At 37.7% G+C, this 122,620-nt stretch overlaps 7 protein-coding genes, 1 long non-coding RNA gene and 1 other non-coding gene across 15 annotated transcripts in view; 4 read left to right on the top strand and 5 right to left on the bottom strand.

Moving 5' to 3' along the window:
- Positions 1–16,437, bottom strand: part of LOC129727939 (uncharacterized) — a 37,550-nt gene extending 21,113 nt beyond the window's left edge. The window contains exon 1 of one of the 3 annotated variants that reach the window (XM_055686232.1): positions 16,143–16,437. In XM_055686232.1, coding sequence (XP_055542207.1) covers positions 16,143–16,325 — 183 coding nt within the window. In that variant the 5' untranslated portion in view covers positions 16,326–16,437. Of the gene's footprint in view, positions 1–2,512; positions 2,633–2,678; positions 3,048–16,142 lie in introns of those variants that run through there. The other 2 variants (XM_055686233.1, XM_055686234.1) reach the window with 2 other exon arrangements.
- A 15,633-nt stretch (positions 16,438–32,070) lies between these two features.
- Positions 32,071–34,098, bottom strand: LOC129727826 (zinc finger protein 664-like). Its single transcript, XM_055686037.1, has 3 exons — positions 33,901–34,098; positions 33,516–33,697; positions 32,071–33,465 (listed from the first exon to the last, which is right to left on the bottom strand). Exons 2-3 carry the CDS (start codon positions 33,645–33,647, stop codon positions 32,251–32,253), a joined length of 1,347 nt encoding a protein of 448 aa, XP_055542012.1. The 5' UTR covers positions 33,648–33,697; positions 33,901–34,098; the 3' UTR covers positions 32,071–32,250.
- A 6,175-nt stretch (positions 34,099–40,273) lies between these two features.
- Positions 40,274–42,800, top strand: LOC129727247 (uncharacterized). The gene is made up of 7 exons (XM_055684856.1): positions 40,274–40,649; positions 40,715–40,856; positions 40,931–41,378; positions 41,447–41,598; positions 41,664–41,829; positions 41,951–42,051; positions 42,125–42,800. The coding sequence occupies exons 1-7, from the start codon at positions 40,624–40,626 to the stop codon at positions 42,146–42,148; spliced, it is 1,059 nt and encodes a 352-aa protein (XP_055540831.1). The 5' UTR covers positions 40,274–40,623; the 3' UTR covers positions 42,149–42,800.
- Positions 42,801–43,198: 398 nt separating this feature from the next.
- Positions 43,199–53,883, bottom strand: LOC129727246 (dnaJ homolog subfamily C member 7). 2 transcript variants are annotated; one of them, XM_055684854.1, is made up of 4 exons: positions 53,484–53,883; positions 45,298–45,548; positions 43,724–44,773; positions 43,199–43,663 (listed from the first exon to the last, which is right to left on the bottom strand). In XM_055684854.1, exons 1-4 carry the CDS (start codon positions 53,684–53,686, stop codon positions 43,551–43,553), a joined length of 1,617 nt encoding a protein of 538 aa, XP_055540829.1. In that variant the 5' UTR covers positions 53,687–53,883; the 3' UTR covers positions 43,199–43,550. The 2 variants fall into 2 exon arrangements, with proteins under 2 accessions (XP_055540829.1, XP_055540830.1); XM_055684855.1 differs by lacking the exon at positions 53,484–53,883 and adding an exon at positions 45,782–46,002.
- Positions 48,367–53,194, top strand: LOC129727245 (zinc finger protein 521-like). The gene is made up of 4 exons (XM_055684853.1): positions 48,367–48,730; positions 49,173–49,917; positions 49,982–51,293; positions 51,370–53,194. The coding sequence occupies exons 2-4, from the start codon at positions 49,182–49,184 to the stop codon at positions 53,027–53,029; spliced, it is 3,708 nt and encodes a 1,235-aa protein (XP_055540828.1). The 5' UTR covers positions 48,367–48,730; positions 49,173–49,181; the 3' UTR covers positions 53,030–53,194.
- An 8,722-nt stretch (positions 53,884–62,605) lies between the features above and the next one.
- LOC129727248 (serine-rich adhesin for platelets) lies at positions 62,606–89,507 on the top strand. Its single transcript, XM_055684857.1, has 6 exons — positions 62,606–63,077; positions 64,346–64,514; positions 64,577–64,674; positions 64,924–65,198; positions 74,138–75,688; positions 87,295–89,507. Exons 2-6 carry the CDS (start codon positions 64,512–64,514, stop codon positions 89,097–89,099), a joined length of 3,732 nt encoding a protein of 1,243 aa, XP_055540832.1. The 5' UTR covers positions 62,606–63,077; positions 64,346–64,511; the 3' UTR covers positions 89,100–89,507.
- Positions 77,097–78,116, bottom strand: LOC129727249 (uncharacterized). The gene is made up of 3 exons (XR_008728512.1): positions 77,663–78,116; positions 77,442–77,601; positions 77,097–77,390 (listed from the first exon to the last, which is right to left on the bottom strand). It is a non-coding gene; the product is annotated as an uncharacterized LOC129727249 (long non-coding RNA).
- Positions 89,508–105,246: 15,739 nt separating the features above from the next.
- LOC129733477 (small nucleolar RNA U3) lies at positions 105,247–105,453 on the bottom strand. The gene has a single exon (XR_008729562.1). It is a non-coding gene; the product is annotated as a small nucleolar RNA U3 (small nucleolar RNA).
- A 691-nt stretch (positions 105,454–106,144) lies between these two features.
- LOC129732458 (acidic amino acid decarboxylase GADL1-like) lies at positions 106,145–120,289 on the top strand. 4 transcript variants are annotated; one of them, XM_055693355.1, is made up of 9 exons: positions 106,145–106,295; positions 106,368–106,681; positions 106,747–106,934; positions 106,996–107,121; positions 107,205–107,301; positions 118,554–118,805; positions 118,898–119,152; positions 119,651–119,896; positions 119,968–120,289. In XM_055693355.1, exons 2-9 carry the CDS (start codon positions 106,568–106,570, stop codon positions 120,148–120,150), a joined length of 1,461 nt encoding a protein of 486 aa, XP_055549330.1. In that variant the 5' UTR covers positions 106,145–106,295; positions 106,368–106,567; the 3' UTR covers positions 120,151–120,289. The 4 variants fall into 4 exon arrangements, 3 of the variants coding, with proteins under 3 accessions (XP_055549330.1, XP_055549332.1, XP_055549331.1); XM_055693357.1 differs by lacking the exon at positions 119,968–120,289 and adding an exon at positions 119,445–119,569 and having other exon boundaries at positions 119,651–119,815; XR_008729260.1 differs by lacking the exon at positions 119,968–120,289 and having other exon boundaries at positions 118,898–119,569; positions 119,651–119,771.
- Positions 120,290–122,620: the final 2,331 nt, after the last annotated feature.

Below are 122,620 nucleotides of genomic sequence, written 5' to 3'. Positions count from 1 at the left end.
AGAATTTGTACACTTTCCAAAACATGTTTTCAAAAAAAAAAACACTTTAAATCATATGTATGCACAAAACAATTGTTCGTACTTTTTTTTCTACAATAACGTTTCGCCATCACCACACACGTTTCTCGATCACGACGATAAACGGTGGCAGTGACCGCCAACCCGCAATGAGGTATGATTCGTATTTATCGTCGAACGGATGTTTGTAGTTTAGAAGAAATAACCATAAAAACAGATGTTCGTCTCGTAAACAGATATCTACTAACAGGTACAGAGCGGTTAGCTAGCGGCAATAGCCACGCGCTCGCCAAAAATAATTGTAAGGGGACAGTATGCAAACGTTCATAGCAACACTATAAAAAATCGACAGGTTTCTATTATGAGGAAAATACTAAGCTATGTTAGTACAACTGACATTGTTGATGTCTTATCAGTATTGTTCACTACATTTGTGCCTAAATTGTTTTGGTATTATTTTGTTAGTGTACAATTATCCAATGTATTGGTTTACTGAACCATATCTAATGGTGTAGAGATGCTAGAGTTTTTAAATATATCGTATAGGTGGCCTACAAGAGAATCGAATATCAAAATCACTGAAGGTTCCACATAAAAAATATGTTTATTAGATAACAGAAATGAAGATACAATTGCACCGCAAATGATGAAAAAAAACTGTTGTCAATTAGTGCCAGTCTCTTAAACTTCTTCGTAAGACAAACAGTTACCCTCTTCAATTGTGAATGTTTCGTAACTATTCTAACCTCTAAAAAAAACCACCAATGAGGAAAACCCGAAGTGGTTATGTTTGAAACTAACTGACTAAATCGTTTGGTTTATACAAAACATCCTCATGCAGTGTTCTGTGTGTTTTCGTGATTGAAAAGCTGGATTAGAAGATGAAAATTTATTATAAAACCTCTGAGCTGTTATGGGATTTGCAACTGCGAAACCAGAACTAGGTGCTAATGGGAATATGCAATCAAATCTTTTAGCAGAGTAAGAAAGAGTACTATTTATGATTCTAGCACGAACAGTTGGTCGACTACCTTCAAGCTTTTATTCCTTTGCTTGTAAGTACCCTTTGCTTTTCAGTCTAATAATTTCTACGATTTTCTCAAATTCGGATAGCTTCTAACACTTTTTCAACCGCCTTAAGAAGATTCCTTACCACCACTAGTGGCACATCTGGTTATTCAAAATCGCAATAAATCTTTATATGATTTTCATATTTTTTTAATCAAGTTCGTTTTCTGCTTCTATCAAATCCTGGCCTTTGCCTGTGGCAAGTGATTATGAAAAAAGTCTTAAAATTAATAAATTATGCCATTAAATAGACTAAAGATGTTTTTTTTGAAACAGAAATGCTTTCAAGCTAATACACATTCATGAAGTATCAGCTTCTTTCAAGATCACATCAGTTACGATGAGAGCGAAATCTAGGAGCATTTGCCTTGCAACTGTGGAGCGCGAATCAAACGCAGACTTTTGTATGTTTAATAGAAATTTATTGAGCAACCAGCTGATCACTTCGTTAACTAGCGAGACCTAGGATGTCAGCGCAATTAGTCAAAACACTTCCAGAATTGGTCAGCTTATTTTATGTGGAACATTACTAGCACCTTGGGATACTCGTTAGAAAACTTTCTCAATGTAAAATCGATACTTTGGATATTACAACATAGCTCAAGTATAGGCTCATTGAAGGTACGTGACACAACCAAATATCACGTATGAAGGACGTGAGCGCCTGGCTAGTATCAACTAACCTCAATTCAGGGATACAATGTACGACTGTGCCTGTTGATTCTGTTAGAGTTTATTTTGCTTCAAAAGAAAAATGAAGTTAGAACAGATTGAAAGTGTCTGTCAGATAATTTTGATTATCATACCTATTTATATCTATATTATATCTACCGACAGATAATTTTGGTTATTATGTGAATCAAACATCATAAGATTCATTTTCTAATACTGAAAATTTTTGTTTGTTTCAAATAAAGAACATCAGAGATTTCCACGAAAACTGAATTTCGTTTTTGAATGGTTGTGAACAGGACACTTTATCAAGGATAAAGCTAAGGGCTGAGATATACTCATTCACGGCTATACAACCAGTTATGGAAAATAATTATCGTTCCGTAAATTCCGAGTAAACGTGCTTGTTCGCAAGTTAACCCACTTATGGTTTTTGAAATGTGCATGGCTGCATGCGACATATCATACTAACGGCCCTGACACTGAACGCCTACCGAGCTAATAAGTGCATAAATATAAACGTACACTTCATCCCTTATAGTATCTCGTCGAACACTCAATACAAAACTGTGCTAGATTGATAAAAGTCTCACTAGAAAAAAAAATATTTCCACGAATAAACCACGCATGTAATCGGAAGCGAATGCAGCATTTTCTAAATCCAAGATCACCCCGAATAGAACGAATTGCTAAAATCAATCACTCATGGTCGACTTAACAAACAATGTGACACCATCTCAGAAAACAAACTCACTGCAGCTCATGCCTCATTTGATGGAGACGCACGATCTTCTGTGTTGTGTTTGAACAGACACCGGCCAGAGAGGGCTATCGTCAATATGGCACAATAAATTGTTTTCTTAATATTTCATCATATTCCATCAGCTGCACCACACACCGTAAGCCGTAACTCGGTTTACCTCGTTGTCCGCCCCCGTTACGTCCACTTCCAGAGCCAGCATAGTACTTCCGTAGTTATCACCTGGAGCCGTCAAAAAGGACGCCCTGTATCCCAGCACTTTCGTTCCCGCTTCCAGCACCGGCTCTAGAAATCCAGGCAAATCTCTAATAACAGGTGGTCGTGACATTCCGCCCACAAGTTTAATCGACTTGTTGAGTAAACGCTTCCGGCGATTTCCTTCTTCCAGCAACTCCAATCGAATCACACTCGCGCGCGTATTCTACAACCGTGTACTTTCTCCCGAGAAATGCATCCGAACCGATGGAGAGGAAAACGCTGACTGACACCAAAGTCATGCCGCAGCTTCTGCCGTTTGACGATGACGTCCGCCAAGCAATGGTTTATGTGCTTTCACCATTACCCCGTCGCACCGGCTGGGGGTGTGTTATTGACAAGGAATGACACATTACGAACAGGATTGGCCATTATATTATAGGGCCAATAGGGCCCGAGAGACTTTTGCGCAACTTGTTGATATTTGGTATACGGATAAAAATGTTTGCAACCACTCCAGCGAAAACGAAATCTTCTATTTTCGGCATACATCCGCTATGTGAGAGGGATGATATTGAAATATTTCGGCTGAAGCTGAAATGCAAAACGCAGATACACACTGTAATGGTTTCTTCTGCGATTAAGAACACACCGGTTATAATTATAATGCGTTCTCTTAGTTCAACATTTCGAAAAATGTTAGTTTTGACATGAAAACCATATAAAGTATATTTCGCTTTTACAAATCCTGGAAAACCAAAACAACTAGACAAAATTTGAAAAAAACATGGAACTATCCAACAATTGTAAAATCTCTAGGAATGTTGACCACTAAAGATGGAACCCGACCAGTACCCATAGGGTCGTGTTCAGGTTTGGTGGAAAAAAACGGGTTTGGGATCAAAAACGTCGGGTTCATGTCGGGTTTGGGTTTGAAAACCTGAAGCCCGACTCTAAAATCAATAAAATCTCAGGTTCGGGTTTAACAATTCCGGGTTCGGATTTCGTAGAAATAAGATTTTCGGGTTCGGGTCGGGTTCGGGTTTGATAAAAAAAAATCGGGTTCGAGCTTCAACCGAAAAAAAGCGAGTTTGCGTCGGGTACTGGTTTGAAAAACATCAAACCCGACCATCTCTATTTTACAACAATTGTGATTTTTTTCCTTTCAATAATTTAAATAGTTTAGGAAAAAATTTTAGAGTTGCTGAATTTAAAAAAAATCAATTCATGGCTGCTCATCTACGTCAACCAATCAACGATTTTCTATAACGAAATCTTTCACACATTTATCTCTTTTTGGAGAACTATTATGGATGTGCAAGTCATTTATTAAAATCTAACTAAAAATTGAATATAATAATATTTCCCAATGTTTCCAACATGCGCGAATCAAAAATTTCAACATTGTTTTCGTATGTCTACTACCTATGTTATTTTATTTATATCTTTTTTTACAATACTGATCCCTGTAAAATCTAGATTAGAAAATTTGATCTACCATTAAAAGGTTAGAAGCAACTGTTTTTAATGCTTAGCTTAGCTTGACTGACTGCACTCCGTGATTGATCCGAATCAGTCAAATTGCACAGTGAATCAACTGAAAGGGGTTGGGAGCCTCTCATTGTACAAGTTTTAGTGACTCAACACTTTGAAGGGTCAATAACGACGCCGCCCACGTCCTTGCAATCAGGTGGGAAGAGGGCAGGGATGTTAGTGTAACTCTTGCTATTTGGAGACCGTGTTAACCTCTGCATCTCTACAAAGGTCACAGGAATGAGGTTTTTGTTAGTAAGAAGAGGTAAGCTGCATCAATATTCAGCTTGATAAGTGATGCGATCATACCTATAATTCGTACTCGTCTTTATTTAGCTATTGCAAATGTGGAATGCTCCACGATTTTGCGTGTCATCCTTGCACGGTGTCTCTGGTAGAAGAAACTTATCCGAAAAAAATTAGTATCGCTCTTATACTCATCATTCGAAAGCTCAAGGTGTCCCCTTTAATATGCTACAAAAATTGAAATGTTCTATCGGCGGGTCCAGAACAATTTTTTTCTTCAGACATTTTTTTTTGTAATTGAAAAGCTGGTGGAATGGGAACTATGTATACTTATCAAGAGATTTAGGTGCTGGGGGGCCCGATCAGATAGTGTTGAAACCTTCAAGTTTTGTTTTTTTATATAGTGAAACAATATTTGGCATAATCTTAGATTTTTTGAAAAGGGTAAAGTGGGGTAAAAAAGTCTCCAAAATTTTGAGTCCAAAATTGCTGAAAAGACAAAAAAACCTATAACTTTTTGTACGCTAAATCGATTTCTCTGAAAATTGATATGGTAATTCTATCCTATAAAAATATACAATGTCGGTTATTAAAAGTTGCTGTCGAAGTTACATAATTAGATATTTACATTTTTTTTCAAAAAAATGGTGATTTTTGAAGTTTTTTTTGTCATCAGAACTAGGTCTTACAATTAAACAATATGTTTTATAAATCAACTCAAGAGCTTTAATTGGATGTATTCAAAAAGTGCATCGTTCAAAAAAATCGATTTTCTTCATATCGAGCTTTAGACCATCAGTTGAACCTGTTACGCAAGGAGCGCAACTCCATTTTGTACCTACATTTAATTTACTGGCAGGCTATAGCTCTATAACATCCCAGTCTTAAAATGGTTAAAAAAATTTACCTCCAAAAAATGAATCTCGGGTTAGGGTTGGGCTCGGGTTTCACAGCTTCCGGTTCGAGCCGAGTTCGGGTTTCCCGAAAATAAAATTTTCGGGTTCGGGTTTAATCGGAAAAAAAAGTTTCGGGTTCAGGTCTGGTTCGGGTTTCAACCGAAAAACAAAATTCGGGTACGGGTTTAAAAAAGGCCAAACCCGACCATCTCTAGTAGCCAGTACTTCAAACATTCTTAATGGTACAATAAGCATACCAAATTGCAGAAAAATTGATGCATTTTACTCAAAGTTACAGTAACATTATGATTTTAGCAGCACCTGGACATTAAAATTTAAGATGCCATTTCATTAGGCCCGGATTTAAGTGGGGGGGGGGCGCAAATCCCTGGGTCTTTCGACACGAGGGGCCCCCCTGGTTCTAGACCAGACGTGAATACAGGCTGGAGACCTTTTATTTGTTTTGCTCGTCACCTTCTAGCGTTAAATCATTTTAACTAACTTTTTGAGAAAAGAGGCCCCACGAAAATTTCTGTCCCGGGCCCCCAACACCTGAATCCCACTCTGCATTTCACCCCACTAACTCATTTCCCAAAAAAAACTTATGTGTGTTATTGACAAGGAATGACACATTACGAACAGGATTGGCCATTATATTATAGGGCCAATAGGGCCCGAGAGACTTTTGCGCAACTTGTTGATATTTGGTATACGGATAAAAATGTTTGCAACCGCTCCAGCGAGTGAGATCTTCTATTTTCGGCATACATCCGCTATGTGAGAGGGATGATATTGAAATATTTCGGCTGAAGCTGAAATGCAAAACGCAGATACACACTGTAATGGTTTCTTCTGCGATTAAGAACACACCGGTTATAATTATAATGCGTTCTCTTAGTTCAACATTTCGAAAAATGTTAGTTTTGACATGAAAACCATATAAAGTATATTTAGCTTTTACAAATCCTGGAAAACCAAAACAACTAGACAAAATTTGAAAAAAAAAAACATGAAACTATTCAACAATTGTAAAATCTCTAGGAATGTTGACCACTAAAGATGGAACCCGACCAGTACCCATAGGGTCGTGTTCAGGTTTGGTGGAAAAAAAACGGGTTTGGGATCAAAAACGTCGGGTTCATGTCGGGTTTGGGTTTGAAAACCTGAAGCCCGACTCTAAAATCAATAAAATCTCAGGTTCGGGTTTAACAATTCCGGGTTCGGATTTCGTAGAAATAAGACATTCGGGTTCGGGTCGGGTTCGGGTTTGATAAAAATAAATCGGGTTCGAGCTTCAACCGAAAAAAAGCGAGTTTGCGTCGGGTACTGGTTTGAAAAACATCAAACCCGACCATCTCTATTTTACAACAATTGTGATTTTTTTCCTTCCAATAATTTAAATAGTTTAGGAAAAAATTTTAGAGTTGCTGAATTTTAAAAAAATCAATTCATGGCTGCTCATCTACGTCAACCAATCAACGATTTTCTATAACGAAATCTCTCACACATTTATCTCTTTTTGGAGAACTATTATGGATGTGCAAGGCATTTATTAAAATCTAACTAAAAATTGAATATAATAATATTTCCCAATGTTTCCAACGTGCGCGAACCAAAAATTTCAACATTGTTATCGTATGTCTACTACCTATGTTATTTTATTTATATCTTTTTTTACAATACTGATCCCTGTAAAATCTAGATTTGAAAATTTGATCTACCATTAAAAGGTTAGAAGCAACTGTTTTTAATGCTTAGCTTAGCTTGACTGACTGCACTCCGTGATTGATCCGAATCAGTCAAATTGCACAGTGAATCAACTGAAAGGGGTTGGGAGCCTCTCATTGTACAAGTTTTAGTGACTCAACACTTTGAAGGGTCAATAACGACGCCGCCCACGTCCTTGCAATCAGGTGGGAAGAGGGAAGGGATGTTAGTGTAACTCTTGCTATTTGGAGACCGTGTTAACCTCTGCATCTCCACAAAGGTCACAGGAATGAGGTTTTTGTTAGTAAGGAAAGGTAAGCTGCATCAATATTCAGCTTGATAAGTGATGCGATCATACCTATAATTCGTACTCGTCTTTATTTAGCTATTGCAAATGTGGAATGCTCCACGATTTTGCGTGTCATCCTTGCACGGTGTCTCTGGTAGAAGAAACTTATCCGAAAAAAATTAGTATCGCTCTTATACTCATCATTCGAAAGCTCAAGGTGTCCCCTTTAATATGCTACAAAAATTGAAATGTTCTATCGGCGGGTCCAGAACAATTTTTTTCTTCAGACATTTTTTTTTGTAATTGAAAAGCTGGTGGAATGGGAACTATGTATACTTATCAAGAGATTTAGGTGCTGGGGGGCCCGATCAGATAGTGTTGAAACCTTCAAGTTTTGTTTTTTCATATAGTGAAACAATATTTGGCATAATCTTAGATTTTTTGAAAAGGGTGAAGTGGGGTAAAAAAGACTCCAAAATTTTGAGTCCAAAATTGCTGAAAAGACAAAAAAACCTATAACTTTTTGTACGCTGAATCGATTTCTCTGAAAATTGATATGGTAATTCTATCCTATAAAAATATACAATGTCGGTTATTAAAAGTTGCTGTCGAGGTTACATAATTAGATATTTACATTTTTTTTCAAAAAAATTGTGATTTTTGGAGTTTTTTTTTTGTCATCAGAACTAGGTCTTACAATTAAACAATATGTTTTATAAATCAACTCAAGAGCTTTTATTGGACGTATTCAAAAAGTGCATCGTTTAAAAAAATCGATTTTCTTCATATCGAGCTTTAGACCATCAGTTGAACCTGTTACGCAAGGAGCGCAACTCCATTTTGTACCTACATTTAATTTACTGGCAGGCTATAGCTCTATAACATCCCAGTCTCAAAATGGTTAAAAAAATTTACCTCCAAAAAATCAATCTCGGGTTCGGATTGGGCTCGGGTTTCACAGCTTCCGGTTCGAGCCGAGTTCGGGTTTCCCGAAAATAAAATTTTCGGGTTCGGGTTAAATCGGAAAAAAAAGTTTCGGGTTCAGGTCTGGTTCGGGTTTCAACCGAAAAACAAAATTCGGGTACGGGTTTGAAAAAAGCCAAACCCGACCATCTCTAGTAGCCAGTACTTCAAACATTCTTAATGGTACAATAAGCATACCAAGTTGCAGAAAAATTGATGCATTTTACTCAAAGTTACAGTAACATTATGATTTTAGCAGCACCTGGACATTAAAATTTAAGATGCCATTTCATTAGGCCCGGATTTAAGTGGGGGGGGCGCAGATCCCTGGGTCTTTCGACACGAGGGGCCCCCCTGGTTCTAGACCAGACGTGAATACAGGTTGGAGACCTTTTATTTGTTTTGCTCGTCACCTTCTAGCGTTAAATCATTTCAACTAATTTTTTGAGAAAAGAGGCCCCACGAAAATTTCTGTCCCGGGCCCCCAACACCTGAATCCCACTCTGGATTTCACCCCACTAACTCATTTCCCAAAAAAAACTTATATGTACAAATTATTTAATGGATGAGCAAACCCTGGAAATTTAAACTCGATTGGGGGACATCGATGCAAAACGGAGTTGCGCTCCTGACACAATGGGTTTAAATAATGATTTAAAACATGTATGAATAATGAAATTTTCTCGGTCGTTACTAAAACGGCGCATTTTTTAATAACATCAAATGAAAGCTCTTGAGTTGCTGTAAAAAACGTATAGCTTTGATGCAGGGTCCAGTTTTGTTGCAAAAAAGAGCTGCAATAATCACCATTTTTTGAAGAAAATTGCAAAAATCCTATAATAAAACCACGACAGCAACTCTTAACAACCGGCATTTTATTTTTTTTTATATGATAGAATGTCGATTTTTTAAGAAATCAATCATCAATTAAAATCATCAATCTAAATCTATGTAATCAAAGTCACAACATTTTATTTGTTTTCAGCTGATTTTCGACTCCAAATTTTCAAGGGTTTTTTGACCCCACTTAACACTTTTCAAAAAATCTGATATTATGTAAAGCTTTGTTTTGTTATATAAAAAAACAACCCTGAATATTTAAGTACGATCAGACAGCCCTGATAACTTTTAGTATTTCTGAAACATATTATTTATTTCCATTTCACTAGTTTTTCAATTACAAATAAATGTTCGAAAACAAAATGTTCTAGACCCCCCGATAGAACATTTCAATTTTGGTAGGATATTAAAGGGGCAGCTCAAGCTTTCGAATGATGAGTATTAGAGCGATACAAATTTTTTTTTTGATAAGTTCTCCAACCAGAGACACCGTGCCTTGCGCAGGGTCATGCTAACCTTCTCTGTGCCGTTCCAATTTTAGTATTCCAGTTGAAACTAGGACGGTTAGAAGCGACTATTTTCAATGGCGTAGAAACTCCTTCCTCTATTTTGTGATGTAGTTTACCTTTTATTCTTTTTTTTTTGTTTTTGGTTTTTTGTAACATTCGACTAAACGTTAGTATACACATGATGAGTAGAACATGGTGTAACGGTTTCATCGAAAAGTAAGCGCAGGGTGAGATAGCGTTTTTGCTTCGGAGGGTTGGAGATATAGTACCACTACGCAACAGGAAGAAATTTGTCCTTGTTTATTTATGTTTTCTTAGTCACTGGAAGAAAATGTCTCAGTTTACAGTCTTTTAAGTTGTAAGGTACTTCTGGGAAGCACAAATATTGATAGCAAGGTATGTAGCACTATCATATTTACAAATAAAATGCATCTAAATGATATATTTAACGTTGCGAAAATTCGTTTTCAATGGCTGTTTATAAACAAACTTTTTCGCAATTAAATTTGTTCCCAATATGGCCGGTTCTGCTTTTGACATACCGTTACACCATTTTTCTATGCATCCTGAGTATACATAGATGTTTTTAAATTATTATGTTGAAATTTCGTAGCTCAGTGTGGCATTATTCAACAAAGATTAATTATAATTAATAATAAATAATTATAATTATTTACACACAAAAAAAAAACTCAAATTCATGTTGATTTTTTGGTTTTGCGATGAAATATAGATTGCTAAGTAAATGGTTTATTTTCACAATATTCTGCACTAGCATCTATATCATAGTATTTTTTTTAGTATCATCTCTGAAATTTGTTGTACTTTTTACCGCTGAACTTCTATTTGCATCTACAGTCAGGTTTTTCTTTTACTCGGGGGTTTCACGCGGATTTTCGAATAAACGCGCTTTTTTATGCGGATTCTCGAATAAACACGGTTTTTCGAAGGCAAAGAAACCCTCCGCCCTCCGAAAGATCTGGAATGGCCACTGAAGAGGACAATTTTAAATACTGGTCGCAGAGCGTCTCAGGTTTTTTTAAGCCTTTATCAGTGTACTTTAAGCGGATTTTTTTAGTTAGAGTGTTTTTTTACGTGAATTTTTGAATTACGCGTTTTTTTCAACGGATTTTTTATTAACGCGGTTTTTTACACGGATTTTAGAATTAACGCAGTTTTTACGAGATATGTATCCCCAGAGAAAAAATACCTGACTGTATGTAATTATTCATAATCCTAACGCTCTAAACTCTATCTCAGCTCTTTTTTCTTTCGTATTTTGCTCAATCCGTTTCCTTCAATCGTAGGCTAGGGTATCGAACGTCTTCGGTAGTGGTTTTCTTCGGCCGGTCTCTGCATAAGAATGCAGCAGTAAACCCGCTGAAGAAAACCACTGCCGAAGACGTTCAATACGCTAGAACAGTTCTACAAAAAATGTCCCAGTTTTAATATTTTTTTTAAATTGTTACATTTGATTTGGCTGAAATTTTGCATAGACGTTTCTATGGGCAAAAGATGCCATTTTGTGTTGGTGCTATTGGTTTAATTTTTTTGAATACGACCCATTTTTGAGAAGCTATTGAAAAACAACATTTTGGGAAGGTATTGATGATTACAAATATTTTTAGAGTTGAAACGGTTTGTGTGATCGGTGTGACGTCTTCGGCAAAGTTGTAGATGATAATTTTGTCTTTCTAGAAAAAAATATACATTCTATAAAATATTCATCTTTTGAAAAAAAAATTAAGAGAAAAATAAAAATTAGGCGGCTGCTTCTGCTTGGCAATCGGAGTACTACCATCGGTGGTCGGTTGGAGCAGGATAAAGGTGCCTATCGAGAAACGCCTTGAAAATACTTTAGAAAACACGCTTTGATTTGAGTCGCCAGTATTGAGAGCAGATTCAATTGAGTCCGCTTTGTGATTAGGAACTGCTCCTTCTCCAGTCAGTACTTCCACCCAGGCCAACGGGTTGAGCAGTCGTTGCAGCATCTTATTTTTCTTTGTCTTTCGGCACTTATCCAACAGGGAACCGCTCTGGGGATCAACAATGTGACGCTTCCAAACAATGTGACGGAGCAATGGTCAGCGGGGAAACCCAGTCAGCACTGAGCACAATATCGGCATCACTGTAAACTTTTTCCGTTGCTATCGGGGTCACTATGGGGACGTCCACAACGGCAGCTGGAACCGAAGCACCGAATACTTCAGTTGGCAGTGAAATGGGATCTCGAATCGTGATAGGACTGTTTCACCAGCTGTCCGGCATCATCTTCCCCAATGCCGGCAGCAGCAATCTGACCACTAGCGGTTCTACCGAAAGCTTCTGTTGTTTCGCTATCAGTGCCTGTGGCTTCTTCATCGTCGCGATCCGTCCCTGTTGTGAATTGCCCAGTGTTGATCGAGTAGAATACGTCTTCGCTCTTCCAAGGCACGCAGTGTGGAATCCTCCAGCACATTGCGACTGGACTTCGTGTTGTCAGTCTCATCATCGGCGGCTATAGCTCGTTCTTTGCTGCCTACTGACTCCTGGCCGCTGTGACTGTTATCCAGTGAGTTTGGCGTTACGATTGGGAATTATGACCGTATCACAAAAAGAGTGGCTCAGCCGACGGTGACTTCTCTGAGCTGCCGCCAGTCTTGGTCGAGCCACCGTGCAAGCGTTGCAAATAGTTCGGCGTGACTAGATCCCGCTCGAAAGCCTTCGAGGTGGCATCGCCACCGCGTTCGTTGCTAGAACAGATGCTTTCCTGATCGTCACAACCTTCTACAGACCCGACAACAAGCTCCGGGTATGTTTCGTCCTTTACCAACAATAAACTCTTACCTGGGTATCGCAGCGAGACTAAGTAAATTTCTGCTTTTTCAGCTGTTTCGTTACGAACGGAAGCGTCCTGCACGCACATATGGGCAATATCGTTAAAAATGGCGGTAAAAACAATAAACTCCATTGGAGCAATCACTCCGTAGCTTTCCGGGCCAGTGGAGGTCTACGGTTTGCATGTACCTTAAACGTGATCAAATAAGTCGGCACAAAGAATGAAACACCGCTTCATCACGGAGCGGGTAAAGGAGCTACGAATGACTCTTTTGAAGAGATTGCTTTTTTTGTTGAAGAAGGAAAAAATAATGATCCTGTTCTCCGACGAAAAGTTGTTCAGCATCGATGCTGCATCCTACGGTCGCACAGATCAGTACATTTCACTGAAGAAATTTTCGGATATTCTGAGGAAACTGATATTTAAGTTCCAGATCATACATCCAGCAGGTTACATGATGTTTAGCTTCATTTTTATTGATACTGGTTTTAAAATCAATACCGTAGTGTATATCGTTATTTTAAAAAACCAAGTGCTTCTCTTAGTACCAACAAGTTGTTCTATAACAAAATGGAATGCCATATCACGGGTCAACTCAGACCCAACGATGGATGATGGAAAATATAAAGTTTTGGTCCGAAGATTTGTGGGTCCCTAGAAGTCCGATACGTATCTGTTGGGTTATTTAGTTTTGGCGTACGTTGTAGCACAAACTTGCAAAACATTTCATTATGCACAATAAATCGATTTTGTTAAAAACCAATAATTTATGCGCATTTAAGTTATCAGATGGCAGCACTAACCGTTGTAAAAGTGTCGTGGGTAAAATGTATGAGAAAAATGGAAGTCAGGTATCTTGTTCTAGTCATCTTTGATGTTTCCTTATACAATTTGATAACGCGCCATATGGCATTTCTGGGCAATTTCGGTTGTTTATGTAGCCTAGATACATATTTAATGGATTCTCCGAATAACTGTGCACAATTTTCCCTTCTTTCGGCTTCCTTGTTGATAGTTTACAAAATACAGTCATTTTGCGAAACCCCAAAAATACATAGGTGAAGCTAACAAAACTCCCGACACGTACACGTCCACCAGGAGCGCCACAATATAAGCAAAAATTTGTTCTAATTCTTACTGAAGCAAGCTTTAACGCGCACTTGGTTGTCGATATTGGAGGACATTGTCATTGATAAAAATTGAGGATACATCGAGTACATTTATTAGAAAAAAACCACTACACATCGGACTTCAATCAGCAGTCGGCAAAGAGGCTTTTGTTCGGTGGAAGTCTTGACGCTCCCAAAATCGTAACAATCAGCCTGTGCTGGTCACTATTCGACTATTCTGAACATGCAGAAATAAGTGACTTAGGGTCGCATAGGATGAAGAAATATTGCTCTTTTACAACATTCTCGCTCCTTCAACTCTCGAGACAACTGATAAATTGAAGGAATTGCACTCCACACACGCCGTATTCGCCAGATACAGGTCCGAGCAACTATTTCTTGTTTCTCCGATTGGAAATACAGTAAGGTTTTTTACGTGAGGGTACATACCTCGTATAAAAAACCGCGGTAACTAAAAAATCTGCGTAAGGTGAATCACCAAAAAAAGCTTTAAAAACCGAGACTGTTTTTTCGGGGACGGGACACGAGGCATATGGACGCTAGGCATATGGATGTTAGGCATAGTATGCTAGGCATACAGACGCGAGGCATAATGGATGTGAGGCATAATGGATACGAGGCATACTGCCAAAAGGCATAACGGACGCGAGGCCGAATGGACGCGAGGCCGAATGGACGCGAGGCCGAACGGACGCAAGGCCGAATGGACGCGAGGCCGAATGGACGCGAGGCCGAATGGACGCTAGGCCGAATGGACGCAAGGCCGAATGGACGCGAGGCCGAATGCGGTTTTGTACGATCGCATGAAATCCAATTATGTAGTTCAGGTGTTAATATATTCCTAAAGAGTTTAAGTTGGGTATAATACTTTTCTTGAAATCATGCGGCGAAGACGCAAAATCGAGAGCAAGGAAACGAGGCGGCACTAAGCCGCCGTGGTTCCCGCAGTCCGAGCCGGCCGCCGACCCGCCGTCAGAAGCGGCGGCCTCTCGCACTCAAACGACTGATCTACTGGTTTGCTAGGTCTACTCAAACAGAGTTTTCTTCCCTTAGTTAAGTCCGAACGAGCGGTAGCGAGTAAGGACAGCATTCGCTCGAACAGCGAGTCGGCCGAAGGCCGCGAGTGTATTGCTTTTCAAATGACACTTTGAAGCGAAATACATGTTATTGGAAGAGGGCTGTGATGATGATGACGATAATAACATATTCCGCATCACTTCCCCTTGGCCTCGTGTCCATTCGGCCTCGCGTCCATTCGGCCTCGCGTCCATTCGGCCTCGCGTCCATTCGGCCTCGCGTCTATTCGGCCTCGCGTCCATTCGGCCTCGCGTTCATTCGGCCTCGCGTCCATTCGACCCTGCGTCCATTCGGCCTTGCGTCCATTCGGCCTCGCGTCCATTCGGCCTCGCGTCCATTCGGCCTCGCGTCCATTCGGCCTCGCGTCCATTCGGCCTCGCGTCCATTCGGCCTCGCGTCCATTCGGCCTCGCGTCCATTCGGCCTCGCGTCCTTTCAGCCTCGCGTCCATATGCCTCGTGTCCGTATGCCTGCCGTCCATTATGCCTAGCGTACTATGCCTCGCGTCCGTATGCCTCGCGTCTGTATGCTTAACAGGGTGTCATCTGTTTTTTCCACTAAGTCTTTCGCTAAATATAATATTTGAATTAACGTTAATTCGTGAATTCGCATAAAAATCCTCGTAAAAAATTCCGCGTAAAAAACCTGACTGTATGGCTCTCTGGCAAGCGATTCCACTCGATGAAGAGATAGAGTCGTAAACAAACGACTATTTTGAAGAACTTAAAGTGCTACACTGCAACGCTTCCATATAAGTGTAGGCTATGTCGAAGAATAAAACAGTTTCTATCATTTTTTCATTCAAGTCATCGAGCAAAATAAAATCACCCACAAGGGAAATATATTTTTCGATGCTATTCTGTATCCTAAAACCGCCATATTGCTATTGGCATTCATACATTATTTTTCCATTGTATTCTACATATAAATATATATTTAATATCTTAGGCTCCATATCAAAATATACAGTGCTAACTTTAAAGACTACATTAGAGCAATGTTGAAACGTTTGACATTTAGTGTTTCAAACACACTAACATAGATTTTCTTATAAAAAAATGAGTAGAAAAAATGTTCTTATGAATGAAACTTTTCTTAAGATTGCAAATCGAGTGCACTGCTATGGTTTAGCGTTGAAACAACCAAGCGAAATTGATTGATTATCGTTAGTCAGCGGCAGTTTAAATACGTGCATAAGCTTTACTGTAGAAACCACACTTTGTAATTATCTCATAAAACAATAATTCGAAAATGTTGATATGTACAACATACCTTTCATTACTGTTCAAAACCTAATCTTGTTGTTTTCGCTCCAAATTACTAAGCAGTTCATACAGCTCATTTTGGGAAAATGAATTCCAGACCCATTATCTGACTAATTGCGAAGTTATATGACTATAAAATAAGAATCACGAACCTTACCTCATTTTCCGCATTTAAAGTATCAACCAGAACTGAGAGCATCGTACTTCCATAGTTATCTCCAGGAGCAGTAAAATAGGTCCATTTATAATCCAACACTTTTGTTCCAGCTGATAGCGCCGGTTCCAGCATCTCCTTCAAATTTCTAATCCCGTTTTGTTCCAATGTTTTCCTAAAATCCATAGCTGATCTGTATTCGGTCTTCGAACTATCGTCTATAATCTAGCAAAACTGTTTTTAAAACTCGACTATTCCTTCCGCAGCTAACAAAAATGCATACGAGCGCGTAGAAAGCATCACCTAGACTAACGGTAATTTATATCAGAATCTGTTAGGTAATTGCACGAGCTTTTTGATAACAAAACAAGTAAATACGGTAGATAACCGAAACACATTTGTGCCGAATCATCAAGCGCTTGGGTAAATAATATCCTATGGACGCAGACCACATTAGAAAACAATGAAAGCGGTAATGAGATTAGTCTAATGGTGCTTAGATTGTTTGTGTGACTTTTATATCTGAGTTTTGATTGGTATTCATTGACTCACTGTGATTCGTACTCGGGTTCCATGAAGCAACGCGGAGAATTTTTCTACGTTACTTCCATTTCTTGTTATAATTATCGAAAAAATCATTGTATATATTGGGTGGTTTAATATAGAGTGCTATGGGGCAAAAGCTTAACAATCAAATTTTGACACTTGTCGTTTCTATTGCATTTGACACAAACCAGTACTAAGCTCGAGTTTAAATATCATTTCAACCAGTCCAGGCTTCTCTTTAATAGGTACGTGTATATAAATGATATTATAAATAACATGATATATAGATTTGTTGGCATGAAGGTTTCAGCTTTTTCGATTGGTTCATTCCACGATTAGCTCATAAGTTGATTTTGTGTGCTTCTAGAGGATGCTGAAAAATTTAAACCTGTTTGTGAGTTGTTCAAACTAACGTCCAAGTTGAGATATCTTATTCCAGGAAGGTGCCTTGTAAAATTATTAGTTTGAAACAAACAAACATCAATGCAATACTAGAGAGCATTAATGATTCGTGTCTTTCTTGCAACTCGCAACAAAAGTTGCACTGAAAAGTAAACTATTTACTTTTTCTTTCGAAGTGTTGTTGAAACAAAAAAATATACTCAAACTGCGAATCCGACTTTTTCATATCAGCTTCGTCTTTTCATCACTTTTTCTTATAAATTCTATGCATTATTCTATCAAATTCTATCAATTTTACAAATAGCAAATGTATATTAAAAAATAATGTGGAATTGAAATTTCTTTGCCATCACTATTTAAAGTTATTATTTATTTATTTCTTGTATACGCCTTTTCAAGTGATATTCTCAAAAAAAAACATGATGATTTGAAATGATGTGTAGCAACCAACCATTCAGTAAATTTTTTTTCAATTCTGAAGAAATAGAATTAAAAATGACAATTTTTCCGCTTTCATAAACCTGTACCCTATGTCTTCGAGTTTCTTTAGTTGTCCGAACGCAACAAAGGTTTTTCTAGAAGCTCAACTTTTTTCGAAAATTTTTGAATAATAGATTTTGCAACCTAATAAAATTTCAGATCCACTTCTATGAATCACAAAACGAAAGTGAACAAAATTATTCGAAAAATTATATTGCACGTTTTACATCTTTTGCCAGCGTTTTGTGACCATTTCAATACTTGGACGCTTCTCGTTTTAAACGGATTGAATCACGAGTATTATGGCGCATCCACAAAATGTGTGATATCACGGCTGCTCATCCCTTTTTACAAAGTAATAAATTTCAAAGCTCAAGGCTGTGTATGTTTTCATGTCGCCCGGCCGTCTTCGGAAAGCTATAATCCGCAGTAGGGTGGACACCGTCAATGTGATACTTGATTCCTATTTCTATGTAGGTCAAGACTATTGGTTACGAGTCGCGCCTCTGAACCGACCAAGCTGGATCTGACTGCACCGAGATATTCACACATTCAATTGAAGCTCACTTCATAAATTTCAAATGTAAATCTACAATTGTATCCGCGTTGGTCATCCCAAGGGCGAAAAATCCCAGCTTCATCGCGAGGGTTACACGTATGGGCAACGTAAGCTTCTTCAAATGAAATAAAATTCACCCTCGCATCGCCCACAGAGTCTAGGCATTCATTTTATGCATTTATGGGTTGGGTACCCGCAATCAATTGCATGAGGCTGCGAAGCAATTTACAGATAATGATTTCGTTGTCATGCTCTTCAATTTATTTTATAAAATTCATGAGTCTCCATTTATTCTAATTCATTCAAACCGTGCGAGTAGGCATATGCCCGAGTGTAACGATGCGGTTTAAACTGTCACGGTAATTGATCAATGTGTTTCATACGAAAAATGAGCAATCGTTCAAACTGCGTTTACGGTGGAGAGAATCTGGCACACTTTTTTCGAAATGGTAAGTAGCTACAGACAGTCTTCTCACACGAAAAAAAGATAAAAAGTATTTTACAATTCATGATTTTTTTGGTTCGATTTCGCACTTCTTCGGCAGACGTGCTCCGGATATGTCCACATTGTTGATTTCCGGTTACAAGTCAGGTAATCCTTCTTTCGTGTATCCTTCATTCCAGCCATCTCCGTTTTGAACTGCTTTCAATGTACTCCGAGCGCAACACACTACCGAAGAACTCGTTTCTAAACCATAAGGGCATTGAGACGTAACGGAGGCGGAGTCGGTCCAGGTGGGGGGTTGAAAACGAACCACGTGTTCTTCTTTTTCTTTTACATCTTCTATATGTTCTTTTTGGTGAAAAACAATGCTATGTGAATTTATCAGATTTTTTTAGTATTATCACCACCTCTAGAGTAGCGAGGGGCAGAAGTACGCACCTAATTGTTTTCGCAACAGTACTATTGCAAACAATTATCATAAAATTCGGCTATGTTTCCAAGCGGTACATAAACCTGTTGTCTTCAGAATGTATTACCAGAGTTCTTAGAATTTTGTTTGTAGCAAGAAATTTCACTACTTAGAACAAATACTGAAATGCGAACAGCATGCGGGGCAAAAGTTCGCGCTGTATAAACAGCGTATTTATTACAGTATTCTTAATAAAGTTAATTGTTTTTTGCTAGTTTTGCACTGATTCTTTTTAGCTGTGTTAGAGCGGTGCCCCGAAACAATTTTCTTATTTCCGGAAATCTGATTTTCTGGGGATATGTTCCGAATCTTAGAAACTATATGAATATATTAACAGAACCTTACAATTATTGGTTTAAAGGTCATAAAATTACCTCTACAGGCCGGGATTTGGGTGTTTTGATGATATGTGATAGATACCACCAGTGATACCAGTGATAGATTCCACTGGGGCTTCTAGAGGCCATAGAAACAAATTAATAAAATTGATTTTTGGAACCCGGACAACGACTCCAGATTAGGAGTTAAAATAACGCCCTGAGATCAAAAATCAACTTTAGACGCTGTTTATGAATTGAGGATGGTGACTTCCGGTTTGCGGTAAACAGTTCAAATTGACCAAATACCAGTCCATATGAGCAGGGCCGGACGAAGACTGATTTGAGCTGCAGGCGAAAACCTATTTGAGTTTCATTTACAGTCAGTTTTTTTACGCGGGGGATACGTACATCATAAAAAACCGTGTAAAAACCGCGTTTATTCAAAAATCCACGTAAAAAACGCATTAATTAAAAATCCGCGTAAAATAGACCACCAAGAAAGGATTTAGAAAAAAAACCCCGAGTCGATCTACGTCCAGAAATAAAAATTGTCCTTTTTGACGGTTATTTCGGATTTTTCGGAGGGCGGAGTTTTTATTGAGTTTTTTTTTTTGACTAAGTCTTTTACTCAATAAATACTCAGAAGCAGTGCTGATAAAAGTCATTTTCCCCAGCAAAATTCTTCGAAAATTACAGCCAATCATTTTCAATTTTCACTTCCAATGATCGCAGCACTCTTTCAGATACACTAGATTTTCGTCCTAGTAACGTGCTGTTATACTCAGATGAAATAGGTCGCGCGCATCGTTCATGGTTACGGAATAAAATTTGACGACAAATCCAACCAAATGATCTTCACTTCAAAGCGAAAAAGAAAAACAAACAGTCTACTCAACCAAAATAAACCTCACCGAAACACTCTTTCATTGACACTGACCGATGCCTTGACAATCTTCGTTACCTGATAAACTGATTTTGTTGTCTTGCTTTCATCGCATGAAATATAATGAGGTGTTTTGACAGTTCACTTCCATGCAAAAAGGAGGAAGGGAGAACTCTGAAAAGATTGTAAAAAAATAACGTTTCTGGATGCTTTTTTCACTTTCACTCAAGACTGTCAACAAATATCAACCCTGCTCAGAAGTTTTTAATTCACAATCTGCGTTAACTCGAAAACCCGTGATTTTTTTTTTATTGAATAAGCGCGATATCGCGTAAAAAACCGCGGTAATTCGGAAATCCGCGTAAAACGAGTTAATTAAAAAATCGGTGTGAAAAACCGCATGGAATAAAAAAACCGTGTCCCGAGAGTTCGGTCCGAAGTTTTTCCGCCTTAAATGTCCGATTTAGTTCCGGACCGGACCAGAATGGAACTATCTGGACCGAGTAATGTTTCTGGAATCCGGAAAAGTCCGGTTAAAAATCAAACTCAACGTTATTTAAATCACAAGCAGCAGACTTACAGGTTACTTTATTTGCATTTCTATGGATGTGCGTAATTTCAATCCAAGTAACATTTTTCAAAGCAAATAGGTATATGTAAGGGTGGCAATGATTGTATGAAAAATCACAAGAAGGTTGTATGCAAAGCCACGACCGCAAGGTTGAAGTAGAATACTTTTACAAGAAAGATAACCAGGCTGTTTGCGTGTCAGTCATTTTTTCTAGTAAATAAACGTTGACCGTTCATTGGCAGTATTGTAATTTCTTTTTGTCTGATATTTTGAATGAAGTTCATTGGATATTTTTAAATTTTGTGCAAATGAGAAGTTGAAGTGCTGCCGAATTGTAATATGCACATTTATTACGACATCATTAAACGGGAACGGAACAAAGGCTACGGTTATGCAGAACGCGAATGCCGGCGCGATGCGATTCGCCTTACCGTGGTGAAATGTACAGCTTTTTTGAAGGCGAAGTAGAGTTATACATTTCAACAGATTTCGTCTTGCCGAATCGCATCGCGCCGTTATTTGCGTTCTGCATGACCGTAGCCAAACACTAAGCGACGCAAACACGTAATAATAGTCAGAGTATGCATGTAGATGAAGATAATTAACTTTGGATTATAGCGCAAAACGAGAAATTATTAACTCTTCAAATAATCATTTGTGTTCTTCAAATTTCAGTTGTTCAATTTAATATCCGATGAAATGTTTGTTTATTATCTGATGAAGCTCTTATATAGGCCAAATGATGCATTCCCAATTTACTAGGTCCATAACTCTGCCGGCCGTGCTTGGGAAAGCGCGGTATAACGACCAATCAGAGGTCGAGTTTTGTGTTTTGACAAGGCTTAAGAGTTTTCAATAGTACAATAGTTCGAATGATAAAATTGCAATTTCATGCATTTGGTAGAAATCTTTGAAGATTTTCTAATCGATTGCTGCAAAAACGAAGGAAATCCATCGAAAACTAACCGATTTATTAGCATTTGAAATTTTTCTCACTTTTTTCAGTGTTAGATTTACATTTTACATCCCTATGTAGCCGAACTTCCTGAGAGAAGTATTCCAATTCAAAATTAAATCTTCATTAATTCATTTGCTGTCCTTATAAGGACAATTGTTCAATTTATCATAGGATGTAGTGTTTATCTTACATCTCTGTGTTACCTTGATAGTGAGGACTAAGGCGCACAGTCAACACAATGAGAAAGGTGTTTTCACATTGAAAACTAGACACGGCTTTACTGGAGGAAGTGTTGGCAAATGCAAAGGCAAAATCTACCGCTAATACCACCGCTATTATACGAAAGCGCGTCGTTTCATGTGGGGAATATCAACAAGAAAAATGACGCGCGTCTAAGCATAACCTGAACTGTTTCGCCGTGCTGCTCCCATTTACCTTTACATCGGCCTCAGGGAAGTACCGGCTGCATCTGCATCTACCGCTGAGGCTGTCACTATACTGCTATTGATACCAAAAGCTATTAACTCTTCAAATAAGTGTGTTATTTGTTCTCAAAAGAACAATTGTTCAATTCAAAATCGGATTTACGCAATCGCATCTCTGTAATATTACCGACAATAATATTCTTCTGAACAAACTGATACAACTTTCCCAATAGGCCTCTGCCATAATAGACGCGAAAAGCGACGCGAACCGATTCGCTCAGCTGTAGGTTAATGTACAGCCATCAGTAGAGCTGTACATCAACCTACGGCCGAGCGAATCGGTTCGCGCCGCTTTTCGCGTCTACTATGGCAGAGGCCTTAGAGAAAGTTGCTGGCTGATGTATTCACTTCATGCAAGCCTGCTGCTGATGCTTCCCGCTACCACACTGAAACAGCATTTTAGTGGAGAGAGTGTCGTTGCATCAGCTGACCCTGCTACTATCGATGCTGATATACCCGCTGCAACAGCTACGCTATGCATAGCCATGCCACAGTTGTGGCCGCTATACGCTGGCCCAACTGCTGAGCACCTGCAACGCTATCCGTAGCCATGCCACAGTTGTGGACGCCATTGGTATCCGCTGTACCTGCATCTGCTGGCCCTGCTGCTATCGATGGTGAGATCCGCTGAAACTGCTACGCTTATTCGCAGCCATGCCACAGTTGTGGCCGCTATCCGCTATCGATGGTACCCACTGCTCGCTCCCGCTGCTGCTAAGGGAGGACTGCTGTCGTCGCTGTTCAGAACTACAATGAGCGGCTTCGACTAAAACAGGCTCTTATATAGGGATGAAAATAGGAATGAATTATTTTACGTACGTGGTGGAATGATATAACTTGAAAAATATGTGTGACTTCATTCTGGTTCAGAGCGATCATTTGATAAGCTCCACCTCTTTTTTCAGTTTCTAAAGTTTTTCCTCAGAGCCGGACCGATAGCACTCTCATTGAAGCAACAAAATAACATGTTTTGTGTCGTGTTGTGCAGCTTGGTTGAAGAAAATGTTCCCGTCCCCATGTCGCATGTAAGCAGATTATTGCGTTCAGTAGACAGTAGATAGTGTATCCAGCGAATAAACACCGATGGTGCTCTCACACACGCAACGGTTTTAACCCGTATCTTATTGCGGTTTGTAACATCAAGCGATTTCGTTTGCTCGCTGTTGCGTGTTGCATCATGTGACAACTTGGCAGCTGGGAGACGACGAAATTCTGTTTACGCTGATTGATTGAATCGTCTTCATATAAGCTCTGCATAGTCGAACTAACTGCTTTTGTGAATGCGTTCTAACAGGGCAGTTTATTATTCAATGTCGGTTATGCTGATCGCAGCATTTGCGCTGCCCCTACAGTGGGGAGTTTACTAAATAAAGTAAAAATTAGACAACTACAACAGAATTTGATTGCATCCCGCACAGAATGTCTGCTTGTGTTGATGCCAGAAAATTATTAACCTTCAATTATTTTTTTATTTGCCTTCAAAAAAGCATTTTGCTGTTCAAAATCGGTTGCTAATTACAACCTTTGAGCTGCCCTAACATTGGGGGAATTAAGATACACGGACAACATGCACTGTGGAAGCTATTTCACATTCAGTAAATTAGACGGGTGCGACAAATTTAAATTGCTAGGATGCAACACAGAATACTTGCTTGCGTTGACATAAATTACTAACTTTCAATGACTTGTTTATTTGCCTTCAAAAAGGCATTTTGATTTCCAAAATTGGATTTCCTGATGGCAATCTTCATGCTGCCCCAACACGGGGGGAATAATGGCTGTCTGGCGACACACGCTGAGAAAAACCGCGCTGCTCCTGAGACGTGGTGACCAACCACAGGGCTAGTGCTGCTGCTAAGGAAGGACGACTGCTGTTGTCGCTGTCTAGAACTATTATGAGCGGCTCCGGCTGAAACAGGCTCTAATATAGGCCAAATAGCATGTTTTCAATTGCAAAGTATATGATCCTGTCGACCGTGCTTGGGAAGAAAGCATAAAACGACCAATCAGAGGTCGAATTTTTCGTTTTGACAAGGCTTGACTATTTTCAATAGTACAATAGTGTGAATAATAAAATTACAATTATCTTATTTTGGGAAGAATCTTAGAAGGTTTCCAATCTATTGCTGCAAGAACGAAGGAAATCCATCGAACACTAACCGATTTATTAGCATGTGAAATTGGACATATTTTTCTCTTTTTTCGGTTTTAGATTTTCATTTCACATCCCTATGTAGCCGAACTTCCTGAGAGAAGTATTCTACTTCAAAAAAATCCATCATCGGATTTCAAAAATCGTATGCATATTTTGTTTATTGGTCCAAAAAACCATCTATTCAAAATTTTAAAATGAAAGATCTAGTTGCCCCATAGGACCTTATTAAATTTTATTGTAATGGGATTTTTAGTTTGAAGGTTATGTATCAAAACGTAAAAATCACGAAACATCATTATCTCAGAAAATACTTATGGTTACAGCGTCATTACTCGCTCTTTAAAAGGAATATGAATTAGGAAATAAACTTGAGTTCAATATAACTAATAGTTGGTCTATATCCCCTGTTTCTTAAACAAAATGTATGGCTCCCTTCGCTAGTGAATGATCACATAGAATGAACTCACCATCCAGGATCCCGTGCTTGTCGACGTTCGCCTTTGGCGAACCCAAACTGCCACTGAAATCGAAACCAATAATACTTTGACCTTGAACGCCCGCATCGATTGCGACGAAATGATGGTGGTCATCCTTTACTTTTTTTCACTGTTGTCACTGTCACTTGCTTTGGGGCGACTTTTGTTCCAAAACAACTCGACTCTGATCTAGAAATATTGCCAAACGTAGGGCTCTGATTCTACCACGATGGCCTGTTTCTACTATTTCGCTGAAGGTTTGAAGGTCATTAGGCCGGATCGATCTGCGATGGCGTTTTTTTTATTCCTGAATCACTTTAATGACAACACCTGCCATCACTTATCTTAGGAAACTTATTTATTAATTTCTATCCAACATTCAACGTTTTACAAATCAACTCATCTAATTTAACGCAGCCGAAGATCCAATTATTATTTGTAAACAAACTGATGCCATGTCAACAGGTTTTTCAACATGGCTATTTATGCGTTTTGGCATACCATGTATCTATTCATCATCATGAGTAAGCCAAAGTTCATTCGTGCTAAACTAGCGAGGACGCATCAATATCATTTCCAAAAGTTTATTCAGAATTATTTCAAGCATCTTCTTCCTGGTTGTGCAATAACTTGTCCAGATGGGACTGCATATAACATTGCAGGTCTAATTATTTGTTTGTAAATTAACAGTTTCTTTTTGAGAGAAAATCTAGAATTTCTGTTGATAAGAAGATATAAACATTTTATATATTTATTGCACTTTGTTTGGATATTCTCAATTTATGCTTCTTGAAAGTAACATTGTTTACCATAAATTAGCCCTAAGTAAGTATAGTAACTTGATCAGACCAATTTAAGATTGCACCATTCATCTTAACAACGTAATCATTGGTGGGTTGTGATCTTCCAGTTCTGCAAGTATTATAAAAATATATCTAAACATTTTTGCAGCCTACTGCATATGATACAAAGGTTTTTTCCTTTTACGGAAAGGCTTGTATCGTCACAAAACAGAGAGTTCTCACATCCTGTTGGTAAATCAGGAAGATCAGAAGTAAAAATTCTATATAAGATTGGGCCCAAGATACTTCCTTGAGGTACATCATCTCTAACAGACAATCTATTTGATTTACCATTTAAATAGTTACCCTGAAGAGTGCGGTCAGTCAAGTTACTTTGTATCATTTTTGTGATGTAAAGAGGAAAACGGAAATTGGACATTTGACTATTAAACCTTCATGCCAAACACTGTCGCTAAAACCAAACTGCTCATTTGCAAAAATTGAATTCTCATTAATATGTGTCATCTTTCTATTAAGAACTATTCTTTCAAAACAGATTGCTTATAGGAGTAGTGATGGGAAATATCGCCCAAAACGGACATCGATAACAATCGATAATTTCGGGGCTTTTATCGATATTATCGATAAGTATCGATAATTTGACAGCTTACGTTTGCGGTAAAAAAATTTTTTCAGATGATGATGAAAACAACTATTTAAGATGGTGACGAAAAAACTATTTCAGATGGTGATGAAAAAAAAACTAGGACAGATAATTGAGTTGGATAAATTTCCCATGGAAGGTTATCATGTTAGCTTCCTCGCAAAAAAAAATATTACGTCCTTGCGTGCGGCCTTCCGGCAGTTAACCGGAACATTCGCCATGGCGGACGAAAACATGCGTGTAGCCATGTTTTTAAACTCTTTATTAATTCCTCCTCCGTTTTCGCGACAAAATTGTTGGAATAGATCTTGCGCTTCAAGTTTGCCCAGAAATTCTCGATGGGAAGCAGGTGGGGGACATTGGGCGGATTCGCCGACTTCGGTACCACATCGATATTCAGCCGCTTCATTTCCTCCAACGATCGCTTCGAGTAGTTGGCCGACGTCAAATCTGGCCAGAACACCGTGTCTTTGCGCTTATGGTATTTCTTGATGAACGACGCAACTTCTGTCTGGCACTTCGTACTATAAATTTCACAGCCAGCTCGGAGCGAAAGAAGAGCAACTTTGACATCCCTTTCTCGCTGATTGTCAACCACAGCCGCACCTTCTTGGGGAACTTGGTCTGTGAAATAAACTTTACTTCCCTGCCCTGCTAGTCGTTGCCATCCAGGGTGAGATTGGTCTAGTCGTCCATCACCACTGCCACGTCGCGATTCGCCGGGAAAATCGACTTGACCATCTTATTCAACCGCTGTCGCTACGTCATTGCCTGCAGCTCCGAGACCAGTGGATGGGACTGCCGCTTCCTGCATGTATGTCCATGTTCTCCAGATACTTTTTCACTGTTTTAGAGCATGCACCAATCTCTCGGCACGCAGCGATTTAGCCACTTTTCCCTCGGTATTCCTCTTCAGCATCCTTTGAAGCTTCTTGTCACTCAGGGTCGTTGGCCGTCCGAAACCGGGCTTTCTTTCGATGCTCTGATCGTTGTCCAATAGTGTCAAAATGTTGTAGATGCCATAACCGGCATACCCGGCGTCCACAAAGTGCCGCACGATGTTCGTTTTTGACGCGGCGGGGTACCGTTCTTTGAACGCGCACACTTCTGAACGGAGTAGCTTCACTTTTTTCGCCATCACAGCTAGAGTTTGACTGATAAGGCTGTCAATTTTTTTTAGGCTAACTCATGGGTAACTATGATTGATGATGCATGAGTAATTTCGTCAGTACGATTAAAGGTAAACCCATGAAAAATCGGCAATTTTTGTCCATTGTTTTTACCACAAACGTTATTCGACAAATGCAATTTTGCTATATAAATTTGTTAAAAACAGAGACAGTGATGGCCCAAACAGAATGGATATGTTTGCGTTGCGTTGACGTCAATTTGACAGTATATGTATGGGCTAACTGTCAAATTGCCGCAAACGCAACCGCAACGTATCCATTGTGTTAAGGCCTTGAATGACAAATCTTACGATACTGCGAATAAAAATTCAAATAGTCGGACGAGTTAAACAGCTTGTTTTGGAAAGTCTTCGGGTTTTACGCCGGGAGTGCTTTCTACGGAGTAGTTTCAAGCCGAAGTTCATTTTGAAGGTTGTATAATAAGGAAAATAATTGAAGCAGGCAAAATTCTGTCAATTTTTAAATGGCCAATACTTCACGAAAAATGAATCAATTCTGACAAAACAGGTTTCATTTTACTGGAAAACTGTCCTAGTTTCCTAGTATTACTTGAGAACTGGACGTGACCAAGGGTCACTGGAAATGTTTCGGATTTCCGGAGTGTGTGTCAAAGTGTACATTTTTGCAACGCGTAGAACTTTTTCTGACATTCTGTTTCACTTAGGTTTATATGTTGTCCATAAATCAGAATTTATTTCGGGTTTATTGGTAGCCAAAGATTGAAAATTCGCCAAGGAATCATCGAGGTATGAATTTATTAAGTAAGGGTTTGGCGGTTTTTCCATGTTGGGTACTATATTTCTTTGAGCTTGCAGTACTCTAGCAGAATTCAATCGAACATTGTGGATGTGTAGGTCTTATTAAACCAAGCAACTTTGCAAACTTGCGTTTGAAAATTTATCTGGATTAACATTTAAAAAGGTCAGATTGAAAGTTGAGACCATGATAATTGTTAGTCAAAATTTCGATCATCATGTGACAAATTTCAGGAACTCATTGCTGAAAATTGCACTCTTCAGGATGGGGTAAGTTCATCGAAGCAGTCCCAATTGTTTGCATGCTTTGGTTGGAAAAAAATTTCAAAAATAAATGTTAACATGTGTTTTGTTTTTTGAACCCGTTTGTCCCGTTTTTATCCCGAGAAAATCTGGTCAGCCTACTTCAAAAATATAAAAAAATGAGTTTAAGATCCTACTCAGAAAAAAAAATAATTTTAAAAACAAAAAATGTTTTTAGAAAATATCGGTGATCTCAGATTTTTTTGAATGAAGCATTTTAGATAGACAATTTAGTTGCCTAAAACGTTCCATGCGTTGCAAAAATGTACACTTAGACACACATTCTTGAAATCCGAAACATTTTCGGTGTAGGTTGGTCACACCAAGTTCCCAAGTCATACTAGTATAATACTGTTCTCCAGTAAAATGAAACCGGTTATCAAAATTGATTCATTTTACGTAAAGTTCTGGCCATTAAAAATTCGAGAGAATTTTTTTATCTCAATTATTTTGTCTACCCCCTGTATAAATCAAGATATTTTTTTTGGCGCAACAATTTCGTTGATTTGGATTTTTAGTGGAACTAAAAATTGTTTGTTGGGTAACAGATACTTTAAACTGAAACAGTTCCAAGTTAAACTAAACAATTACCAGAGAAATACCAATAGACTGCCACTATGCATGTCCATCATATTATAAGAGTTAGCAAGCCAAAGAAAATGAATTTTATTACAATTTCGTATCATTGCTTTTTATGAGATGGTGCAAAAAGTTTGGATATTTTTTTTAAACCTCTCCAGTACTAAGTTGTCGAGTTCATCTGTTCTCAGGAAGCTAAAAACTATAAGTACCTTTTTAGTTACCATTATTTTTCAGAAAGTCAGTGACACCTGGGGCGAACCTTCACACCACCCCCAACAATGCTAAATCTTGTCGAATAGCAGCACCCAACAAATACCTAGCGACAAAAGCAACTCCTGGGGAAGGGTAGGTGAGGTCTCATTCTTTTGGGTCTCCTCCAGTAACCAGCCGCACTGACTTGTGCTCACCCTGCTCACCCTTAAAATATCGATAATTATCGTTAACGTCGAGAAATTAACGATAATATCGATGTCCTGCATCTATCGATATTATCGATAAGTATCGATAAGTTTCCCATCACTATATAGGAGAGAGTTAACTAATTGGACGATAACATGATGCTTCAGCTGTATTTTTTCCAAGTTTTGAAATTGGAGTGACTTTGCCATTTTGCCTTTTCATTTCGAGGAAAAATATGCTAACTCAAAGCATCTGTTGAAAATTCTCACCAAAAACTTCAAAGAGCTTTCGGGAAGTCTTTTGGTGATTCCAAGTTTTTGAAGTTCTTGATAAAAGTTCATATTTCATTCAAGTTTGTTTCCAGTTACTCTTCAGAAAGAAATTCCTGATCATACTTTTGTGATACTTCATTTTCAATAGGACTCATTACGTTCAAATCGAAATTATGAACACTCTCGAACTGCTGAGCAAGGTTTTGAGCTTTTTGTTCATTCGTGAGAAAAATGCGGTTACCATTTTTACGAACTGGAATGGGCTTTGAAGGTTTCTTAAAAATCTTCCAAAGCTTCCAGAAAGGTTTGGAATATTAGTTTTAGTTGTTCAACTTCTCTCATGAAATTTGCATTTCACATAAGAGTGAATCTATGTTTGATTTTTGTTTGTAAATCTTGAAAAAAAAACTTTCAAAGCAGGATCACGAGATATTTGATATTGACATCTCCTTATGTTCTTCCAACAGTATAAGAAGTTGAAGCTCGTTGTCAATAATTGGTATATTAAATTTCACTCTAGCCTTAGCAACTGATAAGTTCCGGGCATTAATAATTAAACTGCACTAATCATCTAATGCTCTGTCAATGTCAACACTTTTCCCCCCATACATCTTAACTTAACAAAAAGAAACGTGCAATGAACTTGTTGAGGACGTGTTTGCAATCAATAATTGCTCTAATTGTTTGTTGCTGACTATTTTCATCAAGTTTCAACACTGAAAAATTTGCCAATGTAGGAGATTTTTCAAGCGTTCGTAATAATCGTCAGCTAATTCAGATGAGCATTAAAATTTATCAAAAGCAAACGATTTGTTTGTAAATAAATAAATCAGTATTTCGGGTTAACCCAAATATAATTTAACAAATCAGCAAAGTTATTTTGCAATCATCTTCATCGTACAGTTGGCACGTCCAGCTTTAGTACGAGTCACGTAATGAAGAACAAGCCAGAGAAGATTGAGATTATGACCCACGATAGTATACTGCCCTTTAGCAGTACAGGCCACCCAACGAAAGCGGTCCGGTAGAAAGAAGCTTTCGCGACATCCCATTTATCATTGCCCGCAGATGGAAGCAGGACAACAAAAACAAACGTCTCAATACGGTAGGAAACGAACAGGGCAAACCACCAAACCGCCGCAGCAGGTTTCACCAATCTACTTCAAATGTGGCTGTTACTGTGACGTGGAGGGTGCCGCTAGTGGAACGGCAGCTGATAATACCGTGACATCAAATAACGCAAGCGGGACGAGAGTTCCTCCAACCACTGGGAAGAAAATTTTAATTAATGCGAAGAGATCCTTCGTTGATGGAGCGGAGAAATGTGCTCTATCTATCGTGGCGCTACTGGAACAGTGCCAGCGAAAAAGGTGACGGTGTAAGCACTGGCATTGTGAGTCTTCTGGGCAAAAGGCTTTCAAAAATAAATGGTTAATTTGAAATTATTTAAAAGTTCCTGATCACATCTGTTCTAATTTTTAAATTGCGAGGTTTATTATTCACAATACCATAACGAACCTGGAACCAATATAAGCCAACTATTGGACCAATTACCCTCTTGTGGTTAGTTGAAAATGGCTTTCAGTTAAGTATATTAAAAAAGCAGCATTGGTTTTTCACCGCAAAAGGAAAATTAATTTAAACTAACTTCAATTGGTTACACTAATTGCCAACTAGATCAACATACCTGTATTAATAACCAGTTATATTTTTTTAATAAGTATAAGTTTGAAGAAAATGAACTCAAGTGTTGTTGTATTATCTCAAACCAGAATTGAATGTGAACTCTTCAAACACTTCAACACACACTTTTTATTTTTGAGAAGATCAGTTGCAGATTTTCACGAAAAGCGGAAATTGCTGAATTTAGTATATACAACTTGAAAAAATGCTCAAAGATTTTTACATTATTATGATTGAATGTATTCCAATGAAAATATCAACTTTAAAAATGATGTCGCATGATCAGTCACGAAAACTTCGAATTCATAACGGAAAAAATTTTGCTGCTGAGCTGAATTTAAGGTTTCTAGCCTCCCTAAATTTTGTCTACGAAGACTTGTACACATTGAAAAAGTTTACTGCTTTTCAAAAGCGTAGTATTTTTGTCTAGAACTGCATATTTCAACGAAAACGAGTTTGTCTGCATTCTGACTAGATGGGGCAGAATTTAAGCATTTCTTTCACTGAATGGAGCATTATGATTGGTTTCACCTTCAAAGATTGAAAATCAAATTATAGTATCATATATATGTTGCATTTATTAATGTCAATAATGAAACAAACTTTAGAGAACATAATTTTACTCTAGCAAAAAGCCGTAACAGTAGTTAAGTGTAGCAACAAAAATAAATAAAAAAATAAATAGTCTAAGTTCGCTGTATCTCATCTGATGACCTGCATGTTAGATTACCCTTAGTAGTGTTGAGTTTTCTTATGTACCGATAGATTGCTAGCGTGAAGGAAGGATTTAGTGCACATGTTGCACTTGTAAGGCCGCACCTTTTGGGACGCATGAACCCGCATGTGAACCTTTAAATTGCCACTAGTTGCGAAGGCGCTGGCACAGTAACAGCACTGGTACGGACGTTCTCCGGTGTGAACCCGATAGTGTATGGTGAGGTAAGACGGATGGCTAAAACTTTTATTGCAAACTTTGCACGTGCTGGACAGTTCCCCGTTGCCTGCCTCGTTGTGCGCAATACCCATCGGATAAGAATGAGTTTCCATATGGGAGCGCATGCGAGTTTCGGAGTTGAAGCTTTTGTGACAATGTTGACATTTGAATGGACGATTCTGTGAGTGCACCACGTTCATGTGCGTTTTCATATTACTGGAAGTAGAGAACGCCCTGCCGCATATGTTGCATGGATAAGGACGTTCTCCAGTATGGCTGCGCCTATGAATTATCAAATTGCCGTACAGTTTAAATGTAGCTTCGCACAAGTCGCATTTGAAACGACCATCCGGTAACGTATTTTTCATCTTATGCTGATCCATGTGGAATTTAAAGGTGCGCGAACAGTTGAAAGTTTGAAGACAAAAGTTGCACTTCATCAAATGATTAGAGTGCTGTGATTCATGATACTTTAGTTCCTGTTGATTCGTAAAACTTTTCTGGCATATGTAACAGTTCATTTCCGTCGCACTAATACTCGCATACTGCAAATCGAATGCTTCACTTTTCAAACGAGACGGACAGTACTCCAGATGCTGAGTTAATTCAATCGAAGTAAAAAAATCTTCACCACATCCACTGCATCGTGCAGAGCTTGAACTAACCGGTTCGTCGGGGGTCAAAGTTGTTTCACTTTCTTGACCAAGACTAATCTTCAACAAATCCTCCGGATTTACCTCACTGCCAAAAGCGTGCTCAAAACTAGACGGGTCAACATCTCTACCTTCCAGTGCTCTAAGCAATGTTTCGTCGAGTTTTTCTAGTATGGTGTCATCACCCTCCAGCTCAGATTTATTATTCTCCAATGTATTATTTTGTGTTACCGGAAGTTTTCCTTTAACATAGAGTAAATTATTGTTTCGGCAATTTACTCGAAACTGGAAGAACTCATCTAATTTTGCATTACATTCTCTGCAAATTTGCGAAGTTAAATCCTTCTCATCGACTGGTAACTAAAAAAGAATAAGAAGTGAATATAGAATACTACATGTAGTTGTATTACCTGGAGCGAGGTACATTTGTAAATCTTTATTGCCATCGGAGACTCGCAATCGATATCGTCCTCAATTTCATCCGGAAATATTCGTTCCATCTCCGCACGCTCCTCAAAACATAATCTGCAGTGCGCCTCCATTTTGTGCCCGCAACTTAATTATAATTTATTATTATTGCACTCGACGCCAACTAAAAAAACGGCAGACACAGAAGAAAGAATAAGCAAACGGCAAAAAAGCAAAGTCATTATTTGGTGGAAGTTTCTCTCCAGCAGCACACGATACAACATAAAAAAGTAATTAATTATCCAACGATTATAATTACAATGATGATGGAATAACACAAACCAATGCCCGCTCTATCAATGGTAAAAAAACGTGTTAGTAACTCACCTCGGCGTGGATATAAAATTGCTTGCAGGAAAATTCCTCTCATTTACATCGAGGTCCTATTGATTTCCATTATCAGTATGACAATCAAATTAATTAAATTGTAAATTATTCGACCCATAAGGGTGTACCGTAGAAACACACGCAGTGCTACGAGTTACAATATGAACACACAACAGAATCCGTAGCCGTCCCGTCAGTGATTGATTGATGACAGAATGAACTTCAAAGACCTCAAGGCGAAAAACCTTTTGGTGATGTTGTCTTGGCTGATTCAGCCTTTTGCTTACATTCAGCCGTGGTTACAATACGAAACGCTGCGCTGTCATGAAATGAAGGTGCTTCGCAAAATAACACTTTTGGCAGAGTGAATAGATCAGCTAGCTGGCATCTCTATCTTATTTGCTTTGCTCCGTTAGGAGCTAACATCACTGCGGATCCGCAATTCGCGGGCCCCATTGACAGATGCTATGTTATGCGTATGAAAAGTGGCGGTGATATGCTATCTCGTTTACACACACGCTGAGATGTTAGTCCTCGAAACATGGCGGGATGCCAGCTAGCTGGAATAGATAGAGTGGCGCAGAGAGAAATTCAGTCAAAACATGTATCCACCAGAGTCTATGTTTAAGAGTCCCGCAATGATGAACCAAAGGAACCAAATCAGTGTCAAACGAGGGTACCAATCGAGCAATGTAAATAAACAAGGTGATAATGTTAGGAGTGGATGAAAAGTGTTGTAATTGAGCGTAATAAAGAATATGTGTTTTTCCGAAGTTTTACTTACACATTTTAATCCAACATTAAACCTGTACACTGGTTCACTTAAATTTAACAAAACATCACCGGTGTAATCTTTCAAAACTGTGTACCTTGTGAAGAATTTCAAAAAATGATATTCGCTTATGCATGGTGAAAAACAGAACCGTATAGTTCTTGGCAACAAACGGCACAGAAACTGTGTTGCCGAAAAGATAGATTTTCTTTTCGCGCGACTCTCTATACCATAGACTCTGGTATCCACCAAAATATTTTTCTGGCAGCCCCTTTTTGCGCAAGTTTCAGTTGACTTCAACGGTGTGTTGTTATTGTCAGAGTGAATAGAGTTATTGTATCTAAATTTAAAGCAAGTTCGTTTGATAAAGTTTGATAGAGATAGATAAAATGAAGTGCGTTTTGTGTAATAAAAAAAACAGTAAGGAATGTGAGTTTTTTTCGGTTCCCGAAGAATCCGATTGTGAGAAAACAGTGGATAGATTTTTGTTGTCTCCCAGCAGACTATTTCATTGACGAAAACACCCTACTTTGCAGTGTAAGTAAATTAGAAAATAATTACAAGTGATGAATAAATAGTTTTTTTTGTCATTCTGAACAGCTTCACTTCAATTACGAGCAAGACCTGTACGTGGCCACAGCCGGCGGGAGGCTAAGAGCTATGCCGGGTGTGCTCCCGGTTTTCCAAAGATTGAGAATCAGTGTTGCCACATTTCCATCTGTACTGGAAGCTGAAAAATCTTTTTCATCTGTACTTTTTTCGGAAAAAATCTGTACCAAAATCTGTACCACTGGTCCATAAGTTATATGTTGTAAATTTAAAACAAAACTTCAACGATGATTGTTCATTATTTTAAGAAAACTATGACTACATTAATTCTCTTAATATTAATTCTGATCAACTAGCTCGATTGTCAATAAAAGTTTTGCACACTTAAGAATGGCTCTCGAGCTCGGTAATTTTGTGCCAAAATTTCAGTAAGGTTGAACCAAGATTTACGAAATCATGTAATAGCTGCCATTTTTTTTATCCGAGTAGTATCATTCTCGGCAGCAAATTACCGAGGTTTGACAGTAAATTCTAAGTGTGTGGATTGCAAGATCGCATTCATTGTATCGTTGCAGAGTCTGTTAAAAAGTATTGTTTAATCTATTCAACCATTTAAAAAATCTGTACTTATCTGTACTTTTTCTCGAAAATCTGTAATTTGTACGGTACAGATTCTGTACTGAAAAACCCGAGAAAATCTGTACATTTCCAGATAAATCTGTACAGTTGGCAACAGTGCTGAGAATTCACGAGCCGCGCAAAACCCGAGCTAATAAGTTTGACAGCCGTTCCATGGCAGTATAGCTTATGTCGTAGTTTCTTGCGTATAAAACATAGAAAATTTAAATTGAGGCAAATAAACTGTTATTTTGTACTTTTATCTAATTGTTGGAAACTTTTGTCTAATTGTTGGAAACGATTCAATCAAATAAACAAAATGAAAAAAAAATCAATTTCTGAAAAACTTTTTTTCTAATGATTACAATACTTTTTCCAACAAATCAAGCGAACAGCAATGTTTGTTTACTTTGCTCGTTAGGTACAGCGTTTGACGGTTCGCTTAGTTTTTCTCTGCGTCACTCTATCTATTCACTCTGACTTTTGGGTGATGCGAACCTGGGAGAGAATATTTCGTTTAGGGGTCATTCACAAATTACGTAATTTAGGGGGAGAGGGGGGGTATCCAAATTTCTTACGAATGCTTACGAAGGGGGAGAGGGGGGGTATCCAAATTTCTTACGAATGCTTACGAAGGGGGAGAGGGGGATTCAAGAGAATCTTACGTAAGATTGAAAAATTTTGAAAAATTCAAAAAAATGTTTACAAAACTAAAAAAATACAATTAGTTGAATTATTTATCGCTGCAATCTTAACAGTTGAACCTTGGGAAAGCAGTGAATACACCGTCGCTGGGTGATTGCGTGCTTTACTTCATTCATGCTTAATTTTGAATTTTGTTTATTGTTTTACCTTCGAGAATATTTTTTTCCCTAAAAAGACAATCTTACGTAAGGTTCGTAGGGGGGAGTGGGGTAATGCAAAATCTTACTAAGCCTTATTATGGGGGGAGGGGGGGTCAAAAATGTCGAAAAAAGTCCTTACATAATTAATGGATGACGCCTTACACAAAACTTTTACAATTACCTCAGAAGTATATTTTACTATTTTATCACTTTGTACGTTTCCACGGCTATACTTTCCATAATCAAATGATTGCTATAAGCGGCTAGTGCATGTGCAATACTTTGCTCATCTTTTGCTCATCCAACATACTTCTATTTTTGCTCATGGCAAGTGCTTCTAAAAATCTGGTAAACTTGAAATTTGGTTGCTTAGCTTTTCACGGATTTCCGATTTTTATATATCATCTGAAAGAGTGTAATTTTCTCACTATCCTTCGATTTTTAAATTAATAAAAATTCGCTCTAAATCGCTACAATGACACTTGACAGTTGGTATATGGGCGAACTGTCATTGTAGCGATTTCGAGCAGTTTTAAATCGTGATTTAAAATGCGAAGGACAACGATAGATTTTTTTTTAAATCACGTTTTACTTAGAAAATGCAGATCTTTCAGATGATATAAAAAACTGATATAGCTAAACAACCCAATTATCATGGAGTTGTATGTAATCTGCAAAAGTTCAGCAAAATTTTAGAAAGTTAGTTCTTAGAAAAGTTTTTGGCTATGGAATTAAATGTTGCATTTCCTAAGTCCAAATATTAAGCAAGTCTAGTGGCGTAGGTGACACGCATGAAATTTTTCCTCATGGATGAACTGCATCCCTTCTACGTTTGCTTAAGGGAAAACTTATTCAAGTCTCTAAAAAAGTTATCTTCGCTAAGAATACAAAAATTCAAACGAATGATTCAAAAGCTATGATCTTTACTTGTAAACCTGTGTTTACCAGTGTTACTCAAGCGTTGATATTCAAAATAAAATAGGTTTACACTAACATAATAGATTTTGATTCCGCATTAATTTTTTTGCTTCCGTCGGTCTAGTTCTGCCACTGTTGTTGTGCCAATCTCCGACTCCTCCGAGGCGACCTCACTCGGGATCCTAACTTACGACCCGTTGATGAGTGACGATCCATTAATGGTGTCACGCAAAATTTGGAAAAAAATAACTACCCCCCTCCCCCTTGTCACAAGCTGTCACAACTTACTTGACCCCCCCCCTTAATTACGTCACGTTTTTAAAACCCCCCCACCCCCTGGAAATAATTGATGGAAAATCGAGAGATTTGTTAGGAATGCATTTTTTCTTAATGAGAACGATTTTACTGAAAGAAAAACTGAAACTAAAAGGAAAAGAAGATTATAGAAGATAACTAGAAAAGGATGCTGTTGATGGAGACGCATATCGACGACATAGAAAGCCGAGACAGTAACTGCAGCTTCATTGCTGATTTTTGAAAGACCATCAATATTTAGTTCCTCTTCTTCAATCAATTCGCAATCCAAATCTTCTGCACATGTTACAAAAGCCAAGCATTTTCATTTACGTTTTGTCACAATTTTTGTATTGATTTGATTGAGAGACACTAAAAATTATGAAATTGCGCTGTCATTCATAAACGAACATGCACGGTAAAACAGAATTAACGAACATTATGCTTTTTAACGTGAAAAAAAAGTCATTTATTTTATCTAAAGCAAATCCTAAAGCCTGTGTTACACTCTTTGACCAAGCGTCGAATATTTGGCACTTTTTGATAGATAAAAATTTGGTCAAAGATAATTGTTTGTCACTCTCCAATTTTAACATGGGGCAAACACGGGCAAACAACAACCTTGATGTCAAATAAATTTGACCATTATGTCAGAAGGTCAAATATATGACCATTAGACAAATAGTGTACTACAGGCTTAAGCAGAAAAGGGATCGTAGAACTATAAAAGAATCGGCGAGGGCCTAGCGTGGTTGGTAACGTCTCCGCCAACCACGCTCGACGCCTGGGTTAGAATCCCAACGCCGACATAGGTGTCGATGGTTGTGGGATGGCTTGATCCACTCACAACCAACCCAACTAGTCTAGATTCAATTCTAGCCGACACTGGGAGATTTTTGAGGCGAAAAATCTCTGGGATCACGCCTTCCATCGCATGAGAAAGTAAAGCCGTTGGCGCCGGTCCGTTAATCAACGGGTCGTAAGTTAGGGTCCTGAGTGGAGCCGCCGCGTCGGTGATTGGCACAACAAAAGTGGCGGAACTAGACCGACGGAAAATAAGCGAGAATAAAAAAACTATGAATGAATGATGCAAATAACATAAATAGTTCTGAGTTGAACTCTGTGGTTAGGCATGTGACTTTTTTATTATTTTTTTTTTGAGTTTAAAAGTGATATCACACTCAAGATAACCCCCCCTCCCCCATATGTCACAAAATGTCACAATAATTGAAACCCTCTTCCCCCCCCCCCCCTAAACGCGTGACATCATTAATGGATGGTCCCTTATGGGCCTGTGCCAACGGCTTTGCTTCCTCATGCGATGAAAGGCGTGATCCTAGAGATTTTTCGCCTCAAATCTAGACCAGCTAGGTTGGTTGTGAGTGGATCACACCCCCCACAACCATCGGCACCTATGTCGGCGTGGTTGGCGAAGATGTTACCAACTACGTTAGAACCCCCGCCTACCCATTAATTTGACTCTAAAATTAAGCAAACCATGAGCACAAAACTCGAGATTCGGTTTATTCGCGTTGAAAGAGATTTCGAAGGCTGTTCGCACCTACGTGAACTCTCGTATGTAACTGTCAAAATGTGCGTGAAGACAAAAGCAAAAATATTTCCTTCTTTCTTTTTCGCACGCAGAAACCAAACAAATATCAGCAACACCGTCAACGCGAATTCGACTTTACATCGCCATCTAATAAATCTAAGTAATCGCTCATTTTATTGAAACTTTTTGACATTTTGTGGAAGCCATAGAATATTTTGAAACACTTTACTTAAAACTAAAAAAACATAACGCTGAAAGTATGGCGTTCCTAGCCGTTTATCCTCTTAAATATAAGTGGACCAAAGCATACCTGCTCCGACCAGTAGACAACATTATTTCTCACCCAGATGCTTTGAGGAAAAAACCTTTTCGGCCATCGTTTGAATTGGTAATTTTACAGAAATAGAACCAAGATTATACCAAAACGACATTTCACGTATATCTTCGTTGAAGCATGGTACACCGCACATTGTCAACTTATTGCAATACGACTACTTTCGCGTTTGGCAGAAGGAGCATTCAAGCTTTCAAACATGTAAGAGAGCGTTGCAAGGGAAAACTTCGGTAAAGAAATTTTCCCCGTATCGCAAGCGACCCATAAAAGGGACTTACTGTGGCTCCAAATGCGCACAACGAGATCAGCAATCAGCAATAGGTCAGTGTCGCTTCATTATGAGAAAGTTTCGTAATGTTCCAGCCAAAGTGGACCATCGAGGAATTGATGTCAAAAAGAAACGTCAACAGGAACTACTTTGTGCGGCCCCACAACCAGAGCCATGTGTTGTATAGAGCCGGCTCCCACATGAAGAAATTTGTGCAAAGCGAGAATTTTTAGAAATTTTGTAATATTTCAAATTAACTCTTTCTTTTGAATTAAATGACTATATCTAATCACCAAGCGTTAGTAACTTAAATAAGACTGAAATGATTGGTAGTCCTTCGAACGGACATGCGCCGTCGACACGAAACAACTGCCACAAGTTTACGAGACAGTGACACTTTGCTGACGAACTGTCAGCACAGTTCAGGAACAGTAAATATCTAAAATACGTTCCCAATCGGATCTTAGAAAAATAGAAACTAGACAAACAGGCTGACCATCCTTCGTTTGCTTTTACTTTTTGTTCAACTGTCTGACGAGTGCCGAATAGCTCAAATAACCCAACCAATGACCAATGGCCAAGATACGAAATGTGTTCAAGTAATGGCTTTTGTAGCATTTTAAATCCACAATAATCTAAACATTTACCGTGATCGATGTTACAGAAAGCACCTTATCCCGAACCTGGAGAGTAAGTGCCGGCTGTGTCTCTCGGACAAGACGAGTGTTCAATCTATCTTCCAAGGCAATAGTAAAGAAACGACCGATACGCTTGTGGATAAAATCTTCGAGTGCACCGCAATCATGGTACTTTCTTTTTACTGCTCATATTTAATGCTAATGTGTCTCTTTCGAAAATGAGGACGTATGCATTTTTGTAGCTTTCCAAGGAATTCGACTTCCCTTCGCCGATCTGTGAGGACTGTGCGCTAAAGTTGGATGAATTTTTGTTGTTTAGAGCTAAATGCCTGAGAAGCAACGAAATTTATCGCTTCAATAGGTTACATAAATCTAGGCTCGTAAGTGGAGGAGGCACACGATTACAGACGAACGGCCAGAGCGCGGACGATACCAAGGAACTGGGGCCGACGGAATGCATAGACAGCAGCCGTAAGGAAGAGCCAGCGGAAAGAGATGCATTTGTAACGAGTAGCAGTAGCGAAGGTGCCTGTGTTACCGTAATCAACTATGAACTGCCAGCCGAAAGTTGTGTTCCTGACGACACCGTCGATATCCACCAAGCGACAATTTGTAATGGAAAATCGCATGAAACAAATGAAAACGTTGAAAGTAAATCTACGGATCTTTCAATGTTGGATGAAACAGAAGGTATGGCACCCGTTGTGTTGAGAGTGGTTATTTGCTTGAGAAGAGAAAAAAACGAAACTTCATTTCAGTTACGGCGATTAGTGAACCACTGTTGACTAAGGAATCTAGCAAAATCGAAGAAATAACTATTGACGGGATTTCTTTCCCTTTGGGATCCGTCAAGGAACTGGAACGCTTGGAACGCCGCATTCAATCACATCCGGAAACTAGAGAAAAATTTGTATCCGTATTCTATTTTATGTGTTGTATTCATACGTTAAACCAATATCTAATTCACTTTTCCAGATAACATTCCTACGAACGCTGAAAACGCATGATACCTCATTGAGCGATACATATCAGCGTCTGTTCACGGATGCGCTCATGATACATTATAATTACGATGGCATTTCACCTAAATATAATAAACGACCGCTCAAGAATCTTTCCATCTTCACTGAATGCATGCCAGGTGAGTAAAATACGCTTAAGTCGCTTTTCCAAATCGTTTATACATCTTGAATTACAAAGGGAAATATTAATTTTATACATTACATTTAAAAATAACAATCAATAATCAATGTTCATTCTAGCGGCATGGAATGACCATATGGATGCAAATATGGTACGCGAAGCAATTATTGAGGCTGTGAAAAAATCTCATAATCGATACAATCAATGTAGTCATCGTAAGGTAAGCGTTGATACTATTTGTGACAAATTAACACAGCAGTTATCCTTTTTTTTTTTTTTTTCATTCATATCAGCGCGCCAGGCAAGTATATCTTTGAAGGCTTCCATGTCGAATCCACTAACCATACCGACGCTTTCAGTTACGAGTGGTTATAGCTGATTATTCCGCATTGAATCATCAGCAAAATAGTACACGAATTGCTAGAAGCAATCAATAGCAATATTCTAATTTATAGTTTTACCCGCGATAGTAATACGTCACATCACATTCCACCAGAAACTGATGGTACTTTTAAAAAAATCTCGCTTCGAAACAACTAAGATAATATAACAATGTGAAAGGACAAATTGTAATTGAAATGATAGCAAACCTACTTTAATGAACACGCGAGGAACCAACTACAGTTACACACATTCCAACGATAAAACAACGTAACACGTTTTAGAGAAAATTAACGCGAAGTCTATGGAGAAGTTTTAGAAACAAAAATAGTAACACGTTAAAACACACTTTGTTGACAAATTTTAAGATGTTATGAATGATTTATTTCATAAACTTGGCGTATAAGCAACAGATAGTATCTATCAAATTCGACTATTTCAACTCGAATATTTTTTCTTAGAATAGCAATTAGACGCTTCAATCGAAGGCAAGTGGTAGAAATGGAATGGTAGTTGAGCTGTTGCACAGTATTAGGAATTGTGAAGCTTGTTCAACGAGACATTGCAATAAAGTGAAGTTTCTGAAAAGTTGACAAAGTCATGAATGAAATTCGAATTTCCGTTTAACTAATTTGAAATGTACCTACTGTATCAATAAGAGAAGACAGTTTCAGCGCGTCCATTGTATAAAAAACTGCTTTTGGAACGCCCCCGCATCATAACACGACAATCAAAACTGGAATGCTGGAAACAATCGCAAATCAAACTTATTTCTTACAACGCACTTCAATTAATTCATTTAAAAATATAAAAACGAATATACCTACCTAAAAAAATAGAAAACAATATTGCTCCACTCATTAGCCAGCAAAAATTAGGATTGTTTCAGATGCAGATGAACTGTAATTTTTTTACGGGTTTAGATCCATTTTTGTATGGGACAGGCTTAGGTTATCTGGTACATGCGAACCATATTCAAATTACTATTTGATTGCAAAGTGTTTTATTTAAACTGCTTCATGGGTAAAACCAGTTCTATTATAATTTTCCAAATTGTTTAATCCCATATCACACTTGGGGCGTAAAATACGGATTATTCTTTCACTAAAATCCAGTTTTAATCTTCGAAAACATCAAACTAAACATGATCAACGTGCAGCGGAAGGATTTGTAACCAATTGCGCTGTTTACAGCAGACATGCATAATTTTGCTTGTTCAGTGACTGTAACTTAAAACTGAGAATTGATTTTTCAACGGCTATTGTATTTTCTTTGCTTTGCTTAAGTATTACTATTTTAGATCAACTTTTCCGTTTTATCTCAGTGAATATCGGCCGTTTAGCCAAAACGGAACGTAAAATTACTACCACCACCGCCACCGAAGCCTCCGAAGCCGGCATCGCCTCCTTGGAACTGGAAGAACTGTCGGAACATTTGCTGGGGATCAACTTCTGGAATAGTTAAAGGGCAGTTAGAAGCAATAGTGGCTTTTTTCCCAACTTCTCATTTACCTGATTGGTCTAAATCTTCTATATCATAACCATTGTCGTAGCGAGATTTTTTCACAGGATCAGACAAAACGGTGTACGCTTCCCCGACTTCTTTGAACTTACGTTCCTGTTCCTTTTTCTCTTCCTCGGAAGAATTAGCGTGGCGATCTGGGTGATGCACGAGAGCTCGTTTACGATACGCCTTTTTGATCTCATCCTCCGATGCTTGCTTAGAAACGCCCAAGATTTTATAATAATCCTTCCTCTTCGACTTTTTCAATTGCAGTTTGGCATCCTTAAGCAAATTCTTAATTTCAATAGTTTTTTCAAATTTAAGAGCTTTCTCGTAATCTTTAACGCATTCATCAAAATTTTCCAAACTGTAGTGAAGTTTTGCTCTTTGTAATAGTGCTTTCATATATTTTTCATTTATAACCAGAGCAGAGCTGCAATCGGCTATAGCGTCCTTAATATTACCAAGTTTTGAGTGAACTAATGCTCGATTATAATAGAGTTTACTATTGATGTCCTTGTTCATGGGGTCCAACGAGAGCGCTTTGGTGTAGACAGCAAGTGCATCTTTAAATTTACCACCCTTGAACATCTCGTTACCCTTTTCTTTGCGTTCCTTCAACTGTTTTGCTTTGATTCTCATTATTTTTGCTTTCTTGTGATCCGGATCCAACTGAAGCGCCCGCTCGAAGTGCAACAAACCCTTCTCCAAATTGTCACTGTAGTAAAGTGTGAGCCCGCGAACATAAATGGCATCAGCATTAGTCGAATTCGAATGCATTATACTGATCGCGATATCTCCTGCTTCATCAAATCGCTCTAACATAGCCAGACATTCCGCCTTTAACAGTTTATAGTGTATGCTGGCCGGTGCAATTTTGATAGCGTTATCACAGTGATACAAACATGTCCGATAATCTTGCTTATCATAGCAGCTGGCAGCTTTTTCATTGATGTCACGCAACTGTTTTAGACCTAGCAGCTCATGTTTCAGACTTTGGCTAACCGGATCGATCTCCAGGAATTTCTTGATAGCTTGTTCAGTGCCAACCAAATCACCTTAAAAGTAGAAAATTTTAAATAAGAAATAAAAAATGAATCTGATTTTGAATTATCTCAATTGAAAAGAGAATATAAGTCCCTATAAACACTAAACTATCTTGTGAATATTTAATTTACTCTACATCTAATTGTTTGCTGATAAAAATAAAATTGAATTTTTCTGCATACGATAACCACACCGCAACATAAGTTCAACATTATTCCTTATATGCGATTCAAGAGCTGAACAAAAATAAAACGTGCAGTTTGTTTACTAGTGCCATATCGTTATGCACCTCACAAGACAATATGATTATAGTAGTATTGGTGAATATATTTAGACTTAAATCATGTGCCTATAGCTTATAAATATTTTGCAACTTATAAAGCACCTTATGCATGTGGATGCATACATGTAGCAAGGCTCTTCTTCCACCAAAAAAAAAATATTCAGAATCTGCAGCTTTGTCGTACAACCGTGACAATTCCAATCGATTGTATAGGCTGAGCATTATATGATTAAGTAAATGAAATTCACATACCCATCAACAGACAGCATTTGGCAATCCGCATGTAACCTTTTTCGAATTTATCATCCAGAGTGACTGCCATTTTAGCATCTCTCAAGGCTGACTTGTATTCTCCAAGCATAATGTATGTGGCCGCTCGATTTCCGTAGTACGCCGGAGTATCCGGACAAAGGTTGATGGCTTCCGTGTAGAGGCTGAGTGCTGCCTCGTACCGTTTAATCTTGTACTGTTCATTACCAGCATTCTTCTTCTCTTCGGCCAAACTGCAGAATATAAAAATAAACAAAAATATAGGTATATGAAAACAGTTATTTTTCTTAGATATATTTTTCTAGGCAAAACTCAAATAGACGATGAACTTCACAATCACATTCAATAACAAACATGTCGGTCGCTGTCATGTACATAAGTCATAACCAGTCCTACTAAGCTGGGACTGATTTGGACTTCATAACACTTTCTAGTGACCTCAATTTTATTCTGTAGACAAAGTTACCTGGCATCCTCGAGTGTCATCATGTTTCGCAATTCGATTTTATATGCAGTAAAATGACATCAAAACGCGTACTTTTAACCAATTTTTTCAATGAAAATGCCCGACAAAAGAAGAAAAAGCACTCAATCTTCAAGCAAACCTAGCAACCTGCACTATTATGCCAGACACAGTATGCTCGGAATAACCAGTCTAGCCGAGCCACGATAAAGGAGTGTTTAATTTCAATCGTCATTCAGAGAGTATGGTTTTCGTAGAGCGATACTCGAGAGAGAATTAGTTGTGGTGAAAAAGTTACCTCCTGCGGTGTGGTGTGTTCACGTTCTGTTGACGTTTATACCTGCAGCGTTGTCAATATCACATAGTTTTCTATAAAATCGCATATAGATTATTTTCGTTTTTCAAATCACAAATTTGCTCTAATTATAGTCAGAACGATTTAAACGTGTGACCTGAAACTTCTGTTTTTCTTATATATAGTGCTTAATTCCTCAGCGGTTGTAGAAAAATTTTTGGCATGTCACTGAATTGCTGTTTTTAGTATTTAGAAATGAGTCAGTATGTGATTGTTAAAAGCTTTTTTTCTATAGTGACTTTCCACCTACGCACACTAGTAAACGTGTAAACCCGTGTAAAGTTGCTTTTGTTTCTTCCAACCTGTAAATCATCGCATCTCGTTGCTTTTGGTCGATTATATTTAGCGCCTTCTTCCGAATTCTGATCACGAATGAGAAAATTTATTCAGAAACAAGTTTAAAACATATAATGAGTGTTCAACTGAATTATTTGTCCAGCTGCTTAAAACATAGCATTGCAAACAAAACAGCTATTTATAAATATTTTCCCCAACTAGTGGCACTAACACATTCGTACGTAAAAAGGTCTATTCCCTGCTACAAATCAAACAGAACTAATTCTCATAAAAATAAAATAGATCTTTCTGTCATACTTAAATAAGATTGCAATTTTTCGTCAGTACTTTGAAAGTTATTTTTCTCCACGCTATCGTCGTTGTTAGTGTTGTCTCTAAGGGCTAAAACATTATTTTCATGAAACACTTTCGGTAATATTATACGATATTGGTTGGTATATTTTGATATTTCCGGAGTGATTTGCGATAAGGGCGCAACTGGCAAAAGATAAACATTGGGAAATATCAGTTTGAAAATTTGCAAGTACATTTTCAAATCGTAATTTCAAAGGAAGTGACTAACATTAACATTAATACCAAAAATCGACGTAAAATAAACCTGGATTATAGTTTCCTAAGAATACTACATTAAATTTGTGCGTTTATGGCTTAAATCAGCGCTTTTCTTCTAACCTTTTCCTAATGAGCCTCAAAGCATTCTGACAACGAGATTCGCCCACCTCTATTTCGCCTTAAAGCATTCTGACAACGAGATACGCCCATCTTTCTTTCGCCTTGTTTTTATTTTTTCATCAATTGCGCCCCTTTAAATGCGCCTTTATTTTGAAAACAAAAGTTGATCCGCCCTTTACTGTCGCCTGTTTACGAAATATTTCGCAAATAATCCCGTTGCTTCAAAACAATGTAAAGGGCCTAGTTCCAAAGTATCTTGTGTTTTGGGTAAACTGTTTTATCGCCCTTCACTGAAAGCTTGATTTAAATAATTTTATCGATTTATACAAAAGAAAGGATTCTTGCCATGAATTTTGTAATTTTTTTTTGAAACCAATAGTGTAATAAAACCATTTGTTTACATTTTGTTAGTTGCGCCCTAATCGCGAAACACTTCGGATTTATCGTTAACTGTCATATAGAGATAAGTGACTTTTCACCCACGCACACTAGGAAACGTGTAAACCCGTGTAGAGTTGCTTTTGTTTCCTCCAAACTGTAAATCATCGCATCTCGTTGCTTCGACTTTTATCACTTTTTAACATTTTTGGTCGATTATTTTCAGCAGCTTCTTTCGATTTCTGATCACGAATGAAAAAATTCATTCAGAAACAAGTTTAAAACATATAATGAGTGTTCAATTGAATATTTGTCCAGCTGCTAAAAACATAGCATTGCAAACAAAACAGCTATTTATAAATATTTTCCCCAACTAGTGGCACTAACACATTCGTACGTAAAAAGGTCTATTGGCATCACACCGATGATATTGACGTCCGCCGTCAGCTAGTTTGAATATCTATTTCACGCATTGACAGGTGTCACGGATCCTGCTGATGTTGATGATGCTTTTATACATACGATTTGTCAGCGGTTCCGTGCTTTCTGTCAAATTTTCATTCATGAATTAAGTTCAATAAACTTCTCGTAAAATGGTTTATATAAATAGATGGGAGCCCAAAAATGCAACGATAAATACAATAAATACACAATAGTGTTATGTATTGAAAATATTTCATGCATTTCACGCCCCTGGGTCACAATATTATTTTATAATTACTACAACAATGCCAAGATTAAATTGATCACATTGAGTTAGAAAACTGAACCATAAATTGCTAAACCATGTGATTGAATTGATTAAAAATCATTACTGACCGTCAGTTTTTAACAACCCCAACACGTTGATCAAACATCGCCCTAAAACTCAGTCTTCTCTCTTCTCCCAAGGCAGTGTTAGTCGTCACTGCTCACGAGTTGGTTTTTATTTCGTGGTTATGTTCAATTCAGTGCAAAGATAATATTGGTTCAAAATTGAAAATTTATTTGTGAAATAAGCATTGAAGCAATCATTTTTAGAATAAATTTAGCGACGAGTAAAGTAGTCATAAACGAGACATTTCTCAAAACGTGGTGATGTAACAAAGAACGAAAAGGAGAAGTTTCTGAGCTAGAATTTTTCCTTTGCTCTTCGTGGCTGCTACTCTTCGGATTTCGACGTTTGCTGTCAACTTTTATTCCCACTTACAATAATCTAATATGGCGCAGTAGATTCTACGTGGAATTTATACGTTTCATCGCAAATTTTGGTATGTACCGTGTTACAAAAGTTAATTGCATTAAATGTTTTGTTTACAAACAGCTGATTGGTTATGTGGTTTTGTTTTGATTGAAACATAGCTAACCTCATTCTTGGACCATAACCTCAGAAATATTCCTACGAAAAATCATTCGTAGTTGCTTTTTCAGGTTAGAAGTGCAATGGATCAGGTAAAATTCCACCATGATTGCAAGCCTTTTGCTACATTGCATTCGTATTGGTAGCATAACCAGAGAGAGTCAAACAGTTTGATTGTAACTACTACATAGAGAGAGGCTCTCGCCAGTCGAGTTTGACAGTTAATGGAAGAATAAAGAGATGCATGGGGCAAAGCGCTTATTTTTCTTTAACACGTGAAGTGTTTTTAATGTTCTTTTTGAAATATTGTTACAAGTCAAAAATGATTGTTCTATTGTTATGTTCTGTTGCAGTGTTACAACATGGATAAAACCACATTCACACTTTGGGACCCGTCCCAACCGAATGCCAAAATGCGTATAATTAATATACCTGGTCAAGGCCATACGCAATATTTAGAGTCCGTTTCTGAAATCAGTAAAATTGCAAGGCAACCGGCAACTAATGAACAAATAATTCTACAAACTCACGATGGACAAGAGTTTCTCGTGGACGAAAATGAAATTGATCGGATCGATCAAATTCCACCTGAAAATTTAATCTATATGTCTGCTGATGATGGATCTTTTATCCAAGGTGAGGTCGTCCATGTTCAAGCCGATGGTCAGCAAATTCATGAAGAGTTAGCCGTTCAACAGAATCAGCAGCAATACATGGAGTGTGAAGTAACAGAAGAGGTCATTACAGATGATTGGGTTCAGACAGACGGACAAGATTGTGTGCAGGTTACTGTTGATCAGTTGGGTGCAACGACCGTGATTGGGTCTGCTGAAGACGAAGAAACGGTTCCGCTTCCAACGGATCAGGATGAGTACACAACATCTCGACCCTATCCGTGTGATTTCTGTAGCAGACGCTTCCGCAAAAAGGCAAATTTGATGAATCATATGATTGCCCATTCGAACGACAGACCGCACGTGTGTAATTTATGCGGTGCTCGCTATATGAGGCGCTGTGATCTGCTGAACCACCTGAAACTGCATGCCTATTCGACGGATGATCATGAAGAACCGATCAGGAGCGACCCGGAAGACGACTGTAAGTTTACTGAACGTTCCAAAAAATAGTTTAAAACCTTTATCTAACTGTTATCCATTTTCAGACGACTATGAACTATCAAATTCCCCGCCAACAAGCCCAGATCAGCACTCGCCCACTCTAGAAGACGACGATGATGATTTGCTGGTCCCGGCTCCATCACAATATCGTACACCTAAACCGAAACAAATTAGGAAACCCCGTGCCAAAAACAGTGCGAGTGCCGCAAAGTTAAGCAAAAAACCATCTACCTCATCATCTAACAATCGACCGCGCCAAATGCAGCAAAAATTTGATAATTCATTTAACTCTTCAATTGAACCGTTCGTTAATCTTCCCCCGCGATTTCCAGTCACCGATGAACGTAAGCCTTTCGTCTGCCAGCATTGTGGAATTTCATTTGCACGGGAAAAAGCTCTTGCATCACATGCTCGAGTACACGGAGGTGATTGTCAATTTGAGTGTGAATCTTGCGGTGACCGGTTCTGGGATAAAACCATGCTACAAGATCACATTCGTCAACGTCATGCTGCTAATTTGGTAGTAACTGGACCAAAAGCAACGAAGAGTAGTTACACTTTGTTGCAACCGGAAATCGAAAACCATACCTTAGAAACCGAGAACGCAAAACAAAATTTCTATTGTGACAGTTGCGGAGCAATATTTCCAAAACCAGATCAGTTGAAACGTCACATAAAACAAACCCATAGTAGTAAAGAACAGATGCTGGAACCAATAAGTCAAATAGTGCGGCAAAGGCAACAACATAGCCAACAAATTATTAATTTCGATGGCGAGGAAGACGAAGATCAGGCTCAGTACGACGAAGTTGAATCGCAAACACCGTTGTCTTGTAACGTATGCGGTGAAAGATTTGCCGAAGCTCTAGACTTATTAGCTCACGCAGAGGTGCACACACGGTTCGAGCCGCACAGATGTCAACTATGTAGGGAAACATTCATCGACGAAAAAACGATCAAAGAACATGTACAACACATCCACAAAGCGGACCTCACTGATACTAGCTGTGTAGTTTGCGGCAAATCTTGCAGAACTCACGCTGCACTACTCAAGCACGCTTGGGAGCACTCACGAGAACGTTTAAATTACGGAACACATTGTTGTTCTAAATGTGGCAAGACGTTCTACAACAAGGCTCGCCTAAAACGGCACATGGTTTCCCACCGGAATAAATCAGTCAAATGTGAAGTTTGCCTGGAGGAGTTTCCGGACGGGAGAAGTTTAATGAACCATCGACATTCGCACACTAAGTCGCGTCAGTTTCCGTGCAATGTATGTGGTAAAACATTTGGATCTCGTTCATCCCAGCAGATCCACTTGAGAATTCATTCTGGCGAACGACCTTACGGTTGCAGGTAAATTATTTACGCTATGAGCTTGTATGCGTATCTGTTCCAAGAGACTTAGCCAATATTTTTTTTTCTTTCGCAGATTTTGCTGGAAAGCTTTCGCTGACGGAGGAACATTGAGAAAACACGAACGTGTCCATACTGGCGAAAAACCGTACGGTTGCTCTGTCTGCCCTCGCGCATTTAATCAACGTGTTGTGTTACGAGAGCACATTCGTTCCCATCACTCTGCGCCGGATTCAAAGCAAGGAACCGCGACACAGCCATATTTCTGCTCCGTTTGTACTCAGCTATTCGAATCATCGGCTGAACTGATACAACATCTGATTCAACATAGTGATCTGAACACAGCAATGAAGCGACAACCGCCAACGTTTCCGCGAAAGTACAAAAGAAGGAAAAAGCTAAAGTCTTCGGATGGTGAAAAACAAACTCCTCCAAAGTGGAAAAAGAAGAGCAACATGAGTCGCATAGAGGAGGCTGTCAGTGACGGTGTTACGGAGGATGAAGATCCACTAAAAAATCCAGCCGAAATATTACTTGAATATGGAACAGGAAACTGCAGCAAAAAGCTTATTGCGTCTCCGAAATATATCAACTCGTACGAACTGCTAGCATCTACATCAGGCATTACCCACGCGAAGCCTGGCAATCTGGACGACAGTGGAATTAATCTGTTGAGTGATGTAGTTCTAATTAACAGCCCTTCTACTACTGTAGATACCAAATTTAGACCCGACGTATCGGAATCACCTAAACGTCGGGGTGGAAAACAGCCATCAACAATAGCGAATTTTCACACCATCTTAGGTCAACCAAGTACTTCAGCAAGCAATTCGCGCCCTCGAATGATACATACACAAAAGACTCGAGTATCCGCTACCGATGGCAAGCGTAACACTAAAACTATTATAACGAAAGATATTAAATGTAGTCCCGAGAGTAAGCAATATTCTACGTTGGAGTTCAAAAGAGCTAAAAGCCGTTCCGTAGCAACGTACCAAGAAATCCCATCCGACAAGATTTCATCGGAAAGTTTTCCCCTGTTGGATGACGGTTGTGAAGATGACTGTGATGGCGATGAAGAACCACAGGACGATGCTTTATCACCTTCAATAACAGAGATCGATCGGAAGCAGGACGTACCAGCATACGAAGACCTGCTCAACCAAAACCTTCTTATGGAGATATCGCGTAAGGATAAATACATTGATAAATATAATAGTGATATTGTCAACGACTTAGAGGAAATTCTGCGATCTCCAATTAAAAACGCCACCAACAATGTGCCACCGACTGTAATAATGGCCACTCCTAAAACTAGTCACAGCCAACAGTATGATCCTGTAGCGGAAAAGCAGGAAGAGAAAAAACCAACCAAGCTAATGAAATACAGCAAATCAAACGACCATCATTCGCTAACATCAATCTTACGAAGTCAACGCCTGACACGTCGGCAGTTGGAACGAGAGGTTAACTTTTTACGGGAAGCGTATGGTACGGACTCGATTACCATCAAGCAGGAGAAAGACAGCCCCGATAAACTGTCGACCATGTTATTGAACGACGTACAGCCAACTTCGTCAACATTAGTCAACCCGAAACAAGAGCCATTACAGAACCTACCGATAAGTGAGGCACTGCTGGAAGCTCCCGAACCCGAGCGGTTTGAATGTGAAATGTGCTTCGCGACATTCGAGGACAGATCCCAGCTGTTGCTGCATGTGCCGGTTCACATTTAAAAAGTTTTGTTATAACAGTTATTTTTCCTATTGTTCACATCTAGAGCTTTCCTGAATAGTTAGTACGCTTTTCGCTTCTGTTGATACTAATTCAATATAAAAGTAGAACATTTGAATTGTCTATTCACAAAGTGAGAATAAACTGTAAATGTTTCATCAAAATTATGAGAATTAAATCAATATAATTGTGAAATACAAATAAGTAATATACATATTATTTTAAGCCGGAAACTCGAGCTGCGATTGCCTCCAGCAGCCTTACATTATTCATTCTGGCAGCTTAATATTAAAATGATTTTTGTTGGGATGAGAGATTACATAAATAGGACCAGTGTGTGTAGATCGATTCAAATTATCTAATAGAGGTCCTTTCCCGGTTAAAAATGATTTTCCCACAAGCAAATTGTCCTAACAAAAATAATCAATTCCTAAACTAAAGGCGCAAAATACTCACGCTTGGTTATCTATCGAATTCTCTCCGATGTCCATGTCAACCGGAGTAAGATCCACCTCTTGGAAGTTGGCGGCCGGATCGGTCTGCATGGTCGACGGTGATGCACCATCTTCACTGGAATCGTTTCTTCTTGGACTATCATCAATTACAATCACATCGTCGTTTTCATCGCTCACTAAATCGATTATTTGCTCTGCTGACATTTTAATTCCCCTTTCAATTATCCGCGCAGCAACCCTTTATTTAAATGCAATGAAACGCAGTCACTCTCTACGTAAAACACAAACACTATTCTCCAGCAAATATCGAAACTCTTTTATTTTTTTAATTGATAATCAGCTATTGCGATAGCTGAAACGGTTTGTTCTGGGGCAAAAATATCTGAATAAAATCCCTCTTGAACAAGTACACAAAACGTAATTTTTTGACAGCAAGAACGTTTTCTAACCAATTCTGGGCTGGGCGACATTAACTGCCCTACGAATATATCATGATTATTTTGAACAAGCAACCCTGGTGTTCTTTTGACCCACATTTTCGCGACTACGAAGGTGCTGATATTTGTTTGGTTTTTGCATGAGAAAAAGAAGGAAGGAAATATTTTTGCTTTTGTCATCACACACATTTTGACAATTGCATATGAGAGTTCGCCTAGGTGCGAACAGGGCTGCCAAGTATACAGATTTTTCTGTATTACACAGATTTTTTGACCACGATACAGTAATGATACAGAATACAGAATTCATACAGAATTTTGATTTTTATTACAGATTTATACAGAATTTTAGCAATCGATTTTTTTTTTATTCTTGCTTATTTTCCGTCGATCTGATTCCGCCACTGGTGGAGGCGACTCCACCCAAGACCCTAACTTACGACCCGTTGTTCAACGGATCGGCACCAACGGCTTTACTTCCTCATGCGATGGAAGGCGTGATCCCAGAGTTTTTTCGCCTCAAAAAATCTCCCGGTGTCGACTAGGACTAAACCTAGACCAGTTGGGTTGGTTGTGGGTGGATCACGTCACCCCACAACCATCGACACCTATGTCAGCGTTGGGATTCTAACCCAGGCGTCGAGCGTGGTTGTTCGAGTTCTGCTGGGCGTCTGGCATTTACTAAGCGGGAAATTTGGAAAATATATATCTATGAAAAATCACCAGTCCACATAAGCACTGAGGAAGACTGTATGTCACAGTCGAAATATATGCTTGCGCGGACTGAATTTCAATATTTATTTCCAAAAAATTTTTTAGTAGAGTATAACGGAAACCGATAACTATTTCTTTGATTTCTTTAAGCGGGAAATTCCTTTTGTTTGATTTCTTCTGGACATTCGACATTTGGCTAAGCGGGAAAGCTTTGGAACAAAAATACTGGATTGTATTGCCTTACTAGCAAAAAAAAAAACACGGTTTTAGACCTGAGATTCTTTCAGGAATTTTACCCAACCTTTTTACGGTTTCAGGCGAAGTTTAAGGTTGGATGCCAAGCCCAGTTACCCCAAAGCAGAGCACTTGTAGGCACACGAACAAAATACAGAAAAATACAGATTTTTTTACGGGTGCATACAGATTTTTCAAAATAAAATCTGGCAGCTCTGGGTGCGAACAGCCTTCAAAATCTCTTTCAACTTTGTAGTCGCGAATATTGTCGCCCCAGTAGAATGTCGAATTTTTCGACTAGCGACATTCGATTTTTGTCGCATACCGTACATTATACTTAACGTCGGAAATAGCAAATCAGATACAGCGCACTACTTCCGACGATAAGTATAATGTACATCATGAAAAAAAAAAAACGATTGTCACTGGTCGACAACTTCAGTTTTCAACTAAATGCTAGGGGCTAGGCATCTTTATTTTCACGAAAAATATTCAATAATATCACTCGATTTTAGTTGATATATTCTGATATTTATCGTTTATCTGTCAATTGACAACCCTCCAACGATAAGTAAACGTCAATGATCTATCACACTTAATCCTGTAGTACACTCTTTGTCTAATGGTCAAATATTTGACCTTCTGACATAATGGTCAAACTTATTTGACATCATGGTTGTTGTTTGCCCGTGCTTGCCCAATGTTAAAATTGGAGAGTGACAAACAATTATCTTTGACCAAATTTTTATCTGTCAAAAAGTGCCAATTATTTGACGCTTGGTCAAAGAGTGTAATACAGGCTTTATTCTCGATTTAATTGTTCAGTAATTTTTATTACGGTCATGTTCAGTAAATTTGAAAAAATACTGATCATTTTGTAATTTCCTCAAAAATAACTGATGTCGGTTCAAGTTTTTACCGAATTACCGTTATACAAAAGGCACTTGACGAGCTCAGAAAAAAACATTGCTGACCTTTTCTGTAAACTAAAGTATGTTCTGCACTTTCATAAAGTTCAGTAAATATTTGACGATCTGTCAGCACCTACCTAGGTGTTGCTGAAAACCTTTCAATTGATTTACTGAACTCTTGATGTTTGTTACTATACTGTTTTTCGGCAATTTTTCTGCATCTGTCAAAACGAAACTTCAAAAGTCCGTCATTTTGCAAATATTCAAAAAGTTTCGAAGTTGAGTCTTTAAAGTGTTTCGCGTGTGATTTAAAAAAAAAAATGAAATGGATATCGTACTTTCAAATCTACAAGAAAACGACGTGGAAGTACACGATCTATTCAGTAAGTTGTTATTTATCAAATATGTACGTATTTGTGTATTTTAGTTGAATGTTTCATATATTTTTTTTTTCTTCACATAACATTTATTTGACACGGCAGAATGTTTCATATCATTGCACATCCGCAACAATGATTTCACCCAAGATTCTATATATTACGATTGAGATAATGCAAATCATTTCAGTCAGCATATGGAAATTTTTCCACCACAGGAGAGCAGTTTACTAGAAGCCTATATACTTTGTAATATTAAATATTGGAAATATTTCGCAATATAATAATAGTGTCTTGCCCCAATACTAAATGCATAATATATTATCTGTTTCCTTTTAAACCAAACGATTTCGTCGCCGAAATTGTTACCATACAATTTGTGTGGCGACGATTTCTGCGGCGAATTTGGTACGTTTTGTTTTAAAGGAAACAGACAATATCCAGCAACCAAAACTTTTTCCGCCTGACGAACTGTTAGATGTTTACCCATCGTCATCCATGTTCACAATACACAACGTTTATGAACTGATCCCAATCCTTCCATAGTTCTTCAAGAAAACGTTTCTAATGCTCCATTACTGAATCTATTAATCCGTCATAGTAAATAGATATATCTATATTATTAAGCCGACAATTGCCTGGAACCGACATCACCGACAATTGCCTGGAATGGAAAATGAATATTAGCGAATTGATGGTATAGAAATAATATAATGAGAAAGTTGGAGGTAATTTGATCATATATATAATGGCTTAGGCCATCATTCTTTCTATTTTGGCCTCTCAATGAGTTTTCTTAACTATTGAAAATATACATTTTAAGATATAGGCGGAGCTTTTTTAATTTTACAGTAATGTTATCAGAGAAATTCATGTGCCAGTCTTATTTTTGTAAGTGATGAAAACAAATTCCCCGACTGCTAAATTGACTTTTAATTCCTCCGCTTATCTTCTAGTTACTATGAAAAACTTCAATTGAAATAAGCTTGTACCTTAAAACTAGATTCTGTTATTTTGCAAGGCGATAGTATTGATCCTATTTCATTTCTAGCAAGATTTTCGATACAATTACTCCATTTGGTGGTGGTTATCATTTTCGTGTGGACTTTCTGGACACTTCTAGTCAATGAGGCAATGATATAATCATCATTCACAAAAGTGTCGTAGTCAACGGTTGATCTGTTAGGCAATGCAAATGGTGACGTTTCTCTGGTGTCAATGGTTGCTAACTGTTCTTGTTTTGCTGGCATAGCTAGCCATTCTGTCTCAATAACATTAGAACAGTTAGCTTTCGATGAGCAGCTAACATCGTTATAGAGAAGCATCCGTTTATAACTAGCGCTTTGAACTGGCTAACGCTCGGATTATTGTTCGAACCGCCTTTCGCATTCCAAAAATAGACTCGATATGATCCTGGCTCAGGCGATATGTACAGAGCGTACTATCTGCGTAGACGGAATCTTCGTATTGTTCGTATATATTTCGCAAAGTTTGAATGTTGATGATGATGATAGAATGGGGGTCCCATCAGATAATGTAATTGAGAAAATATATTCTTCAATGTATTGAAAAGCGTGATAATTAAGGTCGAAGTTATAATTGCTTAAAGGTTTTCTGAACCCCTCTGCGCCATCGGTCATGCTGTTTAAAACATCGAAAAGATCATTGAAGATATCAAGGAAATGAACTGTTCTACTGCACTCTGCCAAGTTCCTTCCCGTACGACGCAAGAAATCTAACGCTCTGGCGACGCTGTTACTTATAGTCTGAACAGCTAGGACTACTTTCATTTTAGAGGCAGTAAAATTAATATGTAGATCTGTTAATTTTTCTGCCAGCCGAATTCCATGCTTGTTTTGAAAGTCTTTCAGTTGGACGATATTTTTCCATCTGGCTATTCCACACATAGTGTTTAAAATTTCTTGACTGTGCAATGTATTACGGATACGTTTTATCATATGATAATATGAAAATATTTATAATATGAAAAGTAGTCTTAGTAACGCCCCCTGCTTCAATACGCAAATCGCACCCGGTTGGCAGTGGCAAAGTTTGTCAGTGCTCCATCAGAGGTGAAAGCAATTATGCGAACTCCGACATCATGCAGAAAAATCAGCACGGTACGAACTAATTCTGCTTTGGACTCGGTGTTGGTCCCATTTATTTAAAAATGGCATCACTGGCATTTTCCACTAATCTTCGATCCCGGTTACCATAACTACGAGTGCCTCCTTGGCAATCGGTTTGATCTGGATCCTGGTTGGTTTTCTGCAGAAGCCCATGATGCTGAACCAATCCATCCAGTCTTTTCGTATGCGGACTCCATTCGACAGTTGGCGCAGGACCATCTCATCTATTAGCACTTTAGGGTTTTACCACATGCATAGGACATACGTAACACTCAGGAAGAAATCTTCCAAAAAAGTTGGTACAAAATGAACTACTCTGAATAAAATCACCCTTTGAGTTGTTTTTGAAGGCAGTGTACCTGCGCAGCCCTGCATTTGTCTTCTTCCTACTCGAAAAATGCTGCATTAATTTTGTAAATAACTTTTTGACAGTTCCTTATGGGATTTTCTTTAGGGTTCGATAAAGCTGAGAAAAAGAAAATTCATTTTGTTCATTATTTATCGAGCAGTTTGACAGGACGAGGTACAGAGTACTATGGGGCAACGTGTACCACAAAAAAAAACACCAGTGTTACGTATGTCTTATGTATGTGGTTTTACCATCCAACGCGTAATTCGCCGCTTTTACGCTCAAAACATCTAGAGCTTCCCTGCTGATTCCTGGTTCACCACCGACACTCTCGTACCACCGTATCAGAGTTCTTGGATGTGGCAATGATTTCTGAAAAACCTTTCCTACGTAATTGTATGCTTGTTTGGAATAATAGTATAGGGTGATGGCAAAGCAACGGAGTATATCACTGTACGGCTGACCATTACGCCTCGATTTCAGCTCTTCAAGAATTTCGTTCTCTGATTCAAATTCCTTAAAATAATTTACCATCAGTTAAAATAACAGAACGACTTTACATGAATAAACTTACCTGTAACTGAATGGCAGTGAATTTCTCTTGAAGATCGTTTACCAGGTCTAGCGTGTTATCTACGAAGTCGTTTGTTATGTGCTCTGAGGTGCTCGTTGGTCTTGTTCGTCCGGATATACTGTTTTTGCAACTTCGGCAAAGTAATGAGCGCTTCTTCCCCTGAGACGTTGTCAACGTTGGTGATACTACCAAAAAATCGAATCGTTCGCTCACGGGCAGGTTTCGAATGGATTTCTATAGCGGAATATTTCAGCATCAAAGTTGAAATTTCACAGGGTAGCAGATTCGACGATTCGCAAGGATGCGAACGTTTTTTTTTTGTTGAATCGGAACTTGCGAACAGTGGAATTAATGATTGGTCAGTACGGTTTTCCATCGTGATTTCGATTTCGGAGCTAGCGAGAAACTCATCACTGAAAAATAAAATTATGAGCCGTATTACAGCAGCTTTGATGAGCAATTCGCTTGATTTGGAATGCATGGCCGAGTAGAGTCTAATCATCTTTTGTAATAAGGCTCAATGTTTAGAATGCTCAATAGTCAAATCAATTTACCTAACGCTGTTGAAGAATATTGTCGGAACCATAGGCGTAGCCAGAGGGGGGGCTCGTCAAATCCAATGTTTTGCTCTTTTTTGTTTCCTTGCTCGTTTTTGCTGTATACACGAAAGTTTCGCTGTTCCTTTTATCTTCGAACGTAAGGCTTGTATAGAAATTATGAAGTGTGTTTTTACTTAGATTACATCTTTTTTGGATAATAACCAAATCCACTGTGTCTACCGCGTCTATCAAAGAATCACAAGGGCTGAGCCCCAACGGAAACAGTAAAACAATGAAAGCAATCCAACCGACATTGACGTTTTTGTATCAGGTTTGACGTGGGATAGGAAAAGGCATTCCCTCGAGGACATGAGTTCATTGTCATTCACTGTTACTCGGTATGGGGATGCCAATAGCTCGACCAATATCGTTTGATATTGTGCATTTAAATAAAAATTATCAAAACGTCGCTGATGAACAGGCAGTCAGGCTCACTTCCGATTTTTATTTTTGTCGTTTTCGCAACACTGCAACCATCTCAACCGCCGCTGCGCTTTCACTCCGGCTTACAAAAACAAAAACATTGAAATCATTCCCGCAGTTCATGTTGTGTGAATACGCAGTTGTTTTATGTGTTTGTAAAATCAAAAGAAAGTTCGGAAGTCCAACTTCCGAACTTTAATTTAGTGCTGACGCCACAGTATCACCAAAATATTTCTCTCAAAAATAAAGTTGTCTAGCTCCTACGTTAAAACCGAGATTTACGAAAAATATGACAGCTGTCATTGGTGCCGTTGCACACAAACTTTTTACACGCTTTTTATCGTTTGCTTGTTAGTCAGTTCTCTGACTCTGTGTCAATAGTGTCTTGCTTCTAGGCAGACGATCCAGGGCGAGACAGCCGAAAACCGCGAGTGTGCGTCGGCGACCCGCTGTCGGAAGCGCCGAACACTACGGGGCAGAATACCCCCCTCCTCAAAAAATTACCATTGTATAGGTTCGTTCGTTTTCCTTGGTCTACTGACTCGTAGACGTGATTCCCTAGTTTAAGCCCTATTTAGAGTTCCAAGCGAAGTGAAAGTCTCAAACAAAATGTTCATTTTTTCACGCTCGTTTCACTTCGCTTGGAACTGTAAACAAATTCGATCCAGCGAAATCGAAGGTTGTGAATCTTATCTTTTTCACTTGGGATTACTTTTTTCACGAATGCAAACGCTAGTGAAAAAAGCAGCAGCAAGCGAAAACTTGCATTCGTTAATATACTGTCAGTTGCAGCCAATTTTCACGTCGATCGTAGTGTAAACTCGATAATTTCGCTTCACTTAAACTGTAAACTGCAGACTGGTGAAATGCCTGCGTGTTCTACAAACGGGTTTTCACGACAGATTTCGCAAGCGAAAATTTACGCTTTTTCACTTGTCAAATTTTTCACTTCGCTTGGAACTGTAAACTATGCTTTAGTCCGAACCTGGGAGGGAGAAACGAATACTACACTCGAAACAGAGAACACGCACGTGCGTCGTTTTCTGATAGCGTGTAACTTTCTTACTGTAACGCATGCATGACTCAAACGAAGATTTTAGTAACATCAGGAAATTGTTCGAATTTTATAGACTGATTTTTCGACTCTGTTTTTTTTTTCAATTAGTGATGAAGTGTGTTCGAAATTGTAAACAAAGCCTTCATTCCAGAAAAGCGCAAGTTTAATATTCGAAGTACGCTAGCATGATTATTGCTCAAAGCTTATGAAATTTATTATTTTACGTAAAAACCAACCAAAATATTTTGTAAAACGACAATGAATACAAGAACTGTTTGCGATGAATATTTTTTCGAGCAACGCCTGGGCCCAAACTCATTTGTGCCCACTGTCAGCTGTCAGATAAAGATGTATGGAAAGTAGCGGTGATATGCTATCTCGTTTACACATACGTTGAGATGTTAGCCCTTGAAACATGGCGCAATGGCATTGGGTTGCTTCAGTTATAACAATACTCATCACAAAAAAACATGTTTTTTTTTGCTTGGTTCAAATTGACAGTCAATGACAGCCCGTTCTGGTTCATTTTGACCCTCACACAGCTTCGTATCCCTTTCTCCCTCCCAGGTCCGAACGAGCGATAGCGTGTAAGGACAGCATATGTCTCAGACAAACGAGCCGGTTGTAGGCCGCGAGTGTTTTTCAAAAACGACAGAAATGAACTTTGTGAATTTTCAGCCTTATTATTTTTCAGCTTTTCGTGATTTAGCCTTTCGTGTTTTTCGGCCTTATGTAGCTTTCAGCCTTCCATTTTTCAACCTTTTCGAGTTTCAGCCTATTGTATTCGGGACTTCAAAGCTGCTGATATTTGTTTGGTTTTTCGCATAAGAGAGTAAAGGAAAGAGATATTTTTGCCTTTGTTAACAAGCATACTCTGACAATCTATATGAGAGTTTACGTGAGTGAGAGCAGTCTTTAAAACCTTTTTCAGTTTCGTAAGCCTGTAGTACACTCTTTGTCTAATGGTCAAATATTTGACCTTCTGACATAATGGTCAAATTTATTTGACATCATGGTTGTTGTTTGCCCGTGTTTGCCCCATGTTAAAATTGGAGAGTGACAGATAATTATCTTTGACCAAATTTTTATCTGTCAAAAAGTGACAAATATTTGACGCTCGGTCAAAGAGTGTACTACAGGCTGTAGTCGCGAATAGTATTAAAACGATTTAAACCTCCATTCACAGTGCTTGAGCTCCAGTGGGATGTTTTTTCGAACCATCGCTGTCACTGATGACAGGTAAACTATAATAATAGCACCTAGCCCTATCCCAATAACAGCTAGCTGAAAGCTCAACAGCGCTTCGGTTGTTTAGAAAGAACTTAGCGCTTGGTGAGTTATGACGTGTTTTCGGCTGTGCTCTTTTGAAGTAGATTTTCCTGCAGGCTGTAGCTTGGACATTTTTCTTTAGACCTCCATTTTGCCTGTTCGGCCTTGCGTTATTATTCAGATATTTAAAGTGATTCTGGCTTCCCAAAGATTTGCCAGATTATTAATCGTTACAATTCGCGTGTATTACGTGGTTTTCCTGTAGATTTTGCGCCAATCCACGCCATTCGCAGAATTTTATTGGTCATCGCAGAAATTTTCGCCATTCGTCGCCGTCGCCATCTTTGAAAAGGCTTGGCTAGAGAAGAAATACGTCGCACATCGGTGATCGGTCATTCGCGTGGCAACAAAGTTACCGCAGAGATTCTGGAAGCAGTTATCTTCGTTATTTCGGACAATCAGTTAATGATTTTAAGTAAATCAGTTTATGCCTACCAAAAGAACAATTAAAGAGGATTTCGAGTGAGTTGCATTTTAATTAGTTACTAAGAAATTGAACAAGTGATAGTCGGTAAGCTATATTTCGAAAGTTAAGGTGTAGAACGCATTTCACAAAACAGTAGTAGGGCCCCAAAGCATAGCGCTAGAGGAAAGCTCTAGAAATAAACGCCATACCAGTGGGTTTGGAAACGGAAATCATTTCTGTCATGCTTGGGTATGACAGGTTGGAACAGCTAAAAAGCTCAATTGTCATTGTGATTGGATAGCCACTTCGTGTTTTCGAAACACGCCCGAAAAAAAGCTTCAAAGTATTTGAAACATGGGTATATTATTCAGTGTTTATGCCTATGTGGATTGGAACCGACAAGTTTCGAATTTTATTGAAATAACAGCTTTTAACTACTATTTTACAATCAATTAGTAATATACTACCGCAGACAGACGCCGCCCAAGCTGAGTTTCAAACTTGTGTAAAGTTTTGAGTACTAGCAATACGTAACCAGATAACGCTACCAGTGACGCCAGCTTCGTATACCTGCTAGCAAAAGTTTTTTTTGTGGCTATAAGGTCACCATGAAGCGTTAGTATACAAGTGTTTTAAAACGCATTTCTCTTTGAAATTTACACAGAATTTCCGATCAATGTTGTTCTAGCTTGAATGTCTATCTATGATGCTGTTGTGCCCTTGTTTTCGTCCGGAAAATCTCATTTCATTTATTTGAATTCTGGTTACAAATTTGACAGTTGGGTACAGCAGTATACAAAAAGCCCTTTTTACAGTACAAAACATACATTAAGCGCTTCTAAGATTAACTAATGCGTTTTACTGAACTTGTATCGGCTACTAGCGTAGTTTCCACAGTCTTATAAAGGGTTAGTTTCAGTATAAATCATTGTTTAGACAAATTATAGACTCGCATCAAACCATTGCTTTCTTATGAAAATTTTGAACCACGTTTCAGTTGATCTACATAGTTAAATCAATTATCCTGATTTTCTGCATCAGAATCACACTCTAGTGTAGTAAAAAAAAAAAACTAGAAATATTAGATTATCGTAAAGTATTTTCATTTGTATGCTATTAGTAAGAGTTGGAGTAAATTGATTTCTCAACACAAGACGTGCAAGATAAGATGAGATAGTGCATTACGAAAAAAATCTAGTTCGAATATTAGGAGTGAGTAAAATCTAGAAAACTTTCGAAATATAGTACTCCGCAAGTGATAAAGTGAAAGCAGAAAACGTTAGTGAATCGATAAATTGCTAAATTGTGTTTGTTTTCCGTACAGTTTACAATTGAAGCCGAAGAGCAAACAGTATGGAAAAGCCATAGCGGCAAAAAAGTCGATAAAAAAGTGCACCTAGTTTAAGCTAAAGCCCAACACAAAACTTTAAACCGCATCGGTCGATAAAGTAGTTTGAGCTTTTGGTTTTCTGATATTGGTGCTATTCAAAATGGTGAGAAGATTCTTATTCGTAAGTGGATGCAGAAATTAATTTTGTTTTATTTACGCTTGCAGCCTCGGATTGACCCTTTAAAGTTGCTGGTATGCCTCAGTGTACTATTGGCTCCCAATGGTGGCATTCGCAGTGCCAATGAAGTAAAACGTCTTGCAAAGTAAGTAACGCCTGTATCGCTACTATTCACACCTTACAAATGTCAGAAATTCAGCTGTGCATTATGTCGAACTCGTTTCTGCGGCGGAACCCCACCAATACACCCCACGTGCCTGTCAAATCGCATATTGGAAAAATGACATCAGCACGTGGGGTGTAGCTTTGGTGTAGTCCCGTCTCGAAAACGAATTCGACAATAGTGGAAACTTATAATTGTCACTAATTTTTCTTTTACTTCTATTCACTCTAGTTTGATGGCGAAATTCTCCAAAAAGCTTGTTTCCAAATGCATTTACATACAAATACTAAAATGCACTGAAACTGAACTACTCGGGCAGTTCATGGCCGCTGGTGGTTGGTCGTTGGTACACATGTGGCTGGCCGATGGTATTACTACTAAAAATTGGCCGCTGATACAAGAACTGCTCGAACTACTGCTGTGCTGTCCGGTGGATGTTGAACGACTAAAAAGTAATACAGCTCCCAAGCTGGTTAAGTCCTTATCCAAGGACAGCAGCCATGAGGGTAAGTTGTACTTTATTTTTTACAATTCTTTTCAAATAAATATATTTTTGCTGTATAAAAGTTATTCATTGAAATAAGTTTAGTTCAGTATAAGGCCATTTTTATTTTCTTTCGTAAAAAAATGATAATTACAAAATAGTTAGGCGTCGTACACGAATTACGTAACGTTAAAAATCTAGATTTCAGACCAACCACCCTCCTCCTATGTAACAATAAATAACGTTAGATATGACTGCCCCCCTAACATTGTGTAACGCTGAACAACCTGTCCCCTCTAAGTACAGGCCATGATCGATTTTGGCAACTCGTTCAGATTTAAAATTTTTAAGATGCCTACCGGACTAAAGAGAAAATTCAATAGCCAATTGTATAACCAATCCGAGCAGTGTTGTCCGATGCCTACCGGACTGAAGCGAAAATTCAATTCAACGCTTGGATGGTTGTTGGTGGCAACATGTCCAAAGTTTTTATGTTGCCAAAATTGAACCATGCCAAAAACGAAACGTACAGAAATCGAACGAGGTCTGTATTAACATTTTGAGCAAACATAACTGTCTCAACTACCACCTCCCCCTCCTCCTATGTGGCAATAAGTAACGAAGACCTGCCCCCTCCCTTCAGGTGTTACGTAATTTGTGTACGACGTCTTATGTCATTTCATTTCTTTAATTCCCAGAAACAAAGTATTTTTTTTTTGTAGCAGTATAAACGTTCACAGTAATATTGCGATATAAATGCTCGAATGCAACGACTAGTCATTTGTGTGCCAATAAAATCTATTGAAAAATTCGAACTGTTGTAGGGTTTAAAGGTTTGGTTTTCTTCAAAGAGATTTTCACGTAAAATTTGAGCCTAATTGGATTTCTGAAAGGAGGTCTCAATGCAGTCAAAGTTTCAAACATTGTCTGATGGAAAATGAAACTTTTGAAAAATCAATTTTTTTGATACCCTACAGCTTAAAGTTAGTGAGATTTGTTTTCACAATACTAAATTAGCTGAAAATTTCAATTGTTGAGTGTTTTAACTCCATTCAGCATATGTCTTACACTACTTAAATTAAAAACTATTGCAATACCTAACTCCAGAGAAAAGACTAGTGTACATATATCACCACCTTATTTCTGGAACCTGTGAGCAGTGCTGATAAAAGTCATTTTCCCCAGAAAAATTCTTCGAAAATTACAGCCAATCATTTTCAATTTTCACTTCCAATGATCGCAGCACTCTTTCAGATACACTAGATGTTCGTCCTAGTAACGTGCTGTTATACTCAGATAAACTAGATCGCGCGCATCGTTCACGGTTACGGAATAAAATTTGACGACAAATCCAACCAAATGATCTTCACTTCAAAGCGAAAAAGAAAAACAAACAGTCCACTCAACTAAAATGAACCTCACCGAAACACTTTTTCACTGACACTGACCGATGCCTTGACAATCCTCGTTAACTGATAAACTGATTTTGTTGTCTTGCTTTCATCGCATGAAATATAATGAGGTGTTTTGACAGTTGACTTCCATGCAAAAAGCGGGAAGGGAGAACTCTGAAAGGATTGTAAAAAAATAACGTTTATGGATGCTTTTTTTCACTTTTACTCAAGAGTGTCAACAAATATCAACCCTGCCTGTGAAGTCAGAAAATTCAAAGCAAGTTCAGGTCACACAATGGTTCCTATTTTCGTTTTCGTACTAATCATATTAGGATCTGCACACTGACTCCAAAAGGCTCTTCTCTCCTCGGATCCCGCTATAAATTGTCCTGACCTAACATATAAGCAAAGCAAAGCCTTGGTGCTACATTCCGATTCGGAACTTGACCTTCTGTTTATTTATACACAAGACTTCGCAGCCGACTATTTAGTGTACAGGACAATTGCGGGGCTAGCGCTACGATCCTACTGACACTAACAGTCTCTCCCGAGACGAGACCCGAACCTACGACGACTGGCTTGTTAGGCCAGCATCGTACCTCGAGACTCTGGGAGATCTGGGAGACCTAACATATATTTCTATCAAAAAACCTCCAAATGATAAAAAAAACTTAAAAAATGGACAGTGGCTCATGGAAAAAATTAAACAATGTCTTAAAGATGTGATGCGAATTATTAGAACTAGCCCACGAAAAAAATTATATGATAAAACAAAAAATATTGATATTTTTGTAGCGCTCGTAAGCTGTGTATATTCCATTACAAATTAAAAGAGGTTATGAGACATGATAAAATGATTGGGTTGGGTTCGTTTATTAGCAATGTGTATGTATAAAAAGTGTTGGGCACCAGAAATAGTCAAACAGCTCTCGAGTCGTTCATATGCAAAAGAATATACATAGGTACGGAGAAATGTTTGAATTTCAGGTTTCAATTACTGGTAGATTTTTTCAAAATTTTTCCACAAGTTTTCGACAGAAAATGCCTTCCTACGGCATTAAACAATATGGAAAACCATTTCAAATGACAATCGCTCATTGGCGAAGATTTACGTCACACAAAAGCTCGTTTATTTTGCTATTTTTCACTACTAATTGGTTCATATGAACCGGTTTTAGAAAAGGGCAACTTGAGATAAAACGGAGATTAAACCTACCCTCTAGTTTGGACTTTGTGAGAGGTTTTTTTACCGTTTATTTCGACAGTTCGGCTTGTTATCCAGTTTTTCACGCATCAAAATGGCGGTCGCTAGAATGCAAGTTCGTAACATGCGAACCTTTCTGCTTACGTCAGATTTAGGATTCTTGAAGAGTTGGCAACGCAAATGTGTGCGCAACATTGTTCGATTCCGTCACTTATTATAATACCCAATATTTAGTAACACTCACCTTAAAAACTGAGTGATTGTTACTCGAAATTTGCAAACGATATTACTCATTTTTTGGGTACAGCTCAGTTTCAGTACTGTATATCCTTTGCCATGCCAATGAACGACTATGGAAAATCAAAAATAATTATGCATAGTACTAAAAATCAATGAAGCACATCAGAATCATTGAGGTATACAAAGGTGAGGAAGAAGAAGACACTTGTCTCTATTAGTAGCAAAAACCACGTGCCTGTTTTTCGCTACTAATACATGAGTTGGGTTGTGACGCAGATCTCCAAAAACAAGCAAAATCCATTTGAAATTGTATTCCGCATTGTTTATTGACACAGGAAGGCTTTTTCAGCCGTAAACTGTCATAACTCTTGAAAAAATGTACATTGTTTTTGAACTTCTACGTCATCAAAATTGAGAAAAAGGAAGCCCTTTAAACCTGAGACTCAAACAATCTCCGTACCTTTTTATATTCGATAGCATCAGAATCACATCCACAACAAATACAAATACATACAAATACAAATTGGACGTCATTATATGTGACGTTATTTAGATTTATGAAGAAAACTCATAAAGAGAGTGATTCAAAATCAAAAAGAACTTTAACTTATTTTCTGATGATGAACATCGTTCTTAACTGAGTTAGAGTTGCTCGGTACTTGAGTTATTTTTCACGAGTGTGTAAGAAGAGTTGTCAAAAGGGTGGGTAACTCATTACGAACTTGCATTATAGCGTTTGTTCACCCCTATGGCATCGCACCAGGTTTCAAGGGCTAACATTTCAACATATGTGTGAACGAGATAGCATATCACCGCCTCTTTATCTTACTCAAGGGAATGGTATGGTAGCCTTCAAGCGTTACGAACATCTATTTCTGTACCGTTTATCCCAAAACTACTTTCTCTGCTGTCACAGTTTGCTTCACTTTGTTTTGGGAAACAATTAATGTACTAAATATCACTCAGAATATCACATACCATGTAAAAACCTTAAGAAATTGTTCAAAACTGTCTGATATGCTATCAATAATTGCAGTCAACATTTAGCCGGTTTGCCCGAATCAACATAAGAGAAGGGTAAACTGACCATTTTTCGGGTGCCAGTGCCAGTGATGTTGGTAACGCGTCAAATGTATGGTAGCTGACAGTGATGCCATCCCCGTGATCTTACTGCTGACAGCGGGCACAAATTCATTTAAGCCCAGGACATGACTTTATTGTCATTCATTGTTACTCGGTATAGAAATGCCAAAGACTCGCGTTCGCCATTATGGTGCATAAAAAGTTAGATAGGTCTTCTCATTGACGTAACCATCATAATTTCCATGCCACGCTTTTTTTTAATCTTTCATTGGAGTGCGAACAGTGCAGAACAGCCACGAACGAACTAACAAAGAACTGAAAACAGGCCCAAGCGCAATGTGGATACGTTCGCGTTGCGTTGCGTTACGTTGATTTGACAGAAAATCTGTGGGCCAAATGTCAAGTTGCCGCAAACGATAGAGGAACATTCGTATTTACTGAACGCGGAATCAGAATTTTCAATACCCCTCACATGCACGTAACGTAATTCTGCATGGTGGTCTCATACAGTGTAACGCTTCACTGAATACCCTCCTCTTCTCAGCACGATATGTTATATACCAATGAGAATAAAAGAAAGGTGAGAAGGAAACTTACTAACACTTGCACGCTCCCCTCTGCCCAGAGTTGATGCCAAATAGTGACGTAGCTATTTGGGTTTACAATTTAGTTCGTCTAGTTGTTTACATTTGAAGCATTAACTAATACTAGAAAATGCACTCTTCTCCTCACCTTTCTTTTATGCTCATTAATATAAGATATAAGAATGTTCACTGAACTACCGTGTCCCAAGTATGATGACAGTTCTACAAGGTATGCTACATTTTTGTCTATCCACGCACACAAACAAATCTCGTTATGAAAAATTTCGCGTTTTGTATGGAATTCAGAACATTTTTGGAAATTTCTCGTTTTATGTTGTTTTATATCTGATTTTTTTAGTTGGAGAGTGAATCTCCAGTTGAAACACACTAGAAATAGATATTAATTTAAATTTAGTGTGAAAAATTGCGACAATATGTCGAAATAAAATATATAAAATTGCTATATTTCTGATAGTTGGAGCATAATCTTAGTCATTGTCATAGCTCATGACTTTTGTTACTGTATGAAACATAAGTGACTCTATTTAGAAGCGCTATTAGAGTACAAGAAAAAAACGAAAAGTGCAAAAAGGTTATTACCGGAAAATTGATGAAAAACAGCATATTTTACCTAAACCGCAGCATGTTTATGTATTCCCGACAAATAAAACATGTTTCAACATCATTTCTATAAATTTTCAGGAAAGTATGTTTTATAAGTTTAGTTTAAAATGCAAAATCATTTCAAATTTCATACAAAATTAGAAAAAGTTCATAACGATCACTAATACTAATGCATCGACGTGAATAGCATACCTTTTAGAACTGTTATCTATACTTGGCTACCGTGTCGGTGCACGCTCAGCCATTTTTACTCTAAATTGAGTCAAATTTGACTCAGTTTCGTTGCAAGTGGATCTACCCTAAATAGAGTAATCATGTAGTTAGTCACTTTTGAGTAGCATAAACATATATAAGAAACTGAGTATTACTTACTTATTTTAAATACAGCATGAACTGAATAAACTAAGTAACATTTGTCCAGTTATTTTTATTTTCCATTTTGACAGTTGAGATTTCGGAAATTTAATATTTGAATATTTGAAGACAACTAAGCTAAAATCGTTAAAATATTACAGATTTATTTTCACATTGTGTATTATATTGGAATGGAATCCTACCTCCTATATACTGCTCTTTACGCGCCATAATGGCGGTCGCTAAAATGCGTGTTTGTCATATGCGAGGTTCTGCTTACGTCAATTTTGAGATTTTTGAAGAACTGGCAACACAAATGTTGCCAGATATGTTTTTGTTTTGATAAAATACATGAAGACTTTAAATTGACGTAAGCAGAGTTGTTAAAAGGGTCGGAAATTTATTATGAACTTTGCATTTTAGCGTCCGCCATTATGGCGCGTAAAAAGCTTAATATATCCCAGGACAAATATCTCACATGAGAGGAAGATGACAACGGAATCTACGATAACGGGTCATAGTCATTTTCTAGATGTTTTTATTGAAATATCTTACATTTTAGTTTAAAACACGTCGCGCCATCAAATCTAGCTAGAATTTCATCCATTTCAGTTATTTTTGACTAGTTTCAAACAATCAACGTTTGAATCGCCTTGGAATGAGGACCGAAGAGACAAAATGAACGGTTGCTCAAAAATGAGTAGAACAGCAAAGTATAGAAATTGAGTAATAGCTAACTAGTTTTGCTTGTAAGAGTTTCACTCATTTTTGGGCGTTTAAAATAAAAATACGAAACTGAGTAACTTCTGCTTAATTCAGAGTAAAATTGGACGAGCGTGTGAGGGGGTATCTTAAATGACTTAATATTTCTCCTCCCCCTTTCTAAGAAAAAAAAAAAAAACAATACGAGCTGTAACATAATATACAAAAACAGTTTGGTTCAAACAAAAATTATCTCAACAAAAACATCATCTCAAGAAGACTGGCATCTCTGGATCGATCCCATACAAATGACAAGTGTCAAATCACACAGCGCACTCCATCGTGCCCATCTTCTTGATATGATGTTTTTTGGTTTAAACCTGTAATGCCGTTCCAAGCATAGTTATCCCATGTTCTACAGAAACCTTACGCACGCTGGGACAATTATGCTTGGAACGGCAGTGTATAGCAACCACCATTATGGTGCGTAAAAAGCTGGATAATGAAAAATTCGTAATATGTTTCCTGCCCTTTTTTGAAAACTCTGTTTACGTCAGTTTGACGTTCCATGTATTTTACAATGAAAGCATTAAATCTGGTAACATTAGTATTGTTAAAACTCCTGACATCACGAAATTGATGTAAGCCGAAAGGTTTGCAAATTACGAACACGCATTATAGTGCGTAAAAAAATTCCAAATATAATCCAACCCTAATTGCAATCATTTCAATGTGAACAAAGAGTAGAGATTCTCCTCCTTTTTATTTCTACGAGAATCACTTTGCGTCCTATGCTCTAAACACATATTTCCCACCAAAGACTTTTTTACGCGGAGTATCCTCAGCGTAGTGCGTAAAAACTGCGTAAATTCCAGAATCCGCGTAAAAAAACGTGTAAGTTCCGATACTCCCGAAAAAAACGTTTAAATTTCAAATTCCGCAAAATAAACTTCATTTGTTAGGTTTCTAATCATTTTTGCTGAATAATTTCGAAAAAGAATCAAAGACAGTGTTAATTCCACCTGCGAAGAGAGCTGGAAATCAAGAAAAAATTAAAAAAAATTGTCGCTATATCAGTGAATGACTATTCTGGGAAATCATTGTAAAAAACCGCTTACAAAAGACACTACAAAAATTGAAAAAAGAATAGAATGAAAATAAATGTCGATATTCAATATTTTGAATTATTGAAATGAAAGCAAAGATGCCTCTTCACAATTTTCAATTTTGCAGAAATCACTCATTTCTGATTTTGTTAATTAGTTACGTAACGGTCCCTAGTACATCCACTCCCCATTCAAATATGCGTCCGTTTCTCGCCAAACATGTGAAAAGGGTCCATGTGCCATATGTAAACAAGCCAAGATTTTACGTTTTTTGATTAATACAAGTCTAATGTATCCGTATAAATAAGATTGTTTGATTATAAAAAAAAAATTATAGGAAAATCTTATTTGTGTGGTCCGAATAAACTTGTATTAATAAAAAACGCTTAATCATGGTTTGTTTACATATGGCACATGGACCTTTGTCACATGTTCGGCGAGATTTGTTCCAATCTGTCAAACTGATTTTGTTTTTTTTTTTGACAGCATATTTAAAATAAAATTTTGAATTATAAAATAATTTATATAATATATGTATAAGATATGACGCTAGGCAAGAAATTCTCAAACATGTTACATGTAACGTTTATGCGTTCCACGGCAGTGAATACGTCTCAGATTTCCTGAGTAATTTGCGATTGCGGCGCAACTAACAAAATGTAAACAAATTGTTTTATTACACAATTGATTTCGAAAAGACTTACGAAATTCATGGCACGAATCCTTTCTTTTGTATAAATCGATAAAATTATTTAAATCAAGCTTTTAGTGAAGGGCGATAAAGCAGTTTACCCAAAACAAAAGATACTTTGGAACTAGGCACTTTACATTGTTTTGAAGCAACGGGCTTATTTGCAAAATATTTCGTAAACAGGCGACAGTAAAGGGCGGATCAACTTTTGTTTTCAAAATAAAGGCGCATTTAAAGGGGTGCAACTGAAGAAAAAATAAAAACAAGGCGAAGGAAAGATGGGCGTATCTCGTTGTCAGAATGCTTTAAGGCGAAATAGAGGTGGGCGAATCTCGTTGTCAGAATGCTTCAAGGCTCATTAGAAAAAGGTTAGAAGAAAAGCGCAGATTTAAGCCATAAATGCACAAATTTAATGTAGTATTGTTAGGAAACTATAAGCCAGGTTTATTTTACGTCGATTTTTGATATTGATGTTAATGTTAGTCACTTCCTTTGAAATTACGATTTGAAAATGTACTTGCAAATTTTCAAACTGATATTCCCGAATGTTTATCTTTTGCCAGTTGCGCCCTTATCGCAAATCACTCCGGATTTTATCAAATACACATTCGGCATTACAAATGTGTCAGGAATTTTAGTGTGAGCGAGCAAATGGATTTTTTAGAGTTACATAATTTAATAATTTGAAGTGATATATTTTTTTGTCGTACGGCATTTCTTGACTCTTCTTCGAAGTATCGCTAAATGATAAAAATGTCGAGTAGTAAACTGCCGTTCAAAGCATATCTGTCCCATGTTCTATGGAAAGCTTATGTACGCTGGGACAGTTATGCTTGGAACGGCAGTAAAGTGATTGACAAAATATAGACTGTTGATAGATTTGGATTCAATAAATATAATTTTTAACGCATTTTATATCGCATATAGAATAACCTAATACTATAAGCCTCTAACTAGCATCTTCTCTTGTTTATTTTAGGAGTTCGTTTGCTGGCTTCCAAACTTGTCGAGCAGTGGCTTAAGATAGCTCGGAGTGACATCCGCTCCGGTTCATTGGTACCATCATCATCTGGAGCACAACAAACCGTACTAGCAGCTAACAATGCAGATACAAAATCGAACACCTGCAGTGGCCTCGATGGTACTGGCCGGGAGGAACAGGACTTAATCGAAGAAGGACATGAAAATGATGTTGATGAAAGTGTTGTAGAAGAAGAAGAAAGTGATGTTCCTAATGCTGTTGCAATCGAGACGAAGCAACTGCAGGGAAAGCTGAATGGTGCAGTCGGAGAGGTTGAAACAGATGATTCAGAAGAGAATGTAGAAGAAACTAAGAAAGCCTTCGATTTGGCAGTTGCTGAGAGCAATGCCAAGAAGGCACCATTGCTGTTTAAAATAACTATGAAAAATGGCAAGCAAGTATTAGCAAAAATCGAGTCTCCAACTAAGAAGGGTTCATCAACCGCTGCAGATGAAGAAGATGACAAAGCTCAATCCAATGAAGAAATGAATGAGAACAGTGGAAATGAAGGTGTAGGTGAAGAAGTAAATTCTGAAGAAAAACCTCTGGGTTCGGAAGAAGTTGATTCGGTAGAAACAGCAAATAAAACATTTGAAAGTAAGGTGAAAGACGAGAAAAAAGAGAAGAGCGATTCTGATAAAAAGGATCGAAGGAAGAGTGATGAGAAAGAACGCAATAAAGACAAAGATAGAAGTGTTTCAAAGGATAAAGATAAACATAAGGAGAAGGAGAAGGATCGAAAATCCAGTAGCAGCAGTAGTAGTCACAAATCGTCATCTAAATCATCATCGTCAAAGCATAACAGTAGCACCAGTAGTAGCAGTGGTAAAACAAAATCCAGCTCCAGCTCTAGTAGTAAAAGTTCCAGTAGTAGCTCAAGTTCGAAGGACAAGGACAAGGATCGCCACAACAGTAGCAGTAGTAGTACAAGCAGCAACAACAAAAGCAAACACCATCACAAAAGTTCATCGTCGTCGTCGTCATCTAAGTCCTCCAGCAGCTCCAAGAATGGTAGCTCGAGTGAAAAGCATCGTGAACACAAAGAGAAAAGCAGCCATTCAAGCAAAGATAAAGAAACTACACCGAAGGCATCTTCGCCTTCCTCAGCGAAATTGCCCAAAATACCCAAAAAGCCTCGAGAAGATGATGCTGAGAAGGGTGATTCGTCATCGAACAAATTATCGCCAGTTAGCAGTAAAAAAGCATCGATTTCGATCGAAGTACGGAATGCCGAAAATCGTCCGAAAACAGTGAAAACATACAACTCTAAATTTCGTTCCCACGGTCTGATTGAGGAAGCTCCACCGCCACCATCGCGGAAGGGACTTAAAAAACCAGCATCAACTTCCAGCCCATCAACAGTAATTGGATCTACGGCTACGGGAACTATCACTCATAAACGGTCTTCACCGCCTCCCACTTCCAAGGATGTCCCTCCCGAGAAGAAAGCTCGTGAAGATCCCGTAGAGCGGCCAGGAGCTATTAAGCTTATTCCTCCAAAACGACAGCGTAAGTATCCACCTCTTCACAGCGCTACTTATTGGGATCTGTTGAGTTTCGTTACAGACGGTTACAGTAGGGAAAGTTGGAATTGTGCATTGGCAACGACAGCACCGTCGGCGATTTAATGAAAGAAATTTGTGGCCATATCGTGATTTTTGTGTGATTTGTTGTGAGATCATAGACTAAATGTTGTGATTATTTTACAGTGATTTATTTTAAACTGCGCTTCCCTCATGTTTTGCCTTTCAATCTGTTTTTGATGGTGAAACAAGGTAGCGCGTTTTTGAATGTGATCACTGTCAAATAAAACATTTTGTTGTAAGCTTGGCAAAATTATATTTCTAACTGCAGCTAGTTGGAAATATGGCAAATCTCGAGGACAACGTGGGATCTTCACAGGAGGCGCAATACGCCAATGGGCGCTGATGAGTAAGATAATTTCATGATTGTTACTATATTATCACAAGACCAAACGAAAATTGAACAATGAACGCTTTCCGCTGAGTAAGTGCGTGCTGGTGAGAAAATGCAATCAACGCGCGCCGTTCGGGAGCAACGAAGAAAATGGAGCGTTCTTAGACTATTAGCCTTAAGTTCATGCCCATTCTCTAAATACCTGCATATAACCATCCCTCCACAGAAAACCTAAACTTCGTTCACAGCATACAGGTTGTAGCTATTTCTCGCTCTTGTATCCATTGTAACTTTTGTGTGATGCAAATCACGCGAAAGCCACGAGACGAGTAAATAGCTGGTCAATAAAAAAACACAATTGTCAAGAGTGAGAAAAATCCGAGCAATAAAAAGAAAATAACTATAACCCCACGGAGTCCTGAAAGTCCAAGGCCGAACTAGCAATGAAGGGTGAATTCGTTGCTTTCCAACTCTGTTATTCACGAGAATTAAGACCAGAAGAATTCCGAGACTAGTTACGAACAACATTCATGCCAGAAGCAATTTTTCATCTGCACATAAATGTACAGACTTATTTTTAATTTCTGCACTGTTGGTGATACGTATGATGGGTAGAATGTTTTAGACTCATACATTTGATAACCCAATATACGATCCTAGTATCGAGCTTGAATGAAGTATTCGATTTAGAATGCGAAATTTATCAAAACGCGCATGATCTATTAAAATTGGCATAACACAAATCGCTCCTCTCGATCCGAAAGCTTGTCCTTGTTCTATTGACATTTAGGTAGGACTCTATAATTTTTTTTTCTTTTTCTAGTTTTTTACAGTTTTTATTTTGATATTCGGTATTTTAAAGCGGAAAGTATCAATGGAAGGATAAACTTTTTTTCAATATCTTGACTCAGATTAGATTTGCAATGACGACTTCGTCTACGTTTTGATGTTCGGTATTTTAGTTCGATTAAGATATTCTTGAGACAATCTACACCAAAAAACTTCGTTTTTATTTGTCTCTAAAATTGGTAGCAAGAAATGAAACATTTATTTCAAAAATTGGATTAAACAGATTCATTCGGATCCGTAGAAACTAGATTGTAGTTGCAAGGTTGTATATTATTCGTTAATATACAACAATCTCAGTGACGCAGCGAACACCTGAAAGGGGCACCATCCTACCCCACAGTTTGTGTTCGATGATTTTTCTCATTTGATATCCTCTGAATGCCAACTGTCCTGCGAGATAGTTGATGAACTGATACGCCCAGAATTGGGTTCTATATTGACGAAGCTAAAATACAAATTTTATTTCATTACTTCGTTATTTATGAAATGTTCGTACCGTGTACAGATATTGCTAGGATTTCAAAGTCGTGCCTTCATTACATTGTTTCTTCCTGTAAATACATTTATGTAAATAATAAAATAACTACGGTATCCCTTGTAGTAGTATTTTTACAACAAATTTCAACCAGTAACATGAAAAGACGCGTTATACAAAGCTAAAAGAAAAAAGCAATCAAGAAGACTTTAGAAAAGTTAGTGGCGTGAGTACTTTAGTACCTAGTAACGGTTCGTCACAGTGCAGAAACGATGCAAATTTCTCATGTTGCTTGATTTACCACCCATACCCGGTATGTTTATCATATTGCGCAGGCGCACTCTTTTGCTAGTTCGGCCTTTACTGAGGCACTTTTTATTCACTCCGCCACTACATCCCTGAGAATGAAGCAACGTTGCGAAATTGCCTGCAGTATGTTTCGAAGATGACACTGTGTCTGTGTGGAAGGGTATAATGAGGATGGCATCCAATGTTACGTTGGGGGGAGGAGGGATCTGTGGAACTACTCTAGTGATAACTGATCCCCTGCTGGTTGTACGATTGCGTTATGGCATTAGAGAGCAGCGAATTATTGGATTTCATGGTAGTCTTCGTGGCTTCGTAGTTAGTGACGTCGATTGGTTAGCGCTCAATTAGGTTCCAGATTTTATGCGTACCTTATCTGCATATCTGGAATATACTGGAAAATGCTACAAATTATTGCACTAAATAGTATTTTTTTCATAAATTTGTACCGAGAACGCTTAGGCTCTGTGCACACTTTGCAAAAATTTAATTATCGATTGGAAATTTTCTTGCTGTGCCTTTATTTGTGCTTGACCTACTTCTCGTCTTTGCCGCGTCATGTGTTATGCGGTGATTCAGCGAACGGGGTTGAAAGCAAAGGTGAATCGTAACTTAATTTGCAAGGTACCTCGATATGCTATGAGAATAATTTGTTTTTTGAATAGGTGTTATCTTCAAAAATTAGCAAACTCAGTAGAAGTTTTGTTTCCATGCAAGATATTTTTGCAGTGATCTTACATGGAATGTGTTATAGAATGAAAACTGAATGCTTAGAAAGTTTAGAGCTAATCGATCGTTGTCACTAATCGCTGCAGAGTTACGGAAACTACGAGTATTTTTTGACTAACGGGTATTTTATGACGAACATAAAAAACTTTTTTTGATATCTAATTAAAATACATTTGCATTTGCAACGCACTTATCTGAGTATGCTGAACTGAACCTGAAACGGCACGTAGATTCTTAAAAACGAATTGATCAAATTTAGCTCTTTAGTAGTATTTGCAACCTTTGGCAGTCTAGTTCATGCGTTATTGTTTTCATATGATGCTTGTTTCCGAATTTAATTTTAAATACCGCTTTTACAATGGAGGCGCGAGTGGTTTGTAATATTCAATAAATAACTAGAGGGTGATAACTTTTTTTTTCAACAGAATTAGTTGAGATTTTAAATTGTTCAAAACTAATTCCCAATCTACCTAAAAGTGTCATTAGGTCTTTTTCATCATTCAATGGAGCAAATATTGATTCGGAATGGTAATATGGAGTCGCACTTAATTTACGGAACTACATGTAGAACAATACACAGCTGGTCAATTCAAATTCACCAAAAGTGTGGTTGATCTTTTTTCATATTATTCACCTAAAAGTGTGGTTGATCTTTTTTCATATTATTTTGATAAGACAGCGCATCAAAGCTAAACGCAATTTTGAAAAAATACCTGAAAATGATTATAGAATGTCAAGTAAGTTTCAAGAAAAAAAACTTCAAAACTTTGATTTATGCATGCGTATAAGATTTTGAAAACGATTATCTTGATAAAAACCGGGCATATTGCGGAAATTTTTAGTCAGTTGTGGGCGAACCGTCTGTGAACCAGAAAGTTTGAACATTCAAAAATAGAGAACCTTCGGTAAAGTAGCAGAAAATAATGCGACTGTTTTAAAATTAAAAGTAAATCAATAGTTTGGTTTAGTAATGTCCAGAACGTAAAATATACAGACGTGGAAATTTAGGTGTTCTAGATTCGAAAAAAACGCTGAGGCTTTGCTAGGTAACTTTTTACGATGTTGCAAATTGATATATATATATATATATATATATATATATATATATATATATATATATATATATATATATATATATATATATATATATATATATATATATATATATATATTTAAATCACGTGCTTTTATTACAAGACATCTTGTTTAATTTAATTTTTTTTTAACGATGGACATGGTTTTGGTATTACAGAGTTGTTTATACCGTTCTTACCTGCAGCATCATTTGCATGAATGTTGGGGTGGTTCATAACCGCTTTGTTTAATTTTCTTCCTATCGGTTCCCTAGAAATTCTAAATAGATACTGGAAATTGAAATATTCCTTTAAAATTTAAATTTGAAACTATCCAACGTTTCTATCCACGTGAGGGGGTACTCGTCATGAAATAGGACTAAAAATTGTTCTTGAATCGATAATTTCATGGAAAATTGAATTGTCCTTTTTTTCAGAGGGGTTATGAATTTAAAAAATACAGCCCACTCTCAAATTTCAATGTAACTTTATGGGTGTGTAGGCACTACTAAACTAAGCAACTTTGCATGCTTGATTAAAAAATGTCTTGAAGCTTTTCGATGTCCATGATATATTTTCAATTCCTCAAAATCGACAATTTTTATTTGGCTGAAACTTTGCAAAGATGTTCCTATGAGTAAAAGATGCAATTTTGCAATAGTTTTTTTTTGAAGCACGAGTCATTTTTGAAAAGCTCTGTATAATGATTTTTCAAAAAGTTATGTACAGGGTGTCGAAAACCTGGAATGTCAGGGAATTCATTTTTCGACCAGGAAAATCAGGGATTTTTTTTAACCAAGATGCGATTTTTAAGCGGCTTTTTAGCACAAAATGTTAATTCGGGACATCTACTGTTTGGTTTTATATCCGATTGAATACTTTATTCACTGGGATTTCAGATTTGCGTTGATCTACGTTTTATTTTTTTGTACGTTTTAACGGTAAATTTCAGGGAAAATCAGGGAATTTGATTTTGGAAACTTTTTCGCCACATTTTATGTAGGTCACATTTGATGACAAAAAACTCTTCTACGCATATGCTCTAACTTTAGTCTACTGAGAGCTCTTCAACTTAAAAGCTTCATGAATACTTTTATTTAAAGCAGCTCTAACTTAATTCTATTGATTTCATTTGAAAGCTGAGAAGTTTTCTTACTAGACAAATTTTAATCTGTTTGTTTTGAATCGCTCTACAATTCGCTCTTTAACACAATCTTCATCTGCTTTAGTTTCCAAGTAAATTACAATTCCAATGCAGCATGTTTGGTAGAGTACTTGCGTCAAAATAAAACTGGCAATCAAATCACGAGTTTTGCGCCATAGAATTGCATTTTTTGCTTTAAAATAGGAGGTTGGTGTCAAAGAATGAACTGTAGAGCGATTAAAGACGTTCACTTTGAGCTGAAAAACAATAATGTTAACCACTCTTTTACATTATATTTAGACAATGAAAGACTGTGTTTAAAGGTAAATTTTCTCAGTTTTCAAAACACATATAGTATTGCCCTAAGTGGTATATATTCCAAGTAAGAGCCATGTCAGGGAAGATGAGTATTGAAGAAACTTTAATGTAGATCAAAGACTCTGAATTGATTAACGTTAGGGCATATGCGTAGAAGAGTTTTTATCATCAAATGTGGCCCTCTATAAGCCTTTGTATATACAATTACGAGTTTCGCGCCAACTTGAAGTTTGTGGGTGTGTAGGCCTTACTAAAATAAGCAATTTTGCATGCTTCATTTTTCAAAAGAGAATTTCTGTGAATTTCCATGTTTAAGAAACGTTTTCAACGTGAGCAGTCCCACAATAAAATGGGCAACCATTGTTATCAATCATTTTTTATTTGACTTAAACTTTGCATGAATGTTTCTACGGGCAAAAGATACTGCTATTATTTTTTTCGTTTTTTTAGTTTTCTTTTTTTCTTTGTTTCCTTTTTTTTCTTTTTTTCCTTTTTTTTCTATGTTTTTTCTATCATTTTTCTTATTTTACTCGTTTTTTTTCTATCGTTTTTTTATTTATTTTTTTTTCTTTTTTTCTATTTTTTGGATTTTTTATATTTTTACTCATTTTTGCGTAATTATGCAGAAAAGTTATTAACTTTTATCTTCACGAAAATAAAATGCACTGAAATTTTGTTTCTTTGAAGATTTTTTTTTATTTTAATCTATTATGTAGGTATCTAAAAAAGCTCGTTTTTAAAAAAAAAATATGAAAACAAAAGATTAACTAAACAATGATGACTGTCCGATCATAGAGAAAGGAGAATTATTTCTCAAAAGTCAAAATTTTTCTGAAAAAATAGCCAAAACGTTCAGCTTGATTGTTGTAACGTCTTCTCTTCAGCAAAAAAAAAAATAGAACAAAAAAAAGCAACATAATTTAAAATTAAATAGGGTTTTCAACGTCTTAGACAGCGGTTTTCTGCACATTTTATTTTAATGAATCTGATTTTTTTACGAAAACTACACACTACACTGTAAGCTAACCAAAAATAGTTAACCCAACTTGGAGAAATGAAAAATAAATTTGAATCTGGATTGTTTGGTAATGTGTATATTTTTTCTGGATGGACATTTTTATTATTTACGACTTTGTCGTAGACACTATACCGATCAAACAAACCGTTTGAATGCTAAAAACGGTTATTTTTTTTTTGTTTATTTTAACAAATTTCATTTATTTTAATTTTTTATTTTTCCAAGTTATTGGTTAGATTACAATGTGTAGTTGTTGTATATCATATAGTTGTTGTATATAATATTCAAATTCTATATTATTCATCATTCTATATTTCGTTTGTAAAAGTTATTGGAAGGACAAAATTACTGTCTACAACTTTGCTGAAGACGTTATATCAGTCAAACCAAACGTTCTGGGTACAATTTATTTCTTTTCATTTAAACATTTAATTTTTTTGTTTTTCATTTCCCCATGGTCGGACAGCCATCAATGTTTAGCTAATCTTTTGTTGTTTTTTAGAAAAAAAAAAGTATAAAATAAGCATTCTTAGATAAATAATTTTTATTTATTTCTATTTAAAAAAAAAAAAAACTTTTCGGAGAGATAGAACTATTATCTACAACTTTGCCGAGGACACCACACCGATCAACCAAACCGTTTTAGCTCTAAAAATATTTGTAATCATTAATGCCTTATTTACATTGCATATTTACATAGCTTCTTAAAAATGAGTCGTGATTCAAAATAAAAAAACCTCTGTGTAAAGTTTCAGCTAAACGAAACTGATAATTAAAAATCAATTCTAAAACTGAGATTTTTTTGTGTGGAATTGTTAACGTGAATCATTGTTGAATATAAAAAAATCTTTTTTCCTCAAGAGTCCAAATTTTGAAATGCAAAGAAGAGTTAGGCAACAAAATGACTTATCTAAAAAAAAATTAAGTTGATATCAATCTGAGATGATCGTTTTTCTTTCAATCACTTTCTACTTTTGACATCAATTTCTTCCGTGTAGAATCTGAAAACCCGATTTTTGTAATGTTTTGAACGAAAATCAGATAATTTCCTTAAAGTCATCCTTTGACATTTTTTTATTTCCCACATTTTTCATTATTGTTCGTCCATGAGACGCCTGGGCGTTCGAAAAAAAAAACATGAGCTGGACACGGAAAAGTTTTTGTTAGAAGCAATTTTATCCTTCAGAGTGCTTATTTCATAATCTTCAGAAGAGTTTCAAGCAACTGAGTCATCTGTCTAAAAAAATTTATTCTAGAAAAAACTGCTGGGACCGTTTTATTTTTAATCAATTTTTCAGTGTAGGATCTCAAATTTAATTTTTTGAAAATTTTCAAATTGAAATTCAGACTTCTCAGGGTGGCGAAAACCTGGAAAATCAGGCAATGTCAGGGAAATCATTTTTCGATCAGGGAATATCAGGGAAAATTAAAAAAATATTCAGAAAAAAAATTCAACCGAGACGCGTTTTTTTTAAACGGCTCTTTAGCACAACAACTGATTGTTTCAGCACAAAAGGTTAATTCGGAACATCTAATGTTCGGTTCCATATTCGATTTAATACTTTATTCACTGGGATTTTAAATTTGCGCTAATCCACGTTACACTCTTTTGTGCCGAATGCTGAAAAATATCAGGGAAATTAATGTTAAATTTCAGGAGAAATCAGGGAATTTGATTTTGAAAACTTTTTCACCATCCATTTTTCAACTTTTTTTATCTTTTGTCATTATTTAAATATATCGATTTGTTACTTAAGCCCATTTCAAATGTTTAGACATTTTTTTTCAAATGAAGCATGCAAAGTTGCTTAGTTTAATATGGCCTCCACACCTATAAAGTTTCAATGAATTCTGAAAGGGTCCTGCCAATCCCTTTTTCGAGTTGGTGCGGAACCCGTTCAAAAAGTCAGGAATTTTGGAAACAAAATTAAAAAATGCGGCTACAGGTCGGACCCGATTATCCGGAATTTTAGACTCGATTATCCGGAATATAATTTTTTTTGGTGCTCGTTTTTAATTTTTATTCCGAAACTTTACCTTTACCATCACTTCTGGCATATTTGTGACCATTTATGTCACTTCCGGCATGTTTGGGACATGTTCGAATTAAGTGAAAATAATCAATGTCCAATTCATTTTTTTTTGCTTCTCAAGATTTTACCCCTTTGCGTCTCAGAAATAATTTGTGGTTACGCCACTGCATCATACAAGTAAAATAAAAAAAATAAAATATATTTATTTTATGTTCGTTAATAGCAAATTTGAATATTTTTTCTGTGACTCGATTATCCGGAATGAACCTGTGCTAGGAAAAATGAATGTGAATGATACTGCCAGCTTTATTCTTACTTATTTCGATTATAACATGCTTGAAACAAAACTGCACCAAAAAACCTGGAGAGAAGTAGTTACTTTTGTTAAATGAATAATATTGTAAATTTAGTCGTGTCGATAATTTGCGGGTTGAAAAAAGAGGTGGAAAAAAAGTGGGAAAGGATTTCTTGTATTAAATTCATTTTTATTTGTTTTTAAAATAGAATGACCATTGAATGACAAAAAATAAGCTTGTTTTTTTAAATATTAGTGGGAAAATACATACTTTCTTTTTTAACGGGTAAAAAGATTTCTAGTTATAATTAAAAAAAGTCTGGTCTTCAGACACCTTTTAAAAGTTTCTTTTTATTAGATGACATATAATGGCAATCTAAAACAATGTGGACGAAAGATTTTTCTACGGTTTTGAACCATGAAAGCTTAATGTAAAAATTATAAAATATTGATTTTGTCATAACAGTTTAAATAAAAAAAATCATTAATTTATCTATTTTTCTTATAACACAAAGATTGTGAAAAAAACTTGCTATAGGGTGTATTATGCTCACTTGAAATTTTTTTTTTAAATTTTTTTGGTTTGAATATTACGCAACATTTCCAACGATTTTGTATATGTATTTATATGAACCAAGCAAGCATTCAACATCGAGGTTTTGTATTTTTATAATTTTCAGCATTATTAGAAAAAAGTTCTGGAAAAACACTCCCTTTTTTACACTATTACTTCTGTGTTTTTTATAAAAAAAATAGAAAAAATAACACGACTTTACATCTACAGTTATTGAGTGCTTTTAGTGTTATTTTGTTATTGAGGCGTTCAATTATCTACAAATTTGTCTTGGCATCACTTTGATCCGATTTGCAGTTTTCGAATTCAAACACTTCAACACTTCCAAAACAGTTCGCAGCTGGTTTCAATCTAACATTTTGATGAAAATGTTACGAAATTTTGTGTTTTTTCTCTCGCCAATATGTTTCTTACAAATCAGTTATTGCCCATATATGTCTTCATGAACTGTCGGAAACATTTCGGATGCAAAAACTTCACAATGTATTCATTCAAAAACTTTTTACGATAGCTTCGAAAAATTAGCAACAACATTTCACTGCAAACACACGACTTATTTATTATTGGTTATTCAATGTAAGGGACTTCAACGCTTGACAAACTGGTTGAATTTTTTAAATCTGAAATATAAGTTAAAAACACACCTCGCGAGAGATACAAAACAAAACTCCTTTTCGCTTAACCGCCTAACACGTTGTTTTCGAATGTTTCCACTTGCATTCAAATCTCAACTCCCACCGATAAAAACGTGTTCACGGTTGAGTGAGAGATGCATACCTGAGCGTTCGAAAGCCTAAAGTGGTTATCAGTTGGTGGGCTTTTCGCTAGACTGCGTGTGCGCGCACTATTCATTTGTTCAAAAACGAGAGTACAAATCACGCGTTTGTTTACGGATTTTTTATTTTAATTATCGCGTTTGTTCTACGAGTTAGTGCGTCGAACTGATTTTGTGAGTTCTGTCTCAGATATTTGCTAAATCTCGCTAAACATGTGAAAAGGGCCCATGTGCCATATGTAAACAAGCCGCAATTTCACGTTTTTCAATGAATACAAGCTTACTCTACTCGTACAAATAAGATTTTTTGATAAAGAGTGAATTCTTCTATCAATAAATCTTATTGGTAAGAGCAGAATTGCCATCACCAAGCGCAATTGTTATTTAGAGGAGGAACCAAAAAATGATGTTTTTTTTTCCTTCAGCTGTCCGAGTACTAAATATTTTAGTAACATTACTGACCTTTTAGCAAAGACAATTAATTGCTCAATGGTCGAAAGTCTTTTAACCATCTTCTGAATATTAGATTAGCTATAAAAAATTGTGCGTTAGTATAAAAAAAACATTCAGGGTCTGTAACCGACATGGGTGAACATGATCTAGCTCGTCCTGTTAAATGGATTGGGATATTTATTTCCATTACAAATTTTGCTGGACAGAATGTCCGAATCTCAAGACGGGTGGCCTGCAATGATTCCTACCGAGAAATATCGACAATGTACTTCTTTGAGTCACAGAAAATGAGTCTGTAGCTTACTCTTCAACGTAATTGTAAATGTAGATAAGTAAAGGCAAGCGCGTACTGATTAAAGACCGCCTCAAAAATCATAAAACTGGACACAATAATATTCTCCAATAGTCTCGTTGGGGGTTTTCAATTGCAAGCTTCTGAGAACTTTTCTGCTCTCTATTTCGAATCTAGTTATATTCTGTTAATTACTATATCCTACGCGCATCGCTTCAATTGTAATATTAATAGCAATCGGTTTACATTTACTCTGTGAATGCTCTATCTAACATAATTAGTTTCTCGAGAGCAACTATAAATAACTGAGCTTTTTCCTTTTACCATTCGATCTGTATCTTCCCATTGCCATTGAATTATGTATGAGCCACACGCGACGGTAACCTTTTAGGGCTAGGAAAAAAATCTAATATTCCCAGCAAATCAATTGATGTGGATTTAGAAAAAATAAAATCGATCATGTTTGCAAGCATATGTAACTAGACCGAGTAAGGGTGAAAGAACCTTTGTATAGTCTACAAGTGTAACAAATTTGAATCAATAAACTCTGAAAACCTATCACTTCACATTGTTTCAATATACATTAGCTCTACCTTCGCATGTATTCTTGTATTTTCTTGGTTACATTGGAATTGAAAATTCCTGCCGATGTGTTTCGAACAGAGTTAGTTTAGACTTCCTGCATTTGTCCGGTCTTCGACGTATTCCAATAAGCGATTGTTATTCTATTCACAGGCCACGATCGTCACCACGCTGCTGCGCCATCAACTGCACAATTCCAGCTTTCATATTAACTCAGCATTTCAGTAAAAAAGCTTAGAATGTCCAAGCTCTGTACTTATCTATTTTTCCCCTTATTTACAGACTCGCTCGTGGAGTCGGACATGTTCATGGATGCCCTGTCTGCAACGCTTAAGAAGGACGTAAAGAAAAGAAAACGAAAGCTCAGCGGGTCTGACAGCACCAAGAACGCCTCCTCCACCGACAAGCAGCATGCTGCTTCTACGGCAACAACCACCGAAAAGACCAGTTCTGCCAGCACCCCTGAGAAGAGCGTTTCTACCGCAACACCACCAGCCAGTCCGACGGAGAAGCAAACTCCATCCGCCAAACCCGCAGCCGCCGAGGGAGCTGCGCCGGATGCTGCTGCCAGCACGACGGACCCTACGTCACCCGCCAAGGTTGTAGCAGCGCCGATGTCGTTCTATCGTGATACGCTTGCTGATTCTGAAGAAAATACCGATGAAAAGAAAGAATCAATAGTCGACGGTGATCAAAAACCGTCCGAAGCTTCAAGCCTAGAAGCTGACGTTAAGACAGAAGAAACAACCACTACATCCACTGAGCAGGAGGAGGACGAAGAAGATCCGATCAAGAAACCAAAACGACTAAAATCGGAGTTGAACAATGACGATGAAGACGCTGATGATAAGCTAATTAATGCGGTTGACCATGACCTGGAGAAGAAGATGGCTCAAGCCGAAGAAACGCATTTAGAAGCCCAGGAAACTAAAAAACCACCGGGTCCAGGTTGTGGTCCGGATGGGCCACCTGGAGTACTGGTAATCCATCGCCGTAAAGGGCCCAAGAAGCAGCTTAAATGGAAAGTGCAGGAAGAGCTGGAAGAAATTCGTTACTTCGAGTTGGATGTTACTGAGCGGTGCAACGTGACGAAGACCTTCACTGATCTGAAACATTTAGAGCGAGTGGATGAACGCGAGAAATATATGCTGGCTCGAAAAATACATTCAGACGACGTCATGATTGAACGAACACCTTGGCTTCCCTTGATAACAGTTGATAACGTTCCCCCCCATCCGGATGGCGTCAACAGTCAAGAGCGACGCATCCAACGGGATCGCGAAAGAAATGTTCTTCAAGCTTTGTATTTCAATCGTCATATGATCCCTGATTCGCCTGCTGAGCCTGACGTGGAAGTGTACTCAGTTTCCACCCCAGCGCATATTCCATTGGAAGATGTGACTGGTAATCCCGATTCTGTAAACGACTTCACCACAATGCCTTGGCCTGAACCCAAGTCGACTCCGCCTCACGAGTCGGCTGGTTTCAATTCACCCTTTTTCCCTGGCACAAACAACGATTTTCCACAATTTGGTGCACCAAATAATTGGGACATTCCAGGAGCTAACCCGAGTTCCATGCCCGGAATGCTTCCACCTGGTAGAATGCCAGCTGGAATTGGACCAATGTCTATTGGCAGCCCGAACAGCAATCAAATGGGCAGCCCCAACATGATGCGACCAATGAATGGGCCGCCCAATATGCCACCGAACGTGCCACCCAACATGCCACCAGCTGGTCTTCCACATCCCAATATGTTCCAGAACAATCCCAATATGTTCCCAATCAGAGGACCACCGCCCATGCAGCACATGAGCGACATGGATGACGATAATTTCCGGAATGGACCCCCTCCTCCCCCAGCATGGTTTAACAATGGAAATAATAATCGTGGACCACCAGGAAATTTCCACAACAATCCAAACCGTGGTGGCGGCTTCGGTGGTGGTCGACCCAACCAAGGCAACTGGATGAACAATAATCGGGACCATGATCGAGGAGGGCCCCGAAATAGCAACTACCGGCCACCATGGTTGCAAAACCGTGGTAATCACAATAACCACCGCGGAGGTGGAAGAAAGTGGTAGGGCAGCTTTACCACGAAGGTTGTATTCTTAATTTGTACAGTGTGACACGGCTGAGCCTGGTGATAATAGTGAAGTAAAAACCTTATTCAGCTTGTTATAGAGCAGTAGAACATATGAGCGCTTAGTACATAAGTCAAGTCAACCGAGTTGCTTTGGTTTTCTGTTTACAGATAGTGAGTACCGCATAAGAAAAACAGCATTTTCTATGTGTTTACGAGTAAGACTAAAAGAGCTGCAGGACCTAGACGGTACAAATTAGCCATCTAAATTTTATTATTTCCAGTTTCTAGTTTTAGTTCTCCCCTAAGTCATGAGTTTGAAGCTTAAGTAAGAGCCCTCGTGTAAATAGCCTGGAACAATGATTTTGTTCTACCTTATTTGTTCAATAAAAATCATTGACGTTTTCTACTAGATATCTTTCATTAAATAAAAAGAAATTGTGTTCTTCTGTTGTTTAATACGTTTGCAAAATAGGGACTGTTTGACGCCCATAACAGAAGACGAGGCGAGCGGCAAGTTACCAATTTTGGTACTGCAGATGACGAGTCGGCTGGATTTTGGACGAGTAGCTCATCTGTCGCTTGGCTGTCACTAATCAAAGCCAAGTTTCACTTGCGGTTTCAAATATAACATTTTGCTCGCCTCGTGCGTGACTACGGGTGAGGCCAGTTGCTCGCCTCGTCTTCTGTAATAGGGGCCATAGTTTCTGATACAAATAAACAAATTGCATTTTATTATAATCAGATTCCACAATCTATTTCAACAAAATGAGTGTCATAATACAGGCAAACTTCGATATAAGGTACCCTCGTTATAAGGTACCTTCGATATAGCGTCACTCACACTTAAAAATTTTTGCCGGGTCTCGGTAATTTATTGCCGAGATTCGAGAACGGCACCACTGAGTGCTCGGTTAAAAAAATAATGACAGCTGTCACATTTTTTCGTGAATCTCGGTTCACCTAACTGATATTTCGGCTCGTTAATATTTTGTGCCGAAAGTTCAGTTAGGTTGAACCGAGATTTTCGAAAAAATGTGACAGCTGTCATTTTTTTTCTAACCGAGCACTCAATGGTGCCGTTCTCGGCAAAAATTACCGAGATCCGGCAAAAAAATTTAAGTGTGTAAGGTACATTTTACCTCGATATAAGGTACATTTTTATATTATGTTACAAATAACTCCGAAATTGCTATGGAAACTTCTATAAACAACATATCTTGTCAACGTTTCTGCTTACTATTGGTTATTTAGGAAGTGTCCATAAATTACGTTACACTCAGCGGAAGTTTAAAAAACGTACAAAAATTTAATTTTGCCGAGAAAACATGATATAGTGTGGATGGGAACGGGTGAGCTGATAAAAAAAATAACCTTAAGTTTGACCCGTGAACAATCTGTGTGGAATTAAAAATACAATGCTCAAAAAAATGTTCCAAACCCAGTTTTTCTCTCATAAACCGCACTTGAACACTCTATCAGCTAAAACAAATTTTGATTTAAAAAAGAGCATTTTTATCAAAAACGTCATGGAACCTAGGAAAAAGTTGAAAATATGCTTAAAGTATGTTCGGCAGAATAATGTATTTCTCAAATATGAAAAAATGTCTAGGACATAGTAGGCCTCTTAAATCACACCCCAAAAAGTTTATTGGTATTTGTTTTTTTTTAGACATTTTGAGAATGTGCGTTTATGAAACTACCTGTATATGGTCTATTTTCATGAGATAGAACCATAGTGTCTTCAGCAAAGTTTTTCTACATGATGATTCTACATTACCTACAACTTTGCTAAAGATTTCACTTTGATTTGATAAGTAATAAAATAAATAAAATTATAATCTCACTTTTAGGCAGATTAATCAAGAATCTATTTGCATCAAAAGTTTCTCCTTAAGATATTAACAAAACTTGTCAAATACACTATAGCATTTAAAAGGCATTTTTACACTCAAAAGGTTGACGATCACGTTTTTCACGTTTTAAACCACTATGCAATGTGCATTTATGGGCCACTTTTATGTATTATGAAAAGTTAGTTCAAACGGTCATTTTAAAATTCAACGAGGAAAATGCAAGTTTCCAAATCCTAAGGAACGGAGAAATAATTGAAAAAGATCTCAATCCGTAAGCAGATATTCATGGTTCTTATTCATCGAACCAAAAATTAAAAAACAACAAGAAGGAAAACGAAGTATTTTCGATACAAAAATGTGTATGTTTGTAAATAAATGTTAAATAAAAACTAGTAATAATAACATAACGGCTCGAATTTTTTTCAATTTTTTATGCTCTAGACTACCTCTTTTTTGGACGCGGCTGAAAGTCTTCAAAAAGCAAAAAAAATGTAATTTGAATTGTATTTAAAACAAGTCGGTTCACACTTATAGTTGGATACTATTTCCAAAATAAACTATACGTAGACAAAAGACAACAAAATAAAGTATTTGAAGCCCTATTGTTGAAAATGTTTCATGATTCGATACAAGGTACAATTCGATATAAAGTACAAATCAAATTTCGAAATGTACCTTATATCGAAGTTTGCCTGTACCACGAACAAAACGTGATCCAAAATATGTTTGAAACTTTCAGAATCCGCCTAATTTTTACAAATCCCTTTCAAACGCAACCAGGATTATCAAAACTATGCAAAGTTGTTCAAAGCTGGTAAACCTTTCATTTGTTAATAAAGGTTTTCCGTGAGATCATAACCCATTTTCGTTTATTTTAAATTTTAATTCATTTCGTTAATTTGTTTATATAACGACTGAACCGGTAATTTAACGGGTTTATCGGCTTTATCAGTCCGTGTATACTAGCAAAAACGGTTTGTTTTTTCTTATTCCGACAGTTTCGGTGACTTTATTTGAAAAAGGTGAAATAAAGTTACCGAAACTGTCGGAATAAGAAAAAACAAATCGTTTTTGCTAGTATACACGGACTGATTATGCCGATGAACCCGTTAAAATATTTCGTTTATTTTAAAAAATTGATATAACTTAAATCGGCGTTATTCTTTAATCGAGTTTAATATTTTTTGAAAACTTTATAAAAAGCGCGAATGTTGAATATATTTTTGACATGGTATTTATCAGAGTCTATGGTATATAGAGTCGCGCGAAGAGAAAATCTATCGTTTCGGCAACACAGTTTTTGTGCCGTTTGTTGCCAAGAACTATACAGTTCTGTTTTTCACCATGCATAAGCGAATATCATTCTATGAAATTCTTCACAAGGTACACAGTTTTGAAAGATTACACCGGTGATGTTTCGTTAAATTTAAGTGAACCAGTGTACAGGTTTAATGTTGGATTAAAATGTGTAAGTAAAACTTCGGAAAAACACATATTCTTTATTACGCTCAATTACAACACTTTTCATCCACTCCTAACATTATCACCTTGTTTATTTACATTGCTCGATTGGTACCCTCGTTTGACACTGATTTGGTTCCTTTGGTTTCATCTTTGCGGGACTCTTAAACATAGACTCTGGTATTTATTTGAATTGGATTGTTTTAAATCTACGTTCTAGCAACACTGAAAGATATTATTCACCACAAAGCACGGAACCGCTGACATAACGCACGTAAAAGCATCATCAACATCAGCAGGATCCGCTACACCTGTCAGTTCGTAAAATGGTCTATTGCCTTTTTTAGACTTGTAAACTGTCAAAGTGATGAAACGTGTTGGCAACAATAGACGTTACTGCACTCAATTCATGAATGAAATTTTGACAGAAAGCTCGGAACCGCTGACATAACGCACGTAAAAGCAGCATCAATATCAGCAGGATCCGTAACACCTGTCAGTTCGTGAAATGGTCTATAGGACAGCCCTGGGGGGAGAAACGGGTACGAAGCAGTGTGACTGTCAAAATGAACCAGAATGAGCTGTCATCGACTGTCAATTCGAACCAAAGGAAAAAAAAGCAGTTTTTTGTAATGAGTTTTGTCATAACTGATAGGTATCGTGTTGCTTGAAAAAATATTTATTGGAATCAGTTTTTGTATTCATTGTCGTTTTACAAAATATTTTGCTTTATTTTAACGTTAAATAATAAATTTAATAAGCTTTCAATAATAATCATGTTAGCGTACTTCGATTATCAAAATTGCGCTTTTCTGGATTTAAGGCTTTGGTTACAATTTCGAACACACTTCATCACGGTCAAATGTTGATTCTCGTTTCACAAAATAGTGAGATGAGGGATTTGAAATTTTTGCAACTGCATGAAACCCCGAAAAATCTGCCTCACAGGTTACGCTCTTGAACACATTTTCAGAAAGTCTGCGCAAATATAAACTCGATATTCCGAAAAAAATTTTATTCAACGGCAAATTGAAAAAAACACAGTCTCGAAAAATTTGTGTTTTACAGACAAATTTGCAACATTCAGTATTCCTGATGTTACTAAAAACTCCGTTTGAGTCATGCATGCGTACAGCAAGAAGATAGTTACACGCTATCAAAAAACAACGCATGTACGTGCTCTCTATTTTGAGTGTTGTATAGAGTTCTCCAAGCGAAAACACACAAACACTACGACACGGCCCGCTTTACACGCGTATATTGAAATTTGTGAGAGTGTGAATCAAACTCGGTAGTTTTTTATGCTCTCTTTCAGATGACAGTTCTCACAGGTGACAAAAAATTCTTACAGCTAACAAAAAATAAATCGTAAACATCACACGAATACAAACGCACCTGGAGAATTCTATTCGTTTCCCCCTCCCAGGGACAGCCTACGTTAGGCTACTAAGACAAATTGGATCGAACAACGCGGTTAGTTTAATTTTGCTGGTTTCCAGCAATGAAAATTTGGTGTGGCAGGCGTCGAGCGTGGTTGGCGGAGACGTTACCAACCACGCTAGGCCCCCGCTAACCAATCATTTCACACGATTTATCTTTTGAATTGATCATATGATGGATATGATTCATATCCTATGACCGATTCGTTGTGCATTTGCAGACTATAATCAAATAGCAAGGAATCAATGAATTTGGAATGTTTCAAATGATTTAATTAAACACAAAAATGGGCGAGACGAAGTTTGCCGGGTTAGCTAGTTGAAGCAGACGATTCCAATTCCTCAACGTCGGGGTCAGAAAGCGGCATTCGCTTCTTCGGCCAATTTGATAGGTAACTTTACCGCCGGAAACAAACGTTCGCTTTAAAAAATGTTAAATTCAGAAGCAATAGTTACCACAATAGGGGGAACTTTCTCCTTTTTTAAATATATTTTATTTTGAATGGTTTTATTTTCAAGCATTCCAATTACACCGCACGGTGCTCCCATAGACAGTTAGGCCATTACAAATTTTATTTTTATTTTATGTCACCCCCCCTTCAAAAATCTTGAATATTGGAAGGGGAAGAAAAAAAAAGCTCAAACCGTTTTGTTCATTTCATTGGTTTTCCGACAGCATAAATGCTTAATTTCGTAACAAACAAGTCAGGTGACAGCGAGAGTGTCGTCGAAAGCAAGCGAAATAAATAATAATAATAATAAAGTGTTATTTTTCAACGTTTATTTGAGTGCAAGTTATAAACGTCATAACTTGCACACAAACTTTGATCAAAGATATTTCTTTTTTTTTTAGTCTCGGTGTTATTTATTTTTTGCCACCCCCTTTGCTAACTTCGATAACCTTGGACATAAAAAGAATTCGAAATTTGTATCAGCCTTATTATAAAAATACTACAAGGTATACAGCCCTAGGATTGTATGAAATGGTGACGTGGGACTAAACACTGTAATTAGGGGATTTTTTGTTCCAAAATATACAGAGTCCGCAGACAGAATCAATGTGTTTGCTCGGTGACTTACGTACTTTTATTTTCAGCCTTAGAAATATATTCAACAACACTCGGAAAAATAACGTTTATATTTGGCGATATTATGCCTGTAGAATTTTTTGTGCATTTGACAAAGCACAAGCTTATCGTTCTTGTTGAAGAAGCACCAAGAATTTCTCGTAATGCGTCAAAGTCAGAATTAACTCTATATCCTCAAAAACCAAATCCAATAATATTTACGTTATCATAATGAATGGTTTTGTCTTATTTAACTTCGAATAAATCAAATTTATAATAAGGATCTTACTTTCAAAATAATATTCGGTCACGATTATTCAGTGAATATCGAATAAAAAATATATTAAATATAACTTATGACCGTTGCAAAAATGTACAATTCTTGTTGGGTAATTTATGGTAATCATATTTATGAGATAAACTGTCAATCTCCATCAGCAGCAGCATTGCAGTTTTTCCTCGATTGCACACGAATAGAAATGTACAAACAGAAGTGTACCACTGCAATACGAATAGTACCGCGCGCTGCAGTACAAATGCTGCCACAAACCACTTAAATGTACGAATAGAAGAGTACCGCTGCAATCATAGACGACGAGAGACTTGCTGCTTTCTGCTCCACTGGTACTGTTGCCTATACCAGTATGTTTTCTTTCAAGACATCAGTTTTTATTACGTTCTGAAAGCAGGATTAGGACTTGTTCAAGTATGAGGATTGTTTCAAACTTTTCGGAAAACTTTTACCTTCGAGACATCACATTAGTCTACGCTCATGGAAGCAAAAATAAATTGACCTATTGGGACGGGTAGACTCTGTCAATTTTTTATTCGATATTCAAACAAAGAATATCACAGGGAACGGTTGGTGTTCATTCACGTCGTCTGTGCTAGGAATGCTCGCATGTAATTGGTTCATTGTTCGCGTAAATTTTTCATTGAAGCTTTTTATCAATTTTACCGCTTAGCAATGAAATAAGAGTGATAACTAGCATATTACAAAATTGTTCTACATTTTATCTATCGAACAACATATTGGTTATTGTTATCCATCATATGGTTATACTGTTATTAACGTTTGAAATCTGACGCAACATTTACCTGTTTCATTTCCAGTTTTACAGAATGCATCTCAGTATAGTAAACAAAGAAGTAGTCCCACGTCAAAAATGCACCAAAGGATCTGAGTACACCATTTGATTCGTTAAGACGTCCTGGATTTCTGGTCAAAATTTCAAAATCGTCGTACGGTACATTTCTGAATACCTAATACCCTCTTTGAAAATCGTAAAGTACAAAGAATAATATAAAAACGACGAAATAATCAGTGTGAAGCACATTTCAAGAAATAACTTCCAAAATAGTTTTCACACATTCCAAGCATTATATTTCTTGACATTCACAATTGGTGGAAAGATTTATTTGAAAATCCTACAGTGCACAGTGGTCTAAATTCGAAAAATCGTGATCGTTTTAGATTTGACTATGAAAAATTGATTTTATGTGCTCAATGTCTTCAGCAAAATTGTTTCATAGAACAAGGCCTTATTTTTGGCGTTTTTGGTTTTTCGATAAACCCACCTAACAGTAAGGTTAAAGAAAATATTTTCTTTAATTTTCAATATATCAGATTGCTTCCTTCAGCACAGTTGTGGGAAAAAATTAACAGTAAAACAATTGCAGAATACTGCAATGTCCTATCTGTACGTTGGACACGACAAAACAGAGTTTTTTGTGGAATATCCTTCCCTAAAATCAGTTTTTTGCCTATAATTTTGTTTGCAATGGTCAAAACAATTCAAAATGTTCAAGATTTCATTCATTCAACTAAGCATCCTACCAACTTTGTTAATTTTTTTTATCCTCGCCTATTTTCCGTCGGTTTAGTTCTGCCACTGTTGTTGTGCCAATCACCGACGCCCAGGGAAGCGACTCCACCCAGGACCCTAACTCACGACCCGTTTATTAACGGACCAGCGCCAACGGCTTTACTTCCTCATGTGATGGAAGGCGTGATCCCAGAAATTTTTCGTCTCAGAAAATCTCCCGATGTCGGCTAGGATTGAATCTAGACATGGGCGCAACTAGGGAAAATTTCTAGTTTCCATACACTTCATTTAAAAAAAAATAGAAAAAAGAGTTACAATGCGCCTATTTAAAAACGCATAAAATAGTGTCGTAACAGGAGACAAAATCACTTCAATCGGGAATAAATCTCCGAAGATGTATTGAATATCTTGACCACCTCTCTCAGCTGACACTGATTCGATATTGAGGAGAACTAGGTTTGGTAAACGGCTGGGCACTTCGTACCAGCAGTACACCCGTGCTAGTCAACATAAAATAGATCCCAGTGTGGTTCAAGGCATAATGCCATATTCTTAACTCCACAAGGAACCGATTGGAATACGAGCAACCAAGAGAAGATTGGGGAACCGGTGGGAACTTGGTCGTATGCTGACAGGGAAGCGGTAGTTGTTCTCCTTGCAGAGCAGCTTGTCTGAGCGTCTGTTTTCCAGGATAGGCGCAGCTCGAACAGCGACTAATCCGAAGTGGACGGTGAACTATGAAATGCGGTGTCTCGCCTCTACACCCAAGACGGCGGCCCGTCGCGAGACTAGGTATCGCAGCCCTAGTAAAACAGCATGCTAAAATAAACATATAACGAACAATCAAGAATTGAAAACGAACCGTAATTACCCGCAATGATCTAGTGACGAAATAACGACGATTAGAAGCTCGGTACATGTAACAGTAGATCGCTTAACGCCCCGGATGCCGACCGGATTCTGCTGGATCAGCTAGAACTTCACTTCGTTGCGCTCCAGGAGCTTTACCGAATAAAAGGCCAGTTCTACAACTACACCATCCTCAATGCCTACTGCCCTCACGAAGAACGTCCCGATATAAAGAAAGAAACGTTCTACGCACAGCTCTACTCTACGATAGCTGCTCGCGTAGAGACATCAAGATCGTGATTGGGGACATGAACGCTCAGGTCGGTAGGGAAGACATATATAAGCCGGTGATTAGCCCGCATAGCCTGCACACCGTGACGAACGACAACGGCCAGGGATGCGTCAACTTCGCAGCTTCCTGCAGACTGGCAGTCCGAAAAACCTGCTTTCCCCAAAAAGACATCCACGAAACCACCTGGAGATCACCTGACCAACGTACAACAAACAAAATTGACCATGTTCTCATCGACGGCTTTTTTTCTCTGACATACAAACGTACGCACCAATCGTGGTGGGGGTATTGGCATGACCACTTCGATCGAGTCTAGTGCGACGAAGTAAAAAGTTGACGATGTACCTGATACGACCGGTAGTTCTCTACGGAATCGATACATCAACGCTTCTGGCCTCAACGCTCTTGGAGTTTTCGAACAGAAGGTGCTGCGGACTATTTATTGTGGAGTACAGACGGACGACGGATAATGGCGACATTGCATGAACCATGAGCTGCACGCGCTGCTTGAAGAGGGCCGGTCTCGTTGTAAGGATGCCGGAATCCTGTGAAATCACTTCTCTTCAGCAACCCTGTTCAGGACTAGGAGGCGCAGTGTGCACGATGGCTCGACCAGATCGAAATAGACTTGCGGGTGATGAGACGTCTGGGGAACTGGCGAAACACAGCCCAAGACCGAGCAGCATGGCAACAACTCCTTGATACAGCACGAGCCACCACGGCTCTTATCTTATTGGTGAGGTAAGTAAGAGAGCTAGGTTTGAGAATCGATCCTGGGCACAGTACTAGTTCTCAGCCAATGAATGATGACATCTTAATTTGTGTTGATTTTGATGCTCTGATAAGAAGTACGGGATGTATTTATATTGACTACAATTATTCTATGGGAAATTCTAGTGGGGGGGGGGGGGGGCTTAAAACTTGCTAGGGGGGGGGGCTGTAGTCCCCCTAGGCCCCCCGTAGTTGCGCCCATGAATCTAGACCAGTTGGGTTGGTTGTGAGTGGATCATGCCACCCCACAACCATCGACACCTATGTCGGCGTTGGGATTCGAACCCAGGCGTCGAGCGTGGTTGGCGGAGACGTTACCAACCACGCTAGGCCCCCGCCATTTAAATTTATTGTTTCGACCATCACAGAAAAAGTTATAAACAAAAAAAAAGATTTTAAAGAAGGGTGTTCCACAAAAAACTCTATTTTGTCGTGTCGAAAGTACCGATAGGACATCGGCGTATTCAGCAATTTTTTTTATTTCAAATTTTTCCACACTTTGCTGGAGAAAGCAATCTGTTGGTTTTTTAGGTACATAAAATCTATTTTTCACAGTCAAATCACTGTTTTTCGATTTTAGACCACTGTGCACTGTGGGATTTTCAAATAAATCTTTCCACCAATTGTAAATGTCTTGGAAACAGTATGGTGTAGAAACAGTTTTGGAACTTATTTCGTAAAATGGTAGTTAAAATACCACAATAAGTATTTCGTCATTTTATACCACTTTTTTGTACTTTACCACCTTCAAACTTATATACTCAATCGATCTTCCAAAACAATGTTTTTTCGTTTCATTTGAACTAACCGGAAGTCGATTGATTGATAGCTCTCTAAAAAAACGAGCGCAAAGGGAGGTTTCCCCAATTTCCATATAAATTTGACATGTCATGTGCCAAGCTCCGCACGAGTAATCGATTTCCAGCAGGTGAAGCATTGTTTAGGGGTTCAAATGAAACAACAAAAACTTTGTTTTGGCTCTCTGCTTTTGAGTTTTCATCTTTCCGTATAACGATTTCCCACCCTAATATATATGCGTATGTGCGTGAATATTTGAGTGCTTGTGTCATTTGTCAAGCTGCCGATGGACAGAAACTGACGTTTGACCGATACACGATTATTGCTAGTAAATCGACTGCGTGGCAGAGTAGGTAGAAGCCGGGTTTTTACGTTAAGCTTTAGGAACAATCTGCGAGAAAAATGCATGTTTATTCGCATAACCTGGCGTAGCGGTTCACGGATAGAACCGTAAAATCCATGCGGCCTTGATTTAAACATCAATGTTTATGAAATTGACAGACTATTTTGTTGAAATAGATCATTGCACGATGACGTCACAAAACAAGAAGAAGAAAGGGATTTGACAGTTGTCGCGGGTTTGTTTACATAGTAAAGTTTTCGGCCCGAATAAAAATTCGGAAGTGTCTTGGTCAAAATTGCATTTCCAAGAATAAACCAAAAGATCACAGTAACGAATTCGCATAGGCGGAGAATTTTCCCATCTTTTTCGTACTCATTTTCACTCCTATCACATAAAAAGTGAATGGAACACATTGTAAACAAACCCATGGGAAGTGTCAGAAAAGTGAGGTTAATTTTCGTGTGCAATGATCTATGGTCTCCCGCGTTTTCCACGCAGTGATGGTGTTGGTTGTTACGTCAACTATGTAAACAGGGGCAGAGCTGTGCTGGTAGCGTCATACAAATTTCCTGAAACTGAAAAAATCGTGATTTCGAACATAATTTATATATATTTTTATATATTTTTTATATTGATTGATCCAAAAAGAAATATTGCAATAAAGTTTTTAAACACAGGCACAATAGGCACGTGTTCTATTGCTTAACAATAAATTGAGAATGCTCCAAAATTACTTTATCACAGTGATTTTTAACTGGTGGTTCACAAACCTTTTGTATGGCCAATAAAATAATTAGGGGCCATCAACATACCACGTGGACAGATTTTAAACGATTCAACCCGCCATCGCACGTGCTTAGTTCGTAAACAATTATCTCTTTCTCACTTGCGTCGTTAATTGCGATGTCGTTTCTTTATTCCTCGGCAGATTTGCCCGAACACAGTGGAATAAAGAAATTCGCTATGAGTATCTCTAATGCCACCCAACTAGCGAATCCTGTTCGTGAACTGACAGCTCGACAATTTTTTCACAGGGGAGTACCGATTGTTTATTTTCTTTCTGATTTGAAAAAACCTCCTAATTTCATAGTTGTGAAACTGTGTCCAAAAAAGTAAACTGTGCTCCGCTGTTTTGTAGCTGAGGTGTATAATTAATGTTTTTGGTCAATATTTTTCATCACATCTTGTTTTTTTTTTATTTTAAATGAACTTTCAGTCGAGAAGCAAAATGATTAAGCACAAGCACAACACTCTACCCAGAGCTGCCAGATTTTATTTTGAAAAATCTGTATGTAAACGTAAAAAAATTTGTATTTTTCTGTATCTTGTTCGTGTGCCTGCAAGTGCTCGGGTTTAGGGTTACTGGGCTTGAAATACGACCTTAAACCTCGCCTGAAACCGTAAAAAGTTGGGTAAAATTCTTGAAAGAAAACTCCTGTTTATGGCTAGGTTTTATTTTTCTATGAAAGCAATCGAATCAGGTATTTTTGTTCCAAAGTTTTCCAACTTAGCCAAATGTCGGAAGTCCAAAAGAAATCAAAGAAAAGCAATTTCCGACTTAGTTAAATGCCAGATGCCCAGCAGAAGTCAAACAGAAGCAATAAAAGGGTAAAAAAAGAGCGTGATTGTCGGCAAAAGAAGAGCGTTGGTTGTCGTCAACGCAAATACAAGACAAATACAATCAGCTGCAAATATTCCACTTTGGACGAGGAAACAGATTTTAAAGCTCGTTCGCACCTATGAAAATTCTTATTCGGAACAGTCAGACTGCTCGTGAAAACCGAGAAAACGTTGCAAAAAATATTGCTCTCTTTTTCTCTCACACAAAATTACTCGCAACAACACTGCGTACTGTGGATTAGGTAATCCACCAGACAGTTGCAATCAGCCTCAGGTTTGTTCAAGAGATCGCAACTTGGATGCAATCTGGATCGAGAAGCGTGAAATACAAACGTTGTCCGATCGGTTGCTCTAGTATTGCAAATGGCAATCCTTCAAACAACAATAGAATATTATTTATGTTGTAAAGTAGGCAATGTATGTGATTTTTTCGAGGATGCAAAAAATGCGATGCGGAAACGGGCTGAGGGTGTAATTTAGCCATAGAAAAAAATTTCCTAGACGATTAGAGATTTTTTTCTCCGACATTAAAAAATTTCGTGTTCGGTTGTATTTTGGTTTTGCAACTTGAAAACAGCAGCAATAACAAACGTACAAGCAATAAACGTCACCCGTGAATTGCCTCAAGCGAATCGGCCAGTTTGGCGGCTAAGGCCGTTTACATACTGGAGCGTTCTGCGTTGCGGAGACGGTTCGCCTTGCCTCTGCTTAGCGCTGTACATTAACTCAGTTACTGATGTTCGGATTAGATATACTGAGAGAGAGAGATAAGCGATGAAAAAAGCCGCCAATTTGGCAACTAGGTTTCACATGTCAGGGGTGCCAGATCTCTTCTCAAAGCGTAATATTGACTAACTTTTTCATTCGACTCGTATAGCTGATTTTTGACGGGGGAATAATAAAGTGCATCATGAATGCCGTGAAGGTGTTAAATTTTATATTTAGGTTAAATTTTATATACTTTGACCATAATTGATCATTATTTTGTTGACCATACAAAAGGTTTGTAAACCACCAGTTAAAAATCACTGTGATAAAGCAACTTTGGAGCATACTCAATTCATTAATTAGTAAAAGAACACGAAAAACGTGTGAAAATATAAATATTCTTTATTGTACCTAATATCAATACCTCTCAATCTGTTACCTTTCTTGTTCGTTTGGCTCGGATTTTGACATGTTCGTTTGGCTCACAACATTCTCTTCGCATATCTCTCCCTCTGATTATTACTAGTTCGGATGAAATATGTTTGTGAGGCAGAGGTAGCAGTTCTTTAGTTCGAACATTCTTTGATACATCACAATTTTAAACCGAAATTTTAAAAATTCGATTGCTGAAATTCTGAATTATAAATCAAAATTCTGTATGAATTCTGTATTCTGTATAATTTCTGTATCGTTGTCTGAAAATCTGTATAATACAGAAAAATCTGTATACTTGGCAGCCCAGACTCTACCTCTTGCCTAGCTTGCTCGTTCGAGAGTTTATTTATTTCACTGTGATTCAGTCCGCAGCAGGTCATACACACTTGGATATTATCACCGAGCACGGTAAAATAAATTACCGAGATTTCAACAGCTGAGTTCTCGGTAAAAATCTCGGTAATACATCAAAACACCGAGATTCTGTAAAAGCAAAAAATCAAAAACCTGTCAAACTTTAACGAGGTTCTCGGTAATGTTTACCGAAAAAATTTACTGAGTTACGTATTTTGCAATTTCTTTATTTTTCAGAATATGATCAAAATAATTAAATATACAAATTAATTTATTAATTTATCACTCAACTGATTCAAGTAAACACAGCATTGGTACAAACTGAGGAATTCCATCCTGTGAAGTGAATTGATAACCTATAAAATTGGATGAAGATCTGAGAAAAAATAGTGTATACTTACTCAATATTTTAGTTAATCTGAACATTGCAGATTGCTCCATAATAATAATCAGCCGCAAAACCTGCTCCTTTTTTCTTTCTTAACCGGAATACGAAAAAAAAAAAACTGTTGGTGAAGCACGCGTTATTTTGACAGTTCAGTTTTTCGGAATCTCGGTAAGAGATTTTGGTTCGACGAAATCTCGGTTGAAGGTTCCGAGATTCGGTATTTTAGTTTACTGAACTCGGAAATTTTCGGTTTCACGGTTTTTTTCGGTAACCAAATTTACGGTATTCCGGTAAACACGTTCGGTTTGCGATTTCTCAGTATTTTTTTTACTGAACAACGGTAAACTAAAATGTTTTCAAGTAGTACGGTATTTTACTTCACCGAGAAAACATAATGCAGTTAAGTGTGTATATATGTATAGACTATCTCACCGAATCTCTTTAACCTCACTTTTCTGACAGTTAGTGGAAACTTTGTTTACGTTTTGGACTTTGTGCTTTTTTTCTGATAGAGCAATCGTGCGCGTAGTGAAAATGCTGCTCAATTCATAATTTTTTTTTTAACTCTAATATTTATTTAGGCCCAACCGCGAAGCATAACAGGGCCGAATATCTTTTGGAGTAGGGAAAAGCCAGCTTGAGTAGAGCCTGTATCCCGACTGCTCCTCCTCAAACAGGCATAAAAACCCTCTCATCTTTTCTCTTTCAAAAATACAATTTAAAAATACATGTCATTTAAGCCTACGACTAACATTACCATCAAAGTTTTTCTCTTTATAACTAAATACTAATCCTTACTACTATTCGTTGAGGGTGATGGTTCCTTATCTCTTTGAAATCAAAACTTATATCTAAGTTCGGTTGATCATGTCTCTCAAAAAGAAGCGATGATTCATGTTTCTATAAAAAAGATGAACGAAAGAAAGAAGAAAAAAAAAACAGAATTAGTGTGAAACTTTTTAAGATTGTTGTGTTGGGAGAAATTAGGAGAGAAAGCATAGAGATAATCAAATTCGATACTTGATATCTCTTAAAAAGTCGTGAATGGGTATTACAAGCGCGGGGTTGCGGCTAGCAAGCACATCCCGTACTTGCATTGTAAACGTCACTTTCTGTTTCCGGAGAGAATCTATAAGCTTGGCCCTTGCTCTGTGGTACTTAGGGCATACGAAGACTATGTGGTCAATATCTTCGTACCCTCCACATTCGCACAGATTACTATCGACTAAGTTTATTCGATAGAGGTGTGCGTTTGCAACATAGTGATTGGACATTAGGCGCGAAATAACTCGAATGAAATCACGAGATAAATCTAACCCTTTGAACCAAGCTTTTGTAGACACTTTGGGCGAGATCGAGTGCATCCATCGCCCAAGGTCGTCTTTATCCCACTTTTCCTGCCAGTTTTCCAGAGCCAGTTGTCGGGGCAGATGAAAATACTCGGTATAGGTGATCGGTCTATCAAATATATCTCCTTCTATGGCACCCCTTTTTGTTAATAAATCAGCTTCTTCATTGCCTGGGATTGAGCAATGAGAGGGGACCCACACAAAGCAGATAATGAAAGACCGATCAACCAGCACTTCTAATATCCGTCTAATTTCTGGGAGGAAATAGGACGGGTGCTTGACCGGTTTAATCGATCGGAGAGCTTCGATAGAACTGAGGCTGTCCGAAAAGATGAAATAATTGCCTGGTGTCTTGAGCTCGATAATTCGCAGCGAATTGTGTATGGCAGCCAATTCAGCTACGTATATGGCGCATGGTTGTGCCAATTTGCGGGATATGCGATGATCCGTGTTGAAAACGCCATATCCGGAATGTCCATCCATTACAGATCCGTCCGTGAAGAAGGAACTATCTTCTGGAAGGTGACCAATTTTTTGTATTTTTGTTCAACTTAATTTATTTTATTAAAAGAGATTAAATTTTAGCAAAAACACCACTCAGATTGCGTCCAAACCTTGCGAACGAGCCGATCTTCAGTAGCAGAGAGATCTATCCTGATAGATAAACCATAGCTCTACCAAGTTTCACGCTCCGGCTTGGACACTGCATCTCATCATCGCGGGTGGGAAATCTTTTCCTGTTGGAAAAAACTTGTAGTGAAAACTAGCCTACAGAAATGATCCTGTGAAGCACAGTCTTGCCGAAACGAGCTTTTCGCCGCTCAATCCATTTTCACTTGCCGTGTTACGCTAGCGATCGGCAACTCAGTCGACTGTGCCATTCAAGCAAAAGCACTCTCTGATGATTCACCACCTTCCCATGTGGTGAGTGTGAAGAGTAGCTGTAGAAGAGAGAAGCAGCAAATGCCGTTCGTCAGCGAGTGCGATTAGCTTACTTTGTGACAGCATTGAGAGCTTTCATACCGTCGTGCGACCAATGGTGCCAGATATATATGTTATTTCTTGATTCTAGGAATGGTTGTACATTTTAAATAATTTTTACGGGTTCGGGAATCATTGAGGAGTACATTTAAGCTCATATGCTGTATAGTTAACCATAATCTTCAATAACTGAAATTGATGGTTAAAGGGCTCTCGAAATTGTCATTTTTCGTGCCGTTGTTTTATATCTCAACAGTTCCTGAGTTCAGAAAATAGTGGATAAACAGAAAACTGATAAAATATTCAGTTCGAACTAAAATAAAGACTTTAAACTTTGAAATATCTATAAAATGGCATTTTTGTTAATTCGGTAAATTCATATATTCATATTCGTTATTTCAGGTTAAAAATCTTTAAAATACAGATAGATGAATAAAAAATTTATTTTATACAGATAAATCTTTTTATATGGCATCCTTGGCTACTTGGTAAAAGCTTTTCCAGGCCTGTTGTAGGTAGCCTGAAAGTTAAGGAAGAATTTCAAATTTTCATTTTTAGAAATACCTATGTGTTTTGCATCCTTTTTTTACTATTTATTGAATACTTCATGACGACCGTGTTTTTTGCGTAATTTTGATTATATTGAACCCATATTTTGAGGTATTCATTGTTTAAAAATTTTAAAGTTAAAAAAAAAACATTTTTCATGAAGTTGCTGCAACTAATTTACAGGAATATTAGCGCTTTTAGATGTTGATATACTCTTATCGACAACCGAAATATTTTACATTACGTAATTCACCCTAATTGCATTTGGCAAGCAATCACCTCAATAAACCGATAACAACCGTGGACTTGTACAACAGAAACGTTCCTGATCTTCAGTCTAGTTGAACTGTTTAGCAGCTTCACATTGTCGTTTCGACAGGAAAATGGAGGAACTCGATTTGTTGTCGAATATTTTTTCCGTTTTGGCATCGGAGCACATTTTCCAACCTACAGGCGAGGATGTGGTATTTCCGTTTCGACATCCAGAGGAACTTAAGGTATATCTTTGGACCGCGGTCAATTGATATAAAGTTAAAGGTGCAGAAAAATAAAAATATTTCAGAAACTATTGGATCTAAACTTGGAAAACGTAGTTCCACTTGAATCTACCTCACGGGAGCAAGTTTTGCGAAAAGTTATTCAATATTCAATCAAAACTAACCATCCAAATTATCACAACGAAATGTACGCCGGTGCTGACCGATTCGGACTAGCGGCATCCTGGGTTACGGACGCTCTCAATTCTTGCCAGTACGTGGGTTTTAGGGTGAAAGAAAATTGGTTGTGACATTGAACGTTGAGTTAATTTCAGATTCACGTTTGAAGCTGCTCCGGTTTTTTCGCTGGTGGAATCGGTCGTTTTGGAATTCTTTCTTAAGTTGTGTGGATTCGATAGTGGTGAGGGTATCTTTACACCCGGTGGGTCGATTGGCAATATGTAAGTTCGACTTTTTTAAACTCAGCCTTTGAAATTTTTATTTCAGTTAGCCGACATTATTGACAATAATAATTTCTTCGCAGGTATGCAGTAGCAATGGCTCGCCATAAAATATTACCGCAATCTAGGAAACAAGGCATGTATGGACAAAAAGTACTAAAAATAATAACATCGGAAGATGTAAGTATGGAGTCTCAAGAAAAATCGTAGCCTAAAAACTGTGAAAAAGTGCCGAGTATAGATGTATGTAGCATCTACGAAGTTAAGATTCGGTGGGGTGTTTAAAATTAAGGAAAATCAGTTCAACCTTTGATTTAGTCGGTTATGTTCTCATTTTATTTTCTGTTCAACCTCAATGCACACGCGTGTTATTGAATGCTCAAAGGAGCTTTAGAATAAGCGTTTAGTGAGTTACTTTTCTGGCTTAATCAAAAAAGTAATATTTTGGCGCCGTTTGCCATAACTGCTGGTTTTTCATATTGGATGGCGATCATTGATTGCCGTATTTGAGTTTATCTCTGCGATGTTAAGTTTTTTTAACGGGAAAATTGGTGTTTATAATTTGTTACTTGTTTTTTTTTTTTTTTTTTTTATAACTCTAATATTTATTTAGGCCCAACCGCGAAGCATAACGGGGCCGATTGTCTTTTGGAGTAGGGAAAAGCCAGCTTGAGTAGAGCCTGTATCCCGACTGCTCCTCCTCAAACAGGCATAAAAACCCTCTCATCTTTTCTCTTTCAAAAATACAATTTAAAAATACATGTCATTTAAGCCTACGACTAACATTAACATCAAAGTTTTTCTCTTCATAACTAAATACTAATCCTTACTACTATTCGTTGAGGGTGATGGTTCCTTATCTCTTTGAAATCAAAACTTATATCTAAGTTCGGTGGATCATGTCTCTCAAAAAGAAGCGATGATTCATGTTTCTATAAAAAAGATGAACGAAAGAAAGAAGAAAAAAAAACAGAATTAGCGTGAAACTTTTTAAGATTGTTGTGTTGGGAGAAATTAGGGGAGAAAGCATAGAGATAATCAAATTCGATACTTGATATCTCTTAAAAAGTCGTAAATGAGTATTACAAGCGCGGGGTTGCGGCTAGCAAGCACATCCCGTACTTGCATTGTAAACGTCACTTTCTGTTTCCGGGGAGAATCTATAAGCTTGGCCCTTGCTCTGTGGTACTTAGGGCATACGAAGACTATGTGGTCAATATCTTCGTACCCTCCAATTTTTTTTTTGTTACTTGTTGACCCGGAAAACTCCGTCCCGCCCATTTTTTCTCTTTAAATAATTAATTTTTGAACAATTTAGGGAGGAAGAGTCTAAAGAGTTGATTTTTGACTTCTGTGATAAAAAAAACTAAAACATGTAATTGAGTATGATAAATTTTCCATAAAGGTAATTAAATTGGTTTACTTGCAAAAAAACTACGCTCTTGCGAGCGGCCTTTCGGCAGAGCGGAACATTCGCCATGACGGAAGAAAACATGCGTGTAGGCATGTTTTTGAGGTCTTTATTCGTATTATTTATCAATTCCTCCTCAACTTTCGCGACAAAATTGTTGGAGTAGATCTTACGCTTCAGGTTTGCCCAGAAATTCTCGAAGGGACGCAGCTGGGACACGTTCGCACTACATCTCCTCCAACGATTGCTTCGAATAGTGGGCCCGGATTTGGCGTCGGCCCACTATTCGAAGCCAAAACACCGCGTATGGACACCGCGTCGTCCTTATGGTATTTGTCGCTCAGGGCCGTCGGCCGTCCGAAACCGGGTTTTTTTTCTATGCTTTGATTATTGTCAATCTGGCCTATCTGGCGTCCACAAAATGCCACACGATGTCCGTTTTCGACGCGGCGGAATACCGTTTTTTGAACGCGCACACTTCTGAATGGAGTAGCTACAACTGTTTTCGCCTTCACGGTCAGAGCACAGAGAACAGACATTCATGTTTATATGAAAAAAGTTTGAAATCGTGTGTGAAAATTTGACTCAAAATATGTTAAAACACAAACGACATCGATCTCGTGGTGCCCCAGCTGCACTACATTAATACAGTGCTTTATCGATATTATCACGGTCAAAAAAATTCTACCGTGAATTTGGCGCAACCGTGAATTTAGCGAAATGGTAAAAATTTAATTTTTTGTGTTGGATTCAATTGAAATTTATGATATTTTGAGTAAAATGATGCACTTTCATGGTTGAAGGGGATATAACTTCAAGATACAAATGAATAAACAAGAAAAGGTTAGTTTATGATGTTTTTCTCCATTACATTCTCGCGAACTTTCTCCCGCCTATCATACATGCAATATCAATATGATTTGTACTGCCCATTCTTTGGCATAGCTAGTAGAATCTAATGCTTGTTTATGTAAAATTGTGGAACCGCTAGATTTTATAATTTTTAAATCCACGCTCTATGAGGACCAAACTGTAGGGTTATTTGAGTTGTTAACAGATTTTTTTCTCAACTGCTCGAATAAAACGTAATTTTTGCTTCGAAGTCAATGAAATGCCTATTTGACGGTTCATTTTTCTCAAAATTATGACACAAATTATTTGTAACAGGTTTGACACTTGGTTGCCTCAGAAAATTGATCAAATAAATTGAGTTCATGAAACTATACACATGCAAGGACACAAGGCACAAGTGAAAATGATGTTTCGAATGCATTTTCTACTACTGGAAGTGCATTATTCTTGATTTAACCTTTTTTTTTAAAAAAAAGCGTGATATAAACGAAAAAAAAAAAAAACGTGAGAAAATCGAGCGTGAATTTGGCGAACAGTGATAAAAACGACTGTTGATAAAAGCGAAAAAGCACTGTATTGCCGTATCAATATTTTATTATATTGTCACTGACGCGAGCGCCACATAGCGGGAGCATTACTACTTACGGTTAAATGGCGGTTTCAAGTTTTTACACGTCCTTTGAGAATGAACGTCTGTTCTCTGGTTAGAGTACAATTGACAGAGCTGTCAATTTTTTTTGCTGACTCATGGGCTACTATGATTGATGCTGCATGGGTAGTGCACGTTAAGGTAAAACCACGAAAATTTGGCAATTATTATCCACTCTTTTTAATGCAAACCTTTTTGGATTCTGTGCATTATGTCAATCATTTCAAGCTATTTTTTCGGAAAAATTTATTGAAAATTCTACAGCTTTTTTGGAGGTACCGGAGCATTTTAAGTTAGTTCGGAATACCTATTGAAGTAGAATACTTCTCTCAGGAAGTTCGGCTACATAGGGATGTGAAATGAAAATCTAAAACCGAAAAAAGTGAAAAATATGTCCAATTTCAAATGCTAATAAATCGGTTAGTATTCGATGGATTTCCTTAGTTCTTGTAGCAATAGATTGGAAAATCTTCTAAGATTCTTCCCAAAAGAAGATATTTGTAATTTTATTATTCACACTATTGTACTATTGAAAATAGTCAAGCCTTGTCAAAACGAAAAATTCGACCTCTGATTGGTCGTTATATGATTGCTTCCCAAGCACGGTCGACAGAATCATATACCTTGCAATTGAAAACATGCTATTTGGCCTATATAAGAGCCTGTTTTAGCCGAAGCCGGTCATAATAGTTCTATACAGCGACAACAGCTGTCGTCCTTCCTTAGCAGCAGCACTAGCCCTGTGGTTGGTCACCACGTCTCAGGAGCAGCGCGGTTCTTCTCAGCGTGTGTCGCCAGAGTGCCATTATTCCCCCGTGTTGGGGCAGCATGAAGATTGCCATCAGGAAATCCAATTTTGAAAATCAAAATGCCTTTTCCAAGTCAAATAAACAAGTCATTGAAAGTCAATAATTTTTCTCAACGCAAGCAAGCATTCTGTGTTGGATCCTAACAATTTTAGTCTGTCGCGCCCGTCTAATTCACTGAATGTGAAATAGCTTCCACAGTGCATGTTGTCCGTGTATCTCAATTCCCCCACTGTTAGGGCAGCTCAAAGGTTGCAATCAGCAACCGATTTTGAACCGCGAAATGCCTTTTTCAAGCCAAATTAACAAATAATTGAAGGTTAATAATTTTCTGGCATCAACACAAACAGACATTCTTTGCGGGATGCAATCAAATTCTGTTGTAGTTGTCTAATTTTTACTTTATTGAAGTAACCCCCCACTGTTGGGGCAGCGCAAAGGCTGTGATCATCATAACCGATTTTGAATAACAAACTGCCCTGTTAGAACGCATTCACAAAAGCAGTTAGTTCGACTATGCAGAGCTAATATGAAGTCGATTCAAGCAATCAGCATTACCAGAATTTCGTCGTCTCCCAGCTGCCGAGTTGCAACATGATGCAAACGTAATCACTTGATGTTACAAGCCGCAATACGGTTAGAGATAAATCGTTGCGTGTGTGAGAGCACCATCGGTGTTTATTCGCTGGATACAAAACTCAAATGCGAATTGTGGAATAATTCGTCTGAAGAACATTAGAGAATGGAAAAACTGAACTGAAAGGCGTGGCCTATTTCGTAGCACCCTTCGACTATAAAAAAGTGTTTCTGGGAAATCTAGCTACATTCATTAGTCAGAAGGTGAGCTGGATGGACCGTCCACAACGTTGACAGCAGTAGCAGCAGATATCAGCACTCAGCAGTAACAGAGGATAGCAGCGGGTTGCGCCTGTGGCTGCCTTCTAATTAAACAAATCACTTGCCCTGCGGTTGGTTACCAGGTTTCAGGCCTCTGCCAGGCTGAACGCTCAATAATAATAAAATTGCATTATATCCGATATGTAATTCAACAATTGTTCTTTTGAGGACAAACAAAACACTTAGTTTGAAGAGTTAATAGCTTTGGGTAGAGAGCAATATGGTAACAGCCTCAGCGGTAGGTGCAGCCGGTACTTCCCTGAGGCCGATGTTATAAGGAGTAAATGGAAGCGGTACGGCGAAACAGTTCGGGTGTGCTTAGACGCGCGTCATTTTTCGTTGTTGATATTATTCCCCACATGAAACGATGCGCTTTCGTACGATAGCGGCTAATACCGGTAGATGCATTTGCCAACACTTACTCCAGTAAAGCCGTGTCTAATTTTCAATGTGAAAACACCTTTCTATTGTGTTGGCCGTGCGCATTAGGCCTCTGCCAGGCTAAACGCGAAAAGCGGCGCGAACCGATTCGCCCGGCCGTAGGTTAATGTACAGCCGTAAGTAGAGCTGTGTAAAAGTATTCTACTTGAACCTTGCGGTCGTGGCTTTGCACACAACCCTCCTGTGATTTTTTTTAAACATGATTTCAGACGATTTTTTTCTTTCAATTTTTCTTCACCTATGGAGCCTCACAGCCCTTTTTGGGTAATTCAATTTGTGGTCATGTTTTATTTCAATGTAAATGCTTCTGTCTAAATAAAGCGTCATAATACCACAAAAGATCAAAACAATGGTCGCAATGGTCCAAATCTTACAAAAAAAAAAGCGTTATAAACCATTATTTCGTTTGTTCGCTTTTCTAGACTAATCATCTAGACTAATCATCAACCATTCGAAAGAAATGCTTCAAGATGTTTAAAGCTACATCTACTAGAGTTTTATGCGTTTAAATTAAACTTGATATAGTTTTTTTTCTTGAGTTTGGTATTTTTTGTCTATAGTTGCTTTTTCATGTTATTAGATACTAATTTGAGATCATTTTCAACCTGTTTTGTTTTTGTTTTAGAGGCATTTCTCTGCTCATTCGAACTGTTTTCTATTTAATTTGGAATTCATCTTTGTTTTACGTTTTTTGGCAATTTGGCTGAATTTTGATCATGTAAAATGTAAATGTGCCAAAAACAATATCGATAACGAATTCTCTCAACTAATCTAGTTGATCGAGACCGCATAAGCCCCCAGGCTTGCGTGCGATATAGTTGTTGTTGTTGTTTATTTGTTGTTTCATTAAGCAAAGCACTCTACGATATGTGCAACAAATATATCACTCGAAAACAAGCACACTGCCGCTGAACATCGACACTGTATGCACGTATGAACAATGTTTTTTCTCGTATTTCGATGAATCAGCTGTCAAACTGTATGTAAAATTGATTCAGTGATCCAGCTAATACTGGCTTCACTTGTTTTGTACGTAAACGTCGGTGATGCCACCGGGTTGGTTTTTAAGCTGTTTGAGTTAAACTGGGCGTATTCGTTTTTTGAACTCTTCTGCCGTATGGAATCCTTTTTGATTTTGGTCACCTCGTTGATTTTTTTTTTAGCAGTTAACAACTATTTCGGCATTCAAAATCTTTTTAGAGTGTATTTTTGAATCTATTGTGTAGTTTTTGTCTTGCGTTAAGAAGTGTTTTCAATCATTCAACGCGAGTCAAACTTGGTTGATGACAGCTGAGTGATAGACGAGATACTCGCCCATATTCCAGCCGAATCGCCATCTGCAATACCAAAATTAGTCAGACGAGTAACCTGCCGCTCGCCTCGTCTTTTGTAATAATTTGTGATTATATTTCTTTCGGTTTCTTCTGAATTACAAAGGCTTTTACTTCGCCCTCTTCTGTTTATTTGGTGCATTTCTCAGTCCTTAGGCTGAACTTTAATAGGATTCTTTTCATTTATAACTTTACTGGTTTAGGTGGTTTCGGGCTGATTTTGAAATTATTTTTGTTATTTTTTGCGCTTGTTCAAGAGGGGGGACGGGGGCGTCTAAAATGACGATTTTTGTGTCCACGTGAAATGTTGACAATCCCTAAGCTCTCTGGTCACGCAAAAATTTGTGTTTCGTTTGTAAGGCATCCACCCTTTAGAGAGATTAAAGGAGTGTCAAACCACCATAGGAATATTTCTTGTTTTCAAAAACTTCCGCAAGCTAAATTTGGTTCCATTTGCTTGGTTAGAGCCCTCCCTTTCAAAACCGGGTGGGTGGGGTCTCGAACTATCTTTATAACCCTTACATACTATTTTTCACGTCGATTGGTTTAGTGATTTCCAAGTCTATAAGGATCAGATAGACAATCAGAACTCCATTTCTTTGTGTTTATCGGAGACGAATGAATTTAATGATTTATAGTCTCCGTTAACAATTAAATACTACTACTACTACTACTACTGTGTGAACAGATCCATAAATTCTGAAAGAACTACAACCTTTTTTGCTCGAAATATACACCGCATTGAGGTCTTTGAGTCATGGGACACACTTGAACATTACGCAATAACATCGCGTGGCCATAAAATTTAAAAGTTATTGTATTTAAATAATCATACTGTGCACAATTATAAGAGCGCGTGCGAAATCTTTGGTAAATGAGCCATCATAAGAATAAATTACATCGCGCTTTAACATCTCCACTGTTATGATGAATAAGCCAAATCACCCGTTGAAGATAGAAACTTATAGAGTTTCTTGTATTCATATGCAAATGTAGGGGTAAGCGGGGTAAGACCGCCCCCTTAAGCAATTCTGTTTATAGAAAAAAAAGTAGCGGCTGCAATTTCATTTTTTCTTCGCTAAGAGGTTCTTCTATTCAATACTCGCATTTAAAAAATAAGAACTGAAATATTTTTGTTTATTTTCCAGCTTTTTTTTTAAATTTTAAAAATTCATTGAAAATGTGCAGATCTTTTTCATGCGGGGTAAGATCGCCCACCATTTTTTGAGGATAAACAATATTTTTAGGGCCAAAACGGTTGATTCTATCGGTATAGTGTCTCTGACAAAGTTGTAGATGGTATTTTTTTGAAGTAGAATACTTCTCTCAGGAAGTTCGGCTACATAGGGATGTGAAATGAAAATCTAAAACCGAAAAAAGTGAAAAATATGTCCAATTTCAAATGCTAATAAATCGGTTAGTATTCGATGGATTTCCTTCGTTCTTGTAGCAATAGATTGGAAAATCTTCTAAGATTCTTCCCTAAAGAAGATAATTGTAATTTTATTATTCGCACTATTGTACTATTGAAAATAGTCAAGCCTTGTCAAAACGAAAAATTCGACCTCTGATTGGTCGTTATATGATTGCTTCCCAAGCACGGTCGACAGAATCATATACCTTGCAATTGAAAACATGCTATTTGGCCAATATAAGAGCCTGTTTCAGCCGAAGCCGCTCATAATAGTTCTAGACAGCGACAACAGCAGTCGTCCTTCCTTAGCAGCAGCACTAGCCCTGTGGTTGGTCACCACGTCTCAGGAGCAGCGCGGTTCTTCTCAGCGTGTGTGGCCAGAGTGCCATTATTCCCCCCGTGTTGGGGCAGCATGAAGATTGCCATCAGGAAATCCAATTTTGAACATCAAAATGCCTTTTTCAAGGCAAATAAACAAGTCATTGAAAGTTAATAATTTTTTGACAACGCAAACAAACATTCTGTGTTGGATCCTAGCAATTTAAATTTGTCGCGCCCGTCTAATTCACTGAAAGTGAAATAGCTTCCACAGTGCATGTTGTCCGTGTATCTTAATTCCCCCAATGTTAGGGCAGCACAGAGGTTGCGATCAGCAACCGATTTTGAACCGCAAAATGCCTTTTCCAAGGCAAATAAACAAATAATTGATGGTTAATAATTTTCTGGCATCAGCACAAGCAGACATTCTGTGCGGGATGTAATCAAATTCTGTTGTAGTTTTCTAATTCTTACTTTGTTTAGTAAACCCTCCACTGTTGGGACAGCGCAAAGGCTGTGATCAGCATAACCGACTTTGAATAATAAACTGCCCTGTTAGAACGCATTCACAAAAGCAGTTAGTTCGACTATGCAGAGCTAATATGAAGTCGATTCAATCAATCAGGATGAACAGAATTTCGTCGTCTCCCAGCTGCAAGTTGCAACATGATGCAACACGCAACAGCGAGCAAACGAAACGCTTGATGTTACAAACCGCAATAAGATGCGGGTTAAAACCGTTGCGTGTGTGAGAGCACCATCGGTGTTTATTCGCTGGATACAAAAATCATATGCGAATTGTCGAATAATTTGTCAGGAGAACATTAGGGAATGGAACAACTGAACTGAAAGACGAGGCCTATTTCGTAGCGCCCTTCGGCTATAAAAGAGTGTTTCTGGGAAAACTAGCTACATTCATTAGTCGGATAGTGAGCTGGATAGACCGTCCGGGTTGCGCCTGTGGCAGCCTTCAAATTAAATAAATCACTTGCCCTGTGGTTGGTCACCACGTCTCAGGCCTCTGCCTGAGAACGAACGCCAACGCGAGATTTTTGCCGTACATCAGCCGGCACTTCCTCTAATGGAAAAGTTTGGATCATTTTGTTCTATTCTTCTGAACTGTCGTTAATATTACAGAGATGCGATTGCATTATACCCGACATGGAATTGAACAATTGTTCTTTTGAGGACAAATGAAACACTTAATTTGAAGAGTTAAAAGTTTTGGGTACCAGTAGCAGTATGGTAACAGCCTCAGTGGTAGGTGCAGCCGGTACTTCCCTGAGACGGATGTTATAAGGAAGTAAATGGAAGCGGCACGGCGAACCGTTCGGGTGTTCTTAGACGCGCGTCATTTTTCGTTGTTGATATTTTTCCCCACATGAAACGACGCGCTTTCGTACGATAGCAGCGGTATTAGCGGTAGATGCATTTGCCAACACTTACTCCAGTAAAGTCGTGTCTAATTTTCAATGTGAAAACACCTTTCCTATTGTGTTGGCCGTGCGCATTAGGCCTCTGCCAGGCTGAACGCAATAAGCGGCGCGAACCGATACGCCGGCCGTAGGTTAATTTACAGCCGTAAGTAGAGCTGTGTAAAAGTATTCTACTTCAACCTTGCGGTCGTGGCTTTGCACACAACCCTCCTGTGATTTTTCTTTTTAAATAAAATATACACTGTGAAAAATCTGAAAAAAATATTTTCTAAGTTTTAACTTATTTTGTTTTCTGATTATTCAAGTTCAAATCAATGTTTAGGTAACTTTTTTGGTTTTCAAAATAAATAGATTTTTCAGAATTGGGGTTTTTCAAGATATTGAATTCATAATATACCTATCTTCAAGCTAAAAATTAAAACTCATTAAACCTATTTGTATGATTCTTTTGAAGACTTATTATGTATAGAAAAATACTAATAATTATTATTTCTTTTATTTATATTTTCAATTTTCTATGTTTTTTTTTTTTTTTGAAGAACAAAATTACCAACGACTCTATACACCAAATAAACCGTAAAAAAAAAAATTCTTCACAAAAATTGAGCTATTAATATTTCTATTACTCCATGATCCAACAACCATAAAATTTTAGCTTACCTTTTGTAGATTTTACAGGCAAAAACATGTTTTTAAAAAAAAAAAAATTGAAAAATAAATATATTTTTAATTCTATTTCTATATTTTTACTTTAAATTTTTTTAGAGTGTGTACTTTTTTCAAAAGTAAAAAACTACTATTTTCAATTCTGCCGGAGACGTCATACCTATCCAACACACCGTCCTGGCTCTAAAATTATTTTATTTCATTAACACCATGAACACAGGTTTACTTTTTTGCAAAAATAAGTCTTGTTAACATATATTACTAGAAAAGCTTAAACCAAATCGAAAATGGTCGATTAACATCGATGTCTTATGTGGCTTGAAGTTGCTTTACTGATCCTGTAAATATTCCCTTTGTAGTGTCGAGGCATTTGGGTCTTGAAGTAAAACAACAAACAGTTGGATTCGTGGCGGTTTTACCCCTTGTATAGTGGGCGACTTTACCCCCAGTGGAACATTTTCATATTTGACCAAAAAAGTAGTCAAAATTACAAGATTACTCACGGCCTCCGATATTTCCGATAGAAAATAGATTCAGGCAAGTGATTAAACGTATATTCACGAGCAAAACAATAGATTTTTAGACTGAAAAACCTTAAGTCCCGTTGCCGCAAAACAATAGCGCATTGACTGGTTGCCAGCTGAAAAGTTGTTTTTGATTATTTCTGCGACCGTTCGTGCACTATCAAAACAGAAAAACGTGCAAAATGTTATGTAATTATACTGTAATAGACACGTTAAAGAAATTTTTCAATTATTCTATAACTTGGTAGTAAAACTACGGTGGGCGGTCTTACCCTGTTTACCCCTACTTATAAATTACGTGAAAGACAAATCAGAATCAGAAGCCAAATGGATGCTGAATCCTATGTTAAACAGCTCACAATTAGTTATTTGATTGTTTTGTATGTTTGATTAATATGTTACTATTATGAGTTCTTTTGTACGTCTACTCAACGGTTGATCGACTCATATTTCAATTCGAGCATAAGGACGATTTCGTTTCATTCAGTCATTACTTTTGCTGGGGAGTAACTGTTAAATACTGAATGATTAAAATAACACTAGATTTCGAAAATCTAAATGGTGGCCATGATTATTCGCAGACGAAAATAAAATCTTCTCATGTCATAACTCTTGAGGTTGGCGACGGAAAACAAATTGAACAACTTGTGCTGGAGTAATATATGTGTAGCTAATAATTTGTGCAAGTCTCATTACAGCATAACAAAGAGCGCCAATTGGCTGGGACTTGGCGAGGAAAACGTCATAAAAATAAGCACTGATGATACGTTTCGCATCAGCATCGGTCAGCTGGACGCTATGATTGCGGATATTGTGGCCCAAGGATCAAAACCTCTCATGGTGTCGGTTACGGCTGGTACAACAGTGTTCGGCGCCTTCGATAACCTGGAAAAGGTTGCCGATGTTTGCCAACGGCACAAAGTTTGGATGCATGTCGATGTAGGTCTACACGAAACAAACACGCGTGACGGCATGTTGTGACCATAAATTTCACTAATCTTTGATTGCATATTATTTTCCACCCACTCTAGGCCTCATGGGGAGGAATGGCTATACTCTCCGCACGACATAAAGGATTGCTGGCAGGAATGGAACGTGCCGATTCGGTGACGCTGTGTCCGCAGAAAATGATTGGAGCTCCGCTACAATGCGCAATGTTTTTGATGAAACATAGAGGACTTCTCAGTAGCTGTAACGCAGCGTTTGCGGAATATTTATTTCCTGGGGATAAATACTATGACGTGTCTTTTGATACTGGCGATATGAGCATCCAGTGTGGGAGAAAGGTAGACACTCAATCATTTTCATATTTACCAACACCGGTCAGTGAGTTCCCCACTGAACCAGTAGGTGAAATGGTTTTATTAAAAGAATGCGTAGTAATAATATTGCGTTCAGCCAAACGATGGACAAGTAGCTTTACAACAATCAGTACTCCACGTGCCAACAATCTGTTTATTTGCACATTCTTTATTGCGCTCGCATGCAGCAGTGTAATTACCAGAAATGATTTTCACGCCAGTTTGATTGCAGATTTAAAATATTTATACTCTTTTATTTATACATGTGGCAAGTCAGGCAGCACCGCCGGAGGCATCTCGCCTAGTAGCATGGCACAAGATATTTAATTTGCATCACCATTCAATGAAACGCGCTGCGTATGAAAACAACCATGAACCGGGACCCAGACAACGACAAGCTATGTTATGTTTTTTCTCATTTTCTCTCAAACAGTGAACGTATAATTTTTCGCAAATATCATGTAATCCGGTGTCTATTTTCAGATTGACTCGTTCAAGTTGTGGTTTATGCTAAGGGCACGTGGGCTTCCCTGGTACGAGTTAGCCATTGATAATGCGATAAATTGTGCGGAATATTTCCAAACGGCAATCAGCGGAAGTTGCTATTTCAGACTCGTGCAAACAGCGCCGTTCAAATTTACAAACGTTTGTTTTTGGTTCATTCCTAGACGGCTGCAGTTCACCGAGGCCTGCCGGGAAACCGCCGAATGGTGGCGTGAAATATATAAGGTGATTTCGTTGTTTCGTGATTTTGTTTGGGTTTATTCAAAACATCAAAATGATTGATTGCGTTGTCCTAGGTTACGCTTGCGTTGAAGGAGATTATGGTGAAGGAAGGAAGCTTAATGGTTAGCTACTCATCTCATCCAGGCAGAAAATTAGGTTATTTCTTTCGGTTAGTGGTGAAATGTGTACCGCCTCCCACGACAGAACGAATGGATTTTATAATCAAGGAAATGATCAGTATCGGTAGTGATTTATAGATTTGTTGAATTGTACTGGAATAGTTGAAGTATAAGTTTTCTGATCATAAACAAATTGATTAATTAATATTTTGTGTAACGTAGACAAAACCTGAATAAATATTCTTTTTTATCTCTTTACTGAGTAATTCCACAAAAACGGGAAGCCATTTTAATCGAACATTTTTAATTTGGTTGAAACTTTGCATAGATGGTTCTATGGGCAAAAGATGCCATTTTCTGCTACAGGTGTTTTTTTTAATCACGACTCGTTTTTGGGAAGCTTTGTAAGAATGTTATGCAGAAATTAATTGATGATTACAAATACTTTCAGAGTCGAAACGTTTTTGATTTCTAAAGATATAAGGAACCATCACACCTTAACGAATAGTATTAAGAATTGATATTTACTCATACAGAGAAGAACTTTATTTATTATTGTTATTGTTAGCCGTAGGTTTAAATGATATGTATTTTTAAATTGTATTTATAAAAGAGAAAAGATGAGAGGGTTTTTATACCTGTTTGAGGAGGAGCAGTCGGGATACAGGCTCTACTCAAGCTGGCTTTTCCCTACTCCAAAAGATATTCGGCCCCGTCATGCTTTGCGGTTGGGCCTAAATAAATATTAGAGTTTAAAAAAAAAAAAAAAGAGTCGAAACGTTTTATGTAATTGTTGTGACGTATTCGGCAAAGTAGTAGATAATAATATTGTTTTTCAAAAACAAATGTGCACTCTCAAAAACAATTTTGAGAAAAAAAGTTAAAAATTATCTAAAAGGGCGCATTTTTTAACTATCCAAAAAAGCTATTTTTTTAAATCTTCAGCAAAGTTGTAGACAGTAGTTTCGTCATTCCAGGAGAAATATACATCGTGAGATTTGGATAATCTATACCGAGCGTCTTAGCAGAGTGATTTATAAAATCAAAAGAAATAATTATCGGTTTCCGTTAGACTCTACTAGAAATTTCTAGTAGAGTCTAACGGAAACCGATAATTATTTCTTTTGATTTTATACATCGTGAGACCAAAGTGTCTCAAAATAATTGCTTAAAGTTGTTTACGAGAAAACTTATTTAAGTCTCTGAGAATAAGTTCATGGCTTGGGGTACCAAAATTCACAAGACTGGTTGAAAGGCTAAAAAATATTTTTTTTTTTCATTTTTAGCTTTAGAGCCACAGTTGTGTTGACCAATGTAATCAACAGATTACAACAGCCTGTTTTGATCAAGGAAGTCCAAGCAGTACAAAACTTACCAAATACTTCGGTAGCATTCCAATTTTCTCAATCCAAATTGTCTGGTATGGCTTAAGCTGACGATTCAGTAATAGGTCTTACTGACGCAGAGTACAATGATTTTGAACGATGGACGTTTATGACACCTTTTGATACTGCCATGGTAAAAAATATTGGCTCGATGCGACCCGAAAATCAGTTTTTTTTATCAAGCTGTTATTTTAATAATATGAGCTAGAAGAGGACACTGACAATAAGCATGTCATGAATTTAAAAAAAAAATTCAACAATTCTTGCAACTTTTACTGTCGGGCAATTTGCGAACGACTAGAAAAATCTTCAAATCTTTTGTTTTAAACAGCTGACATCCTATTCCAAGACCAGCCGCGACTTGATTGAAAAACAAAAAAAATAAGTTGAAAGTGTTTGTGAATCGTCGGGATGTGCAGGGTGCAAGCCTGACACTAAGGCTTCTGTCACAAAGGTTCGTAGAAAGTGATTCAACCAAATCTTCGTCAACCCAATTCCTGTGAGTTTCTAGAGTAATATTCGATAATTGAATTAAGGGGGGACCCTACTCTGGAGGGTCGTAATGTAATGAATTTTCATTTTTTTTTTTTAATATTCAGAGTAAATTGAAGTGTTCGGGTATTTTTGCTGGATTAACGTATATGAAGGTGTATTTGAAGATATATTTTGCACGTCGTGGATGCAAATACAGTGTATATTACGCTGTTGGCAGCGTTCTTCGCGAAACTTTGGTTTTTTTTTTCAACTGGTGATACGTTTTTCTCAGCATCTACTGAACCGATTTGGCTGATTTTTTTCAGCATGTAAAAATGGATTATTTAATTTGTTACATACCCGTTTTTGAAAAAGAGACATCCAAAAAACCACCTGGAGATCACCTGACCAACGTACAGCAAACCAAATTGGCCATATTCTTATCGATGGCCGGTTCTTCTCAGACATAGTGAACGTACGCACCAAGTTGCGGTATCTTTGCACTCAAAACTATTGACCGTACACTCCGCGCGACATCACCGAACCCCGCGGCTCAACATCAAGCAGCTCCGGGACTCCCAGGCTTCGGAGGAATACGCGCAACAGCTCGGAGCAGGAACTAAGCACCAGCAGCAGATGACCGAGTACAAGCCCCCGATGTTCATGATGCTCTGTGTGAGATCGGAAAGCAGAAGAACAACAAAGCCGCAGCAAAAACGGACTGCCAAGTAGAGATGGTCGGGTATGGG

The sequence above is a fragment of the Wyeomyia smithii genome, chromosome 3 (assembly GCF_029784165.1).
Source record: "Wyeomyia smithii strain HCP4-BCI-WySm-NY-G18 chromosome 3, ASM2978416v1, whole genome shotgun sequence".
Classification (NCBI taxonomy): Eukaryota; Metazoa; Arthropoda; class Insecta; order Diptera; family Culicidae; genus Wyeomyia; species Wyeomyia smithii.
Note: the sequence above shows the minus strand (reverse complement) of the source record. Positions and strands in the feature narration are given on the sequence as shown.

What these genes read in the sequence shown, in the direction of transcription:
- LOC129727826 (XM_055686037.1), bottom strand. Translation starts at nt 33,647, where the DNA reads ATGGAGGCGCACTGCAGATTATGTTTTGAGGAGCGTGCGGAGATGGAA. An exon ending in ACAAATGTACCTCGCTCCAG is followed by an intron (nt 33,466 to 33,515) that starts GTAATACAACTA and finishes ATTCTTTTTTAG; the next exon opens with TTACCAGTCGATGAGAAGGA.
- LOC129727247 (XM_055684856.1), top strand. Translation starts at nt 40,624, where the DNA reads ATGGCCAAGATACGAAATGTGTTCAA. An exon ending in TCGAGTGCACCGCAATCATG is followed by an intron (nt 40,857 to 40,930) that starts GTACTTTCTTTT and finishes GCATTTTTGTAG; the next exon opens with CTTTCCAAGGAATTCGACTT. An exon ending in AATGTTGGATGAAACAGAAG is followed by an intron (nt 41,379 to 41,446) that starts GTATGGCACCCG and finishes ACTTCATTTCAG; the next exon opens with TTACGGCGATTAGTGAACCA.
- LOC129727245 (XM_055684853.1), top strand. Translation starts at nt 49,182, where the DNA reads ATGGATAAAACCACATTCACACTTTGGGACCCGTCCCAACCGAATGCC. An exon ending in GAGCGACCCGGAAGACGACT is followed by an intron (nt 49,918 to 49,981) that starts GTAAGTTTACTG and finishes ATCCATTTTCAG; the next exon opens with ACGACTATGAACTATCAAAT. An exon ending in GAACGACCTTACGGTTGCAG is followed by an intron (nt 51,294 to 51,369) that starts GTAAATTATTTA and finishes TTTCTTTCGCAG; the next exon opens with ATTTTGCTGGAAAGCTTTCG.
- LOC129727246 (XM_055684854.1), bottom strand. Translation starts at nt 53,686, where the DNA reads ATGTCAGCAGAGCAAATAATCGATTTAGTGAGCGATGAAAACGACGAT. An exon ending in AATTCGATAGATAACCAAGC is followed by an intron (nt 45,549 to 53,483) that starts GTGAGTATTTTG and finishes TATATTCTGCAG; the next exon opens with TTTGGCCGAAGAGAAGAAGA. An exon ending in CAAATGCTGTCTGTTGATGG is followed by an intron (nt 44,774 to 45,297) that starts GTATGTGAATTT and finishes TCTACTTTTAAG; the next exon opens with GTGATTTGGTTGGCACTGAA.
- LOC129727248 (XM_055684857.1), top strand. An exon ending in GAAGTAAAACGTCTTGCAAA is followed by an intron (nt 64,675 to 64,923) that starts GTAAGTAACGCC and finishes TATTCACTCTAG; the next exon opens with TTTGATGGCGAAATTCTCCA. An exon ending in TATTCCTCCAAAACGACAGC is followed by an intron (nt 75,689 to 87,294) that starts GTAAGTATCCAC and finishes CCTTATTTACAG; the next exon opens with ACTCGCTCGTGGAGTCGGAC.
- LOC129732458 (XM_055693355.1), top strand. Translation starts at nt 106,568, where the DNA reads ATGGAGGAACTCGATTTGTTGTCGAATATTTTTTCCGTTTTGGCATCG. An exon ending in AAATAATAACATCGGAAGAT is followed by an intron (nt 107,302 to 118,553) that starts GTAAGTATGGAG and finishes AATTTGTGCAAG; the next exon opens with TCTCATTACAGCATAACAAA. An exon ending in GCATCCAGTGTGGGAGAAAG is followed by an intron (nt 119,153 to 119,650) that starts GTAGACACTCAA and finishes GTCTATTTTCAG; the next exon opens with ATTGACTCGTTCAAGTTGTG.